Below are 144,179 nucleotides of genomic sequence, written 5' to 3'. Positions count from 1 at the left end.
CAGGAACGTTTGCCTAATAACATGGAGAGCAGAGAACTGATGTTCCTGCAAGCTGAGATACTCTACTGAATTAAGGAATTACTAGCAGAGTTTTTAATGATAGTATGAGTTGGTGGGATGAACTGGAATTTGTAGAAACTGAAAATACACAGCTAGTTCCAACATCCCACTGATTCTCCCCAACAGACTTTTGCTAAGAGTGTGGGAAAAGTTGAATGGAAACAAAGAATTAGATGGTATTAAGAAGTAAATACTATTTTCCTGATTTTATACAGGTGTATTGTTTTTGTAGGGGAATGTCCTTTTATAGAAAACACATACTAAAGTATTGGGGCATGATAGGGCATCATGTGGGCAACATACTCTACAATAAGTCTTTTTTAAGTCCATTATTCTGTTCTTACCATTTTTTGTAAGCTTTAGATTGTATTAAAATAAAATTTAATATGTTTAATTCACTGGATGAGTTAAGAGCTGAATAAGGACCAGTAAACTCTAAGATAGCTCAATAGAAATTATCCAAAATGAAAGACAAAGAGAAAAAAAGAATGAAAACCTAGAACACCAGAGATCAGTAGAATGATATCCAATAGGGTGATATAAATATAATTAGAGATCTAGAAGAAAAAAATTGAGGGAGAATGAAACAGAAGAAATATTGGAAGAAATAAAACAGAGTATTTTCCAAAACTGGTGAAAGATATCAAGCTCCAAAACTTCAAGAAATTCAGCAAACCTGCTATAGGATTAAGAAAACACATATTCAGGCATGCCTGGATGGCTCAGTCAATTAAGCCTCCAACTCTTAATTTTGGTTCAGGTCATCAACTCAGGATCATGAGATTGAGCCCCACAGTGAACGCCATGCTCTGAGCAGAGTCTTCTTGAAATTCCTCCCCCAGCTTGCACACACTTTCTCTAATTAATTTTTTAAAAAATTTTTAAATAAAAAATTTTTAAATTAAAAAACAAATATTGAAAAAACATATGTGGTCATCATCATAAAACTGCTAAAAAGCCAAAGATAAAGTGAAACAAGAAAAGACATTACATTCAGAAAAGCAAAGACTAACAGTAAAAACAGTGGAAGGCAAAAGACAACATTATGAAAGTGGTAGGGGAAAAAATGCCCATGCCAAAATTTAATATCCAATAACAATATGATTTTTAAATGAAGTGAAAAAACATAATGATGGTGTTATGTCAAAAGGACACAGGAACCAAATGAAATAGTACCCAGTGGCCAAAGCTGGAATAATTCCAGCAAAAAAATAAATAAAACAGTTTGGGGTTATAACAGTATAAAATAAGTCCCCATGAATCCATACTGTTATAAATGATTCAATAGGTAAATGGAAGGGAAAAGACAAATCTACCATTCAGAAGTATTCTCCCATACAGAAGATTCCAAATAATTTGGAAAATAGCAGATATTCTACCTTTGGTGAGGTAAGACAAAACTCCCTATTCGTTCATGTTCCTTTGGGACTCTTGCCCAGATAGAAAACTTAGAAGAGGGTGGTTATAAGAATGAACTATGATTATTGTAGTTAATTCTGGAGATGTAACTCACACTCATCCTCTCTCCCACTGCCATTCAAATTTTCCTCCCCTTAGCTATTACACTGGCAGTTTTGGCTGGCTTATCTGGAGGTATGAGGCAAGCTTTAATTCTCTCAGGGTCTGAACCCTTGTAATCACATGCTTCCCTGGCCTAGGTTGTTACATGGGTTTGGTCACACTGACGATTGGGCAAGGTAGTCCCAGAGGCACTCAAGTAAATCATCCAAGTAAATGCACATGAATGTTATTATTACTATAAATTATATCATTGTATGTCATCTTCCACTTGCTTTTTTTTACTCTATATTAGTGATATGGTTCATTCCTCTGCAATGCAGTTTACTATTCAGTTAACCATATTGCAATATATTTGTGTTGTTCATCTGGTAGATATTTATTCTATTTCCATTTGTCGAGATTACAAATGCTGATGCTTTGAACATTCTTAAAAACATCTGTGTTTGAACAGTGCAGGAGTCTTTCTGTGGTATATGTCTAAGACAGTGCTTCCTATGTCAAAGGGCATGTGCATTTTCAATAATATTAGTCTTTGCCAAATTTAGAGTTCAAATTTATACCAGGAGTGTATAAAAATTTTTGTTGCTCCATGTTTTCAACAACACTTGGTATTGACAGACTTTTTACCTGTAGCTAACCTGATGAGTCTGAAATGTAAACTGTTGTGGTTTAAATTTGCATTTCTCTGATTAGTATAGTATAGGGCATTTTTTCACATGTTTGGCAACTTATGTATTTCCTTTAGTGACATATCTGTTCAAAACTTTAGTTATTTTTTATTTTAATATTGTAATATTTTATATATTACATAAAAAATTTTCATGTCTTGAAAGCAATTTGCTTTCCAGTAAAGATTTTTGTTTACTTCTTAACAATGTCTTTTGATGAGTCTGTTTTTTTAATGTAATAAAATTTATCAAATATTTATTTAAGGTTTTGCACCTGTGTGTGATGTCCTTTCTCTATTCCAAGGCCATGAAGATAATTTCTTACATTTTCTTATACAAGTTAAAAAGCTTTGTCACACTTAAATTTTAATTCAGTAAACACTGATTTTTTCTCAAATATTACCCCAATATTTACAGAAATATTCACCCTTTGTGCACCATGTGCAATGCTACCTCTGTCAGATATTAAATTTCCAAATCTGCATAGGTCTGTTACTAGGCTATCCTGTGTTATTGGATTGTCTATAACTGTACGAATAATATTCCTATATGTTTGAAACAAGTCCTTAAATCTTTGCAACAAATCCCATTTTCCCTGTCTCCCTGTTTTGTTCTTTACTCTTCTATTAGAATCATCATTAGAATGATTCATCATTAGAAATTTGACCACATGCACACACAAAAGAACTTGTCTGGATTTTAACTGAAACTGGTTAAAATTTTTAGTTCCTTTTGGGCAAATTTGGTATTTTAAATGGGCTTTAAGTCCATGAACATGATATATTCTTACATTTAATTAAGTTTCCTTGACTATCTTCCAATAAGTTTTTAAACTAACTCATTAAATGTTTTACAAATTTTGTTAGGGTTATTCCTAAATATCTTATATTTTCCATGCTTATTATTAATGGTGTATTTTAAATTTTAAATTTTTAGCTCTTACTTCTTTAATGTAGTAATGCCATGGATCTTTTACACTGCTTTTACAATAATAAAAATAACATTTATATAATGCCTATTACATGCAGATACAATTCTATATTCTTTACCCAAATCTTTTAAGTCTCAATGAGATTTATATCATTATTATCTACCTTTTTTTTTTAGTTTTTATTTAAATTCCAGTTACTCTACAGTGTACTATTAGTTTCAGGTGTACGATTTAGTGATTCAGCACACATACATCGCTGGTGCTCATCACAACAAGGGGTCACACCTTAATCCCCATCACCTATTTAATCCACCCTCCCACCCACCTCCGCTCTGGTAGCCATCAGTTTGTTGTCTGTAGTTAAGAGTCTGTTTCTTGGTTTTCCTCTCTTTTTACCCCCATGTTCCTCTGTTTCTTAAATTCCACATATAAGTGAAAACATATGGTATTTGTCTTTCTCTGACTGACTTATTTCGCTTAGCATAATACTTTCTAGCTCCATCCATGTCATTGCAAATGGCAAGATTTCATTCTTTTTTATGGCTGAGTAATATTCTAGTGTGTGTGTGTGTGTGTGTGTGTGTGTGTGTGTGTGTGTACATCTTCTTTATCCATTCATCAGTCAATGGACAAATCCAAGAATACATTTAAAAAGTCATTCACGATCAAGTGGGATTTATTCCTGGGTTGCAAGGGCGGTTCAATATTCACAAATCAATCAACATGATACACCACATTAATAAAAGAAAGGATAAGAACTATATGGTTATTCAATATACTTCTGAATATGTTATCATGTGCATTAGAAATTCTTCTTTGCAATGCAAGGCTTTTGATATATATTATCTTTAACATATGAACTTTTGATTAACTAAATTATAGTCAGAGCACATCTATACAGTTCCCAGTTATTTGAAAATTTTGAGGCTTCATTTATGTCATGTTAATTGTCCAATTCGGTAAATATTTCATGAATGGTTAAGAAAGATATGAGTTGTTCATGGGGCTCCCAGGTGGCTTAGTCAGTTAAGTGTCCAACTCTTGGTTTCAGCTCAGGTCATGATCTCACAGTCGTGGGATTGAGCCCCACATAGGGCTCCCCATTCAGTGGGGAGTCTGCTTGAGATTCTCTCTCTCCCTCTCCCTACACCCCTCCCCTCCCTCCGCTCAGGTGAGTAGACACGTGTGTACCCTCTAAAAAAAAAACACGTTTTAAGAATGATATGAGTTGTTCAAATTTCAATTATGTTGTATCCACTTCATCAACTTACTAATTTTATTCTATATCCTTATTAATGTGTGCTTGATTCATCAATTATCTGATAGGTATGTTGAAATCTCACAAGATGATGGTTAATTTGCCCACGAATGTTTATAGTTATTTGATTTTTTTCTCCTATAACCCGAGATCATGCTATTAGAAACTTAATGTTCAGAAATAAATTATGTTCATGGAGGCCTGAACTTATTGAAATTATATTTTGACCTTTCTTTAATAGCCTTTGCTATAAAATATACTTTGCATTGACATAATGATACAAATATTATTTTAGCAATTAAAAACATATAACATTAAGTAGTATTGACTTATTCTCACCTATTCACCCCTTTAAGCCTTATATAAAGCCGAATTAGGAGAGACTATGCCTATGTTTTATTTAATAGTAGAAAAGAGATTATTTTCCCACTGTAAATATTATATTCTCAAATGTCAGACTCTTGTATCTTCCATCTTGGTATTGAACCAAAGAATATATATCAGGAAGTGACAAAAGAGATACAAACCCAGTAAGACACGCATATAGACACTATTAAAAATATATCCAAAAAGCAAAAAGGGATCTATTCATATTTTGGTTAAATATCAGAAATGTCATGTTTGTGGTCAAATATTCAGGATATTTGTATGTATTTGGTTACTTTCAATAGCTCCCATGATCTGTTGATTTTTTGTGCCATGTGCCAGGCAACTATGCATTGTACATGTATAATATCAGGGTGTATACTTAAGCAGGTTATTTGGTTTTAAGTTCACCCCAATTTCAGCACCTTTTAAAAAAAACACAATAATATCTATTTTTTGAGTTGCTTTTTGGTGTTACAAATTTATTAGAAATACCCTCTTCTTTTTTATTTTTTTATTTTTATGTTAATCACCATATATTACATCATTAGTTTTTGATGTAGTGTTCCATGATTCATTGTTTGTTCATAACACCCAGTGCTCCATGCAGAATGTGCCCTCTTTAATACCCATCACCAGGCTAACCCATCCCCCTGCCCTCCTCCCCTCTAGAACCCTCAGTTTGTTTTTCAGAGTCCATCATCTCTCATGGTTCTTCTCCCCCTCTGACTTACTCCCCTTCATTCTTCCTCTCCTGTTATCTTCTTCTTTTTCTTTTTTCTTAAAATATGTTGCGTTGTTTCAGAAGTACAGATCTGTGATTCAACAGTCTTGCACAATTCTCAGCGCTCACCGTAGCACATACCCTCCCCAATGTCTATCTCCCAGCCACCCCATCCCTCCCACCCCCCACCACTCCAGTAACACTCAGTTTGTTTCCTGAGATTAAGAATTCCTCATATCAGTGAGGTCATATGATACATGTCTTTCTCTGATTGACTTATTTCACTCAGCATAACACCCTCCAGTTCCATCCATGTTGTTGCAAATGGCAAGATCTCATTCCTTTTGATGGCTGCATAATATTCCATTGTGTATATATACCACATCTTCTTTATCCATTCATCTGTCGATGGACATCTTGGAGGTTCCTCAAACAGTTGAAATTAGAGCTACCATTCGATCCAGCAATTGCACTACTGGGTATTTACCACAAAGATACAAATGTAGGGACCCGAAGGGGTATGTGCACCCCAATGTTTATAGCAGCAATGTCCACAATAGCCAAACTGTGGAAATACCCTCTAAGAGTTTTCCTGAGGGGCAGAAGATAAGCCTCTGTAAGTTAACTTACAGATAAGCCTCTGTAAGTTAAAAAACAAAAAACCTAAGCTTGGAATACCGTACTAAAGGCATGTGAATCGGTAAGGGTGAAAAGTAAGCCTTCAAGAGGTAGCTTTTTTCTTAAAAAAATAATAATGCACACACATACACAAACATACACATACACAAAGAACTAACAATTTTCAGTATGGAGTTTCCTCAAAAAGTTGAAAATAGAACTATCCTATGACCCAGCAATTGCACTCCTGGGTATTTACCACAAAGATACAAATGTAGTGATCCGAAGGGGTATGTGCACCCCAATGTTTATAGCAGCAATGTCCACAATAGCCAAACTATGGAAAGAGCCAAGATGTCCATCAACAGATGAATGGATAAAGAAGATGTGGTATATATATACAATGGAATATTAGGCAGCCATCAAAAAAAAACCAAAATCTTGCCATTTGCAATGACATGGATGGAACTATAGAGTATTATACTAAGCAAAATAAGTCAATCAGAGAAAGACAAGTATCATATGATCTCACTGATATGAAGAATTCTTAATCTCAGGAAATAAACTGAGGGTTGCTGGAGTGGTGGGGGTGTGAGGGATGGGGTTGCTGGGTGATGGACATTGGGGAGGGTATGTGCTTTGGTGAGTGCTGTGAATTGTGTAAGACTGTTGAATCACAGACCTGTACCTCTGAAACAAATAATACATTATATGTTTAAAAAAAAAAAAAAAGAAGATAGTAGGAAGGGAAAAATGAAGGGGGGGATCAGAGGGGGAGACGAACCATGAGAGACTATGGACTCTGAGAAACAAACTGAGGGTTTTAGAGGGGAGGGCGTGGGAGGATGGGTTAGCCTGGTGATGGGTATTAAGGAGGGCACGTATTGAATGGAGCACTGGGTGTTATATGCAAACAATGACTCATGGAACACTACATCAAAAACTAATGATGTAATATATGGTGACTAACAGAACATAATAAAATAGATTTTTTAAAAAATTTAAAAATATTAAAATTAAAATTAAAAAAAGAGAAAAATGTTTCCAAGTAATGAGCACACTGATAAAAGGGCAATTTAATAACAACAGTAACTGACAGGCTTATTGCCAGAATTTTATTGATCTACTTGTCTTACAAGAATAAATCTCTTTTCACACTACTCATCTGTTTATGTTTTATGACTGTGCTTACTAAATTTTTCGCCTTTGCTAAATGTTTTTGTATATCAATAATTAAATGTTCTCCTTTAGTTTTCAGATTTAAAATATCCATGCAGCTCATTTGAGCACTTTATAATATTAGAAAAAGGTAAGAACATAGTCCCTATTAAGTATAAAATTATTTATTCAGCTATACTGTTTTTCATTTTCTGTATTTTATGATTATACAAAGTATAACCTTTAAGTTTCACTTTTAATTAAGCTTTGTATATTTTTCAGACTCATCAATGAGGAAAGAAAGAGCAATCATACAACTGGTAAGAGCCAGCATATACAGCACACCAGGCTTGAAATTAGTGGTGGCAAAGATAATTAACAGATAATGTCAATGCAATGAAGTGTTGTCACAAGATAATGGTCTCCTGCTGCTATATAAATGTTGAAATGGAACCCATTTTTCAAAAAAAAATGTCAAAGCTGAGACAGGAATTTTTACCTCATAAAATAATAACCTTTAAACAATGTTGTATTGCAATAATTTATTTTGGATACATTATACCTTGCTCTAAAAAATGTTAGAAAAGTAAATATTTTATAATAGGGATGCTATAATTGTGTCCTGACAGTTATTTGTTATTATATTCAATGTTATGGTTATTCAGATTGATCAAAATCTGGCTTCCTTATTTTTAACAATTTAGAAATGTTTATTTTAGTGTATTTTCCAGCACAGCTACTTATCATTTTACTTCTTACACAAGTACCCTGGAAAAACTCTACTTAAAAATTATGATTAGCCTCTGAGAGACTAAATGGAAAAATTATGTGCTTATTATCAATAAGCCTGACTTACTGATGTTTTTAAATTCATTGTTATATTTTTATCTAATACCTTGAATTGAATATTATAGTTTAATAAGCCTATTTTTTTAACTTACATTTTTTTCTAAGGAGTATATCTTTCCAATTCACAGATGATTGGAAGTAATATCGCAAACCCAAATGACAAATATGGTAATCACATATAAATTATTACATGACTCATGAATTAATATTGGAGGCTATTGCCAAGATACCTTTGTGTAACTTACTTGATCTAAAACTTACTTTGTTAAAATAATTTTGGGCCAGTTAAAAATTGTTTCTCTGCTGAAAACCCTCTTTTCCTTCCTGCTATGCAGTAATGGAAATAATAATGTAACCTTGTAAACATTTTCCTTTGCCCGTTGGTACATGTTAAGCTTTGTTAGAGCAGAGTGCTGCAGGAACCCAGCAGCAGGAAGGGTCTTTTCTTGGTTTCAGGATGCTCCTCTGGGTAAACTGCAGTGCACAACAGCCAACAGCACTCCTTCCCCCAGCAGGCAGTTTCCCAATTCACATCCCTACAGGAGGATTACCAGCAAGTTCCCCAGCCCAGGACCTCAGGGAACACTTTCACCATTGTATGAGGTACTGCTATACCCTCTCTAACCAGGTTTAGGTCTCAGCCTTGGGAAGAAGGTTCTTCCATATTTGTTCCTTCCTTCAGGGCTCTGTCTCAGCCAAAAAGGTAGGGGCTCTTCCTTGTATCTGCTCTTCTTGTATTCTTTATTTTAGTAGGTAATCCATTATAATTCTTTATATTAAACCTTCCCTGCTAAAATTACTATGTAGTTTCTCTGTCTTGACTGGACTCTGACTAGCACAACTTTTTCCCATCATTTAAAAACAAACAAAAAAAGTTACCAGAATGTAGTGGGTTCCTTATTTTCTTATTGAGGTGTAATGTATTTAATACATAATTAACCATTTAAAAGTACGTAACTCAGTGCATTTCATACATTCACAATGTTACTCAACCATCACATACCTCTATCTAGTTCCAAGATATTTTTATCACCTCAAAAGAAAATCCTATTGTCATTAAATGGTCACTCCCCATTCCCCTTTGCCTCATTCCTAGAAATCACCAATCTGCTTTCTGTCTTTATAGGTTTACCTATGTTGATTATTTCATATAAATGGAATATATGTGACCTTTTCTACCTGGCTTCATTCACATAATGTTTTCAAGCTTCATCTACATGGAGGCATGTATCAGTACTTCATTACTTTTTAAGGTAACATTTCATTCTATGTATATACCACGTTTGCTTATCCATACATCTATTGAAAGACATTTGAGTTATTTGTACCTTTTAGCTATTGTAACTAGTGCTGCTATGAATATTCATATACAAGAATTGGTATGCATCTCTGTTTTTAATTCTTTGGAGTAAATACCTATGAGTGCAAATACTAGCCATACAATAATTCTGTTTAAACCTTTTGATGAACCACCAAACTGTTTTCCATGGTAGCTGCACCATTTTATATTCCCTCCAGCCACATACAATAGTTCCAGTTTCTCCACATTCTTGCCATTTGTTGTTTTTCATTTTTTTTTAAGTTATAGCCATCCTCCTGGGTGTGAAGCAGATCTCATTGCGGCTCTAATTTGGATTTCCCTAATGATGTTGAGCATCTTATGTTTGTTGGCCATTATATATCTGCTCTGGAGAAATGTCTATTCAAGTCCTTTGTCCATTTTTAAGTTAGGTTGGATGTCATTTTATTGAGTTGAAAAAATTCTTTACATATTCTGGATAATAGACTTTTACCAGATATATGATTTACAAATATTTTCTTCTATTGTTTGGGTTGTCTTCTTACTTTCTTGATAATGTCCTTTGGTGAACAAAAGTTTTAAAATTTTACATAGTCCAATATATTTACTTTTTCTTGTGTTGCTTGTTCTTCAGTGTCACATTGAAGAATCCATTGCCAAATCCAACATCATGAAGATGTATCACTATGGTTTCTTGTAAGAGTTTTATAGCTTTAGCTCTTATATTTACATAACTGATCCAGTTTGAGTTAACTTTTTTGCACCAGGTGAAGTAAGCAATAACTTCATTCTTTTGTATGTGGATATCCAGTTGTGCCATCACCATTTGTTGAAAAAACTACTATTTCCTCATTGAATGGACTTGTCACCCTTGTCAAAAATCAGTTGCACACAGGGGTGCCTGATTGGCTCTGTCAGTAGAGTTTGCAACCCTTAATCTCGGGGTCATGAGTTCAAGCCCCATGTTGGTATAGAGCTTACTTTAAAAATCAATTGCACACAAACATATGGATTTAATTCAGGACTTTCAATTGTATTCCATCTATCTGTCTATTCTTATACTAGTACCACACTGTTTTGATAATCGCAGCTTTTATATCACGTATCCGGAACAATGTTCCTTGTGCACTTGGAAGAATGTGTATTCTTTTTTGGATACAGTGTCCTATATATGTCTGTTAAGTCATTATTTTATAATGCTGTTCAAGTCCTCTACTTCCTTATTAGTCTTCCATCTAAATGTTCTATCCATTACTGAAAGTGGGGTATTGAAATCTCCAATAATTATTATACAACTGTTTATTTCTCCTTTCAATTCTGTCAGTGTTTGCTTCAAATATTTTAAGGCTCTGTTGTTTGGTATATGTTTATAATTTTTATATCTTCTTGATTAATTTTGACTTAAACTCTCCTTTTCTCATATAGCTAGCTACCTTAGCTCTCTTGTTGTTTCTATTTGCAACTTTTTTCCATCCCTTCTCTTTGAACCTATTTGTATCTCTGGATCTAAAGTGAGTTTCCTGGGTCCTGCTTTGGGTTTTTAAATCTATCGTGCCAATCTCTGAATTGAATTGGTGAGTTTAATCCATTTACATTTAAAGTGATTAATAATAAGGACTTCTCTATTTTGAAATTTGTTTTCTATATGTTCTTAACTTTTATTGTTCTTCAATTTCTCTAATACTACTTTACTTTCTCCTTGGTTATTTCCAGGGTATCATTTTGACTTCCTTCTCATTTTTTTTCTGTATACTTTCAGTAATTTTCTTAGTAATTTCCCTAGGGATTACAATTAGCAACATAAATTTAGAACAGTCTACTCTTAATTGATACCTACTTAAATTCAACAGCATTCACAAACTCTGTGTCTATATAGCTCCATGACCCCTTTGCTTTTATTGTCAAAAATTACATCTTTGTACATTGTGTGTCTCTGCTGAAGTTTTATAATTGTTTTATACATTTTTCAAATCATTTTTGAAAAGAGGTGTTACAAACCAAGAATACAATAATACCTACTTTATATTTATCTGTGTAGTTACCTTTACTAGAGTACTTTATTTCTGTGTATACCTTCAAGTTACTTTCTCTTCTTTTCATTTCACCATAAAGGGCTACCTTTAACATTTCTTAGAGGGCAAGTCTACAGCTTTTATTTTTACATTAATATCTTAAGTTCTTTTTCATTTTTGAAAGATAGTTGGCCCAGATATAAACTTCTTGGTTAACAGCTTTTTTTTTTCTTTCAGCAACTTAAATATGTCACCAACTGTCTGCTGGTCTGTATGATTTCTAATGGTAATTAGTTATTAATTTTATTCAGGATCAATGGTTGATGATGACTCATTTCTCTCTTCCTATTTTCAAGATCTTCATCCTTAGTTTTTCAGTTTTATTATGTGTCTCAGTGTTAATCTTTGAGATCATGCTACTGAAGTTTGATGAACTTCTTGGATTTGTAGATTCACTTCTCTCATCAAGTTTGTGAGTTATTAGCCATTATTTCTTTATATACTGTGTTTCCTCTTTAACTCTTTGTTCTGGGGCTCCCATAATGCTGTGCTAGCCCACTTGATAGTGCCCAAAAGATTCCTTAGGCCCAGTTCATTTTACATTATTTTTTTTCTTTCTATTCCTCAGAGTGGATAATTTCAATTGTCCTCTATTTAGGTTTATTGATTCTTTCTTCTGCCTACTCAAATATACCACTATGTATTGCATTTTTTTCAGCTCCAAAATTTCTATCTGATTTCTATTTTATAATTTGTATGTTCTTACTGATATTCTCTATTTCATGAGACATCAGTCTCCTGGTTTAATTCTTTCCATGGCTTCTTTTAGCTCTTTGAGAAAATTAAGACAGTTGATTTAAAATGTTGTCTATTAAATCCAATGTCTAGGCTATTTCAGTTATGGTTTCCATCCATTTTTTTTTTCTGGGAGTGGGCCATACTTTCCTGCTTCTTTGTATGCTTTTTTTTTTTTTTTTTTTTGCTGTGAAGTTGATATTTTGAATATTATAGTGTGGGAACTCCAGAAGTCAGACTCTCCCCTTCTCCCCCCCCAGGTTTGCTATTGTTGCTTGTTGAGGGTGCACTTATCCATTCATTTAATGATTTCTCCAAGCTATTTTAGCAAAATTTGTTTTCCATATTGTATGTAGTCACTCATTCTCTGTTCCATTGACTCAAAATTTAGCCAGTGACCCTACTGACATTTCTTTAAATGCTGAAACTTAGCAGCCATTTCCTTCATTAAGTACTTCCCTGGTTGCTATAAAATTTTCCTAAGATTCTAGAGTTCTAAGAAGTATATTCTGTTTTTGCCACCTTAATGATAATTTCAGTGGAGTGAGTTCCCTACAGTGGAGTGAATTATTTTCCATTTGAATTACAAATGGAAAGAACTATTTTACTTGAATTCATAACTTACTTTGAACATATTCTCTATATAGGACCTAGATGATTGACAAGATTTGCTAAGTCTTTGAATCCTATAAATCAAATTATTTTTCTATGCTTACCCTATTAACAATACCCATTATGTTTTCTAGAGATCTTTTCAGTAGAATTCAAAAGTAGTAAAATTTCTTAAGCAGGTATCTTTTAAAGGGATCTTATTCCACATATTGAAGTACATTTTATCAGAATTCAAGGATATAGTATTATATAAAATTTATAAAAATTGCAATTATATAAAATTGCAAGAACATTTAAAAGGCATTTACAATTTTCTATTCTTTTAATATAACGAGGACTGTAAGATTTTAGCTGGTATGACCAAGATGAAATATCTTTAAAAAGGGGGCTATGCTTGTAAAAATCTAAATTCTCCCCTAAAGAATCATGCTGCATCCCAGATATGAGAAACCCACTTACAGAATAATAATGTCACACTGCAAAGACTAGCATACCAGATAATTTTTCCCTCTACATTTCATTTCAATTCAAATGAGAAATAAGCTCAGGAAGAGAACTTATTTTATAATAAAAAAGTTTTTTTAATCTTAATTCCATTTTTGTTCATACTGCTATTCAAATATCAATAAGAAAATTGTCTATAGACAGCAAAGAAAATTTTGTCCATTTATCAACATCAACATTACAAAAAAAAAGAGAGAGACATGTTACCCATTTGAATTTTATTATAGACAACAAAATAAAAAGGCAATTCAAAAATAATTATATATATGTTTAAAATGAGAACATTCAGAACGGGTGTGCTTCTTCAATTTGGTGGCTTTGCACAGCTACACTTCTCAATGCTCTTCCAGAATTCAGCTAATGGAAAATAAGTCATTTGTATTTGTTCTCAAAATGTTGTTTCTTTCCTCCAAGGAAGCAAACAAATTAATTCAAGGAAACAATCTAGATACTAACCCATTTGTATACGTATATATATATAAATGAAAACTCAATTAAAATAATTTTTTCATATATTCACCAAACCAGAACTGATATATGCCAGGGCTTTACAAGTCCTTAAACAAAACAAGAAGCCAGAATTAAAGAAAATATTCCTGTCAGCCCAGGAGGGTGGAATTAAATAGAAAGTCCAAAATTAAAGTGGTAGCAAAGTGAATCTAATAAAAGTGAACAGGAATGTGTGTGTAGGATGGGAAATTGGGCTCATAAAGAGGGAGCAGGGTAGAAAAACAATTGATTCAATTAACTTGAAAATTTTAAAGTTTCTCTTTCCTGACCTTTGTATTTTTCAACACTGGCTATGAATCAAAGCCCCCTGTGGCACTTTGTAAAAATGCAGGTTTCTGGCATCTCCCCTTCTGGGAATCTTATTCATGAGTCTATGGTATAATCCAAGCATGAGTATTTTAGGAAGCCCTGTAGGCAACTCCGATGAATATCCAGAGGAGCAAATTGCTAATTTATTTGCATAGATGTTTAATGAATATATATATATATACACACATTTAATATTTTTTTACTTTTATATATCTGTGCCCATTTTATTGGCAAAGTTATAATCTCTACTCTTTTTTTAAGATTTTATTTACTTGAGAGAGGGCGCATACACGTGCACTGGTGTGCATGAGCAGGGTGAGGGGTAGAGGGAGAGAGATTATGAAGCAGACTCCACACTGAGCACAGAGACCACTGAGCATGGAGATCGAGACCAAACCCAACGTGAGGCTCGATCTCACAACCGCCAAGACCATGACTGGAGTCAAAACAAAGAGTCAAATGTTTAACTGATTGAAGCACCACGTGCCCCCTAATCTCTATTCTTTGAAACTCCACAACGGTAATAGATGCATGAATTTAAATAAATTTATTTTGTGGGTGACTTAAATTTTATTTAATGATCAAATAAAAAGTAGAAACTGGGAGATATTTTATAGTCTTACTATACTATAAAGAGTAAGATGCAAGAATAAATGCAAGGCCTAAAATTCAGTAACTACTCAATGTAAACTACCAAGTTTTCCCTATACTCAGAGTCTTTGCCTAGAAAGTCAAATAAAACTTGAAGTGTATTTAATTCATTTCCTATTATGTCTTACATGGAAGCAAAAAATGTCTGTATGTCCTTTTTTCATGGCCTGCTATGGCCCCTTGGTACAATGTCATTACAAGCACCAGGATTTTTGTTTCTTCTGATAACAAATAAGATTATAAATGTGACAGACAAATTGAGTTTTGACTCTGTTAACAGCTTGAGTGTAGCCACTCTGGGTAAAAGAGTGACCTTAATTCTAGAAAGTCTGAAAGGACATTAGGGTGATAGTAAAGTAACACCCATTCTTTCTTGGTAGATTGTGACTGTGAGTCTTAGGCTTTCTCACTTTATTCCAAAAATAAATTTCCAAGGAAAGGCTACAGGTATCTATCACTTTTAGAAGACTGAACTATTGTTCATGCAGTGGAAACTTCACAGATTTTACAGTCTGAATAAACTACATTTATATTCTAGCCCCAGTATGTCCTAGTTGGGTAAGTATTTGGAGTATCCAATGGCAATATTTTGCATTTCTCTATAGCCACATCATGCCATGGGTTACCAGTGTTCTCTTTACCACTCAAGAAAGAGTCATTAAAGCTTTTAAATCTAATGAGATTAGAGAATCAGTTCCAGAACACCCAGAACCAATTTTAAAAATTTACCCTAAAATTCTCTTTTTCTAGAACCATTCTGGGTACCAAAATCTCTATTAGTCAGGATTCTTTTTTTTTTTTCTTTTTCTATTAGTCAGGATTCTAACAGAGAAATAGTACTAGTAAGATAGATAGATGGATAAATAGATATAGATAGATAAATCTTTTTTAACAAAGATTTGTTTCAGAGAATTAGCTTACACAGTTGTGGGTGCTAGCAAGTCTAAATTTAATTAATTAAATTAAAAACTAAATAAATAAATAATTTAATTTAAAAACTGGGTACTACAGCCTACTCATGTTAACATGTAAAACTAACCATAGCAGACCCCTCTGCTTGGAAATGACAATAGCAACTTCTGAATAAATGATTAATCAATTTGGATGTCTTTATGTGACCCATGTTTTCCTTACAATGTATTATTATGTAATTTGTTGCATATAATTACTCCCTTGAAATTACCTTTTATGTTACATCTAATGTATAATTAATATGTACATCGTTGTTTTCAGTTAAATTTTTATAAAAATCACTATTGGTTGTTCACTTTATTCCAAAATTAAAACCGTGGGACAATATCAGCAGGTACATTGATATTTCAATATGAGGACAGGCACAGAGTGATATTAATTTCTGTCACTTCCTAAAATTTTCTATAGGTCATGCTATCTTCCATGAAATTCTGATGTAAAATTATAGGAAAATATGCTTCTACAAGCTCCCAAGATGTGTTGATTCATCCTAAATGTAAGAAGTATGTTCCATCTCTTTAGTGACACCTTCCATCATGCTACAATTCCTTACATAATATTGTAGGAAGAAGAATCCTATCCCTTCTATATAATAGTACTCCAACCATAACACCCAGTAATAATTTCATTTAGTTAAACTTTGTTCAAATATAGAGCACAGTTTTTCAATTTCAATAGCATATATTAAGAAATTATTAACTCTGTGAATGCAGATTTATACTTTTTGACACCTGCAGGATCCCCAGATCCTGAAACATTACCTGGCATAAAGAGGATTCACAATTAATTTTTTAGTTTTTTAAATATAAAAATGAGCTTTATGAGATGTAATTCACACACCATAATATTCACCCTTTTAAAGGTGTATAATTCAGTGTTTTTTAGTATAATCACATTGTTGTGCAAACATCACCACTATATAATTTTAGAACATTTTTATCACCCCAGAAAGAAACCCCATATCCATTAGAAATCATTTCCCATTCCCTCATTTTTGTCTAAGACTCTGAGAGCCAGTAACCTAATTTCTATCTCTATGGATTTGTGTACTCTGAACCTTTCCTATAAATAGAATCATATAATACGTGTTTTTTGTGACGGGTTTCTTTCACTTAGCACAATATTACAGGTTCATCCATGTTGTGTTATATATCAATACTTCATTTTTATTGCTCAATGTATGTCATATAAGGATATACCACATTTGTTTATCCATTCATTAGTTGATGGATGTTATCACTTTTTGGCTATTAGGAATAACGATTCCATGAATATTAATGTACAATTATTTTGTGTGTAAACATGTTTTCAATTCTTTTGGGTAGATTCCTAGAAGTGGAATTTCTGGTCATATTGGGAACCCTATATTAAACATTTTGAGGAACTTCCAAACTGTTTTCCAAAATGGCTGCACCATTTACATCCCTCACTGCTGTATCTCCAGCACTTAGAAAATTGCCCAGTGGGTCTCATACCTATATATATTGAATGAATGAATTGATTGAATGAATAAATAGAGTTTTCCTACTTATTAACAAGTTCTCACTATAACAAATTATTGCCAAGCACTTATTTAAAAGAAGAAGTTGTAAGGAGGCATTCCTAATCTCATTGTCACTAGTTAAAGCAGAAAGGAATTTCAAAGTTTCTTACAACTCAGGAGCACATTATCTCAAGGAATAATCTCCTGAACATCATTTTTGTCAAGAACATAGGAATTACACATTCAAAGTAACTGATAGATATATATCAGGATTTATTCATAATTAAAACAGCAGATCAGTTCAGTTAGTTAGCGTATATGCCAATAAAACCAAGATGATAAATTTGAACCCCATGAAAGGTGGTTTTCTATCTGTTTATGCACTGGCTACATACTGCATTCCTTTCCGTTAGCAACTTAACATTGCCAAAGAATAAGTTAAATGCAATTACATCAGCAGAAACCATTAGCTTTACTAGATGAGGTGCTTTGAGTTTGTTGACAGTTTCAAGAGATCTGTCTGTAATCATACAATATTCAGGTGTAAATATTCAATATTCAAGGGTAATATTTACCCTGTGTACTCTAGATACTTGAGTTAAAAACAAATCAGAAGCATATTCTTATTTTAAATTCCTAGTAAATTCATTGTGTGTCCTCATTTACTATTAACTCTACTAAGAGCTATGCCTGTAGATCCACAAAGCATAGACCCCTTAATTATCAGACATTGATGGGTTGCTGTATTTTGAACAACAGGCTGGCACTTATTTCAATTTGGAACAATCACTGTGCTGAAAGAATACTAAAATCACTTAAATATAGAGTTTGTTTTCTTAAGTAATGTCAAGTATAAAATAAAAATTCACATGGAGAAATAACTTTCATTTAATATTTTCATGAGATTAGGACATTTATCTAAATTTATTTTGGGGTAGTGTAAAGAATATAATGAAATGCAGTTCAAAGCAAAGCATTTAGGAAAGATATGCATGGATATTCTCATAATCAAGATGGAGAAATGTGAGCTCTATGAAAGTTTAAAGGAGACTGCAAGGCTGTCATTTATTGAATTCCTATAGAATATTCAGTACTGGGATCTCAGCTTTACATGAGTTATCTCATTTAATCTTCACACCATAAATAAAGTGTTCTAATCCTCAATTTATAGAAAATAATTCTGAGGTTTTAGAAGTGTTATTGCTTAAGCATGCTACAGGAGGAAGCTGGGATTTAAGCCTACATGTCTCCAGAGACCAACTCTTAACTACCAAACTATAATACTTTCTTCCAAAAGCTATAATCTTAAAAGAACCCCCTTTGTAAACTTCAGATTTATTCTAAACAATATTATTATATAAATGTTTATATTATAATAGTAATATATAGTTGTTGAAAATGTATGTAATATATATAAGCTAAAGAATGAAAATAAAAATAATCCAATTGTATCCATGTTCAGAGTCCAACTGCAGAGAACCGAATCCTTTCTGCCAGTGTAAACCAAAAGAAATTTTACTGTTAAATGGCTTACAGAATTATTGTAAAGGGTGAAGAAAAAAATTCTAGGTTGTGCTTTCAGAAATGAATTTTACTGCCATACCACAGTTAACTACTGATTCTTCAAGATTAGAAGTCACGATGCAAAATCATAACCTCACTGCCAGGACTAGGCACAAGCTCTATAATCTCTTCTGTGCCTGCTATATGACACAACAGCAAAATGGATGTCCTATGGATGTCCCAAGACATTAGGGTGATAGTGAAGTAACAGCCATTCTTTCTTGGTAGATCGTGACTGTGAGTCTTAGGCTTTCTCACCCAAGAACAGATTTCCAAAAAAAGACTACAAGTATCTATCTCTCCTAGAAAACTTAACTATTGCTTCTTAGCAATCATATTATAAGTGGGACCCCTGATGCTGCTACAACAACAAAAAAATCAAGTGCTTCTCCAACTCTGTTTAGAAAATGGCAAGAGTAGGGTGCCTGGGTGGCTCAGTTGGTTAAGCGACTGCCTTCGGCTCAGGTCATGATCCTGGAGTCCCGGGATCGAGTCCCACATCGGGCTCCCTGCTCGGCAGGGAGTCTGCCTCTCCCTCTGACCCTCTTCCCTCTCGTGCTCTCTACCGCTCTCATTCTCTCTCTCTCAAATAAATAAATAAATCTTTAAAAAAAAAAAAAAGAAAAGAAAATGGCAAGAGTAATAGCTTTTGTTTCACCTGCAACTTGGAAATCTCCTGCAATGACATGGTGTTCGTGGGCATTAATTAGATACAGAACCCAAGCTGTAGTGGAGTGTAAGAAATGGAATTTCTATGTTTCTAATCTCTACAGTACAGGAAAGCCTCTGGGAAGAGGTTGGAAGAGATGCTGAGTTTTAGCCATGACAGCCACCAAGCCAAGCCCAACATCTGACATAACCACTGTGAGCATTTTGTTACCTTTTTTGTTACTTTTTCTTACTATTTATAAATCAATGTTTGTTCCTACTTCTCTATAATCTGATTATTTTTTATTGAATAGCTGAACGGTGTTCAATTTTATGGATATACCCAAGTGATGTAATAAATCCCCCATTTTGGACATGCAGATTGTTACAACAATATAAAATGTTTTAATATTACAATGTTTCAATAAATATTTCTGTGGCTAAATCAATGAACCCATTTGTGATATCTTCCTTAGGATACACTGTTAGAAGGGAATGTCTCAGTAAAGTATGCAAAACTGTAATGCTGTTAAATAATTTAGAGAAATATGGTATCAATTTGTCTTACCAGCAGTTCATACGATTACCCAGTTTCACCCCAAATCTGGCCTACATTGTACCTTACCATTTCTAAAAAGATTGTCATATTGATAAACTTTGTAGTTATTTGACTATTAATAAAGTTATTTTTACATGTTAATTTGTCATGTGTACAGCTTCTTAAATTCATGTTTCCTACTTCATTAAAATTGAGCTTTTGTTTTAATTGATTTGTAAGAGATGTTTTATTAAAAGATACTATTATTATTGTCCTTAGCCTTTTTATTGCATATATGCCACACACATTTTTCTCAATTTTTATGGTGCTTTTTCAGTATATTTTTGTCCTGTATGTTATGGTCTCAATTTTTATAATTCAAAATTCTCTAAAAGGAACTTTCATTTCATAATTAATTTTAAGTATTTAAGGCATTCAAAATTAAATAAACTCCATGGTGACAAATCAGCATTTTACAAAATACAACAGCTTTGGTGAGATCTAATTCCCACACCAGAATAGTCACACTTTAATGTATATAACTCAGTGGGTCTTAGTATATTCATAGAGTTGTACAAACACTACCACTATATAATTTGGGAATATTTTCAAATGAAAATGGAGAAACCCCATCTCTATTAGCAGCCACTCTCCATTCTCTAGTTCTCTCCACCCACCCAGACTCTAGAAGCCACTAATTTACTTTCTGTCTCTATGTATTTTGTATTCTAGACTTTCATATGAATGGTTATCATATAATATGTCCTCTTTGGTGACTGGCTTCTTAAAACAATCTTTTTAAGGTTCATCCCCGCTGTAGAATGTATCAATAATTTTTATTGCCAAGTAATATTCCATTGTATAGATATACCACATATATTTGTAGCTACTAGAAAGAATGCTGCTTGAACAGCAGTGTACATGTTTTTATGTGAACATGTTTCCAATTTTCTTGAGTAGATACTAAGTAGTGAATTAGTAGATACCCAATAGAACATTCCACACTGTTTTCCAAAGTGGCTGCACCAATTATATTCCTACCAGAAATGTATGAGAGTTCTAATTAGTCCATTCTCTCCAATGTATGCTTGTCTTTTTAGTAATAATTATCTTACTTACTTTGAAGTGGTATATTATTGTGGTTTTAATTTGTGTTTCCCTAATGGCTAATGACGTTGAGCATCTTTTCATAAGCTTATTGATGTTTTGTATATTTTCCTTGGAGGAATATCTATCCAAATACATTGCCTATTTTTTAATTGGGTTATCTTTTTATTGTTGACTTGTAAAAGTTCATTATATACCCATCACCTGGTTTCCTAGAGCCCAGAATCTCTCATGGTTTGTCTCCCTCTCTGATTTCTTCCCATTCGGTTTTCCCTCTGTGCTGTTCCTTATGTTCCACATATGAGTGAAACCATATAATTGTCTTTCTCTGCTTGACTTATTTCACTTAGCATAATACCCTCCAGTTCCATCCATGTTGATGTAAATGGTAGGTATTCATCCTTTCTGATGGCTGAGTAATATTCCACTGTATATATGGACCACATCTTCTTTATCCATTCATCTGTTGATGAGTACTGGGTATTATATGCAACTAATGAATCGTTGAACAGTACACCAAAAACTAATGATGTACTATATGTCGGCTAATTGAACATAATAAAAAAAAAGAGTTCATTATATTTTCTAGATAAAAATCCCTTATTATATATGTTTTGCAATATTTTCTCCAAACATGTAGATTGCCTTTTCACTATCTTGATAATTTCCTATGAAGCACAAGTGTTAATTTTCATTAAGTTCAATTTTTTTTGTTGTTGATTGAGCTTTTGGTGTCCTATCTAAAAAATCATTGTCTAACCTAAGGTCACAAAAATATACTCTTACGTTTTCTTCTAAAACATTTATAATGTTAGCTCCTACATTTAGGCCTATGATCCACTATGAGTTAATTATTGTGTATGATGTGTAAAAAGGGTCCAACTGCATCCTTTCACATGTGGATACCAGTTGTCCTAGCCCATTTGTTGACAAGATTATTCTTTCCCCACTGGGGCTCTCAATTATATTCCATTGATCAATACAAGTACCTCATTGTCTGAATTGCTATACAGTTTTTAGTAGGTTTGAAAATGGGAAGTGTGAATCCCTGAACTTTCTTCTTTTGCAAGATTGTTTTGGTAATTCTGAGTGTATTACATTTCCATATAAATTTTAAGATCATTCCATCAACTTCTGCAAAAAAAAGCAGCTGCGGTTTTTATATGGATAGCATTATATCTATCTGCAGGTCAATTTTTTGACTCATAAACACGGATACTTTTCATTTATTAAAGTCTTCTTTAAATTCTTTCAGCAATGTTTTGCAGTTTTCAGGGTTCAAATTTTGTGCTTATGTTAACTTCATTCTTAAATATTTTATTCTTTTAATGCTATTATAAATGAAACTGCTTATTTAATTTCATTTTGGAGCATTCATTGCTACTGTATAGCAATACAGTCTTTTAAGATATTGGTCTTGTACCTTATAACCTTGCAGAACTCACTTATTAGCTGTGATAGTTATGATACAGATGCCTTAGAATTTTCTGTATAGAAGATCATGTCCTCTGTACATAGAGATAGTTTTATTTCCCCCTTTCCAATCTGGAGGCCTTTTATTTCATTTTCTTGCCTAATTTCCCTGGATAGAACCTCCAGTACAATGTTGAATAGATATGGCAAGAGTGGACATCCTTATCATTTCCTGCTCTTAGGAGGAAAGCTTTCAGTCTTTCACTGTTAAGTATGGTGTTAACTGGGGTTTTTCATGTTTTATTTTTTTTTAATCAGCTTAAGTCCTCTTTAATTCCTAGTTTGTTGAATGTTTTTAATATGGAAGAATCTTGGATTCTTTTTTTTTTAAGTTGACATTAAGCAGCCAGTATTCAACACTGATAAATAAAACATTTAATCAAATTACACTACTACAATTTAGGTTTTAAAAAATGGTGGTATCTGGGGCGCCTGGGTGGCTCAGTCGTTAAGCATCTGCCTTCGGCTGAGCTCATGATCCCAGGTCCTGGGATCGAGCCCCACATCAGGCTCCCTGCTCCGCAGGAAGCCTGCTTCTCCCTCTCCCACTCCCACTGCTTGTATTCCCTCTCTTGCTGTGTCTCTCTCTGTCAAATAAATAAATAAAATCTTAAAAAAAAATGGTGTATCCTGAAGTTCTCTGCTTTTCTTGGTAGCATGTGAATTGATTTTGAAGTCAGTCCAAAAAGAAGCAATCCCAAAGTATTGAGTAAATGTAACATTCTGAAAACTAGTGATAATCCTAAAAAAAAAAAATGACTATTCAGAAAAACAGTATGCTCCTTATTTTATAAGCACATTCTATGTTCTAGCACTAACTCTTTAATGTTTGGAGCCAAGAATGCTACAAATGCTTCTGCAGAAAACTTATTCAACAAATTAAAATTGAAATATTATGAGAGTAATCATCATCAGAAAGTTGTTTCTAATATTCAGCCAAAGTTATCTTCTTAGAATTTACACCATTTAACCTAATTCTGCTTCCAAGAGTAGACACAACAACTTTATCATTTTTTTCTGCTGGGAAAAGTGTACCTGATATTAGGAGAATTGGTTCTAGTGTACCAAACTAGAATTGCTTTTTTTTAGGTGAGCTTTCTTCCAAGAATATGTCTTGGAATTAAAAAGTTGCTAAAAACTTACAAACTGTTAATTTAACCATATATGAATTGCATGAGTATTTGTCCAATGAATGCATAAACTGTAATCATGTTGATTTATAAAACATTTGATCACTATATCCTTCCTCTGGAACTTCCCAAAATAACCAATAAAGTTTCAACTTTCTGATGTTTAAGAATTGGCTAAGTGAAATAAGTCAAGTAGAGAAAATCAATTATCATATGGTTTCACTTATTTGTGGAACATAAGGAAGAGCATGGAGATCAGGAGAAGGAAGGGGAAAATGAAGGCAGGGGGAGAATCAGAGGGGGAGGCGAACCATGAGAGACTATGGACTCTGAGAAACAAACGGAGGGTTCTAGAGGGGAGGGGGTGGGGGGATGGGTTAGCCTGGTGATGGGTATTAAAGAGGGCACGTTCTGCATGGAGCACTGGGTGTTATACAAAAACAATGAATCATGGAACACTACATCAGAAACTAATGATGTAATGTATGGTGATTAACATAACATAATAAAAAAAAAGAATTGGCATAGCACATTCTAAGTGACTATTTCAAACCTGTCAGTCCCAGATAAAACCTACTTATAAGCTGTGGTACAGTTTCATTTAGTCCCTAAAAAGCTACATTGTTTCACTGCTACTATGCCCATCATTGTCCTCAGTTCTGGGGAGGTAGTGGGTGGAAAAAAGTCAGAGAGATCTAGCTCTCATGGAGTGTGGATTCTAGTATGGGGAAGATAGACTGTGAACACGTAAACAATCAAGATACTTTCAGAGAGGGGCTATTGCTACAGCGAATATTCTAATATGATGTGGAACAACTGGGACCTCCTCGATGAGTGGAAAGTGGAGGAGAGCACTGCCTAAGGAGGAATTTTAGGGAAGTGAAGGGTGCGCTTGTGAGGTAATATATCACTTATCTCTTGAAAAAGATGTATTGTTACTTTTTAAGGCTTTTGTGGGTCTCCGTTGTTTTATTTATGAATGAGATGTCAGTTTGAAAAAAGCCTTGACAAGGAGTGATAAATTGTAACTTGTACGGTTTACATAACAAGTAATCCTAATCCAAAGAATGATGATGATAACTGGTATATGCATACTATTTGATAACTTTTTTTTTTTTTTTTAGCATTTTCACATTTGTTGCCTCTGTTGAGCCTCAGGACAATCCTTTGATAGAAAGTAAAACAGAGTATTATTCTAAGGTTTAAAAAAGAAAAACTAGGGGTGTCTGGGTGGCTCAGTCATTGGGTGACTGCCTTCGGCTCAGATCATGATCCCAGGGTCCTGGGATCGAGCCCCGCATCAGGCTCCCTGGTCGGTGGGAAGCCTGCTTCTCCCTCTCCCACTCCCCATGCTTGTGTTTCCACTCTCGCTCTGTCTCTCTCTGTCAAATAAATAAATAAAATCTAAAAAAAAAAAAAAAGAAAAACTAAGTTCAAAAGCTATATATCACACAGTCGGCAAATGATGGAATTTAGACCAAAACAAAGGTTTTCTACCTAATTTAACTAACACCTTCAATCTTTTGTTATTTTAGATTGGTTATTTTGAACTGACCAGGTATGATTATTGGGGAACTTACTTCTGGTGTAAATTCTTAGGAATACTTCTTGATTTATTTTGATTGTTTTTAAAGATTTTTTTTTATTTACTTATGAGAGTGAGATAGAGAGAGAGAGATAACAAGCAGGAGAGCAGCAAAGGAGGAGATAGAAGCAGGCTCCCCACTGAGCAGGGAGCCTGATGTGGGGCTCAATCCCAGGATCCCTGGATCATGACCTGAGCCGAAGGCAGACACTTAACCGACTGAGCCACCCAGGTGCCCCTACATCTTTATTTTAAAGAGCCTCTATAGAACAATGATTTTCAATGTGTGGTCCCTGGACAAGTAGCATTATCACCTGGGAACTTGGAAAAGCAAATCCTCAGACCCCCACCTCAGACCTACTGAATCAGAAACTCTGGGAGTGGGGCCCAACAATTTGTGGTTTAGCAAGCCTTCCAGGTGATTTTGATGCATGTTATGGTTTGAAATTACTAATTTAAAAGATAAGTAATGGCTATCCCCATATTCTTGCTTTTTTAATTGAAAATAAATGTTTAAACTTTAATTTTAACCTCAATTTATAAATAGATACAATTATTGTATATATAAAATTTACAAAAATGTATAAATATGACCATTTAATTCATGCTTTTTAGTGAAGTCTGAAAAAAAGTCACACAAAATAGTGGCAAGAATTCATAACATCTATTTTGTTAAGCAAGAGATAAGAAAAAAATAATACTGTATATATTCCTGGTAGAAATGTGATTTTAAATGTGATTTCATATAACAGAATTCTCTTCCTTAAATAAACTTATTTATTTATAGATCCAATAAATAAAATTCATAGTATGTAAGTAAATGTTACAAGGAGGTTTACTGCAACATGCACTATACACTACAACATACACTACTACTCTATAGAGAGATCCACAGTGGTAAATAACTGAAAGTAATGTGAATTCCTATCAGTGGGGCATTGGTTGAATAAATTATGATATATCATCATACTGAATAATTTATAGCCATTTAAAATAATTAGTTAAAGCTACCCAGGTAGACTAGAGATACTGTCATTACAGTCAGGCAAAAACTGCACCTTTTTGGAAAATAAACAATGACAGAACACCTATGTATACACACGTCCACCAGTACATTTATTTAATTATATGAGAGAGAAGAAGAATATGACAAAATGCATTCTAAGTTCTTAAATGGCATAACCACTGGGGCAGGGACTGACTGCTAATGTCAAGTAGATAAAGGTCATAATTTTATCATTATACACTTTTACCAATTATAGCTGTCTGGCTGAATAGCCTTTTAATCTCATCCTGCCCATCCTATAAGCGTGTCATAAGGATTGATAAGAAGCAGCATACTACAATAGTTAAGACCTAATTTCTGCAACCTTAATGCATTAGTCTGAATCCAGGCTCTACTACCAATGACTATGTAACCTAAGAAAGGCTACTTAACCTCTCTGTGGCTCAGTTTTCTTACCTGTAAAATGAGAACATAATAGGCCCTATCTCACAAGCTTGGTGAAAGAATTAAGTAAGTTAATATAGGGGCACCCGGGTGGCTCAGTCGGCTAAGCGTCCGACTCTTGATTTCGGCTCAGGTCATGATCTCGAGGTCATGAGATCGAGCCCCCTGTCCGGCTCCTTGCTGGGCATGGAGCCTACCTAAGATTCTCTCTCTCCCTCTACCCTGCCCCTCCCCCAACTCTAAAAAGAAAAAAGAAAAGAATTAAGTAAGTTAATATATGTACAAAGGCTAGTACTATACCTATCACGGTTCTATGTGAGTCAATAGAAGAGTTACTGTAACAATTAGCTTACAAAGTATTAAGTTTTATATAGCTTACGTATCAAACAACTATCATTATTATTATTAAACCATGTATAGAATATACGTAACAGACCTGGTACAAAGCAGGTATTCAAAAGTTAGTGTCTGTTCCTAAGATACAAATGACCATCTTCTTCCTTCTCAAAGGACATAGTCCACTACTATTACTCACTCTTCCTTCTCATCCCTCTCCTCTCAACTTCCCTGGGAATAGAACAGTTCATCAGTTTCTATTATACCCTGGTACTTCTTAAACAAGTAAATAAAGGCTTTTATTTCTGATAACTAGAGGGAATGAGGATTAACAAAAGACATACATTAATTTATTTATTTGGCGAATATTATTGAGTGACTATCACTGTTGGCACAGTGAAGGCTCGGGGAAATGAGCAGGGACGAGGGAGGAAAGGTTCTCTACCTACCAGTTTATATCAGATTAATTATTTAATGTAAATTATGTTATGTGCTACAAAGGAGAAATAGAAATGAAAAGAAAGCACAAGTCAAAGAATTCAGAAAAGAACAAAGAAACTAGGCAGAGGCCAGGGCACCTAGGGTTCCACAGTCCCCATTCAAGATATTGGATGTAACTAAAGCACAAGAGGAAGGCACTGAAAGTGAAATCAGAACTGCCTTTTTAAACAGTTAAACATGATGGATTGAAAACATACGTGTGTTCCTGACTGTCCTGAAAAGACACTGAGATGACAATAGAGCAATAAAAAGCTATAAACTCAAAAGGACAGAAAGAATAGGAAAGGACACAGGAGATGACGTAAGGACAGAAGCTGTCAACGGTTTACAAGATGGAAGCGGTGAAGGAGTAGTGACCGCCTTACTGAGCAGAGGGAGCCGAAACCTCCAGAGCAGAAGCAATGACAAGCTCGTGCTTCACCTCACAGAGTCTCAGAAAACCTCAGAAATGGAGGCATCTCGTACTGACTCCCCAGAGGATGGCAGTAGAGGGAAAGGCTAAAAACGCAGGGACTGTCACTCTGAAGGTGTCTGGAGGCTCAAGTCTCCATCCATACAGCTCTTCTGGTCAGGTGATGACCCTTCCCCAAACATGCAAGTAAAATAGTTTCCCCCTGGAGATACTGAACTAGAAAGGCTCCAGACCTAAGGCACCAGAACTCTTAAGAGGCCAGAACCATGACAGGCTCTGGATTGGAAAATAAAAGCAGGGAGACTTGAATTAGTGCCCCATATCCCTAACAAAAGATTAGATAGTCCCTCTCTGATCTTTGGGGGTGCTCCAATTCAAAATACCCTGACTCACCTTGCAATGAAGCCCCTGGTTATAAGCCTTACTAGTATACTTAGGCCTTCAACTCCGTATCTTAGTGGTGAGTATTTATACTTCATTATTTAGAGGAGCAAACAGCTGACAAAATTTTACAAGAAGAACAACAACAAAACAAAACAAAGTTATTCAGAGAAAAAAGACGCGTTAGAAGCGGAGCGGGGCGGTGGGTGGTTAAAAATATATAATGTGGTCAAATAAATAAGCACAGACTATATATCCAAGAAATAAGTAACCAAAACAATCAATAAACAAAAAAAGTATGTATATCTTAGAACAATAATAGTTGAAATTGTAGTGATTTGATAGAAGGCTCAGAAAAGAAAGCCAAGGAAATCTCCCAAAACTTAGAGCACAAGGAGTAGGGGGGTGATAGAGATGGAAAATAGAAGAGAAACAAAAATTAAGAGATTCCATCCTAGCAGTCACAAATTCAACGTAAAGGAGTTCCAGAGAGGAACTACACAGAAAAAAAGAAGGCAGAGAATTAGTGAAGGAATAAATCATTAGAATTTCTCAAAATTGAAGGATTCAAAACTGAGTCTGTTTGAAGTGCTTAGTCAGTATCCATCAGGATGAATGAACAAAATGAACACACTGGAAAGAGAGAAGGCACCAAACCTTCCAGAGTGATGAATCAGGCTGATCAAAGGATCTGGAGTCAGAATAGAAATGGATTTTTCAATAGCAATACCCATCCATGCAAACCAGAAGTCTGGTCATTTGACCAGTTGGGAGTGAGTGGTGATGCCACCCTCCAAATTAAGGAATACAGCAGCAGGCTCACTACGTACAGGCAGTTAGAACTGGGCTCATGTGAATCTGAGCTGTAGAACACAGAAAAGCAAGGTAGGAAAGTTTTAAGTAAGTTACAGTTTAATACTTGTCTCTGATCTTCATTCAAGACTGAGCTCAACTATTCTGAGATTTCCTCATTTACCCACCTTCTTAGTGCCTGATATGGGGGTCGAGTAATATTTGAAATTATAATCTCAGGAATGATCCCCAAATTCCCCTTACCTTAGGGAGATCTCTACCTAAGAAGATAACTCCCTCCCCCTCCAGATTTTGAAAGAGCCATGGAAAGGGGAAAGAGAAAGAATTGAGAGAGGATTAAACAAGCAGGGAAATCATAGTGTTGACCATTTAAAAATACCTCTCAAGAGGGTGGCTTAGCTTATAGGGATGGGAATGAGTGCTCCTGGGCTCTTCAACTCCATACCAACTCCTCCTCTACTTAATGCAGAGATCATTCAGAAGAAAGCTGTGTCAGAGACCTACCTGTATATTTTGACTATCAATACCTCATATATCACTTAGTATAGCAATTGTGCTTAGTAAAATCAGTCTAACCTGCTCTCCCCTCCTTTACTCTTTCAGCAACTCCTTCAGAGTATGGGTGGGGAAGTAAATGCAAATCCGTATTGCTTGGATTACTTGATGGGTAGGCTCTTGTTAATTGAAATAGTTCGCCAACATTTTTTAAAAGACTGTAAATTTAAATTCTTGTCAGATTATCCTTCAGCATTGAAAATAGTGACCTTGAATGCAGTTTCTACATTTCCCACACCTCTTACCTGAGCTGTTAATAAGTGACAAGAAAAAACTGATTTGATTCACCTGCTAATGAGCTGTATGAGATGGTCTAAAGAACAAAGGGAAAAAAATCAAAACTTTAGGGTATTAATTTTAGATTAAAGCAAAAATATTTCAGACGAATTCAGAAAAATGAATATACAGGTGATATTAACTCTGCTTGTTGTGGAAACACAGGTAAGAGTAACAACAGGCCAGGAACAGCATAAACAAGTACCAGGAAAGTTATTTTCAGAATTTATTTACCTAATAATATTTAACACCAAAATCAAACTAAGAGGGTCATGAGAGAGACCTGTATTACTCCACTTAAGCAATTAGTGTCTGAAAGTAGTACAAATTACTCATTTGGACTCCCACATAACAGTTTGCTCATAGTAAATATGAAAGAACAGAATTGCATTTCAGGTTATCTTATATGGGTCTGTCTAGACTGTGGAGGACTGGAAAGCAAGGACAACTGGAAAGGGCCCTATTAAAGTTTGTTACTTTATTTCAAAGATACAGTAGATATTTAATATTTTTTGACAGTGAAATCATTTCAAAATAGTCAATCTTATCTAAAAACCATCCAAATTAATGTGCATAAAAACAAAAAGCCAATGAAGCCTGCAGATTTTAGTTTGTCTTGATTCATGATAAAAATAGTCCTAGTTATACCAATTGTCCTATGAATCAGATCAAAATGATTCAACTAATGAATGCTTAGCTACTGGGATGCCATACCTAGTATTTATAGTAAATTTACCATAGTGTCCTTACACAGGAAATAATTTATCATAAACTGCCTAGTAGTTTAAAATAAGATTACTTACTCTCCTAGTATAAATATGCTAACAAGGTCCTGATATTCCACTTCAAAAACAAAGATCCCCACCTAATAAAGGCTAAATCAATCTTCAGGTTATAAGAGGGTATCAAACTCTGTCTCAAAACAATTTAAAAACAATGTAAATCCATTTACCGTAACTTTGTGGCACACACTTATTAACGTATTTTGTAGTTGTAGCTCCATGAGTGATTTTCACCCACTTGCATTAGAGAATTATAAGAACAGGAGAGTCTCAGCCCTTCATTTTACAGATTGAAAGAAGGACCTGAAAGCAATTTCTTCAAGTTAAGCACAGGTGTGTGTGTGACATATTTGAACTTCACTCCCCTCCCCTTTAACACTCATGCCCTGCTGTTTTCAGTATTTAAGTGCAAAAGTGATAAAGAAGACAAGTTGTGCATTCTCAATTGCCAATTACGGATTAATCGACAGTGAATATTAATACAAATAACATTTCGTTTTGCGCAATACCTAAGAGAGTTTAAAAAAGAAAAATCAAAGGCAATAAATTAAAATCTGACTAATCATAGTATTTATGCATAAAGAAGAACTGAATTGGGTAAATAGGAAACGTACCTTACGGTGAATTTCAGTGATAGCAATAAAAAGAACTTTCGGGTTAAATTTTGCCTCTAAACCATCATCATTAGAAATCATTTTAAACATGCTTTCCAGGCACATCTTTCTTTTCTGTATAGACATCTGGTTTGATTATTCATCGATTCATTTTTTAAATTTAACTTTTTCAGTTTGTGTTCAGTTGAAATGACTTTTCAGAAAAGGAAAACCGGAGAAACCAGAGAGCAGCACACGTGTGTAGTAAAGTTGGAGGGGCAGAGGACTGAGGCTGGGAAAAGTACGGAGAAAACGGAGATTTCTCTAACCCCCGCCCCGCTGCGTTGAGCACCCCCATCCGGCCCCAGCAGGGGCGCGGGGCCGCCCCTCCTCCCGAGCCAACTCCATCCCCAGCTCAGCCGGGAGGGGGCGCTGCGGGTATCGCCCCGGGTCGTCCAGGCCCGCGCCGGGCTGCGATTGGACGCGCCGCCGCCAGGCACCCGCCAGAAACACAAACGCGCTGGGAAGAGGAGGGGGGCGTTCTAGCGAGCCGAGGGCTTAGGCTTTTTTTTCCTGCCCCCCCCCCCCCCCCCCGCCCTCCATGCCGGGTCTCTCTCTCCGGCTCGCCTCGACTGGCTGGCACGGCGGGAGAGTTGGCGCAAACCTCGCCGCCGCCGCTGCCGCCGCCGCCGCCTCGCGCGGATTCCCGCCCCGGCCTCTCCGCCTTCCCCTGCGCCCTCCACTCCTGCCATGGGGCTAACTTGCGGCTCTTAAGAGTTGCCGCTTCTGAGCAGCGCACTCTCCCGCCCATTTCCCCGCGGGCGGGCGATGGCTTAGGGCGCCCGAGGGGCCAGCCTAGAGGTAACGGGAAGGGGAAAGGACGGCTGTCTGGGGAGTAAGAGGCCAAACGATGAGTTTCCACAAGGAGGACGGAGTGAGCAGCCTGTGCCAGAAGGCGCTGCACATCGTCACCGAGCTGTGCTTCGCGGGCCAGGTGGAGTGGGAGAAGTGCTCGGGCATCTTCCCCCGGGACAGGGGCAACCAGGGCGGAAGCAGCACAGGTAACCGGGGAGGGCTCCTCTCGCTTCCGCGCGCCCAGCCGGGAGCCCGCGCGGCGCCAGGCGTCTGTGGGACGCCGCGCCTTCCTACCTTGCTTCTTGTTTCCGCTCAGCTCCTGGAGACTTCGAGCGTCGGCTGTTCGGGTTTTGTGTCCTCGTCTCCACCTCCCCGGCTTCTTCCACTTCCCTGGTCTGCTCCTTGCCCGCTGCGCCGTCCCCCGCTCCCCGGCTCCCGCACCCCCACGCCGCTGCTCTCCCACGCCTGCGGGCTCCCTTCCGCGGCGGCAAGGCGAGCGCGGGCGGCTGCGCCCAGCCGGCTTACCCAGCGCTGCCCGCGGGAGCCGCTCGCTCGCGGGACTCGCGCTGCCCTCTCTCGTCTCTCATCTCGCGGGTCGCGAGCCTGGGGAAGGGGCCGGACCTGAGGAAAAACCCTGCTTGGAAGCGAAGAACCGCCTTGCAGATGGGGCTGCCTTGGATTCCGGGAGCAGAAAGGTTCCCAGGAGGGGTAACTACCGGCTGCAACCTGTCGAGCTTTTGACAGTGTCCAAGTCCCTTTATTAAATATGATTTTGTAGGGCTTCTTGACAACGTTGGCAAAACAGCAGGGCTTATTGGTCCTATTCTTTTGAGGTGACAACTAAGGCTCAGGTCACATATAAAATGGAAGGAGAAAAGATCTTATAAATCCTTTCTACACACATGCTGTCATACACACCCCAACACACGGGCATCCTCCCTCTCCGTTCAGGAAACTTGTGAAGAAATGGGGTGGAATGGTGAAGGACATCGACCGTCAGAAATCTGGAGGTGGAAAGAAGCCTCAGGAGACAGATTTTTCTCGGGGAATGGGGGGAATCGTATCAGAACTACTGTTTGGTCACGCTTGGGTAGGGTTTTAACCACCTGCGCAATGTTTGGTTTGTGCAGCCTGTTGTGCTGTTCACACGAACGAGAGGGACTCCAGAGTTGCGGGCCGCGTGGTTTCAAGAGTCCCTTGTGAGGGTCACTTGTTGCTTTGGGAGACAAACACTGGTTTCGGGATTTTCGGCATCGGGCTGGAAGATTGCCATTCCTGCCGTAGGTCTCGTTTCTCTCCCTTTGCTTTCGTGTCATTGTGCTCTCCTGGCGGGGCTTCGTGGGTTGAGGGTAGCCAGGGCAACAAGTGAGAGCTGGACCGCTCAACTCGAGTGCAGCACGACTGCAGAAAGCCTGGGAAGGCTGGGAAGGAGGTCAGGAGGGCACACTTAGTGAATCTCTCCTGCCCACCACCACCACCAAAGAAAAGGGAGAGGAAATGGGGTAGGGGGAGGATTAGATGTGGTTTAGCTTTTACATACCATTTTGTAAATGGAATATCCTCGGGGTTTTCAAATTCTCTGATCATGGCAACAGGAACCAAGAGAGGCTTCTTTCTATCTGCAGTTGGCAGAACCTGCGGAGATGCTGCTACTTGGACCCGGAGCAGAATGATATGTAATTGGTGCTGTCCACATGCTGGAAATTTAGACATTTTGCGAATATACAAACACAAGTCTTTATCTCTTGTTCAGTGGGTGTTAATTCCTAGGAATGTATGAAACAACTATTAGTGGAAAGGACTGGTGAATATTGTGTATATGCACATCATGTGTGTGGTTGCTAAGCATGAGATAAACACTCAAAATAGTGTGACCTTAAAAGTCCTTTGTGGTGCTACTGGATAAAGTCTTCTGAACTGCCTTTAGTGATATACATGCTAAAGATAAGACTCAGAGAAGGGGGGTATAGTGGAAGAAATTAGAGTATTTAAATTTAAAGACCTATAATTTGGTCATTTAACAGTTGATGCTGTAATCCAACTGGTTTGTGATCCACACACCAAGTAGTGGTTTCCTGGGTCTCAGATGGGTTGGAAATGAGGACAATTTGTGAAAGTTGGAAACCAATTACTAGCTTATAAATCTTTCTAAGTACACAACCATATAAACTTAAGGTAAAACACAGTACATGAATTGCAGAAAGGGTTTGGACTTGTTCTAAGCACTACAAGAAGTAGTTGTAGTCCTCATTCCTTTTGGACTTTCCCTTGGAAAGAAAAAAGTGGGGAAAAACTAGTCTAAACCAATTACATGGATATTTTTCTTCTGTTAAGGGAAATATGTATACTATCCAAATGGGGTATTTGATTTAATATATGAATATATTTTGAGTGGCCACCACTAAAGAAGACATTCTATTAGGTTGTATATGAGATATAAAGATGCATAAGATTACATATTCTATTTGTAAATCTGTGCAACAATTAAAAATAAAATACTTTAATCCACAGATAAATTCCCAACACCAGTAGATACCTATGAAATGGATTCAAATATTATTTACTGAACCTTTGTATTAGCCACTCAGCTTCACATTGTTCATTTTCTTATAACTTATGCACATGAGCCCTTTATTACAGGACCCTAAATAAAAACACTTCTAGTAGGTGATCCTTCTACTCACTGTTTGTTTAGTGGGAAACATTATTTGTAGGAGGACAACGACATTGAATGGTACAGTGGTTATTTACTTTGTTAATCAGCACTGCCCATATGGTGTCAGTTATTCAAAGGCTGCAGTGACAGTTGCAAGCTTCCAGATTGTGTATATTTTTAGATTCCTTCACATAGGAGTAGAAGGAGAGAAATTCCGGTAATCCCAATTAAAGTCATTCTACATTAAAGAACTAATGAATCATATATATAAATAAGATATTCTACTGGTTTTTTAAATGCCAATAAAAACCATCCTCTTTACTATAACAGCAATAGCAGAAATAGCAGCAGTGTTATTGGCATTAAGGATCTACTGATCAAGTTGACCAATCCCATGTTTTCATAAAATTTGTGAAGACATAGATCGTGTCTGCCAACACTAGTTTACTTTCTTGGCATAGTTTATTAGAGATATTATTGATGTCAGCATTACTGATACAGTAGAAAGTTCATCATGTGCAATTTTTAGAAAATCAAATTCTGCCTTTTTTTTACCACTGATACTCCCCCCCTCCCCATAGACATGTCACCCACTAAGTTCATCTTCGCGCACAATATGATTAATACTAGAACGCTTAGAGAAAATACAAAACAATATATCCACCTATAATGTTATTTTTCAGATATACTGTAACTAAGATAATAGTTTTTGAACTGCATTTGGGTTCATTGCTCGTCAGTCTTTAATTGCTGCTCCATATCCAAATGCTTACGAGGTTTCAGGAAACTATGTTGCTTAAAAGGCAGACCTCATAAATCATAATTAATCAAACCCACTGAAGCACACAGTCACATCATAATTGTATACACCTAACCTTAATTTAAATAAACATTTAATTCATCGTTGTTTTAATTTTGCATTTTATACTTTTAATTTGGGATTAAAATTCTAAAATAAAAGTTTAAATGAATTTTTCTAAATTCATACATATGTTCCTCAATTTCTTAGATGTGGGGTAAGTAGGTCTATCAAAGAATTTCCTTGAAGTTACTTGACTAATAAAAGAGATGGCTAAGTAAAATTTTAAAATTATATCATGATTTTTCCTCTGAGATTAAAGCATTTTAAGTCTATGATAAGGGCTTACCATGAATAAGGGTAGGTATATTTTATAGGTTTTCTCTACAGACACAAAGCAAATGACTACTCAATCAATTTATAATTCTTGTATCACTACACCACTGAGTTTTACACATTCTAATGGTTGTATAAAGCGTTACAATTTAGAAATGTTTCCTCAAGACTTGTAGGTCTGAGAAAGAGTAATTGAACCATAATGAATTCAGATAGGTCCATATGAAGAAGGATGTATGAGAGGATTTTTTTTCCTTCCTCTACACTGTCATTCCAATAAAGAATGGCCACCTGCTATTTCTAGTCTCATTTTTATAGGATCATCAGTACATATTGTGCTTGGTCTCATTTACTCCAAAGGGAAATGAACAACTACCTTCAAAGGCCAAGCCAGTCTCAGCAAACATCTATTTTTCTTAATTCTGAGTTATCAGTATTTTGGCAATATTGACAGGACCTTTTTTGCTATAATCTTTTTTTTCTTGAAACAAATCAACATCTATATTTTCTCTTTATATGAGCTGTAAATCTCTGAAATCTGATTCTTAACAGGAATGATTTCATATACAAGATCTATAGCTGCCCATTTCATTCAAGTCTCATTTTCTTTAAAAGTTAATCATCATTGTTATTTTGTTTTATGCAAAAAACAAATGGAATGCATTTGCATTTACTTATAAGATTTCTTTTTTACAAAATGCTGGTGGGAGATAAACTATCACAAATGTTTATTGGAATCTCTAATGACAAAATTATCCATATTTTGAAAACATAATTGTGTGCTTCCTGATGTATACATTAAGTCAGTAGAATATAAGCTCTTTGAGAGCAGTGGTTTGTTTACTGTCTTATCCTCAGTGCCTAGAAAAATCTGTGGCTCCTGCTAGAGTCTCAATAAATATTTGTTGAACAAATGAAAGAATGAATAAATGAATTAACAAGATACTAATGAAAAAGCAACTGAACCCCATATGGATGTCCAGTGACTTTCCCCAGAGTGTGTTCAGGAAAGGCTAAGATCCAGTGGCTAAATGTGTAAGTGTTGCATAATAAACCTATTGACTTTATTGAAGTTCTAGAAAAGTGGGAATATCTATTTAAAATATCAATTTATAATAGTAAAAGAAAGCCTGTTTGCTGAAGTAGAAAATAGCATGGAAAAAATAATCATATCATTATTCAAACACCCATTAGTCATACCACTTAGAACTAGAAATTATTTTGCAGTGGTGAAAACGAAGGCAGGAAAAGTTAGCAACTTCCCCTCAAATCACAGCCAGTTAATGATGCAACTAGGATAAGAACCAGGGCTCCTTAGATCCTATCCTAGGTTCTGCAAAAAGTAGGAATAGGAAGATTTCCTGGGGAGAGCATTCTTGGTGCTATAGACACTGGAATGGCTTGTAAATATAGGCTTGTAACTATTATAATACTATTGGCTATAATTAGTGGCATATTGGAAGGTATTTTTTTTAAAGATTTATTTATTTTAGAGAGAGAACATGTGCACATAGTGAGCATAAGGGGGGGAGGGGCGGAGGGAAAAGGAGAGAGAGAGAGAAGCAGACTCCCGCTGAGCGCAGAGCCTGATGCTGGACTCCATCCCACAACCCTGAGATCATGACATGAGCCGAAATCAAGAGTGGAAATCAAAAGTCGGATGAGCCACCCAGGTGCCAGTATTAATAAGATTTCTCAGTGTGTAATTATGACCCAAATCCCCAAATTTCTTTTTATCGGATATATTGTCATGCAAGTATAAGACACAACATTCTTCATTTTTCTTACTTGAGTACATGAATGCATTTGCAATTAAGTGTACATGAGTGTTTATTCATGAATTCTTAGCTAAATATAACTGATTTATTTGAACGGTAAAATCATGTAAAAGATTTTAGTGTGTCAAAATGCATAACTTTGAACTCCTATAATTATAAATATAGCTCCTTTTGTATGTCCATAAATAAGCCTATAATGAAAACAGATATGAAATTGTCAGTTAAATTATTTTTATTACTTTGTCATTAGAAGAATAATACATTAAAACATTTCCTGCCATATTTTGGGTATGTAATGTACGTTATCAACCATCTATATATATCTTTATTAACAGTACTATGATGCCAAAGAAAACAAGACCTCCTATTAGGAAGTGTTATTATTAAAGGTCAGTAATTATTTTGCTTGTTTCTAATTTGTACAATACCAATTTTCTCTGTTGGTGGAATATCCAACACTGGCCAAGTTTAGAAACAGAATCCCTGACTGAAGAGATGGCTTCTTGTTATTATACATTAAACTTGTTTTCTTTTTCCTGTAATGTTAAGTATCCTAAATGACCACTGAAGCTGTAAGAGCTGACATTAACGTGGCTTAGGAAGACTATCAGAAAATAAAACTCTGTATGTATACATATATATATATATATGTATGTATGTATATATATACACACACACATATATGTGTGTATGTATGTGTGTGTGTATATATGTGTGTGTGTATAGATATCACATGACTATATAATCATGAAATTGTGCTGTGATGCCTCAGAGCTGGAAGGGTAGAATGATGGAGGTGGGGGACTGATATTAACTTTTTTTTCATCCATCCAGGTGGATTCTGAGGTGTGTTAGGATCTATTCTTTAACATCTATTTTGAATAGAGACAACATTACAGTCAACTGAAAAAAACCTTGTAAATGTCAATTTGTTCATCCTGAAGAATTATTTCAAACAATGAGGACTACTGTTTACAATCTTTATTATACCTTTAGTTCTGCTTCAGTAGTCATAGATTTATAGGAATAATGGACAAAACAATATCAAGAAGCGTATTATCACTTCTAATATGTTACAGTATGAGTTGTTACTTTATCCAAGAGGTGGTTTTAGCATGATGCTTCTATTCAATAAATATTTATTGAACACTAGGTGAAAGCCACTGTGCCAGGCATTAAAATATACTCATACCATTAATTAAACACTGTGCATAGTTCAAGTTATTATAAATGTAGAATAGATAATCACAGATTATAAATTATTTACTCAATTACAAACATGTAAAGAATTTTTTATGCATTTGGATACTTTTATACTATATGTAGTACCATATTTGATTGAAACTAAGATGCTATTGATAAGATACACCAGTATTTTGTGATACCAAAAAGGAAAAAGAAATATTGTTAAATTGTGGCTTAATGCCTTCTTATCACATAGAATTTTTATTTCATACTTAAGTAAAGACTTCTTTTAAAACTGACATAAATTTTTAAAATCATATCACTCTTGTACAAACATAAAAAGGAAAACATAAAAGACATAAATGGGTTAAATAATTTTAAATTAAAATTGAGTATGGTTCTTCTGAATGGCTTTTTGATTCAGAATTGGTGATACCTTTGTTTTGCACTCGTTATTGGGCTCCAATGCCATCAAGAATGCCTTAAAAGAATTCATAAAAGATATAAAGACCACTGGTATTGTGCTCTAAGCTACCTGTACAATTATGTGCAATGTTAGCAATGTTGGCAAACTCACTTGACTCACTGCCTTCTCCACCTATCCCCAATAAAAGTTTGGCTTGTAAGGTTTAGGGCTGACCTTCACTATTTTCTCCACTGTTTTCTTTCAAGCCACTTAGACTTGACTTTCTATGACTTTCAATGTTGATGCTTTTGCTTTAGCACATACTCAGAATAAATTATGACACACTTACTTCCTGGCTATTAGTGATTGTAACAAGCCATTGATACTAAAATATATTCTGATTTCAGAAAATGAAAATGTTTTAACATACGCATTTTTTTTAAAGATTTTATTTATTTATTTGACAGAGAGAGACAGCGAGAGCAGGAACACAAGCAGGGGGAGTGGGAGAGGGAGAAGCAGGCTTCCCGCTGAGCAGGGAGCCCGACGTGGGACTCGATCCCAGGACCCTGGGATCATGACCTGAGCCAAAGGCAGACGCTTAACGACTGAGCCACCCAGGCGCCCAACATATGCATTTTACAATCAAGTATATTATTAACATAAAGTTGTTTATCATTTACTGAAATGCAAGAAAAAGGCAAAAGTCAATACAGTTAAGTGGAAATTAAAGAAGCATTGTTGCAAGGATGATATGTTGATTGATTATGTATTGGATTGATAGATGAAGAAGAGACTGCTAGTTGTTTCCTAGTATTCATTTCCCCCCTTTCATTTCACAGTATCAGAATCCTTGATTTTTAGTTACATATGTGGCAGCATTAAAATAAATTTAAATAAAAATGACAACTTTTCTGAGCTTTCTTTTTGGTTTGGTGCGGCCACGTGACTAACCATCAAGGGGTGCCTGGGTGGCTCAGTTGGTTAAGCGTCTGTGTTTGATTCAGGTCATGATCCCAGGGTCCTGGGATCGAGCCCTGTGTCGGGCTCCTTGCTCAGCAGGGAGCCTGCTTCTCCCTCTGCTTGCTGCTCCCCATGCTTGCTCTCTCTCTCTCTCTCACAAATAAGTAAAATCTTTAAAAATCAATCAATCAGGGCGCCTGGGTGGCTCAGATGGTTAAGCGTCTGCCTTCGGCTCAGGTCATGATCCCAGGGTCCTGGGATCAAGTCCCGCATCGGGCTCCCTGCTCCTTGGGAGCCTGCTTCTCCCTCTGCTTCTCTCTCTCTCCCTCTCTCTCTCTCCCTCTCTCTCTCTCCCTCTGTCTCTCATGAATAAATAAATAAAATCTTTAAGAAAATAAAAAAAATAAAAATCAATCAATCAATCTGACCAGTAGCATGCTAGCAGCAGTGATGTGTACCACTTCCAGACTGTGCCCTTAAAATGAAAGGACATACTCTCATCTTCCTTTTCCCTTATTATTCTGCCACCCAACTGCCTAGAATGTGGACATGGTAACTTGCCATCTTGGACTTTAAGGAGAAGGCAAAAACCTTTGAATAGCAAAACAAAAGTATAGAAGAAACCAAGTTTCTAGACACCTTGAAGCTGATGTGTATGCTCTGGCCTGCTTATGCTAGGACATTTAATTACACAAGAGAGAAATAAACTTCTCCCTTGCGTAAGTCACTGTTAATTTGGCCCCTTGTTATAGAAATCAGAATTATGGCCTACTGTAATATTAGAGCTGATCCTTGAACAACACAGGATTCAACTGTGCAGATCCACTTATATGTGGATTTTTTATAGTACAGTTAAGTACTCTAACTGTATTTTCCTTTTTATGATTTATTTAATAACATTGTATTTTCTCTAGATTATTGTAAAAATATAGTATATAATACCTATAAAATATAAAATATGTGTTAATCAAGTATTAATGTTATTGGCAAGGCTTCTGGTCAGCAGTAGGCTATTAATAGTTAAGTTTTTGGGACACCTGGGTGGCTCAGTCAGTTAGGCGTCTGACTCTTGATCTCAGCTCAGATCTTGATCTCAGGGTCCTGAGTTTAGGCCCCATGTTGGGCTTCATGCTGGTCATGGAGCCTACTTAAAAAAAGAAAAACAAAAAACAGGGGCAACTGGGTGGCTCAGTTGGTTAAGCATCTGACTTTGGGTCAGATCATGATCTCAGGGTCTGGGGATTGAGCCCCATGTGGGGCTCCACACTCAGCAGGGAGTCTGCTTTTCCCTCTCTGTCTTCCCCTCTCCCCACTTGTGTTCCCTCTCTCTAATATAAATAAATAAAATCTTTTTAAAAAATTAAAATAATAAATAAAGGTAAACTTTTAGGGAGTCAAAAGTTATATGGAGATTTTCAACTGGAGGGGTAGTGCCCCTAATCCCCTCCTTATTTAAGGGTCAACTGTAATACCATATGAATAGGATAAATAGGTTAACTTCAAAGATAATTCCAAATTTTTATCCTAGACACAGTTTTCCTAAGCTTTCTTTGAATAAGAGTTGCTGATTTGAGTTTTATTCCCCCTTTTTCTCTATGGAATGATGACATAAATATGGTCTATGCTCTGGCAATAATGGGAAGCAACCAAAGTCACAGGGGTGGAGTTGACATTTGAACCCAGATCTATAGCTATATTATAAGCTAAATTATAAGCTATATTATACTATCTTTCTAGTACAAGAATTTCTGCATATCAAATTACTCATTTTTTTTTCATCCAGCCACCTTGAAATCCACAGACATTTGAGTTCCTTGTCAGATAACTCCCAAAATATGTATTCAGTAGCTCCATAAACATTTTTGACCATGTAATAAATACCAGACACTAAAATCGGTGAATACATTTGGTTTCTGCTCTGAAGGATCAAGGAATGAGAATATTTGTAGGATGGGAACATTTGGAAGAGCAAAATACGTACAGATCCACAATCTCTTATCCAGAATTATGAAACCTCAAAACGCTGAAAACTGCAAAGTATTTTGTAAATTGTAGCACTTTTGGCATCAACACCTTACCTGAATTGGCATTAAGCTATTTAAAATCTTCAGTGATCCCACTCAGTGTGACTAATTCATACATTTCATCATAGACATATTGATGTGTTTGGTTACTGGATGTTGTCCAGATGTGTATCATGTTGCCTTTCTAATATCCAAAAGAAAATAATAATTTTTGAAACACATCATCATGTCTCAGAGTTTGAGGTAAAGGATTAGAAGCCAATCAGTTATTGTAATAGTAGTTTTACAGCAGTGGAGGTGCTCTCAAAGCCCTTAGGAATAGAAGAGGCAGAGAGTGTCAAGAAAGAGTTACTATTGGATCTGATTGTTGAATACAAATTTGCCCAGCAGCCAAAGAGGAGAAGAAAAATGCACTGGAGCTACATAAAACAGCCTGAACAAAATCGCAAGACAGTAATGTGTGGTCAGGGGAAGGATTTTAGGTGGGAAAGTGGCAGAAGAATAAAACTGATCAATACTGAGCGGTCAAATCACGAAGATGCTGTGGAACGCTTTACAAAGTTTGGATTTGTCTCAGATGGTTAAGAGGTGACCTGGAAGGACGTTAGGCAAAGAGAGGTAAGGCGACCATATGACTCAGTTGCCAGGACAGGACTCGGTTTCTTCCAGCTACCCTCATTACTGATAGCACAACTTTTCACTTTCACAAGTAATTTAGTGTGGATGAAATATTTTATGGTCCCCTAAATGGTAGAACCAGATACTGATTTTAGAAAGAAAATTGTCAGCAGTAGGGAAAATGGAATTAAAGTCAGAGATTTCCACAGGACTTTTTCCTAAGATGAGAACAACCTTGTGACTGCCAAAGCCCATCACTTAGGAACAGTGGCGTAAACGAATGTCATCAAATTTCTGTGGGTAGAGTATAAGTTCTCTAATGTCCATAAGTAAGAAGGGAGGCATTTTCAGTTGTGGGCTGAAAACTACTTCTATCCTTGCCCCTACCCCACATTGTCCTGCAGTTTCCTTATTTCTTGGCTTTTGGCTCCAGCTGGGTAGAAATTAGCAGACTGAAGAAATTAATTGAGTTAAAATATCCATAAAATATAATGTAAATGGAGCCAAATATACATAAAGATTATGAATCCATAATTGTAGTATTTATTCCTCCATTTAAAACCAAAGTTAATAACCAGGAAGCACATTTTATGTATTTTTTCTTTTTTTCCTCAAGTTATGGGGCTAATGAACAATTAAAAAGTAAAAATAAACTACAAAATATAAAGTATGATCACATTCCTCGTCAATGGATTATAAATGGGAAATATATTCAATGGATGCTTTAATAAGCAACTGGAAAATGAGATAAAATATTAATATCTATGTATAACAGCGTGTCAAATTAATTTTTATTCTTATAACTAAGAAGCATTAAAAACTTGGAATTATTTCAGTTTCTGACTAGGTTTCCATTAGCTACAAATTAGGAGTTTAAACAGAACCATTTTATCTTACTAATCAGGAAAATGTAAATTAAAGCAAGGTATCATTTCCCGATCGTATCAGTGAAAAGTAAAGTCCATCAGCATTTCTCTGAGACTGTAGGAAGTGGTAAACTCATATAATGTTTTTGTTATAGTCACTCTGGGGTTCTTCTGGAAATATCTAGTAACATTAAATATGTGCATAACCTATGACTTTGCACTTCTATTTACCTTAGAGAAACACTCCCAAATATGCACAAGAGGGGTGCAAGGACACTCGTAGCTATGTTGTAACAGCAAAACACTGGTCATAGTCTAATATCCGTCCTGAGGAAGTATTATGAAATACTATGTGAGATGAAGTTAGACCTCAAGGATCATTGAATAGAAAAATAAAGCAAATTGAAGAAATATCCAATAAGCTATTTATGTTTTTTAAAAAGTATATTAAACAATTCTATGTTTTTGTGGTTTTTTAAAGAAATATCTTTGTTTATTAGTGCTTGGGCTGGCCAGATACACACCAAACTGTGATCACAGGTTGCTTCTAAGGAGGGGTGGGAAATCCTGGATGTACAATAGTGGTTAAAGGAAATTAGATTTGTTCTTTATTAGATTGCTCGGCCTTTCATAACAAAGTACCACAGACTGGTGGCTTAAACCACAGAAACTTATTTCTTCACAGTTGTGGAAACCAAAAGTCTGAGATCAAGGAGTCAGGAGGTTTGATTTATTTTTCTGAGGCCTCTGCGCTTTGGCTTGTAGGTGACCTTCTCCCTGTGTCTTCACATGGTCTTTCTGAGTATCTTTGTCCTAATCTCCTCTTCGTATAAGGACGCCAGTCCCTGGAATGGTACCTATTCAGACAACCTCATTTTGCCTTAATTACTACTTTAAAGGCCCTGTCTCCAAATACAGTCACATTCTGAGGCTCTAGGGCATTAGGACTTCAACATAAGAAAGTGGAAGGGATGAAGGGACAGACATAATTCAGCCTCTAACATATTCCTAACATTTTTATTTTAAACAAATAAAAGATATTGGATTCATATTTTATACTGAGGCTAAGCAAAGTTGTAAAAGAAAATTACAAGGTTATTTACAACTAGAAAAATCTCCCTTTACAGGAACTCTATTTGGTTTTGAATAGAGTTCAGATCCAGAATCAATCTGGATTACACCAGATTGCTAATATTGGTCGTCTTAGGAGGCTGAAAATGGACGTGGGTAGTGGGATGTCATTAACCTTTTTAAAAACAGACTTTACTGTTTACAGCAGTTTTAGATTTACATAAAAATTGGGGAAAATAGTCCAGAGGTCCCATATACCCCATACCCAGTTTCTCCTATTATTAACATTTTACATTAATATGGGACGTTTGTTATAATTAATGAACCAGTATTGATACGTTGTTAATTTAAGTCCATACTTTATTTACATTTCCTTAGTTTTTATCTAATATCCTTTTTCTATTCCAGGACTCTGTTTAGGATGCCACATTATATTTAGTTGTCATGCCTCTAAAATCTCCTCTTGGCTGTGATAGTTTCTCAGACTCTCTTTTTATTTGAGAACCTTGGCAGTTTTGGAAGAGTACTGGTCATATATTTTATAGAGTGCCCTCCTACTGGAATCTGTCTTATATATTTCTAATGTTTAGACTCAGGTTATGGGTTTGGGGAAGAAGACCACAGAGGTAGAGTGCCATATTCATCACTTATCAGGGGTGCATACTATCAACATGATTCATTATTGTCGATATTCACCTTGATCACCCGGGTGAGGTTTCTCCAATGTAGAGTTACCCTTTATTTATTCGTTTGTTTGTTTATTTTTACCTTTTTCCATACTCTCCTTTTTGAAAGGAAGTCACTATGTACAGCCACACTTAAGGAGTGGGGAGCTGTGCCCCACCTCCTTGAGAGCAGAGTATCTATGTAAATTGTTTGGAATTCTTCTGCACAGGAGGTTTGTTTCTTCTCCCCCATTCATTTATTTACTCAATCTTACTAACTTTTTTTTACTGTATTTCTTTAAGTTATTTTGCATAATGAGCATGTATTAAGTTTATGAAATATTTTGAAGTAAGGATATTTTAGAGATACTTAAGTAACACATCACTAATTTGGGACTTTAGAAAGTAGGAACGTGCAAGGTTATCAGAAAGGACCTGGGGAGTTTAAAAATACAGCTACTAGTATACCCATTCTCTGTTAGTAACATGTTATCCTTATGTAGACTATAGAAAGTGGTTTATGCAAATATTTAACATTACTCCCTGCTTCAAGAGTGAGAAGTTTGCATCTTTAGATAAAAGATGAAGCCAACAGAAGTCTTTCCTGTTGTGTGTATTTCCCGAGTTTCTTAAGATTCATAACTTCAAGGCAGGTTGCAAGTTGCCACCCTTCGGTTTGCAAACTCTTGGACCCTTTGTAGTGTTCTTGGAAGTGATATGCTTTTTCTGTGTACAATTCAAAATTTTCATATATCTCCTTTGAGAATATCCAGGCGCAATTATTAATCTTTCCTCCCTACAAAGATAACTTAAAAGTAAATTTTGAAACTCTTAGTCAGAAAGCTATTAATAATAATCATAATGTAAATTATCTCACCATTGCTGCTCTTTTATCTACACTACCAACGAGTTAATATTTCTTTACATTGTAATTTTTTTCCAGATATTTCGGTCAGCTTGTTGGCGGTGGTTGTCAGCTTTTGTGGCCTGGCCTTGTTGGTTGTTTCACTTTTTGTTTTCTGGAAGTTGTGCTGGCCTTGCTGGAAAAGCAAACCGGTGACTTCCAACATCAGTACCCTTCCACAGAGCATTTCAAGTGCTCCTACTGAAGTTTTTGAGACTGAAGAGAAAAAAGAAGTTAAAGAAAATGAAAAGCAAGCTCTAAAAGTTATTGAACCTGCTATAAAAATCAGCCACACTTCCCCTGATATCCCAGCAGAAGTCCAAACTGCTTTAAAAGAGCATTTAATTAAACATGCACGTGTACAAAGACAAACTACTGAGCCTACGTCTTCATCCCGGTAAGGAAAGACCAAATACATAAAACTGGGTATGCGCGTGCACACATGCGTGTGCGTGAGCATGTGTGTGTGTGTGTGTGTGTGTGTGTATGTGATTTTGTAAGAGAAAAAAACAGGTGGGAAAGGAGAAAAGAAAAGACAAACGGGAGAAATGAGAAGGACATAGGAAACAGATAACTGAATAAAGAGGAAAAGGGTAGAGTAAGTAAGGATGAGAGAAACTGAGGACAAAGGATCCAAACAGGGAGCAGTACCAAGAAAGGAGTTTAGTAGATTTTGAGGTCTCAGTAAAATCATGTAACTACAGACTATTATTTATTAACTCTTTCCCTTGAAATATCATGGCGTGATAGTTGCTACTTGCAGTCTTTCAATTTAGTTTAAGTCAACCAATAAATATTGAGAAAACAGCCATTTGCAGTGTCTGTCATGAAATCATCTAGAACTTCACAATCAAAATTGAGTAACAGAGACCAACGTTTAGTCTTTAGTTGTTTACCAACTACACCGTCAACATGGAACCACTGGAAACTGTTATTTGAACCCACATAGACTAAACTCTTTAACACTGGGCAGAGTGTGATAAGCTCCGCCAGAGTTTTGGTGAATATCATGAGCATACTAAAGATTGTACACAAAAGGAGGGAAAAGGAAGCCCTCTTTGTGGAGATACATTTTAACTCTGCTTGGAAAAATCAGCAAAAGATTGCTTGAATGAAAATAATTTGCTATAGTGTATTTCCGATTGTGTTAACTATAAAAGAAAAATAGATTTTTTGTGAAGATTAAAGCCTTAAAGAGACTCAGAAATTTTAGGGTGAAAATGTTCAATTAATTTATAAAACTTTTTAAATATTAGCAGCAGCTATGTACATCAATGAGCTTAGCATTCAGAATTATTCAGCTCTTTTAACTGATAAGTGCACCCTACATAAGGACATTTTTTCTCTCAATCTTAAAAAAACATGAAGATTGAATTATACATATCTCATATCTTCTAAGAGAAAAATTGGAATACAAATTCAGAGTTTTGCTAGAACTTTGATATCATTTCATCTGCCTCTTTGAATTTCCTTGTTTATATGAGTGGCTAGGAAAGGAAGAAAGAAAGAATTATTTTTGAGCACTTACAATTTAGCCACTATGCGAGGCACCCTTCCTGATAATCTTCTGCCAGTCTGCATGAAGTAAGTATTATTAATTATTCCCATTACTTGTGAGTTAACTCAAGCCCAGAGAGATTTAAAAATTTGCCTAAAGTCATGCAGCTGGCGAAAGTTAGAATTCAAATTTATCCAGATTGATGGTTTCACATTTTAAGCATTAAAGCCAAGGGGGGTATAGTTTTCTGAAATCAAAGATGTTGGTTACAAAGTCTGCTGAGGACAGATAGTTTGGAGATTGAAAAATAAGGGTATCTTCCTGCTCATTCTACTCAGAAATCTAAAATTGTAAGTGGTTATTATGAATGACCAGAGTCATGATTTTTTTTTTCAGAGTTTAGATTTATTTTGGAAATAGAATTGACAGGTCTGGCTGACAAATTAGATACAGGGAGTGAGGGAAAAAGATGAATCCAGCATAGATCGTAGAGCTCGACAGATCCAGATTCAAGTCCCAATTCAGCTATGTGACTCTGGAGATATAATTAACATTCTCAGCAATTTAATGTCATCATGTGTGAAGACAGAACTGGAAAGACATATAGTGTTGTGGGGATCAAATAATGTAACACATATAAAAAATTAGCCCACTAGCTCTTACTTGTACATTTGCTCTCAGTAGATGTTATTAGTATTTCTTTTTTAACAGAGAATAAGCTGCTTCAAAGCTGGGAGTTCTCCATTACTGAAGACGTTCAAGTATATGTTGAGCGGTTACTTGACTAACGTGTGAATAAAATGATGAAAGCACATCATGAAAGCTTGAGCTAAAAGCTTTCCCCCATCCTTAGATTTGATCCAGTTGTATCATGGTGGAAACCTGGCTCAACTCCTAAGGGGAAGGGTGGCAAAGAATGGCAGTACTCATAGCCAGGCTGGTCATAACGATCATGTTGGTGGGGAATCCAACACAAAGAAGAGTGGGAAGGTCCATTAATTGTAGAAATGAAGAACACCAGAACAAGGAAATCCTTCCCTGGCTAAAGCCGGATTAGCCATAAGATACGGAAGGTCTTTCCACCTCAGACTTCTGTGATTCTAGAGACAGCAAAGACTCACCAGGAAAGCAAAGGCCAGATCGCTTTCTGTCAGTGCCAATTTAGCGTCTCTGAGGGAAGAGTGAGCTTCTCTTTCTCTCTCTCTTTCTTTCTCTCCCTCTCTCTTTCTTTCTTTTTTTTCTCCCTCTCTTTTTTTTAATTTTTATTGTTATGTTAATCACCATATATTACATCATTAGTTTTTGATGTAGTGTTCCATGATTCATTGTTTGTGCATAACACCCAGTGCTCCACGCAGAATGTGCCCTCTTTAATACCCATCACCAGGCTAACCCATCCCCCTACCCTCCTCCCCTCTAGAACCCTCCGTTTGTTTTTCAGAGTCCATCGTCTCTCATGGTTCGTCTCCCCCTCTGACATACTCCCCTTCATTCTTCCCCTCCTGCTATCTTCTTCTTTTTCTTTTTTCTTAACATATGTTGCATTATTTGTTTCAGAAGTACAGATCTGTGATTCAACAGTCTTGCAAAATTCACAGCGCTCACCATAGCACATACCCTACCCAATGTCTATCACCCAGCCACCCCATCCCTCCCACCCCCCACCACTCTAGCAACCCTCAGTTTGTTTCCTGAGATTAAGAATTCCTCATATCAGTGAGGTCATATGATATATGTCTTTCTCTGATTGACTTATTTCCAGAGTCATGATTTTAATCTCTTTGGTGTTGGGATGAATTCCTTTTAAAAAATTTGATTATACTTAGTTCTCAAAACTCCTCATCTACATTAATTACTTCATCATACCAGAAATTACCTTATGTAAAAGGAGAAGGAAATTGCTGAGTTCATTATGCAGCCCACTTGGACAGAGATCAAAGGTACATTATCATAAATTAGATTATTCTGCTCAAATCATAACTTTTCACTGAAATTTAGCAAAATCAAACCACAAATATACACGCACACATGCATACACACACATAATTAATTTAACTTTAATGCTTGATTTCATCACCTTATTAGGTTATGTCAGCTCCAGTCTGCTGTTGGGACTCCCTTTGACTTGGCTTAGACAGTAGATGACAAACATCTTACCCTTTCAAGCTTTATTTGTCTCTATAATTAACATTTTGATTGGTCCAGAACTTAACAGCATTGCTGAAAACTGGCACATTTTCCAAGTTCTCATCTTCCTTTACAAGTGCCTGGCCATTTGGCCCCATCAACCTGCCAGAGGCCAAACAGCCAGGAGGCATCCATGTAGTTTTCATTACTAACATTCTTCTAGCCTGTATCTTGATTGGTTGTTCATTCATCCAGTAGTCTTAGTCAAGTAGATATTTACTAATGGGTATCATCAGGTATTATGTACACTCCATCCACTCTGCAAATCCAAGGGAGCTGGAAAAAAATTTATAACATAATGCAAAGATAAGACATATAAGACCAACTTCAGTATAAGGAATTACAAGTGCAAACTGTGGTGGAGAATGTGGAATTCTGAGAACAGAAAAATTATTTCCAGCATGAGGCTGAGAGAAGGGCGATTAAGCGGAGGCTAAAGGAAACCAAGAATTCACATGAATGGCAATTGGGAGAAGGTGTACATCCCACATGGAAACATTTTATGCAAAAAGACATAGAATAGGAAATGTTGCCATGAAAACAGCAGGTAAAATACCTTGATCAGAAAACAGAGTTTAGTGGAGGAGTAAAGGAAGAAGAGAAAGTTGGCTGGAATCAAAGTATAAGAGGCCTTGAAATCATGGCCAGGATGTTCAAGTTCTGTCCTATCAAAAAATATTTGCCACAGAAGAGTCCCTTGTTAAAGCCCTTGATAAAGAGCTATGCTTTAGAAAAATTAATTTGGCAATAGCTTATAGGACAGACTAAAGAAAAAGACATATTTTTGGAAACTAATATAATAGTTAAGGCATGATAAAAATCAGGAAAGAGCAAACAACAACCAAAAGACAAAAGCCTGGGGGAAGTTGTAAGGGAAGAATCTAAGATCCCTTATAAAAAGCACTGTGACACTTCAAATCATTACAAGTGTAGCCTAAACCTTTGCAAAGCCTGCCATTTGAACTATTACAATCTGATCATACCACGCTGCCATTCAAGCATTTTAATTCCATATTCCCCCACACATATAGCTCTGTGTTGCTTTCTTAGGCAGAAAACCTGCCCAAGATTGCTCTTGGTATTGCTCTTGACACCTAGACAAAGCACTGTAGGAACTCGGGCTATATTTGTTGGTTTAAAAAAAAATGAATTTGATGACCCCATCTATCTATCCAAATAGGTATTTTATGGTTGCCACGAGAGGAATGCTTGGTCTTTTTACTATCCTCCTGTAGACCTTACCTCTCTGTCTCTGTGCTATTGCTTATATTGCTTCCCACATCTAGAATGGTGACCTCATTTTTATCTACTATAAGCTGTTTAAGGAAAATGTATCTGAGAGTCTACTTTCTCTGCCCAATTATAAGCTATTATCCTTTATTATTTAAAGCCATAGTTACAATCTAGCAATTATTTATTGTCCTAATATTGAGCTGTAGCTACTTGCCAAACTCAATGCTAAGTTCTCAGAGAACAAGACTGTGTAGCCTACTTTTATGCGTTCCTAATTTCTGTCACTGTGTAGGTACATAATAAGCATCAAGTGACACTTTTGATTGATCGGTCATCTCTCCACTTCACTTTGTTCCTTTAAATAACAGCATCAGATGGTGAGATAAACTGCCCATATTAGAAAGAGGTTAATGATGGTACACTCCCAGGATGAGTATGAGGACCAATTTTCTGTGCATTCATTAATGGTGCCCAGAAGAGGTGAATAATAAGTGGCAAAATAATTTGTTGAGGATGAGGAATTATGTAGGTTAGCCACTGTTAGGATTCTAAGTACCTACTGAAAAATAATTAGGAAACCTAATGGCAGAGCCAATTGAACATGAACAAAAGCAAGAAAATGTTCATGGGAAGAAATCATTGACTTACATGTGCTCAAGGATTTACAATAAGCTATGGTTGCTTAGAAAAGTAATTTTTAAAATCATCACATAAGAGAAATGAAAGCATTATGTAAAAATACATAAAACTGGATTGTATAGTTTAAGAGATTTTTTAAATTAAATTCCTCAAAAGATAGCAAAAATTGCAAATTCTTCATCCAGGGCACTGTAAGGAATGGAAAGCAAGATGTTACACAAAAGGAAAGTTTAAAAAGATATATACCTAGCTAGGATAGCAAGAAGCAACACTTACCCAAAACTGTGAGGACCTGAGATCTATCTCTTTGAATTAAACTTCATGAAACATGCTGTACAGATGCTTGAGATGGTTAAATAAGCCTTTTCATGAAACATATATTCAATAAATACAACTTCTTTTCTGAAATGGGATGGCTGTTTGTACCAAGGTCAGAGACAAAACCTTATAAAATAAAATCAGACTCGGAGAGTTTGTTTTCTGGCACTGATAAATATCATCTCCTCTTTACAAACACTAATTATAAATTGATTGGGCCCTCTTTTATAATACAAATCATTCTTGGGGTATTTGATTTCATTAGTCACAGGAGTATTAGGGTAAATGATTTTTTTAAAAGATTTTATTTATTTGAAAGAGAGAGAGCTCCAGAGAGAGAGCACAACCACAGGGGAAGGGCAGAGGGAGAGGGAAAAGCAGACTCCCTGCTGAGCAAGGAGCCCCACAGGGGACTCAATCCCAGGGCCCTGGGATCATGACCTAAGCCAAAGGCAAACGCTTAACTGACTGAGCCACCCAGGTGCCCGGTAAATGATTTTTTTAAAAGATTTATTTATTTATTTGAGAGAGAGAGAGCACGAGTGGGAGGGGCAGAGGGAGAGGGAGAGAGAATCTCAAGCAGGCTCCACACTCAGTGCTGAGCCCTGATGAGGGGCTTGATTTCAGGACCCTAAGCTCATGCCCTGAACCAAATCCTAAAGTCCGACACTTAACGGACAGCGCCACCCAGGTGCCCCTGGGGTAAATTATTTTAATACAAACTCCAACAAACATTTCCTGAATCCCAGTATATGTTAGTATGAAATTCATGAAAAGATGAATAATACATAGTCTCTGCCATTATAAAGACCACCATCTAGCAAAAGTGTTGAAGAATGGAAGACCAATGTGAAAACAAGTAATTTCAAAATGCTGTTTGCAGATATCAGGAACAGCATAGCAGACAGAGAAAGTAGAGACTAGTAAAGTAGGAGAAAAGCCAGGATGGTATAACTTGGGAGCCAAGTGAAGAGTGTATGTAAACAACCGGGAGAGATTAACTGTTAATTGGCTCCAGTAAGGCTGGCTGGGATAAAGACTGTGAATTGCCCTGTGAGTTTAGCAATGTGGGGAAGACATTGTTCACATTTTCAAGAGTGGTTATGGTGGAGTTGAGCATGTGTAAAGCTAATTAGAGTATGTTTAAATGGAATAGAAAGAAACAAATTGGACAGTGAACAGACTGTCTCAACTCTTTCAAGGAGTTTTGCTACAAATGTGTCAGAGAAACAGAGTAGTACAGAGAGGCAGTGGTATGAGGTTTTCTTTAAGCTAGGAGAAACAACAGTGTGGTTTTATGCTGATAGTAGTGATCCAACAGAGAGGGAGGATTAATAATGCAGGAATCAGAGGGAATATTCTTGAAGGTGACATGAGAGAAAATGGGATTATCTTTAAGGCAAAATATATGGGTTACAGATGCTGCTAAGAGGGTTGATGAGATGGTGCCTGTGGAAGCTTTCTGCTCTTTGCTTCAATTTTTCTGAGTGAAGTGGAAAACTAGGTCATTAATTGAGCCTTAGCATGAGGAAGAAGGGTGATGGAGGTTTGTAGAAAGCTGAGAAGGTGTGAAATGGTCTTCTTGCAAATCTAGGAGATTGAGAGGGAGAAGGAATTGCTGTGCTACATTTGGGTTTACATAAGTGTCATGAATTTAAAGTGGAGCAGTGAAAGTTATTTTATGTTTTTCTCCAATTGCATTCACTTGCACGTGGGCAGGTATAGAGATGATGGAGGCTTGAATTCAACCAGAGCTGCAGTTACTTTTTTTTTTTTTTTTTTGTCCCACAACTAAGAAGGTAGAGAGCAATAGGGAATTGGGGATGTGTCCCTGAGAGTGACTGTAATGATTAGCCATGGAATTAAAACTGGATAATAAGAGGGAAATGATATCAGAGACGTAGGGATTATGAAATGGTGGTATAGTCACAGACTGGAGGTTCTGGTCATTTGGAAAGGTTGTCTGAGGGGTATAAGAGGTCTGAGCTAGAAAGATAAGAGGTGTTGATCAGAGAGAGGTATGCATGACATTGGGGTTGTGGAGAGTTTGTAGCTAATGATGACAAAATCTATGTACATGGTAGTAATTTCAGTAAGTAAAGGGCATCATTGCAGGAGGGGAGTTCAAAGAACATAGAGGCCACAAGGTAGAAAGAAACATGTGCATTGCTAGAAATTAGAACAAAAACACTGTCAAAAAGAGTGTCAGTGAACCATGAAATGAAAATAAGGAAGACTTTAAAGGGAGTGATTTATTAATCAATAGATGGTTCACAATAAGTAGTAATGGGGATGTGACTTGCTGACTTGAGCTTCAGGGCTGGTAGAGGTTGATGAAGGGAGAATGGTGTCAAAGTGACAATGGGGAAGAAGAGGAATGCAGGACTGCCCCACCTCCAGGCTAGTGGAACAAGGACTGTGGGGAACGTTGTCAGCCACCACATGAGAGGGGCACAGAGGAAACCATGTCCTAAAGAAAAGCCATGTTTCTACTGAGCAGTAAGGTGAGAAGAACATTCAAAGAAGAGATTAAGGATATAGAGGATTTTGCTGATGTCAAATTTGTATTTTTAAAAATTCATTGTGACATACAACTTAGTCTGCCTTCATATATGTAGTGCCTTGCCTTTGTTAGGCTTGGCACTACATATATTTGTTTGTGTGGGGGGGGTTGCTGAGATTTTTGTGTATTGAGTGAATCATCCTGTTCTTGTTTCAAAATGAATAGAAGAAAACAGGAAACAAAGATGAAAACTTAGTTTACCACACACTTGATTTAGTCTTAACTATTCAAGCCTTCTTAACTGTGAAATGGGGCTATAGCTTTTAATATATGCTCATAGTTTCTTATAAAAAGTTCAGTACTAACAAAAACAAGGAGAGATGAATTCCTTACAAACATATTGAATAAATCAATACAATGCTGCTAAATATATTTCTGCTTTTCCTCTCTAAATTCTCAAGCAATACCTAAGGTAGACGCTACAGATGATAAAGACACTGACTGCAGTTAAGGGCTCCTGGGTGGCTCAGTCGGTTGAGCATTTGCCTTCGGCTCAGGTCATGATCCCAGGGTCCTGGGATGGAGCCCCGCGTCAGGCTCTCTGCTCAGCCGGACACCTGCTTCTCCTTCTCCCTCTGCTGGCCTCTCTGCCTACTTGTGAGCTCTCTCTCGCTCTCTCTCAATCTCTCTGTCAAATAAATAAATAAATAAATAAAATCTTAAAAAAAAAGACACTGCAGCTAAGAATAGGAGGATAAAATTTTCCCGTTTAAGGAAAAGAGAACTGCTAGGTCCTAAGAAGAGAGTGAATTAGAGAGCCGTGTTATCCAGGACTGTGGTCCAGGATGTGCTCACACAGGAATGACTTTGTTCCACCTCTGCAGCCCCAAACAGTAACCCTAGGCTTGCAATCATCAGAACCAGAGGATTCATTATGGTATTTGCACTTCAGCTCCTATTTCCTCAATTCTAATGATAATAACTGTTATCAAGTACAAGAAGTTATAGTTTTCAAAGTCGTCTTATCTAATATCTCATTCAGTCTTCACACTGTGAAAGGACTGTTTTATAGATCAGGAGAGTAAAGCTCAAACAAGTGACTTGCCCAAAGTTTCTCTCACTTCATAGGGAAGCTGGGAGCACACTGTCTGATTCCAGGCCAGCACTTTTCCCATCTCCTCTCAGTGTTATGATCTTCAAGCACCTTCTTCTGGGTAGTAGGGAAAAGCTGGCTTGGTTTCCAGTGAGATTCCAGGACTCTACCCACACAATAACCAGAGCAGCTGTCTTTACATATTCAACTTCTGGCTTCTGATTTTGTTTGAAGGAAAGGATCTGTTGGTAATAAGTATTTAAAAATCACCATGTTAATGCATGTTATTCCTATGGCATCAAGTAATTTTGACTCCAGCTACTGTCAGATATTCTAGGTAGGGTAGGGAAAGTTTTTCCTTCCCTACCTGGAGAAGTACTTGGGTGGTGCCATTCTAGGTTTGAAGGGTAAGAATGAGATCAGTAACAGTCAAGTGGCCTATACTTTGATTGGTTGTATATTTGTGTGAGACTAGCCACTTATCATGTCATTCCAAAAGAGAAAAAGAAAAGGGGCCGGTGGGATGGGGAGAGAGCAAGAAAAAAAGATCTGTTTTGTCACAGCAATAGTTTAGCATTGTAATAATTAAAGCTTCTCTTAACTGACTAGCTAAACTATGACTTAGAATATGCACTATTTGCCCTAATTATAGGGCATTACTACTCTTTGATTCCTGCTGGAGGGGCTTTACAGCTGTACAATTATATTCAGAGACATAAGAAAGAAATTACTGATTTTTAGGGAGAGGACAGAAGATTAAAATTTTATGATACTGAAAGTATAAGTGAGTGTGAATGGAATCAATCTATAAAAAATAAAGAATTTGGGGCGCCTGGGTGGCTCAGATGGTTAAGCGTCTGCCTTCGGCTCAGGTCATGATCTCAGGATCCTGGGATCAAGCCCCGCATCGGGCTCCCTGCTTGGCGGGGGAGCCTGCTTCTTCTTCTCCCTCTACTGTTCCCCCTGGTTGTGCTCTCTCTCACTCTCTCTGTCAAATAAATAAATAAAATCTTAAAAAAAATTAAAATAAAGAATTTACCTTTGGGGGTATTTTGTTTACAAAATTTTTCTTTAAAAATCATTATTAAGTAAAAGTGATTTGGGCAGAAACATTAAATTATTTAACAAAATATCCTAATCTCTTAGGTACACTGAATATAGAACTAAGTTATACTAGACTCCTTTCATAATACAGAACATATACTACTTGTATTCCTTTATTATTTTTTATTTATATCATTATTTTTATTTTCATTAATAGCTAATATTTGTTGAGTATTTACTATGTGCCAGGCAAAGGGCTGAATGTATGACATGCATCACTTCACATAACTTGCACCACACATTATGGCATGGATAATACCATTACACCCATTTTTCAGACTGAAGCCCTGAGAGGCCCTGCCCAGAGTCATGCAACTGGCAAGTGAAGGGAGTGAGATTTGTACTATTGTTGGTCTGAACTTGTATTCCTTTAAAATTCTTCTTACTTTCCTAAATACTCTCTAATGGTTGCCTGTCCCTAATTTAAGCCCCTAATCCTGTGTATCAAGGATAGATATACAGGCTTAAAGAAATAAATGGTATTTCATGATCAGATTAGTGCTAAAGAATATCAAGAATTAGAATGGGATTAGCTGTACCATTTCTATGGTATTTAAATAGTTGTTTAGTGTCCTAGCCTCAGCAATCAGACAACAAAAAGAAAAGGTATCCAAATCAGCAAGGAAGAAGTTAAATTTTGACTATTCACAGACAACATGATACTTTATGTAGAAAACCCAAAAGCTTCCACCAAAAAATTGCTAGGCCTGATACACGAATTCAGAAAAGTCACATGATACAAAATCAATGTACAAAAATCTGTTGCATTTCTATACACCAATAATGAAGCAGCAGAAAGAGAAATCAAGGAATCGATCCCATTTACAATTGCACCAAAAACCGTAAGACCCTAGAAATAAACCTAACCAAAGAGGTAAAGGATCTCTACTCTGAAAACTAGAACACTTATGAAAGAAATTGAAGAGGACACAAAGAAATGGAAAAATATTCCATGCTCATATTTAACAAATATTGTTAAAATGTCTATACTACCCAAAGGGATCTACACATTTAATGCAATCCCTAACAAAATACCACCAGCATTTTCCACAGCTCTAGAACAAACAATCCTGAAATTCATATGGAACCACAAAAGACCCTGAATAACCAAAACAATCTGGAAAAAGAAAAACAAAGCTGGAGGCATCAAATTCCAGACTTCAAGCTCCATTACAAAGCTGTAGTGATCAAGGCAGCACTGACACAAAAACAGACACAGAGATCAATAGAACAGAAAAGAAAGCCAGAAATGGACCCTCAACTCTCTGGTCAACTAATCTTTGACAAAGCAGAAAAGAATATCTGATTGAAAAAAGACAGTCTCTTCAACGAATGGCTTTGGGAAAACTGGACAATAACATGCAGAAGAATGAAATTGGACCACTTCCTTACACCACACACAAAAATAAATTCAAAACAGATGAAAGACCTAAATGTAAAAGGATATCATCAAAATCCTAGATTAAAACACAGGCAGCAACTTCTTTGACATCAGCCATAGCAAATTCTTGCTAGATACATCTCTGGAGGCAAGGGAAACAAAGGCAAAAATGAACTATTGGGACTTCATCAAGATAAAGATTCTGCACAGCAAAGGAAAAAACAAAACTAAAAGGCAACCTTCAGAGTGGGAGAAGCTATTTGCAAATGACATATCGAATAAAGGGTTAGTATCCAAAATCTATAAAGAACTTCTCAAACTCAACACCAAAAAAAACAAATAATCCAGTTAAGAAATGGGCAAAAGATATGAATAGTCATTTTTCCAAAGAAGACATACAGATGGCTAACAGACACCTGAAAAGATGTTCAACATCACTCATCATCAGGGACATACAAATCAAAACTAGGATGAGATACCACCTCACACCTGTCAGAATGGCTAAAATGAACAACTCAGGAAACAACAGATATTGGTGAGGATGTGGAGAAAGGGGAGCCCTCTTACACTGTTGGTGGGAATGCAAACTGGTGCAGCCACTCTGGGGAACAGTTTGGAGGCTCCTCAGAAAGTTGAAAATAGAACTATCCTATGACCCAGGAATTACACTACTAAATATTTATCCAAAGGATACAAAAATATTGATTCAAAGGGGCACATGCACCCCAAAGTTTATAGCAGCATTATCAACAATAGCCAAATTATGGAAAGAGCCAAATGACCATCAATTGATAAATGGGTAAAGAAGATGTGGTATATACACACACTGGAATGTTACTCAGCCATGAAAAAGAATGAAATCTTGCCATTTGCAATGACGTGGACAGAGCTAGAGTGTATTATGCTAAGAGAAATAAGTCAGAGAAAGACAAATACCATATGATTTCACTCGTGGAATTTAAGAAACAAAACAGATGAACATAGGGGAAGGAAGAAAAAAGAGAGGGAGGCAAACCATAAAATGGGCTCTTAATGATAGAGAACACACTGAGGGTTGCTGGAGGGGAGGTGGGTGGGCAGATGGGCTAAATGTGTGATGGACATTAAGGTGGGCACTTGTGATGAGCACTAGGGGTTATATGTAAGTGATGAATAACTAAATTCTCCTGAAACCAATATTGCCCTTTATGTTAACTAACTAGAATATAAATAAATACTTCAAACAACACAAAAAGGAAATATGGAAAATGCCACACACAAAAAAGATAGTTGTTTAGTATTTCAGTCCCATTAATAGAAAATAAGCTAATTCATTGTAAGAGAATGAATTTGGAACACCTCAGATTATAATTCTGATTTTACATCATTTATAATTTGCATAATAAAATTCTATTTTATTAATACACATAATAATGATATCTTGAATAAAATTATTAAAGAGTCACAGAATGATAGAGAATCATAGAAATTAAGGGTTAGAAAACACTTAGAAGTCTAGCATCTCACCTGAGGCAGAAACCTTTTCCTTCAACATCTGACCTTTGTTTCTATACTTTGTGTTTGTGGAAATTCATTACTTCACCATTTTGGACAGCTCTAGATATTTTTTAAATGTTCCCTTATATCAAGCTGAAGTCTATCTTTACCTGTAACTTCCACTGATTCTTATTAATTCTGCCATGACAGTCCTTCGGATATTAGAAGCCAGATTCCTGTCCTTTCTAGGTTCAATATCCTCAGCTCCTCGAGCTATTTCTCAAATGGTATCTTGGCTAGGTATCTTACTTCTGATTATCACTACTTTTTTATCCCTCTTAAATCAGTCCTTATGTGTGCATCAATGAATCAAGTATTAGTTAAGCAATGACCTCAGTATTACTTAGCGCTTGCTGTAAAAAATAATGTAGACCTGATGTAATAAACAACAGAAGTGAGTACAGGATTTTGAAGTAAGTGCTAGATAGATACTAAGTATAAGAGTGCTGAAAGAAGGAAAATCAGCCAAAGGCTAGTATAGAAAGCCAAGTATAAGGTGATGAGGATCTGGACTGAGTAGCAATGGAAATGAAACAGAATGGACAAGTATATGGGATGTTTCAAAGCAAACATCAACAAGATTTAGAAAATTGAGTAAGTCTCATGAATAAAGGGAAGGTGATCCAAAGCATAATGCAGGCTCCCAAGCATACGTGGCTGATAATGTTAGAGCTATTTTCTAAGATTGTGGAAGGGAGCACCAGTTGGGGAGTAAAAGGCAGAAAATAATGAATTTGCTTGAGTTTGGGGCAAAATTAAGATAACCATTTAGAAATCTCCCTTAGAGATACAGAAATATGGAACTATAAGTTTATATATCTGGGATATATGCAAGGAACCGTCAGATTTAAGATGACAGTTTTAGTCTGAGAAATTATTAGACTGATGGAGAGACCAAGGAGAATAAAGAACAAAATACCTGGGACTAAGCATTGAGTAGTCACATAAGTTGATATGGTTCCTGCCAGAAATTACAGAGGAAGTAGAAGAGAAGCAGATCTTAGTGCAAGTCACATTTACAAGGCACTAGTTAGTTGATACAGCCAGTGCTCTGGAAATGTTGACTAGATGAATAGTAACAGTGATAATAGGAAAGTCAGTTGGAATTCTAAAACATTCTATTATGTTGGCCCCAAATTCTAAAATTCTACATTTTTTAATCCTCAGGATTTCTGAAGCACACTCCATGTTGAAAAAAGAAAAATGTACTAATTTTGGCTGTCACCACTATATATTCTCTTTACAAGTAAATACTCATTTAATTATATTAAGTATTAGAAATAATTAACACAGTGTAAGAATAGGTGGACTTATGTTTTTTATTGTAATGGGGGTAGTCAGTAAAACATGGGATTCATGAGACACAAATATGTAGATATAAAGAAACCAGCCATCTGAATGATTTGTCTGCATAAGACTTACAGCTAGATATAACCAGATGATTGATGATTCATGGTATTTTGTGGAATACTAAACTTTGTTGGTAATCATGTTTTTTTTTACAACTGTATGTAATTATATGCTTGTGATTGATAGTACAAAATTCCAAAAGCTCATAAAAAATGTACATTTGAGTGTTTCAGGTGCTTCTATCATTTTAGAAGCCTTTTCCTTTGAATATTGCATTTCTCCCATTTTTCAAAAGTAGCTCTTTGTGTGGTGTGTGTCTGTCTATCTGTCTATTGATACAAATGCAATGCTTTCATTATCCTGGGGATGGGGGAAAGTTTATATGCCACCATATAATGTTGTCATCAAATGATCTTCCTAAATTATTTTGTGTGTGTGTGTGTGTATGTACAGCCACAATTCCTTCAGGAGACACCTACCAAGGCAAATGCAGGTTTCCAGTGTTGATTTTAGCATGGGCACAGAACCCATTTTACAAAGAGGAGAAACAACAACCAGCATTGGGAGGATAAAACCAGAGCTCTACAAACAGAAATCAGTTGACTCTGAGGGCAACAGGCAAGAAGATATCAAAACCTGTGGGAAACTTAACTTCACACTCCAGTATGACTATGAAAATGAACTTCTAGTTGTTAAAATTATCAAAGCCTTAGATCTCCCTGCTAAAGACTTCACAGGCACTTCTGACCCTTATGTGAAGATGTATCTTCTTCCAGATAGGAAAAAGAAATTTCAGACCCGTGTGCACAGAAAGACTTTAAATCCTCTATTTGATGAAACTTTTCAATTTCCTGTAGCATATGATCAACTAAGCAACCGAAAACTACATTTCAGTGTATATGATTTTGACAGATTTTCTAGACATGACATGATTGGGGAAGTGATTCTTGATAATTTGTTTGAAGTCTCTGATCTCTCCAGGGAAGCCACAGTGTGGAAAGATATTCATTGTGCTACCACAGTAAGTAATAATTCCACCAACATATTGGTTTTTATTTGACCTGCAGTGGTATATAAAACTAATTATCACCAGCTTATTGTAGTAAGTTTACAAAGTTACAGAATTTATATGCTAAGAACCTGCAAAGGTAGGATTTGATTACATACATAATAATAATTCAGCCACCTAACACAATTATGTAAATAAAAAATAGCTCTTTAAGTTACCAAAAATAGTAGTTGTTTTCTCTTATAAAATGTTTATTTAACCTGTCTCTTCATAGTTAATGTTGACTTTCATTATTTAAGAAGATTCTGTTCCTCAGATCAAACCTAAAATGTACTTTGATGCTATTTTGAAAGGCCCTTGGGTGAGTTTAAAATAGCCCATTCCTACAGAGGCTTTCATGAAATAGACATGATTACAGAATTTGAAATGTTGAATGATCATAAGTGATCGTTTATATTAGAATTTTTCTTTTCCATTACAAAATGCTTTCTCTGAATATAAAATAATAACTTTAATAATGAAAATTTGGAAAACAGTAAGAAACAGTACAAAATTAAAATATTCTATAATGCTACCAATTATATGTAATATTACGGCATATTGCTTTCTAAATTTTTTCTATACATGTTTTAAAATTATTGAGATCAAACTACGTTTAAAAATTTCCACACTGATTTTCTTTCATGCTACATTTGTTTTAGTGCATGACGTTTAAATACATGATCTATTTACCTAACCATTCTTTTATTGTTGGATATTTGAGTTAGGCGTAAATTTTGTTATACTAAAAAATGTTGTGTTCTTTGTTACATAAATCTGTTTTATCTGAGATTATATATCTCGGACAGAATTATGGAATTGGAACTAGAGAACTGGTCACTTAGGTTAGACTGCAGAATTGTTTTGATTTTGGGGTCTTTTTTGTTTTGTTTTAAGAGAGAGCCAGAGCTGGCTGGGGGTAGGGGGAGGGAGAGGGAGAAAGAGACTCTTAAACAGGCTCCACACTCAGCACAGAGCCCAACATGAGGCTTGATCTCATGACCGAGATCATGACCTGAGCAGAAATCAAGAGTGGGATGCTTAGCCAACTAAGCCACTCAGGTACTCCTGATTTGGGGGTTTTTCAATGGAGCCATTTAATTTTTTACCACCAGGTTAGGTTGTCTTTATGTATTTACCATCTTTTGTCCAAATTTTGCCAAAATTTATAAGCTTAAAATTTGGAGTTTTTAATAGAAATAAGGGATTATTTTAAAAGTAAGAAAATTATATTTTAATTCAGAGTAATTCCTTTTTTATTTTTCTCCCATCAATGTTTTACTAATTAAAATCAGTATTTGGGGTCATTATTTTTCACTATAATTATTATACGGCTAAGGTAACTTAAAATTTTATACTTCCACTTTGTTGCATTGCATCATCATAACATTTTCAATTGTTAGGTTTTTATTCCATGGGAACAAAGAAGAAATTTTCAAACTGGATCATATTTCAAAGGTACATTGGGGCTCTTTTGATTTCATGGTGTTTTTCACTTTATTACCTATATTCCTACAGGGAAAAAAATGGTGAGCAATGATTTTTACTGTTTTAAAAAGTCTGACACCTTCTAGAATTCTACAAATACAGATAATAATTGTTACGTTCTTTCTTTCTTGATTTCCCATTATTATATTATTCCTTCTTTTATTCATTCAACAAATATTTGCTAAGTGCCTACTAAGGGTTTGGCATGTTCTAAGTAATAGGGATGCAAAAAATTGTTCTGAAACATATTCTTGGGCCCATGTGGGTAATCTAGGATAACTTCCCAATCTTAAAGTTCATAATAATCTTAATCACACATCAGCAAAGTCCCTTTTGCCATGTAGGTAACATATTCACAGATTCTAGAAATTAGGATGTGGCCATCTTTGGGAGTGTGTTTATTCTGAGTACAACATCTATCAACATTTTCATTTCAATATTCTGGATACAAAAAGAAGTAGGTAGATAATAAAATATATTATTAAATTATTCTAGCCAAATGACATTTCTCTGTAACTGGAACACTGAGCCACTCATTGTTCTAGATACTGCTTATGGCTTTTCTGTTGGCAAGGCAGTAATGAAACCTAAATTTCTTGACTATGACACCAAAGCTCCCAATATACACTAGTATCATCTTTATGGTTAGTATAATGTTTAAGTAAAGCTTCTCTTCAGCTTTTGAAAAATCAGTAAACAATTTTATATTTCAGATAATAAAGTGAAAAAATGCGAGTTGAAGTTTGCTTAAGAAATCTTTTCTTACACATTTTAACTTTAAATAATTTCATAAGAAATATAGAGTTTTCTACAGAGAAGGAGAAAGAAAGGAAAGAAAAAGAAATGTAGTCATATACCTTCACTAATCCAAGTTTTGTAGAAACCTGCAAAGGTGATCCAATTATGTGAACACAGGTTTTATGTAACAGATAAATCTCTTTATATCAGGAGACACTAATGACAAATACACATAAATAACTAGTTAAAAATAGATCTTAAGCCATTCTTATAATTTAAGGTTCTTATTTGAAATAACCATGTATGAGTTTTTTAAAAGAGTAACTTTATCCTGCAAACCTCCAACTTAAAAATTCTAAAATTTAGTCAAAAAATTTTGTTACCAACTTGAAATAGTTGATATTTTTTTAAAGATTTTATTTATTTATTTGAGAGGGAGAATGAGAGAGAGAGAGAGCACATGAGAGAGGGGAGGGTCAGAGGGAGAAGCAGACTCCCTGCCAAGCAGGGAACCCGATGCGGGACTCGATCCCGGGGCTCCAGGATCATGACCTGAGCCAAAGGCAGTCGCTTAACCAACTGAGCCACCCAGGCGTCCTACTTGATATATTTTTAATGTTTAATGAATCTCTTTAGTATCATTAAGTCATATTGATATAAATGCCATGGATCTCTTTTTACTTCTTCAGGCCAATGATATGATTATTAAAAGTAGAACTCTATGGAAATCAGAGTCGCTGCTTTTTTGCGATTGTTGTTTTTAATTATTTTGTGTCTCATTCCAACAAATTTTTATCATAGAGTTTCTGTCAGTTTTTTCCTCCATGTAGCCAAAGACCTGTCCAGGGGCACCTGGGTGGCTCAGCCATTTAAGCAGCTGCCTTCGGCTCAGGTCATGATCCCAGGGTCCTGGGATCAAGTCCCACATGGGGCTCCCTGCTCACGTGGGAGGAGCAGGAGCCTGCTTCTCCCTCTCCCTCTGCCTGCCGCTCTGCCTACTTGTGCTCTCTCTCTGTCATTCTGTCAAATAAATAAATAATAAATTAAAAAATCTTAAAAAAAAAAAAAAGACCTGTCCAAGGCCTTATTCAAAAAATCTTCCTAGGCCAGTTCACTAAATGAAATTGATTTTTTTTCTACAGCATTGGAGTCAAATAACTTCAATTTGATTACATAAGTATTTACTGAGAACCTTCTATGTACAAAGCTTATACTTTGTTCTAAAGTGGAAATAAAGACTAGTAAAATACAAGTTTTGGTCAAGAACTTTAGTCCAATAGAAGAAACAAGTAAACAAAGAAGTAAAGTATATGCTAATATATAAGTAATACTATATAATATCTTCCTGATAACCTCTACAAATGTGGTCTTGTTCACACACACACATTCACACGCGCTTTCTCTCTCTCATACAAATTATGTCTAATATGAATATAGTCTAAAAGATCACCATATGAAGATGACAGAATTCTGAAAAAAAAGGAAAGGGATGTTTCTTGAAGCGAAAACAGCATGAGGAAAAAGAAAGCAAGTTCTAGAACATTTTCGGGGGGGAAATAGTAGGCTTGTGAGTTTGGGAATATGATATGAAGAAGGGACTAAAGGGAACCAAAAGTAGAATGTTCTATTTAAACTGCACTCAATAGGCCCTTTATTGCTGTAGAGGTTTATATTTATTTTGTTTTTATCAGGAGAGTGAAACTATTAGAGCTGTTACCTTCTATGGCATCATGTGTACACTGGGTAGGAGTGGGGGCTTATGAAATGTAGGGGGCCAGGTAGGAGTCTAACATGGCAGTCTAGATTAGATGGAATAAAGACTGGCTGAGACTGGTAGTAATGGAAATGGAAAGAAGCTAACATCTGCCATGGAAGTGCCATCTGTGGCATATATTTAAACATTTTCCAAGTAGATGTCTTATGTCTTCCCCTTGCCTCTAAGAGGCTGGAAGACACAAATCATCTTGTACATCTCTTATATTCTTTACAGCATGTATGAGCACTTTGTAATTAATCAGTAAATACTTGTTGAATAAATTAATGTGGCAAATTCTCATAGTAGGTCAAGTTTAAGAATGTATATAAGTATAAATCTGCCACTACCAGAGGGCAAAAACAATGCAGTCTTGTACCCTGTTGTTTACAAATTAATAAATATACACTTAGTTCTATTTGTTAACATCAACTACTTTATGTAACAAACACTTAAAAATTTATTCTGTGTGTGGCATAAATCCATATGCAAAATAAAGCAGGAATATTTTATTGTCAAAAATCCTTTCAGGTTGAAACAAAAGTCACATATTTTGTATTCATAATTTCATTACTAATTATTTCTATACAAGAAAGATTAATATTTTTATCAGGAATTAGCAAGGTTTTTAAAAATTTAAGATTGGGAATAAAAAGGAAGTTTGAGGAATAAGGAAATAAAAAGGTATGTCTTTATTCTTTGCAAAAAATTAATTTTCACTTGAAGGGTCATCCCACTATATACCAGAAATATGGCAAGCCAGTCATCGCTTGCACTAATATAGAAATACTTCCCAACATAGGGAAAAATCACATTGAAGAACAGTGTGTACCCTATGCCACTATTTTGGTAATGAGAAAGAAATATACATTCATATTTGGTTATATGTATTAGTGAAGCCTATTTAAGGACACACAAGAATCTAATAGTAGTTATCTATTGGCAAAAATGGTAGAAACTAGATGAACATAGAAAAGGAATGATTTGCAACATATTGCTTCATATACATTAATTTTTAAGCTATGTAAGTATATTTTTCAAATTTTTAATTAACTTTTTTCAAGAAGTCACTCATTATAAAGACTAATTTAAATGTAGTGATCTCATGCACACTCAAGAAGCCATTGAAAGTATAGGTAGCTAAAGAAAAGCTTTTCTTTTTTTGAATAGAACTAACTATTTTACATATTTATTTACTCATCTAATCAATGAACATTTTTTCAGCACCAATGATGTTCAGACACTGAGGAATTCTCACAGGAAAAGAGAGTGTGTGCACATAACCACACTGACCTGGTTTACAGCTATAAAGTACTTTAATCTATTATCTTTTAACCAAGGATCTATCAAGTTTGAAAGAGTAGACTTTGACATGCCAAATACAAACTTTTGTGTCCGTTGTACCAACCAGAGTACTGAATGTACCAGCTGAGATTGAGTTTGAAGTTATGTATTTTAATATATAGTACCAAAATATCTTTAAATGTTTAAAATTTTTTTTGATTTGTTTTCTTGTTTCTAGTGACATATTTTTAATTTTTCCCGAGCATCCTGGATCTATTCCAGGATCAAAATAATACTGTTTTTTATTTTGCTTTGGTTTTTTGCATTTAGCTATCAATTCTCTTTTAAATTTTGTTAACTCTGGAATAATTTGTTATCCAGTAACATTTTAAAGAGTGGCAAAATTCCAACTTCATTCTGAAGGAAAAAGTGTGGTGGAAGGCAAGGCAGTAGAGAGTAAATTTTTTGGTTAGGGGCCATCTAGCTCAACCTTTGGGGTGCAGCAAGCAATATTACAGTCATAGGCCTGCAGATTGGGACAATGAACTCGCACCTGCTCTTCCTTAGGCATTCCTAATTTTCTCTTTCATCTCTGCTATAAACCCTGTCCTGGAGTGTCATAGATACCACATCTGCTAATGGGCCACCATTAATTGACTATTAACTCAAATGATGCAGATAAATTTTATGAACTTATCTATAACGTCTTTTAGTCATTTTGCAAGAATTTATAACAAGTACCTATGTTGTAATATAAAATCAAATTAAAATTAAGTTCAAAATAATAGAGTCTATCATAGACTATCAAAAGATTATGAAAGTTCCCAAAGGGTGGTTTTTCTTGGCTTTAACACCTGCTTACCTCAGGAAGACTGTTAAGGGACTGTCTCCACAAAACAAACAAACAAAGCAGGAACACACCCATAAAAACACCAGACAAACTAGTGGTTGCTGGAGGGGAAGCGAGTGGAGGGATGGGCAAATGGGGGAAAAGGAAAAAAAATAAGGAACATTGTCTCATGAATATTTGGTATTCAGTAAATCACCATAGTTTTTTATATTATTTTGAAAGTTAAACCTTATCTATGTACATTTAGAGAACAAGGCTTCAGTGTTCTGTCTGTTTTGACTGCTTTTGCATTTCACATGAAAGACTGCAGGCAAATTAGCTTTAAAATAGCCCACAACAATTAAATTAGCCTTTATTATCAGTGTAAGCAGTAGATTCCTGTAATATTGGTTACAGCATTTTGTTTCACAAAACAAAAAAAAGTTAATGCATATCTAAAACTTAAATTGGTGCCACCAGTTTTAGTCTTTTTTTATTTTTAAGATTTTATTTATTTATTTGACAGAGAGACACAGCGAGAGAGGGAACACAAGCAGGGGAAGTGGGAGAGGGAGAAGCAGGCTTCCCGTGGAGCAGGGAGCACAATGCGGGGCGCGATGCGGGGCTCAGTGTGGGGCTGGATGTGTGGGGCTCGATTCCAGGACCCTGGGATCATGACCTGAACCGAAGGCAGACGCTTAACAACTAAGCCACCCAGGCACCGCACCAGTTTTAGTCTTAATTCAACACTGATGCCACACTTTTTAAATAAATAAAGAATTGTTGGGTAAGCACAGTAAGACATTTTGAATCACTGAAAAAACATCAGTCAAAAATTGGTAGCTAACTATATTTTAGTCATAATATTTGGGGTTCAAAAAGCAAGATGATTTTTTTTTTTTGCCTAAATTCATTGCATCCACATAGTTTCTAATTTAAATTCCTACCTTGCTCGACTTGTAAAGATTATAATGCCCTCTAGGTTCTCTATCACCCTTGGGTCTCTCCCTCTCCCCCCTTCCCCATTGCCTACCCTCATCCCTCTACCCTCTTCCTATCTGGCTACTGTCGGAAGCCCTGTAGCCTAATCACTGAAGAACATAGCCTTTGGGACAAACTAACAAGCTTTGCATCCCTGCTGTGTCACTTCTCTCTATGGTTTTGAGCAAGTTACAAAATCTCTCTAAACCTTAATTACCTTATCTGTAAAACAGGGATTATGGGAAGGCAAACTATAGTTTGTTGAATAGAATAAATAAGATAAATGCTTAGCAGAGCCAGGCATTTCTCAATGTTTACTGTATGTTAGCTGCCAAGAAGTTTTACAGATGCTATCATCAGGATATGGTTTTGGTGGTTGTTAATATAGCTTACATATTAAACAGGAATAAAGATCTTGGTGCTAAAAAATAGTTATGTCCTATTATTATAGTAGGAGGTAGTTTTAGGTGGTATGCTTATCTATGTAGGGTGGAAAGTTTTGTCTAAGAGTTTATTTAAATCTTTTTAGTGACTGTGTACTGTGATTCAGTGAGTATATAATTTTTTTATGAAGTATATACTCATAATGTCACATTGCATGCTCCTCATGTGCAACCCAACCTGACTCTTCCTTTTACACCAGGCACTTCTCCTCTTTCTTCCTTTACCAACCTGTACGTGTGCTTATTGAGCGCATCTTATAAAACTTCAGGAGCTAAAGTTGCTAGATGTACTCTGTGTGTTCCTTCAGGTTCACTCTCTATCATCCTCCACGCTGTTTGGTAGCTCAGGGGGCTGGCCTGTTAGGTCCACAGACACTGTTCTCTGAGTTTTGGCAAGAGATGTTAGGGCAGGAGGAGAATGTCATTTGGATATGTATTCTCTCATCTTGCTCTGAGAGATTGCCTCAGTCTGACTGTGTCCTTCACCTGAGGGCAGGTGAAGAAAAGCAGCCTTTTCTTTTCACCACTTTTTCCTTCTGAGTCCAGGTAGCTGTCCCCCTTCCCTTGTCCTTTCAGACCTAGGGGTCATCACGCGCCCCCCACCCGTTACCAGGGCCTGGTGCTGTACCCTCTTTTGTGGTTTTCCGACCCCTGCTCACATCTCTGTAGATAGTCCATTTGTTAAGCCCTCTGGAATTAGCCTAGTTTATGTGTGCCATCTATTTCCTCTTGGATCCCTGACTGATAGCCTAAAGGGGAAAAAAAGAACAACAACAAAGAATTCCTGACTACAGTCTAATTTCCTATAACCTTCTTGGACTTTGCCATGTGTCTGAGATATTCTGTGTGTTCATTTCCTTTAGTCCTTTAAAAGCTTGATTGTAAGACAAGGCCTTCAACCACAGAAAGTGAGAAAGAACCATGGCCATGCTAAAATCCTCTAATCTTTATACAGAGAGAATTTCAAAGGAACTCCTTAAAATGGAATTTCACATTTCATCACAATTGAAAAAGTCAGAATTTCTGCCTCTTAAAAATCAAAATTTCAGACAGGAATAATACATCATTTATTTAGAGTCATCTAGAAAAGTGTATGTTAATATTATAGGTTTCAAAACATGTTTATGTGCCCAATTTCTTACTTTAAAAATTTAAAATGGAAACACTTATAAAACACTATGCATATCCCTGTTTTTTAAGTAAAATGTACTGAATAATTTGACCTTTTCTTAAGAGTGGTGATCTTTATGACATTAGTTATAATAAATTTAAAAAGCAGATTTTTATTTCTGTCCATTGCTCTTCTATTACACTATTTTGTCCCCATTATAAGTATATATGCTTCCTGCATTCCTTACCTCTCCAATTTGTTGCTTTTAAAATACCTAAGTTGGGAGAATTGTATACAAATAAAATCAACACATTTTAAATATTGACCAGTGATCTTTTACTCAGAGTAAAGTTCATGAGACTTGTAATAGGTCAGAAGTCTTTTCATATTAATTTTAAAATTCTAGAGTATTTTGGAGTAGGATTTTGAGAATATTCATGTCTAGATCATGTGGTCATATTATTTTAGAATTGCTAGAGATTTCAAGTATAATCCTTTAATTTTATGGTTTAGAAAATGAAGGCTTGGAATATTTTTAAAAAAATTACTTATGCTCACCCAGCTGATTAATAGAAGATCCAGAACTGGATTTTAAATCTTTTAACTCTTAGTTCAGTGTTCCTTGTCTTGAATTATCTTGGAGTGTTACCATGTTTGGAATATACTAAAAAGAAATTAAAAGAATTGAATTTTTTTAACATGGAAGTTCAACTTTTGGCTTACAGGGTTAAAATCTCAAAATACTTAACATAATTTGAATTAAATAAATTTTTAATATGATACTTATGATAAAAATATGTGTTTAAGGCCTTTAAAATGTCTAATCGTATCAAATCTATCTTGTTAACAACTTGTATCAAAATACATGGAGAACTAAATAATGACTCTCTTGGCCTTTTTAAAAGAACAGTTGGAATCAATGTTATTTCAGGAAATTTCTAGGCAATTTTTCCTCTCAGATGTAATTAGTGAAAAATCTATATGTGGGGTATAATTGAATTTTATCATTTGTGTCCTGCTGTATTTTAATGTTTGGAAGTTGCAGGAGATAAGGAGAAGCTCTTCAGCCCCATGACATGCTAGCAACATGCCTGTATCTGTTGCAAGTTCTAGGAATTCAGTATAGTTCTAAAGGTACCATGAGTTAAAGTTGTTCCTTTCTTGCACTTACCTAGTTTAATTATTATTAACATGCTCTCATATAGTGAAGGGAATATGCAGTTGATTTTTAAATGTGAATGTTCAAAATATTCTCCTCCTTCTCTCTAATAGACTGCATTAAAGTTTCCTATAAATCAGGTAACTGATTTTCTAATTTCTAAAGAATTTTTTCAAAGAAATATAGTACTTCAACTGCTGGCTTTGAAATCTAAGGCCATGAAAACAATTTAAAGTTTGTTGTCCTGGCTAGTAAAATTTGAAGCACTGTTTCTTCTGGGGAAAGTCACAGAGGGAAGCAGAAATCTGCAGGAACTGAAGTGAGTGTAGTTTCATTGGAAAACTGGCTCTGCTCCCTTCTGCCTCCATTACTTTGGGTAAGTCGCTTCACATTTTTTAACTTGTTTCCTCATCCACAAAAAAAAAAAAAAAAAAGTTTTATAATAATATCAACCCCACAGGAATATTTTGAAAATCACACGAGATAATAAATGTGAACTTCCTGTAAAAGTTGCCCAGTGTCATTTATCACCAACGTGCTACACTCTTGCGCACAGCTATTTGTTTTCTACTTGATTGCTAATATCCCAGTGTCTTCCATGTTTTAAATTTCTTACCCTAATAATTAAATTTCCTAAATGAATCACCTTCATGTTTTTTTAAAAAATGAATGAGATACTTTTTCTTGATCCTTTTCTTCAATCTTGAATAAAATATAACAATGTTATAAGAGACTATGCCATGGCTTATATCACGTTCAGTCTTTCTATAAATTTAATTCACTAAACCAGAGATCTTACTGACTGAATATCAATTTTATTCATGTCTTTGGAGTGCTTTTAAATTTTTAAATGCTCTATGCACAATCCCACACCCCATGGTAAGCAAAGGGATGCTTTACAAGTACAGGCACTTATCAAATGCCAGTCTACAAAAGAGCTGATAATCAGAAGCAGAAAATTATGCCCAATCAGGCTTTGGTCAAAGAAAATAGGCTGCAGGGGCGCCTGGGTGGCTCAGTCGTTAAGCATCTGCCTTCGGCTCAGGTCGGGATCCCAGGGTCCTGGAATGGAGCCCCGCATCAGGCTCCCTGCTCAGCGGGAAGCCTGCTTCTTCCTCTCCCACTCCCCCTGCTTGTGTTCTCTCTCTCGCTGTGTCTCTCTCAGTCAAATAAATAAATAAAATCTTAAAAAAAAAAAAAGAAAAAATAGGCTGCAAATATGTAACTTACAGTTTACTTATGTATAGAGTAGCGAATGTGACATATTGGCCATCCAGAGAAAATAATGGATAGAAGAACATTTTGTAGGGGCGCCTGGGTGGCTCAGTCGGTTGAGTGTCCAGCTCTCAGTTTAAGCTCAGGTCAAGATCTCATGGGTTGTGGGATCAAGCCCCCACAGGGCTCCACACTCAGCGGGGAGTCGGCTTGAAGGACTCTCTCTCTCTGACCCTCCCCCAACTTACACGCCTACATGCACTCTCTAAATAAATCTTTCAAAAAAAAAGAACATTTTGGGCGCCTGGGTGGCTCAGTTGGTTAAGCAACTGCCTTCGGCTCAGGTCATGATCCTAGAGTCCCAGGATCGAGTCCCACATCGGGCTCCCTGCTCGGCGGGGAGTCTGCTTCTCCCTCTGCCACTCTCGTGCTCTCTATCTCTCATTCTCTCTCGCTCAAATAAATAAATAAATCTTTAAAAAAAAAAAAAAGAACATTTTGTAATGGAGGCTAGTTACCTGCTCTGCTCACTTACAGAACAGGGATCTTAAATCCATCAATTCAACCAACTCTATTTCTCCTACTTACCAGGCACTCTTCTGGGATGTTTTAGAGCATAATCTGTCCCAGTGTATAAGGCCTACTTTCTAGAAAAGGGAGGCAGGTAATAAGGAAGGAAATAGGTAGTGTGTCCAATGAATGAACTGCTATGTGAAACAGAGGCAGGGTAAAAGGACAGGAAGTGGCAGTGGAGTGGGGCCACTCTAGATAGAGTGGTCAGAAAGGGAGCTCTCTGATGACAGTTAGGAGATGAGATCAGAGACAGCTCAAGGTCAGATCTTTTGGAGCCCTCGAGCCATGGAAAGAGCTTTTGGTTTTACTCCGAGTGACTTGGTGGCTTTTGATCAGAAGTGAGCCATGGTGTCACTTAGCATCGATAAGATCTCTGACGACTATGTGGAGAATAGACACTGGGGAGCAGAGGTTGTTTGGTTCACAGCAAATCATGCTCAGAGACTAGATTCTCTTTGCCAGTAATTTGTTTAACATGGGTTCACCATAGGAATTATAATGTATAATAATATTTCACAAACCAATAGCATACGGGATAACGTGTCTTAGTATGCCAATAAAGAGATACCAAGCCAATAATAGAGTAATTACACTCTTGTTCCAGGCCAAGAGGAAATGAATGAAATAAAGTCCACATTTCATTGAGGTACTCCTTTTAACAAGTTGGTTCTCAGTAGAGTCGGTCTTTCCAACTGAAATGTGGGTATCAGCTGCTGGCCTAGCAGGAGCTAGGAGGGTGTAGCTAGCAGGCAGCTGCACCGCACTGCAGAGAAGATGGGCTGCCCAGAAGGTGACTACTCGAGGGACACAGCTTGCCTCACTCCCTGGCCTGAGTAGCCTGGCCAAGGCAGGAACACGTGTCCCTTCTCTTCCTGACACTGCTGCACAGCTTCCCAGCACTGCCAACCAATAGTAGCCTGGCCATGGCAGGTGCGGCTCTCAAAATCGACAGACAGCTATTCAGATTAGCAAAGAGGAGCCTTGCCCAGACCAAACACTCTCGAGTTACTGGTCAAATTTTGGTTTTTAAAGTTTTAAGGTCCATCACATGATGGACACCCCTGCCATTATTCTGGTATCAATGAGGTAATGATCCTCTCCTTTTCATGTGCAAGAATTTGGTAAGAAAATTTAAATATCTAACTGCAGAACAATTTCATTGAGACAAGGTATTCAAAACAAGTCCAAACCACAAACACTGTTGTCCAAAACAAGCTTTCAAAACATGGGTTTGAAATCATAATGAGTCAGTACACAACAGGGGTGAAACTATATAAACTAATTTAAGGTAGACCCTAAAATAGGGAAGCCACGTTCATCCAGTCCAAGTGTCTTTGTACAACCATACTGAGAGGGATGTCTCAAATGAGGAATTTTATGAAGGTATTTAAAAGCTTCAAATAGGGGTGCCTGGGTGGCTCAGTCGTTAAGCGCCTGCCTTTGGCTCTGGTAATGGTCCCAGGGTCCTGGGATCAAGCCCCACATCAGGCTCCTGCTATGCGGGAAGCCTGCTTCTCCCTCTCCCATGCCCCCTGCTTGTGTTCCCTCTCTTGCTGTGTCTTGCTCTGTCAAATAAATAAAATCTTTTTAAAAAACAATAAATTAAAAAAATAAAACCTTCAAATACTCCAAGGAGAGCTGCACAGTGTACTGTGCAAGTTTCTATGCCACTATCTATAAGCAGTGATTAAGGTTTGAGAATAAGTCTCCAGTTCCTCTCACCAAGAAGTTTAAGGTATCTCTTAATCAGTATTATAAAGGGGAAAATTCTTATTAAAGTTGGATCTTCTTATGCCCCAAGTTGCTCTTGTCCGTGTCTACATTGGGCTATCCCCTCTGCTTCAGGCTGCTCATTACACCAGTAGTTATGAAATTTGATTTGTTAAGTCTGTGAAAGACCTCAGCTCTTCCAAGGCCTCAGCTCTACTCTACAGCCTCAGCATTTTGTCCCTTCTAGTGGCTAAGTCTGAGGCTGTGTTGGATAGGATAAAAGCTAAACCATTTGGCAGGCAGAATTATTTCCCGCTGGGATTGGGAGCAGAAAATGGTTCTCCCACTGAGCAGAAACACAGCACTATTAAATAGCATCGCTGACAATAGTAGCTCTGGGTTGTGACTATTGATCACTTAATGCTCAGTGGAGTTTGTAATCATCCCATTTTCAACACTGCCATGTTCTCTGCCCCCTTTCTGCCCTGACTTCAGCAAAATTTCACCTGGACTTTGTGCCATGGCCAAGCACAATACTTAATATTACACACTACTAAAAAATGTTCTTTCCTTCCTGCAGAAATACAAGCAAGTCCTTTAGCAGGACTTGTATTGCTTGCCTACTGAGCATTTTCTGTCTTCAAGTGGAGATGGTGGGGAAGAATCAATAATGCAAATGTATGTAAAAGTCCAGGAGTCTAAATAGGTGCTGTGACAGAACCTTCCTTTGTCTCCCCCATCCTCGTTGACCATGGTGAAATCTGGTTTAATCGCAATCACTAGGAGAAGGAGGAAGAGCAGGAAGGAAGTGTTGTGCAAAAATTGTGGTTCTTTGAAAGAAAAGGAAGGAAGTGGGCTAGAAACTGGAGAAGATGTTAATTACATTTTCTAATTGTATTCTTTTTTTTAAGATTTTATTTATTTATTTGACAGATATAGCGAGAGAGGGAACACAAGCAGGGGGAGTGGGAGAGGGAGAAACAAGCTTCCTGCTAAGCAGGGAGTCCGATGCAGAGCTCGATCCCAGGACCCTGGGATCATGACCTGAGCTGAAGGCAGACACGCTGAACTGACTGAGCCACCCAGGCGCCCCTTCTAATTGTATTCTATCAAACAGCTTCCTCCTCCTTCTTTGCCTCCCAGAGCCACAAGACTGCTTGTTTGGTGGAAATGCCCAAATGTGCAAGGAAAAAATGCAATTTATACACCTTAAGGATACATTTGATTCTGAAATTCCAATGCACTATAGAAATACAGCAAACAATTCCAGATCACACTAGAGTAGAGGGATCTATGAAAAATAGAGTAAAAACCAATAGATAAGTATCCTCTAACTTAAGCTCCCCAAACCTTTAGCGTATCTTTACATGGCTCAAAACTATTAGGACTATTATACTCCCAGGTCTACCATACACACACATGCCCTTACACAGTTCCAGGGGGCTCCACTCAGAGCCTGCCCACAACATCCATAAACAGTGTCTTTGCTAACTTGTTCTCTGGTTACTGAGTAGCCTTCAGTCCTTCAAACAGTAGATGTCCCTGCTGCCACTGAAGTCATGAACTGGCCTGATGCTTTTATGATTTATTCATTCAATATGTTTTTTTTTATTGAGCATCAACTTTATGCCAGTCACTGATCCTAGAAAAATTGTTGTAAACAAGGAAAGATATATTATTTTTGTTCAACATCTACTGTGTGTCAGACTGGGCCCATAACATATATTAGCTTTGTATATCATTCCTTTATACTTTAAATGCAACCCAGACTTCTGGGTAATTGTCATAACCATGAAAATGGATCTCATCCTGACTACAATAAAAATCGGGGTTGAGCTACATATTCCTGAGGAGGGGTCATTTATTTTTATTTTTTTTTAATTAGAGAGAGAGCACAAGCAGGGTGGAGGGTCAGAGGGAGAGGGAGAAGCAGACTCCCCATCGCAGGGAGCCCAATGTGGGGCTCAATCCCAGGACCCTGGGATCATGACCTGAGCTGAAGGCAGACACGCTGAACTGACTGAGCCACGCAGACACCACAAGGAGGGGTCATTTAGAATAAGGCCAGTGTGTTGCCATTTAAATTATCCTATGTCATTGCCAGAGCCAGTGGTCTCTGTTTACCTTCTAGTCATGGTTGGACCCCCCACTCTGCATCTCAAGCCTCTTTATATGCTGCTCCCTCTGTTTTTAATTCTCTTTACCTTTAATCATTCTTCAAAATTCAGATTAAAAGTCACCTACCTCTGAAGTCCTCCTAGATTTCATGAAAAGAATCAGGTATGTTCATTATCCAGTATGGTCTTTCCCCATGTATCCCCAAGCAGATCAACCCTGACCCTGTTCTTGAACTTGAAATTGAGCTATAAGCACTAGTTGAGCCTTTGTGGTTTTTCTAATGAAGCTCTGCTGGGTCTATAGCAAACAAGGGCTAAAGGGGCCTATTCATACATTCCTGAACATGCTTAAACTATATATACTATTTAGTACTCATTTTACCAGTGCTTAAAGTTACAAAATTTTAGAGCTGGAAAATAAAATCAGTTCATCTCTTTGAACACCCTATGTTATACCAAAGAAACTGAGGTCAAGTGAGGCTAAATGGATTGCCCAAGGTTAAATTCCATGATTTTCTCAGGTGGGTGGATGATGTGAGTCAGAGAGAAATAAATATTTTATAGTAGTGTGAATGCAGTAGACCCACTCTGGGTCTGCATTGCACAGTAGCTTCATTTTGTGAGCAGACGAATGAAAAACTAGTAATTTAATGAAGATGCTCATTTGATCTAACACATTGTTTAACAGTGTGAGGAAAACCATCCATTTTCTTACCATCCAGGAAATGTGGAAGGCAGGCAGCATTTAGGCTGCTAAGTGGATGTGATGACTATTGTCACCATGGCAACCAATTGTTTGTTTAAAGTTTTTTTCAATAAGTCTTAATGATTCTTACTTTCTAATATAGCTCTGAATTCAAACCCAGCCAACCTTCACATACCTGTTTATTTTAATGGCCCCTCTCCCTTTTTTTAAAAAAATATTTGTTTGAGAGAGAGAAAGAGTTGGGGTGGGTAGAAGGAGAGCGAGTCTTAAGCAGACTCCACGCTGAGTGTAGAGCCCAGTTGGGGCTCAATCCAATGACACTGAGATCACGACCTGAGCTGAAACCAAGAGTCTGACACTCAACCAACTGTCACCTAGGCACGCCACCCCTCTCTTTTTTTCATCCTAATCTAGCCTACTCAAAACAAAGAAATTTTTTCCAAATATTATTTTCATTACCAACTAGTACATGGGAGAGGTAGGATTTTAACTCTGGCTTTTCTGATCTGGGAACCTATATGCCCTTTTCATTCTGCCAAGCTCCCACTCTTTCATATTACCAACACCTTTGGATCCCTTTATCCCTATTATCCATAGGAGTCACAGAATGAACTACATAGAGCCTTAAACCTTCTCCCACATGTCACCAAACTCCTTATTTCTCAACATAAACTGCCCGTTCTTATTTGTAAATATTAATCATCGTACTCACATACAATATTATTCCTCTTCTTCTCTGCCAGTCCCATGTCTTTAGGCTCTCAAACCCTAATGTGCTGTTTACTTCCCTCCAGGGGTGATTCCCTTGGTTAGAACATGCTGTAGTTATCAAGCCTTGAATCTGCTTCCCCTCCATCTCTGTACTCAGTTGCTATAGTTTAATCTTACTGTTAGCTCAGTCCTGAAATAAGATGTGCAGTGCAACTATTTGCATATCAACTTATCTTTCCAATGACTTTTATTTCTATCCTGGAGAGATGGTACATGGAAAAGTCTTTGTAACTGTGACTATGTTTATGAGGTTAACTTTGGCCAATTATTAGAAAATGATCTTTATCGACCCAGCTCTATGTCTGTGGAACCAGGATGAAGAAATCAAATGTAAGTCCCTGACCTAGCCTCAGTGTTAGCCTTCTTCACAATACAGTCAGAAGATTGTCACTGTGAACGTTCCAACAAATACATTAGTGTGTATGAGAATGGTCTTCGTACTTGAAAGAAATTTTATGGAACACTATATGCTAGACTTAAAGCAGGGTTTCAAATGATTATTTGCCCAAAGATACAATGGTTTTTCCAAGGTTAATATGGGAAGTTCGTGTTTATGTAGAATTGAAATAAATGAGGTTATCCATAATTAAACTTTTCAGAAACCCAAAGCCTTTCTCATTTTAAGAAACTAAAACCCAAAATTACCAGTTCAAATATTTTAAGGATTTTGGATAAAAAATAACTCCATCCAAAAAATAGTATATGCTTCTCTACTTTCTTAAACAGAACATAAAGAATATTTTTTCTAAGCTTAGTGACTCAAAAACCATCATTTTGAATATTAATCACTCTTGAAATCGATAATAAAATGATGTTTTTAGGTTACTGAGGCATTATTAGTGTCAGTTCTCCTTGATACAAAATGATTCCAGGTTGTTATCCTTTTTCAAATGTTTGCTTCTTTCTTGTATGAGTAGTGTCTTTCCATCTATCATTTATTGCTGCCTTCACCGGACTGACAGCTGTTAATTTCCCCATCTCCACATTCCACATGTGAGTTTTGACCTGCTATAGATTAATATACAAAAGTAAACATTCTTGTTTAGAATTTTGTCAAAAATAATAGTAAATGGGTAAATGTATAAGTAAATAGTAAATGAATAAGAAATGAGGTAGTCTCCTATTTAAAAGAATTTCACCATATAACTTTGTTCTATTTGTGCTATATGTTCAGAGAACTTTCAACTTATTTTCTGGTTCTTTGTGGTGCAGGAGGAGGTTCAGACTGTTGGGACTGAGTATGGCCTTATAAATTGCAGTGATCTTGGGCAGAGAAGAAGTGGCAATTAAAACTCAACCCGCTCTCTGGAGCTGGGCCATCGACACAGGGACAGACTCAGTGGGGTTACCAAGAATTAGTGCACACTAGCTCATAGGACTGTAGCCAAAATCTGGAGTTCTGCTGTTAGATTTGTTACAGGACCTTTTTAAAGGTTATAAGCCATTTACCTTCATTAAGTTCATTTATCATAATTATCTCTTAGATTGCTTCCAGATTTAAAAAGTTGTAGAATATTGGTATTTACCTTAGAGAGTGTTCTGCCCTTTTCAGTGTGTATGCAATTTCAGTTCTTTCACATTCATACTTCCTGAAGGAAATATCTAGTCTAATGAAAAATCTAACTTTTGTGCGGTTATTATGCATGCATACTATACATTAATCTTTACCACCAGTTCATTCCAGTTTCATTAAAACTCCTGACCTCATGAAGTTTAAATATTTAAGGAGACTTCTTACTACTACAGTAGGCAAAAAGCCAGCTAGCCTGCATACAGAGCTGCCTGGGAGTGTTCTTTAATCATGCTCTTTGCTTTCAATTTATTTAGGCTAGTGCTTTGGTCAGCTCCTCAGTTTAACTTCTTTATGCTTACCAATACCTGTTAATAACAGACAGTCAAAATCATGTTGCAGCTGGATAGAAAGGACCTTTGAGAGATGGGACCAAATACAGTAAACTTTCTTTGTTCCAACCAGTAAGTATGTGATATATCTAGAGAAGTAGAAAAATTACTTCCACAGATTGTTTCATGTGTAAAAGTTAAACCGCATCAGTCATATACATAAAAATATGTTTTATTTACTGATCCCTTTAGATGTCTCTGTGTACTTTTGTCTGTTTGTATGTGGTACATTCCCTCTTGGACTGTAATCACTTCATCTCTGAGATCATGTCCCCTATTTCTTCCCTAGCTTCTCCATTGCCATCCCCACTATGTTTCTTGGTAGAACTTAATACTTGCTCTCTACATTCATAAAGGGATCCCTTAAATTTTTTACCAGCTGGTGACAAAATATGCCTACTTTTATAGATAGTTCCTGGAAGGAGAAATACACAGTGAGAGAAAGGGAGGGGTGGTGCCTGCCAGACAGAAAACTTCAGAGAAAACTCTATTGACTTAGCCTAAAGAAACACTGGAAAAGACATAGGAAGATAATCATCAGATAAAATAAGATCCAGACTTATTTTCTTAGCCTTTTAGAGCCTACTCTTTTCCTTCTCAACTGAGATTTTCAAGGACAGACTCCTGCCAAATCTATCTTGGTATGTATGGCACCTACCAGCACACCTATCAAATAATACTCAGTAATTGCCTGGTGGTGAAAAGAATGAATCCTTCCTAGGAGGTTGTACTCTTTCTGTTTTTTTCTCAGGCCTCTCCTGTTGGATCTGGCTCACTATTTTGGGTTTGCAGCATTCCAACAGCCCAAAAGAGACCAAGTTGGATATATCTTTTCTTTAAAATATTTTTTACTAAAGTTCTTAAAAAGTAATAACTGCTTTCCTTAATTAATTTTTTCTCATTATCCAGTACTTACTGAGCACCTGATCTGTGTAAGGTACTGCTCCATGTGATGGCAATACAGCCATGAATAAAACAGCATCCTTTATTGTATGTCAGACACTGTGTTAAATGCCTTAGACTTTACTTACATAACTTATATGTAATGTCAGTACTTTACTTACATTATCTCATTATCTCATTTAATGATTAAAACCACGGTTGAGTGGATATTTTCCTCAATTTGAAAATGAAGTTTCAGAGATTCAAAGCTTAAATTTCCTAGGATCTCACAGAAGTCAAACACAAGTTTAAATGACTCTAAGGTTTATGCTCTTAATTAGCAGGCCCTACTACTTCTAGACCGTGAATAAAGAAATGGGAATTACATAAATCAGAACCTAAGCTGTAAGAGTAAGTCCAACAAAGGTTAATAGTTTGTCATGAAGAATTTTTAAGAACCGGGGCACCTGGGTGGCTCAGTCGTTGAGCGTCTGCCTTTGGCTCAGGTCATGGTCCCGGGGTCCTGGGATCGAGCCCTGCATCAGGCTCCCTGCTCCATGGGAGGCTTGCTTCTCCCTCTCCTTCTGCCCCTGCTTGTGTTCCCTCTCTCTGTCAAATAAATAAATAAAATCTTTAAAAAAAAAAAAAAAGAATTTTTAGGAACCTAGTTCTATGGGGCTGGGTGCATAGCAACTTACTTCCTGCCAAATTAAATCTCCCACATATTGTCTTACCATGAATGATCTGATTAAACCCTGTAAACAGCTCTTTGACAAGCATCCTAAATATGCATTGTTCACACTCATTTTCGTTTGTCCACCATCTGTGCAGCTATGGAGAGGAAATATATATCTGGGTACTGTGGACAGTTCAAATTCATATTTGATACAAAGCAGGTCAGTTTTTGTCCATCTGAACTATAATCTTTTCATTCCTTCAGAAAGATGCACTGACAGCCAACTATGTACCAGGCACTTCAGGGGGATGTAGCAATAAAAAGACAAGAACTCTGCTGTCCTAGACCTTATATATGGGAATTGGGGAAACAAAAGATGCATTTAAAAGATAATTTCTGATGAGTACAAGTGCTATGAAAAAAAAATGTGAAGGATCTTTGAGTAGGTGAGCATAGGATAGGAAGGGGTAAGGTCTTACCGAGGAGATGCCGTTTGAGCTGAGTCCTTTATAGTGAGAAGGAGTCATCCCTGGAAAGATACATGAGAAAAAAACAAAATGCACCAGATAAAAGCAGGAACAAACTGCATTTGTTTGAATAACAGAAAAAAAAAAAAGGTTTTTGAGTCTGTATCAGAATAAGCTGAGAAGAGAGGCAAGAAATAAAGTTAGAAAGACAGGTAGGGGGTACCTGAGTGGCTCAGTCATTAAGCATCTGCCTTCAGCTCAGGTCATGGCCCCAGGGTCCTGGGATCGAGTCCCACATCGGGCTCCCCGCTCGGCAGGAAGCCTGCTTCTCCCTCTGCCACTCCCCCTGCTTGTGTTTCCTCTCTCACTGTGTGTCTGTCTCTCAAATAAATAAATAAAATCTTTTTTAAAAAAAAGAAAAGAAAGACAGGATCCCAATCACACAGAGCCTTAAATGTGTGACCATGTGATGCACTGTCCAAACCAAAGACATATTCAAGAATTGAAGGGGATGTCCCTACTAATTATACCAGGACAATGGGTATAAACCCAGAATTTCTCATATATACCAAGATTTATAGTTACCCTGCTAATATGCCAGGAGTTTGAATTTTATTCCAGAATAATTGCGAGCCCTTAGATGGTTTTAAGCAGGAGAGTGAAATAACTTGATTTGCATTTCATAAGTAATCATTTTGGCTGCTTCTGAGATGGATCGACTTTAGAGACTCATAATGTAATCCTGAGAAGTGATATTAGCTTGAATGGTATTAATAGAGCTGAAAAGGCAGTCACTAATTTGGGATCTATTTTGTAGACAGTGTAGACAAGACATGGGTTGGATGTGTAGGGGTGAGGGAAAGAGAAGAATAAAAGCACCTGCTGGGCTCTGGCTCCTGCCTCTGGTGAATGAAGACATCCTTTCCTGGGTTTTGGAAGGACTGACAGAGGAATTGGTTTCAGAAGATGGGAGTGAGTGGAATGAGAAGTCTGGTTTTGACCATATTAAGTTTGAGATTTCTGTTAAAAATACAAGTGGAGCTGGAATATACTTTCTTTTCTTACTCTGTTTAGAACAGCTTTCTGGCAATATTATCTGTATCCTTAATAAAACAATGTGGAATGACATTCAAATATTCTACTGAAGTGATTTTTCACTTAGCCTCTTCAATTATATCTTGTTTTCACTATCTGGTGTTTGAAATTGCTAACATTACCAATTGCCTTTCTAGGAAAGTATAGATCTGGGTGAAATCATGTTCTCCCTTTGTTATTTGCCAACTGCTGGACGTATGACATTGACGGTCATCAAGTGCAGAAATCTGAAGGCTATGGACATCACTGGCTCATCAGGTATGTACACAGTTGGCTAGTGGGTCAAGGGTACATTCCAAATAAAACATTTCCTGTATCCAAAATTATATATGGCTATTGAATTTGAGTTCATTTGTTTATAGTGGCGTATTAATATCAAAATAGAAAAAGAAATTACCAAAGTACTCCAAATCACCTCTTGTGTTTACATTATCATTACAAAATTTTTAAAAGATGTTATCAAATAGATTGACTATGAACTTGGATTTTTATTTCTTTCTCTACCAATTTTGTTCTCAAAAATTCATAATTTACCAATCACTGCCCTACTTCTAACTAGTCAGTTGCTTATAAAAAAAATCCTTGACTTCAAGCTTGCATTACCCTACAAGTATGGAAACACACGTAGACTGAATTTATCTCCCTCACCTGATCTGCAGAGAAATAACAAGTTTCCAAGGCCATCATTTGCATTTGCATTCTTACCACCTTTCAAAATAAAAATTTGGGCAAGTGTAGGGACTGAAAGAAATAATAAAGTAAAGGAATGCTTCTTGAAGTTTCTTAAAGACGTTCTTGGAGGAAATTTCTCTTTCTGTGCTAATTTTGATGAAAAGGTAAAGCCACATCATGCTCCTTTATCCCTTCGTTTATATCACTACAGTCTGGAGGGGTGTGTATTAACTTAACATGTGAACTCTGGCACAGCCCTACAGCAGAAAAAATGATCAGGACAGAGGAGGGAGGTCAGTAAGCATTTGTCAGATTAAACAAATAAAAATGGTAGTGGAGATACAGGAAAGGATGACATGGGGAAAGGAATCTATACCTTTGTGGTTCTTCAGAACAAAGAAATAAATTAAATTTGTATTACAAAAAGCATGAGAGAACTCTAAGTTCTAGTGTAGAAAGGGCTCCAAGATATACTAAGTGAATAAAAAAAAGTGAGGTGCAAAAATAAATATGGATATCATGCCCCTTTCTGTGTAAGAATGGGGAGTGTTACAATATATATTTATCTTGTTACTCTTTGCAAAAAGAAATAGAATGACACAGGAAAACTAGGGGTGGAGAGAGACATGTGGGAACAGATGGGTGGGAGCCTCCTCATTGTAGGTCGTTCTCTATCATCTTCACTTTTGAAATGTTTTGTGAATAATTTCTTCATTTTTCAAAATTTGCAACACATCATTGATATATATATAGGTAGAAAGAAAGTAAATTCCACATTTATTTTGGTGAAAAAGTCTTGGGTCAGTAAATGTTGAAGATTTTAAGCAGTGTACTTAAATTTAAGCATTTAAGCAAATTATTGTTTATCCTACTCTTTCCACCATATATCAAAAGAGATCAAATTTTGAGACAAGCAGACAGCATCAAAGTTGTAATTAAGTGCAAGATTACTTTCTGTTTATATGAAGTTTTCATGGGAGGAGTGCCTGCTCTGAGAACACCACCTCATTAATTCTCACAAGAGGTTTGTGAATCAACTAAGGAACCAGTAAATTATCCTTGTCACTGGTGGAAAAATGTTGTCAGAGATATGATGGGGGTGGCAGGGAATAAATATGCCTTGTTCCCATCGTTAATGAGAGGTCTAGGCCTGGGGCCTCATACACAAAAGAGTATCACAGAAGTGAGTTTCTTCCTTAGAACATACTGCCTATTATTAAAAAATTGAGAAGTAAATGGGAAACAACCATTGAACATTGCCATTTTACTTTGTTTTCCTTTACTTACCCTATTTCTAGCCAGAAAATATATTTTTGCTCCTTGATGGAAATGCTAATGAAATATACAGATACATTTTTCTATTAAAAGGCATAAATTCAAGTAAATTTATACTGCCATGATTTTGGCTTATTCTAAGGAAATGAGACTTATTACTACATTGGTGGAAAGAGGGAGAAAGATGCGGTGGTGCTACTGTTGGAGGGCCACCAGAATGAATGGGGAAAAATAAATGAACGTAGAGCAGGCACTGACTGTTTTAACCAGCTAGCGTTCTCGCCCCAGTGCCAACACCCCCTCCCAAAGCCATGCCTCCTTCTTGTAAAAAGGGACAAAAGTAAGGCTTTTATAGAAACTTTCGTATAATACTGCATAATTTTCTGTAATACTGTAACAGTTTTCCTACTTAAGGTGGGAGAAGTAAAAATAGAGATCAGTCAACTGGGGCAGAACTTGTTAAACATTTATTTGACCCTTTGGCCCATAAAAATATACGCCCACTAATGATATATGAGCATCATATAGACAATGTCATATCAAGAACCTTCCTTGAGAACATCTTTAAACCAAATATTACCTTTTTTACTGTATATTAGTGTTTATAATTAAACACAATGTATTTAATATATTTGTAGTGATCATTTCTTCAGCCTGAGCCCCTTATCAAGCACCAACACTATGACTGTAAAATGTAACTTCTTATTTTAGTACCTTTCCAACAACTGAGGAAAATTCTAACTTCTACTCATTGTGGTTACACCACACACACATGCACACACACACACATATGCACTAGATACAATGTTACTCTTTCACAAATTTTAGTCTTCTTATCCTAAATCATTTTGAAGGAAATTAACTTTAAGGCAATTATACTTACTTGTTAGGATTACATTCCCTAGAAATCACTTTTAACAAAACGTGTCTTCAAATAGCTGTGACTAGAAGACATTATTATAGTTCTGCACTGGCTCTTGATAGACTAGTAGGTTTTCTCTGTTGTATTAAAAACAGATAAAGTTAGTGCTTTTTTGGTTCATTCAAGATAAATTCTTACATTTAAAAGAAAGTGTCAGTCTATTGCCTCTAAATAAGTCATTTGAATTTAAAACTGATAACACTAAAAGGCTTAATATACTACTTTTTTTATTTAGTAGCAATTAACTACAGTTTTATTTATACTTTGTACTAGTACTTTCATTTTAATGAAATTACCTTACCATTTCTAGATCCTTACGTCAAAGTGTCTCTGATGTGTGAGGGCCGAAGATTAAAAAAGAGGAAAACAACTACAAAGAAAAATACTCTAAACCCTGTGTACAATGAGGCCATTATTTTCGATATCCCTCCAGAGAACGTGGACCAGGTCAGCCTCTCCATTGCGGTCATGGATTACGATAGGTATGTACATGTATTTCTCATTCACTGAAGAACAGCCATGTTTAGTCATATGCAGAGCAAATTCAACTTTCCAGGTTATTTACTGCTCCAACAGTTTTAATTTAAAATAGAAGAGGAAAAAATTATTCATTCACAATTCATTTTTCCCATATTATAATATTTATTTTTTCGTTTCCAAAAGAAGTCATTCTTAAGTGAAGAACAGGACACCGGAGGCTGGTGAAAGAGTAGTGCAGAAGTAATATGGAACCCATTACAGAAAGCACTATAGTGACGTCTTTTTACAGTAACAACAAAGTACAATCAATGGAGTTTGTTTTCCCAGCTGGGCTGGAATATGAATATCATAATTCTTACCCAAGGGCAAGTTATATAATCTCTTTGGGATTCACTTTTCCCATTTGTAAGACATTAGCATAATACAGAACCATTAACAGTGAGTATTAAGGGTGGAAGGTGAATAATGGCCATAGGGACACAGCCTTGATGCCTTCACATCAATCTTAAAATGTGCTTTGTAGGTAATTCTTTCAGCTCACACCTTTTGAGTCCAGTCTTTCATAAAATAAATTGCAAACTCCCAGTTGCAGCTCTGACGTTTCTTCCTGCTTCAGCTCCAGCTTCACTCTCCCACTCTTGCCTTGTTGAAACGTCACCCTGCTCTGTGATCTCATCCCACCCAGGCTTCACAACCCTGCTCAAGTCACCCCTTCTGTGTCTTTCTCAGCTAACCAACCTCTTCTTCCTCTGAACTCTTGTCCCACTAAAGGTTCACATCTCTTATTTGGCCCTTGTTATATACTTTGTATTGTTTTACCTTTTACATTTGTAAACCTTTTGGAAAGGTATACTGTTATGTTTAACCTACAAAATTATCAGCATAGAGACAGTGTTCTACTATGTTTATTTGTTCTAATGTATTCAAAAGGAGTGCTTCATTTTATGGTATCATGAAAATAGTAGTAACCAGGACCCTATAACCTAGAGAAATTAATATGCTATTCTCTGGCTCAGAGCTAGAAAATGAAGCACTAAGAAGTGAAATGATTTATACCATCTATTTGCAATTAGTTTATATCACAGTTTGGAAAAAAAAGTCACTATTTAGAGAGAGAAAAGTCTTGAATTAGTTAAAATTTCAAATTCTAAAAATGTTGCAGGGTTTTCATCAGAAGCCCTTGTTCTGCTTTCCAAAAAAGTATTCCTATTGATTTTTCACAGTGATTGCAGATAAATACAACAGAGCATTTGTCATGCAGACAATTTCAGGGAAATGGATCTTGACAATATACAGAACAGAAAGATTTTAAAAATTATTCCCAAAAATATGCTTGTTTGGGGGCGCCTGGGTGGCTCAGTCAGTTAAGCATCTGCCTTCGGCTCAGGTCATGATCCCAGGGTCCTGGATGGAGCCCCACATCGGGCTCCCTGCTCCACAGGAAGCCTGCTTCTCCTTCTCCTCCCTGCTCCTGCTCTCTCTCACTATCTCTGTCTCTCTCTCAAATAAATAATAAATAAAATCTTTTTAAAAATATGCTTGTTTGGGAAACTTCATATGGAAGAAACAACTTACTAAACATTCATATCTATATCAGTGACAGGAAAAAAGTAATGAAAGGTCCTAAAATCATCTCAAAAGTGTCCTTAGAGAAGTCTGTCAAAAGCACGCTGCAGAAATGCCTTTAAATTATATTCCATTCTTGAGAAGAAACTTAGCACATGCACACTTGAGTCAACTGTCTTGATTCAGATCCTGCCTCTGCCTCTTACTGTGTAGAGGTGGGTCCCTTAACTTCTGGGTGTTTAGTTTCTTTATCCGTAAAATGAGGTGATGATAATGATACTGATGGTCATGGTGTGAGAATTAAGTGATTCAGTACATTTACATTACTTATGACAGTGTCTGGCATATAATAAGCTCTCAAAATTATTAAGTATCATTGTTATTTTGATTTGTTGCTGTGAAAACAGGACAGGAATAAAAAATAGCAATGTTGTGCAGTATGCTCTGGTGCTGTGCAGTAATAAATCAAATCCATAGTACTGAAGATAGCCCTACCCTGTTTAATTGTAGTACAAGTAGTGACATACGCTGATATGTCACATAGAGTCAATTGAATACGGTCATTTATACAAGAAGTGGGTATTGAGCTCTTGGTAAGAAACCTAAGCATCATTATAAAACATTAAGCCTTGTGGAAAAACACAAGATGTGATTTATATCACTTAAAGTTAATAGTAGTGCTGCTAAAAAGGAAACTCAACAATATAGGTAAGGAGCAGCCGGCATTTCTCATTCAGTTTTTTTGTAAAATGTGCTCAAGTTACAGAGAACTAAAATGGTTTGTGTGTGCTCCTTTTACAAATTCATATTTGAATTGAGATCCTGTGTAGGAAATTTTGTTTACTTAAGATTTTTAATTTGACCTACAGTAGTTTAACCTGCAGGATCATTTGGAACCTATCATAAAATCTAGTGTTTAAATCACATGTTTAAAATTCTGCTAAGCTGTGTGAAACTCCATTTATCTTTGAATGTTGGAATGAAAGTGTAATATTCTCCAAATCGTAGGGTAGGACACAATGAGGTCATAGGAGTGTGTAGAACAGGCCTGGACGCTGAAGGTCTTGGGCGAGACCATTGGAATGAGATGCTGGCCTATCACCGAAAACCAATAACACATTGGCACCCCTTGCTGGAGGTATGCTGTGGTTCCCGGGCATCTACTCTCTTTTTTTTTTATCTCTTATGCCTTATATATTATTTATCTGCTAACATTCATCTGTCATTTTATATATTCACCTATTTTTTTTAAACATTGCTCTTACTTCCATCCCACATACTCTTTCATCCCAGTATTCAAAGTTCTGTGTGCCTTGTAGGATTTTAGAAACCACTAAATTTTCTGGGTTTGATATTCCTTTGGACAGTAAGCTCATAAAAATTGCAAGTCTGTAATTTTCTTTGTATAGCCTGAAAACTTGTATCGATGAGTGATAGAGCAGTCAAGTAAATTCATTACTAACTGGAAACTGAATTTTGCTGCTTCTCTTTTGTGAAAACAGCCACCTCACCTAAACTTTCCTAGAATCCCTAAATAGAAGTACTATCTTCTAATACAACTCCTCTATGTAAAGGGACAGGTATATCTCCCAACACTCTGGGCAGTAAGTAAAAGTGCTCACAGATTTTTAAAATATCGAGACATCAGCTTGCCCAAGTTCAAAGCCTGGCTCTGCTGTGTGACTACATTTGGAGAACTTTGGGCAAGTTCCTGTAACCTCTGTACACTTCTGCTGTTAGTTTGTAATAGTAGCAAACTCAAAGAGTAAAACTAAATAAAATGCCAAATTTTAAGTGCTTAGCACGGAGTTTGACATAATGTTAGCTCTGATTATAACTACTATTAATAGTTATATTAACCAGAGGTATCAACACCAGTTTCTGTCAGGATTTTTAACCTTTAAGTTAGTGGTCAGTCTACCTGATACACCGAATGTTGCTAGATGGAATGACTTTCTTTCCCAAAGATGATTGCTGGAGACTCTTGAAGAGTCACAAAGTCTTTTATGTGACCTGATTGAGAAGTAATGCAGGTTGACAAAAGGATGTGGGGTAGATGATGGAATTTCTGCAATTCGATTAAAAGAATAGTTATGATGGGGCGCCTGGGTGGCTCAGTTGGTTAAGCGACTGCCTTCGGCTCAGGTCATGATCCCGGAGTCCCGGGATCGAGTCCCACATCGGGCTCCCTGCTCAGTGGGGGGTCTGCTTCTCCCTCTGACCCTCTTCCCTCTCATGCTCTCTGTCTCTCAAATAAATAAATAAAATCTTTAAAAAAAATTAGCTTTAAAAAAAAAAAGAATAGTTATGATGGCCACATAGTAAGTGAAGAAGGCACTGCCATCTGTTCATGTTCTCCTTCTTGTTCTGGCTTTAAGCACTGGCTTAAATGAAAGAGGCAGCACAGTTTAATTAACTAAATGTCAGTGGACCCAGGTTCTTTTCAGCTTAGTCACAAAAATGTGACCTTGGCTGTGTTACCCAGTACATTATAGGGAAAATTGGATGAACACTGTATGAACACTGCATGGTCAGTCAACAGAGGTGAGATATTCTCATGGATAAGATATCTGTTTATATATATTAATGTTCTGACTCTTTATCTCACTTCGTTTAATGTAAATCATAAAAGACACACATACACAAACATGAATGCCCATTCACACAGCACTTTCCCATAGAGTGCTTCAGAAGTACAAATAGATGTATTCAGCAAGTCTTGGGAAAGTTGGGTTTCATGTCAGCAGTGTGTGTTGTCTAAAGTATAAAGTATACTCTACTTCTTATTATACAATCACTATCCTTTTCCTGCTTCTCATCTTGCTTTCAATTAAAGTTTGAAAAGCGACTATTAATTCTAAGACTCTAGACATGAGAGTAAAGTTTGCCGGGCACAGAATCACACTGAAAAGTGATGTGGGATCTAATCCTTGCTCCTCTGGCTGTCTAATCCTGAGCAGATCACTTGTTCCGTCTACAGCTGGATTTCTCCATATTTAATGAACATAGAAATGCATGTCCCTACAGACTTCACAGGAATTATGTAAGGAGAAAAGAGATAATGTGAACAAGAACTTTTCACTAATGAAAAGACAGGGGTGGTATATTATATTATAATTACTTATGACTGTTACAGAAGCAGCTATACATTTATCTGGTGAAGAGGAGCTCTGGAATAGGCATATGTTTGTGTCTCAAGACATGTCAACACTTTTCAGTCATTGTAGGACATACAGGAAGAACAAGCTACATATGGGCCTCAGAAGAAGATCCCAGATATTTTTCTAGCAGCTGAGTATCAGAGGACAAACGGGACTAAAAGACTATGTAAATGTACTTTGTCTAGCAAGTAGCTCCTTTTTTCCAACTCCTGCACCTACATTCATTGGTCAAACAGAATATATGGACTAGAGACCTAAGAACTGGCTGGATTTTGCATTTTGGGAAAGTGGTGAGTGTATAATCATATGTTTTATTGCCAAAGAAAGGATTAAAATGAGAAGGGAACAATTATTTGAAAACCGGGTAAGTTGGTGGGACAGAGACTAAAGCATCATTTAGAAAATCTGGTGACTTGTACCTTGTCAAAAGTTTATCCCATTGTAACTGAACTTTTTAAATACGCATAATATTTAGGGACCATGAGAAATTTTTCATCAACACTCATAGCTCCCATTAGCCAAAGTCAGTCCCTCTTGTCTCATCATTTGCCCCTGTAAAAATCACCTCCTGCCTTAGAGCAAGTGCAGTGCGGTCTCTTGTGCCTTGAGCCTTCTTGCTCTTACCTAGCAGTCACCCCCTCACTACCACAAACCATTAATTATTTGACAGTAAGAATTAAAAGCCTATCATCAAATGTGAAAGGAGTCTGCAGTCATGAATAGTTGTGTGTGCAGTGCTGTGGTGCTTGCCAGTTGCATCATGCTCTGCCTACATCTCCATGAGACGCCTGTGCCCCATCACGCTGCCTGAGAAGGTGAGTTCTAGAGGGTAGGGGGAATTATGTCCATCTTCTCTTCAGAGACATGCATAGCATGGGTGAATATGCACTATTAAAAGGTAGCGGCAAGTACCCACTTTATTATTTTTTTGCACTAGATCATGCCTTATGAAATTATTGTCTTTCAGTTACCTGGCCGAGCAACCAGTTTTGATAGTCAAGGATCCTGTCCATCACCCAAACCACCTTCCACACCATAATGCCTCCAAAATAAAGACCATTATAATAAGGAACCAGGACTCTGTGCTCATCAGATCAGAAAAAGAGTGGAAGGTTTGATTTCCTCATTTAAAATATATCTTGATAATGAACAAACTTGACATATAATTTTTCATTTACTTTTTTTGTCTGTTCATTAACTTTGGACATCTTGATATATTTTACTTGAATACAAATATACCTTACTTGCATAAGGCATTTTATTCTTCATGTCATATGCCTGTTAGCACAAAGAGTGTTTTCATTAAGTGGCAATTCTTTGCATAAGTAAAGAAATGCGTTCCTTTAAAAGAATCTGTATTTATCTAAAATTAAATATAGTTTATGCTGCTGTTGTATAAAGTAGCACATGTCACGTATGTATGGTTTTGATCTTGTTACAACAATGTTAATCTCTAGTTGTGTAGATGGTTCCATATAAACTTTAATGGAAATTTTGAACTTAACTTACACAGCATTAAATCCTTGGGCAAATTAATGTTACTTATCTGATAATATATTCTTTCATTCTCAGCAAATTACGTCCTCAGTGAGGTTTGGCTCTGCTAAACTCAGAACTTGTTTCTCAAGCTCATTCTTTAAAACATACAGATAATGTTATAATTTAAAGAACAATTTTGAGTTAAATTTAAGAAGTAATACTTAGCATCTGGAAAATGGAGGTTGAACCATTTGGGCTACCATTTTATACTGTCTTAATGTTATTACATTAGTTCAAACATCTGTTGAACTGTTAACTGATACTTTAAAAATTCTAATACTCTTTATCTCAAATGTAGCATTAGTATCCCTAATGAATAGAATCAGAAATTGTTTATTTTTTAAGTGTTTGTAAGGTTCTCAAGTACTCTGACATGTATATTTTGTGACATGAAACTATCATGTAGATCCCTATTTCTGACAGAACATACTAACAGACACCAAAGGGACAATAAATGTCTGTGCTCATTGTCAATTAGATTATACATAGTAATGGTGACTTTTAAACCCAATCAGAAACTAATCACTAGAATTGGTTATTTTCCTAAAGAAGGGATGACTTATTTTTCAGAAAATTACATAAATATACCATAAATAACATAACTTCCACATTTAATAAAAATAAAAATAATTCTAAAGGCCAAGACACATAGTCCTTTCATGAAAGGATCAAGGATCAGGCCAGGAGTTGTAAAAACTATGCAAGTGTTTTTACATGACAGGACTTTCTTTTAAATCAGGTCAACTTTTTATTGTCTCCTTCATTTCTGGGCCCTATCAGAAGGTATCCATATTGAATGACCCCAATCTTATTTTTGAGATATATATACTATGGATAGTGCATATTTCAAGATTATCCTAAGATAGAAGGTTAAAAGAACAACAACAAAAAAAAGAGCAGGAAAATCTGTACTTAGAATATAAAAACATATTCATCAGAATGAGAAAATTTTATCAGCAGTTATAAAATTTTGATTTTAGTAAAATTTCTTATTTCTAAATATTAAAAATTTAAAAACTGTGAAATTTTGTGGCATCTCTCGTATGATGGCATTACTGTTAATTAAGATGTAAATATTTTACACTTTAACACTTTAAAGGCAAACACAGTTCCCTAAAATTTTTCAAGAATGCCTGTATCATCCTAGTAAAAGCAAGTATTTCTAGATAGCATTAGCTGACAGAAAATAATAGAAGGAAACTGTTTGAAAATACCTATCTACCTTATGAAGCCTAAAAGAACCATTTGCTATAGACAGTCTGACTGAAGATGACATTTCCATTTTGGAATTCTTTGTTTTACTAGGAAATAAAAATTGTCAAATGGGAAGACAAGTTATACTCTTAATAAAATGACATTTTTGCAGACAGATGTTTTATTAGTAGATATAGCTGCAGCTTACAATTAGGTAGCAACTATATTTCCTGAGCATAATAATTATTTTCATCTGAAAACATATTTTAAGGACTTTGTATGCATTCTTAGAAACTCTTGCTTTTCTTTGCCTCCTATGGAGAAAAAGCCAATGCTTCTGATGAAAAATACAAACAACCAGCCAAACAGGAGACTTTACTATGGGGATTATGGATTAAAATATGAATATGTTTTTAAGGTAATTTTTAAAAACTGTTTCATAGGGACTAGAATAAGCTCATCATGCCCAATATTTGTTGATCCTGTGAGGGAGATGAAGGAGAAACAACCACAACTTTTTCATGCAATGCATGAGGGAGGTGTACCCTCCTATCCATAAAGTGTGATCATTTCAGAGGATATTTTATGTTATAAAGACATAATCTTACCACATTCAATACAACACACCCTCATTCTCTACACAGACACATCCATGCAAACCTATATTATCCTCCTCCTGTGTGTGATTGAAGAAGGAATGTTTTTAATTTCAGTATTTAAAATAAATTTTGATGTTATAGATATCCACCACTAATTTGTGTGGGACGACACATTTTGATGAGAGCACTGACCCATTCTAAAGTCGAAGTTTAGGTATATAATGAACACCTAATTTCAGGGACTATTCAGGGACTTGTCAAACCTAAGTCTAGGGAAAAGGAGCAAGTCTTGATTCATTATGTAACAATACTAATGTTCTTTTTGGTTTTTTAATTTTATTTATTTATTTATTTGTGTATTTTACCCGATTCACTAAGTAATCAGGGGAATGAGGAAATTTAATATGAAAAGTATGCTAATGTTTGAGGAGTGTACAATCTTCTCAGAAAAATCTGAATGGATGCTTTTTTTTTTTTACAGTGGTTTCTTAATAATATGTTTCTTGACAGTTTTAATTTTGTTAGGCTAGCCGTTCTGGAATTTTGTTTCACATGTAAAAACTCATGATATTAATATAGTCACAATTCAGTAAAAAATATCATTATGACTATGCCAGGGAACTAGAGACGGGAATGCAGAGCCAAGCATCCACTTTCTTATGCAGTTTTGGGGAGTGTGTGCATGTTCTAGTTACTGCAGGGAGATCACAACTGATCAATACTGACTCAGGTTTTAGATAAAAGCAAATATTTGAACCTATTTGATTGTGATAATTAACTGGCATTTCCACCTGTGTTTATTTTTATATAATGTTTATTATTTTAAAATTTTGCAGACTCAATAAGGAACTATCAATCTCATAAGACTTTAACTTAATAATTGCTTTAAAAATGAAAAAGCCAAACTTTCACTCCCTTCTCAGCTTTTGCTATCCATAAAACAGAATATAACTTATTTCAGAATGAGTTCTCAAAAGAGCCAAAGGCTATTAATAATAAAGGGACACAAAATCTTAACTTTGAACACATGGTCATTTCTTTACCTCTTTAAAAAGAGTACTTGATGTTAACTAAGTAGATATATTTTCATGGAATGCAGTTCCATCTGATTATTTCTTGCCACCTTAGTTGTGATTATTACCAGATAATTTAATTACCTGATAATTGAAACAAAACAAAACAAAAAAAGAGTTGATAAGGAGTTAAGAAAGTCATTCAACCTCTACTAAATCTAAAGAAAATGTGGAGATCTCTTTTCTTCACAACTTTTCTTGAAGCAGCTCTGGTTGTTCTGATGTACTTTAATTGATCTAAACTTCTATAGTTTTTAGGCTAAGAATGTATTGCTGCCAGTAAGAGATGATGCAAAAGCACAGAAAGTAAATAATTTAAAGTGAAAGTCTACATAACTAGATGGTAGTTAAACACAGATTTTAAAGCACATGGAAATAAAGATTTTGAATGCAAAATCGAAATCTCCTTTGTACCACCTTTAACTTCTAGTGTAAGGTAAATCCTCTAATACTGCTTAAAAAAACCCATGACACAGAATTTTAATAGTTCCTCAGTGACATGGCTCAGGATATGATTCATCTGAACCTACTAAGACTCATTCTTTAAAAGAAAATAGTGAGTTTATATTTTACATAGGAAACAAGCTGATTAAACGAAATTCTGTTTCCAATGTATTACTTAGCGATGCTCTTTAAGGTAAGAATTTTCTATTTCATTAAAAGACTTTTCCTATATTTCCTCAGTTTTATGTTAATCAGCGTGAATGGTAATTTAATAAAAGTTGCATTGGTGGGGTGCCTGGTTGGCTCACTTGTTAAGCGTCTGCCTTCTGCTCAGGTCATTACCCCAGGGTCCTGGGATCGAGCCCCGCGTTGGGCTCTCTGCTCAGCAGGAAGCCTGCTTCTTCCTCTCCCTCTGCCCCTGCTTGTGTTCCCTCTCCTGCTGTCTCTCTCTCTGTGTCAAATAAATAAATATTTTTTTATAAAAGATGCATTGGTAATACTTGTCATCTTCCATTAACAGTTAACCAAAAAGATGTCTATTTGAACGGTGGCAGTAAATTAATATTCAGTTCAAGTGTTTTCTTATCAAAGTAAAAAGGCGTTTTCATTTCACCCTGTTCATCAGGAAGGTGGGTAACCAGGGTTGGATTTGATGGCATGACAATATCATGCTATAGAAACTTAAGAAGAAAGTGCTAAATTAAGGGCTGAGGTGAGGTTTAAGGATTTATTGAATGCAAACATTTTGAATACTAGAAATGGTGACTGAAAAAATAAGTAGGTGTTTAAGAGACAAGATAGGCTTCTTTATGCTTGAAATGATTTAAATACACTCCTACAAGGAGGAATTGATTAGAATAATTTTATTTTTATCTACACTGAAACACTGGAAATGACTTGCTATTGATAGATCTAGAGGTACAGATAGTATTTATATGGAAATGTTTTCATCTCCAACTGACAATAATAACCCTCTCCATAAGTCATAAGAACCCTCTCCAAAGAGGTCATAAGAACCCTCTCCAAAGAGCAAACTATGTCTGATCTTATGAAAGGGTAAAAATAGGTCATTTTTTTCAGAAATTTTGTTGCGATTTACATCTGCTGTGCATAGAATCCCTATTTACTGTACAGGGTGGTGGATTTCAATTATTCAATTTCATATTTTTGTTCCCTCAAAAACAATTTAATGCATACAAAGCATATTATAGAAATGAATGAAAAATTATTAAGAGAAGTAAGTCTCAATGTTGGATGGTTAATGCATTGGATTTTTGTTTTTGTTATCTATTTCAAAACTTTTTTTTCCCCCAGTCTGACCATCAATACAGAGAATTATGTTTGGCAATAATTTTGCTGTAGAATAAAGTTTGTGAACCAAAACAACAACAACAAAAACAGTATAATCCTTAAGGCTGTGGACAAGCTAGCCACAGAATTGGTCTCTATAAATATTGCATGATTTACTCTCTTTGTACTATCTGTATCTACTCTATATAGATCATTTTGTGGGTTCTATTGTTTTTCCTTAAAAAGACCCTTTAAGCTTTCCATTTAAAAGACAGTAATCCCCAGTATGAATAGCTTCATAAATTCTATCACTGTATAAGAATGAAGTAGGTGAACCAACTTTAATATACAAAACATTTGCATTTATAGTTTTTTATAGAGTCCAACCCAAGTTCATGTCATTTGCATTGACTTTCTATTGACCCTTCCAACTGAGAGAAGTGATGGGGTTCATTGGCAGTATATGGGTAAGTTATGGAACACAGTGAAGTGAGACCTTCTTCCCGAATGAAGAATCAAGAGGTCAAAATAGAAAAGAGCTGCCTCACATTGTAAATGTGATGATTCAACCAACAAATAGTCCATGATATTTGCCAATTATTTAAACTGCCAGAAAACACAAACATTTTTCATTCACAAATGATATTGAATAATTTAGATCCATCATATTTGATCTTTTTTGGTATCCTTCAGTCATTGTTCATAAGGTGACTTTTTAACTGGTTTGTGATGTAATACGTAGCCATTGTTCAAATCAATATCCTTGACTTCCGCATTATAGAGCAGAAATTTTAAAATCTTTTGAAATTCGTGTTTCGGGTTTTTGTACATGGTAACCAGCCATTTGTGAAACTTGACCACATATAATTGTATTACTTAGAACAAATGTTTTGCAACCACCTTTAAAAGATGTTATACATTTCAGTATTTTTACAATGTCTTCTTTAGAATGTGTGGGAACATATTTGTCAGGTTCAGATGAATTATGTAACAATGAAACCTCAAAGCTGTTATGAAGTCTACAGTTTATGATTACTTTTGTAAAAGAAAATTGAAAAGCACTTGAAATATAATTTTACGGTTTCATATGTATTTTGAAAAATAAATAGAGTGATTATAAATTATTTTTGTCTTTGAAGAAAATACCTTTTTAAGATTTAGAGACCTTTGCATTGCTAAGTTTTACTTTAGTAGTCATTGTTTTTGCCACTCATTAGAGAGCCGTATGATGCATCTATCAATAATTCATTAACACGAGCAACTGAATGTATCTTAAAAATCTCATTTAATACACACCATTTTTTTGCAAAACTTAATTTAACATCCTGGATTATTTCCATCAAGGAGTAATGAAACAATCATTAATCAAATGTTAATACTACCTACACATGTTAGCTACGTTTTTTTCATCTGCAAAAAGTCCCTATAAATAGCAAGTGATCCAGTAGCTGGAATATACCAGTTATTTTGTTCATTTGCTTCTGTTTTTCTTCAGATTTTCAAAATGATTTTGTTAAGGAACATTGGTGTCACAACTAGTCTTAGGCGGTCAACACAACACGTGAATCAAAGGAAATCGTGATCATTGATAAACCAGATGTGCTATACTAGAATCATCACTTTAAAAAAAAAAAAAAAAGCTTATAAGAAGAAGCAAGTAAATAAATCTGGATAGAATGCAAGATAGTTAGTGATCTGACCTGTCTGGCCTTACTTAAGTTTCTACACCCAAAAAGTGTGCAGCACCTAAATGAAATCCAAGTTGCTTCTGAAAAAAGCAATTAAATGTCTACTTTTAAAGATTGTTTTTGTTAGTATTTCCAAATATCTCCTCAACAAATGTTTATATTTCTATCCACACTGATTTAAAATTTACACTTCCACTAACAATATAGGATAGTTTCTAAGTACCCTAGTCAGTACTTGGTAGTGTTATTATTCAAATCTTTGCCAATTTGAACATGACAAAGATGATATCTCTTCAATGTTTTAATTTGTATTTCTTTTTTTCTAGTGTTATTGATCACTTTTCATATGTATTGATTGGAAATTTGGATTTCATTGTTTAAGACTTTTCCCATTCTTCTATTAAATTTCTTCCTTACTGATTTTTAGAGGTTGTTATCCCATTTTTTAATGCATACAAATTCTTCATATGATCACATCTTAAACATAGCTCCATTCTGCTAACCAGAAGGCATGATAATTAGGTTATGATCATATAGGCAACTTATACAATATATATGATGAAAAATATACATTAAAATATATATATGAGAAATATAAAGCAAACTGCAATCAAAAGTTAGCATCTCTTGAAAAGCATGAGTTGTTATCTTGACAATTTGGGCTGTCACCACCAATGTATCTGACAAATTGAAAGCATCCAATTCATGGGTAAGTTATTTAAAATTCCTTTGTGTGCAAGATTTGAACAGTTTTGATTCTATCCACTCTTATAAAATAATACAATAGGAATATATATCCATTAATTTCTACAGAGAATAAAACCAAAAATCTGAATAGTAACCACAAATAGGACACTTGACAGTTTCTGGTTTTTTAACCCACTTTTCCTCCAAATGGAAAAAATCATCCAAAGTTCCAAATATGACTATGAATTATGTGAACAGAATCAATTCCCACTTTGAATGCACTTAGTGAGTTTAATTGTTAGCTTGTATGCATTTTCATGAGCAATTTTTTGAGTGTGAATTTTCAGAACGAATAAGACTGAACATTTTATCTTAAATGGGAAGCTACACCTTAGTCAGAGATGGGAAATCAAATCAGAACATAAAGGAACTAACATGTAAGAATCATACTGAGAACACAAAACACAAACTGGCCACCAAATTGCACAATTCCTGAGGGTATTGATCACACTGTAGTGTATGTAAATGGTGCCTCCTGAAGCACACGAATCTAACCAACTTAAATTAGTGAACAACGGAGAAGCAGTACTTAAAAGCCATAGAGTTACCTCAACCAGAAGCTATAACTGAAAGCGAGGGTGAAGAATTAAAGGAGAGATTTTTGTTGTGTTTTGTTTCAAATTGGGCATATTGCCTAAAACACACAGCTCATGTACTATGCACCAGGCACTGTGCTCACTGCATACCTTATCCCTAATTTATACAAAATCCCTATGAAGTATTATTATGACCTTTTTCAAATGGAGAAATTGAGGTTCAGATCAATTAAGTGGATATACATAATATTTAATGGTAGAGCACAGCTTTGAACAAATGGTTAAGCCCCAAGTCTGGGCTTTTATTCTCTACATGTCATGAAATATAAAAGCTCATATTTATGCAATTTAAAAATTTTTTCATGGATGCTGTTTCTTTTTTTTCTTTTTTCACACATGCTGTTTCTTGGTCCTTACCACAAAGCATGTGAGTTTTATCACTCCCATTTCCCAAAGATGGTGTTTGTGATTGAGAGAGGTTAAATGAAAGCTCGAAGTCATGAAGTAGATGGTGGGGCCAGGCCTCAAATCTAGGTCTCTGGCCCTCAAACTGCATGCACAATTTATTAGCTGATGCTTTCTCAGTAGAACACAACACTAAACATGCTATGAAACAAAGGAGAATTTACTGGCTTTTTTTTGCCTCTGTAGGTAAATCACAAAGATGAAAGATATAGAAACTTCATTGACTTTTACTTTACTCATCTATAAATTGAGATCAGTTTTGTCTGCTTGATCTACTGATTAGTTAATGTATATGTCATTTTTATAATGTGTAAACCATTATGCAAATAGTAGGTACTGGTTTTTGTCACCAATACCATTCCTATCATTAATGCCTAATGTCTATGGATGGAATAGATATTTGTAAGAGCCATAAGCTGGGTGTACATGCAGATCAAGTTGCTAAATAGAAGGGAGGAGATACCAAATTGACCTTGACCTTACAGAAAAGGGCAAAGAAGGGAAGAGAAAGAGCATGGTAAAAAGCTTAGGTCCTATAAGATCCTGCTAATCATATCTCATTTTTAAATTATTTTTCCATTGCCACTATTCTAGTTCAAGCCATGAAACCTCTTTTCTGAGTTTTATAAATCTTGCTAATTGTTTTAAAAACCTCCAGACTCTCATAGAAGTCACTCTCTACTGCCTAGTGCCACCTCTAGGAAATATATCTTTGTACATCCCATATCCTTACACAAAAACCCTAAATGAATCTTAAAGGAGAAAAGAATGGTATTGGAACATCTGGAAATTCAGTTTAAAAATAATTTGAAAACCTACTTCATATCATACATAAAAGTTAATTTCAGACATATTGGACCTAATTGTAAGTCTTAAGCCTATAAATCTTCTGAAAGACCAAGCAGTATATCTTCATGACCTTGGGGTAGGCACACTTGGCTAAAACTTTCTAGTTTCTTAGAAATAGCCCAAGACAATTATGAAATGTCTTAAAAATGGAAAGATATAAATTCCCTCCAAATTGATAAGCAACTCAAAGTTTCAAAGCCACTCTAATCAGAACCCAAATGAGGTTTTTTTTATTTTAATAGAACTTGATGTAAATGTGTTTAGAAAAGTAAAGGTCTATGAACAGTCATATTGCTGAAATAGAAGGAGGAAGAGCTGAGACTTACTCTAAAAATATCATGGCTTATTCTGAAGGTAATAGTGATTGAAACAGTGTGACAATAGTGCAAGGTTAGACAAATTGGCAAAACAAATTGAGCAAAAACATGTCAAGTAGATGTGGAAATTAGATATGTGACAGAGGACATACTAGATTGTGGGAAGAATGGAGCTATTTTTTAATAATTACACTTGTAAGAATGGTTATTCATAGGGAAAAATGAGTCCACATACTAAATTCAACTTCAAATGACATTAAATGTCAAAAACTTTCAAAATTTTATTGTAGAGTATAAATATTTTAGAGACAGAAATGGTTTCTTAAGCTAAAAAATATGCTTGACATTTTTTAAAAAGACCAATAAATCATATTACATTTAATTTGATACCAAAAGCAAAGGCAACAAAAGCAAAAATAAATGGGACTACACTAACTAAAAATTTCTGCACAGCCAAGAAAAGCATCAACAAAATGAAAAGGCAACCTACTGAATGAGAGAAAATATTTGCAAGTCATAAATCTGATAAGGGGTCAATATCCAAAATATATAAAGAACTCTTCTGACTCAATAACTGTAGAACAATCTAATTAAAAATTGGGCAGAGGAACTGAACAGACATTTTTCCAAAAAGGACATTAAAATAACGAACACATGAAAAGATACTCAACATCACTACTCATCAGGGAAATGCAAATCAAAACCACAATGAGCTGTCACCTTACACTATTAGAATGGCTATTATCAAAAAGATAAGAAATAACAAGTGTTGGCAAGGATGTGGAGAAAAGGGAACTCTCCAGCACCACTGGTGGGAATGTAAATTGGGACAGCTACTATGGAAAACAGTCTGGAGGTTCCTCAAATATTAAAAATAGAACTACCAGCGGCTCCTGGGTGGCTCGGTCAATTGAGCATCTGACCTGGTTTTGGCTCAGGTTGTGGTCATATGGGTCACGGGATCGAGCCCCGCATCAGGCTCTCTGCTCAGGGGGGAGTCTGCTTGAGATTCTCTGCCCTGCTTCACTGCCGCATTCGTGTGAGCTATCTCTCAAATAAATGAATCTTAAAAAAAAAAAAATAGAACTACCATATGATGCGGCATTTCCACTTCTGGGAACATATGCAAAGAAAATGAAAACACTAACTTGCAAAGGTATCTGCACTCACCCCCCTCCATGTTCATTTCAGCATTATTTACAATAGCCAAGATATGGAAACAACCTAAGTGCCCATCAATAGATGAATGGGTAAAGAAAATGTGAACTATATATGCAATGGAATATTAGTCATTAAAAAGAATGAAATCTTGCCACTTACTGTAACAACATGGATGGACCTCGAGGGCATTATGTGAAGTGAAATAAGTCAGACCAAGAAAGACAAACACTATATGATCTCATTATGTGTGGAATCTTAAAAAAAAAAAAAAAAAAAAAAAAAACTACTCAGCTCATAGATACGAAGAACAGATTGGCGGCTGCCAGAGGTGGCGGGGCGGCGGGGGGGAGAAGGAGTTGGGGGAGGGGGTTGTGGTGTGAAATTGGTGAAGAGAGGCAAAAGATACAAACTTCCACTTATAAAATAAATAAGTTATGGGTTTGTAATGTACATCATGGCAACTATAGTTAACAATACTGTATTGAATATTTGAAAGTTCTCAAGAGTACAGATTTTAAAAGTTCTCATAACAAGAACAAAAAATGCTGTAACAATGTATGGTGAAAGATGTTAATTAGACTTACTGTTGTGATCATTTCACAAATATCAAGTCATTATGTTGTACACTTGAAACTAATAAAATGTCAATTATACCTCAATTTTAAAAAAACTTAATTTGTCATTATCAAAAAACACCTTTAAAAAGTGAGAAGGAAGCTCAAATTGGGAATAAGATATTTACAACACTTATGATTAACAAAGGGTTAGTAGCAAGTTATATGAAAAAATCTTACAAATCAATAAGAGCTTAAATAACCTAATTTAAAATTTAAAACATGAAAACCATGAAAGGTATTTTAAGGAGGAGGAGAAAATGCATATGGGCAATAAACATACAAAGAGATGTTCCATCTTATTAGTCAAGGAAATACAAATCAATATTTTTAACTGACAAACTCACAAAATCTAACAATACCAACTCTAAAAAGGTGGTGACTAATAGGATTCCTAATACATTTTGTATAGGGGAGTAATATTTGGAAATATCTATTAAACACCCACATACCCAGGATGGAGCAATTCCACCCCTGAGTATAACCCAGAGAAACCTTTACTCATGTGGATTTAGTAGAGAGGTACAAGAATTTTCACAGAAACACTGTACAAATAGGAGGCATAAAAGCAAGAAATGACCCATATGCCTATAGAAAGGGTGCTGGATAAAGGAAGTATGGTATATTCAACAACAAAATATTACAGAGCAGTGAAATCACTAAATTATTTCTACCTATGACATGGATAAATTTTAGTAACAAAATGTTGACTGAAAACACAACTCTGAAGAAGTTATGTATACACCTTTATATAATTTTTTAATCTCTAAAGAATATTGTAACATTGCAAACAAAAACTACTCACAAACTAACTTAAGAGAGCAATAGAATAAAAACTGTGATAACTGAATAAGAATATACTATAAATCAGTGGCATGAAATTTAGGTTCCAGAAATAAACCCTCATATTTATGATCAATTTTTGACAAGTATGCAAAAATAAGTCAATGAGGAAACAATTTTCAACAAATAGTGCGAGGAAAAGTCGATATCCCCATCAAATGAATGAAGTGGGACCACACAATATACAAAAACTAACTCAAAATGGATCAAATACCTACATGTAAGAGCAAAAATGATAAAATTCTTAGAAGAAAACATAAGCGTAATTTTCCATGACCTTGGATTTAGCAATGATTTTTTAAGTGTGAAAACAAGAGCACTAGCAATCAGAGAAATAAATAAAATGAATTTTATCAAAATTAAAAACTCATGCTTCAAAGGATACCATCAAGAAAGTAAAAAGACAAACTAATGAATAGGAGAAAATATATGCAACTTATATATCTTATAATAGACTTGTGTCTAGATATATAAGGAACTCTTATAACTCAGTAATAAAAAGACAAAGAACCCAATTTAAAAATGCATGAGGGATCTGAAAAGACATTTCCCCAAAAAGACAAACATATAGCCAATGAGCACTAAAGATGTTCAGCATCATCAGTTATCAGGGAAATGGAAATCAAAACCACAATGAGATACCATTTAACACCCACTAAAGTGTCTATAATTTAAAAGATAACAAGAATTGACAAAATTGTAAAAAATTAAATGGAAGCCTCATTGATGGTAAATGGAAATGTAAAATGGTATAGCCAGTTTAGAAAATTATCTGGCAGTTCCTCAAAATTGTACACATAAAGTTATCATATGACCCAGCAATTCTACTTCCTAAATATTTCCCCAAGAGAAATATAAACCACATGTCTGCAAAAACACTTGTACATGGATATTCATAGCACCATTATTCATAATAGCAAAAAAAGAGGGAACAATCCAAATGCGCATCAACTGGTGAATAGAAAAATAAAATGTGGTATAACCACACAGTGGAATATTATTTGGCAATAAATAAGAATGAAACACTAGTACATGCTACAACACTGTGAGCCTTGGAACGTCATGCTAAGTTAAAGAAGCCAGTCACAAAAGTCATTATCAACATGATGATTCCATTTAAGTGAAACGGCTAGCACAGAAATATATATAGGAACAGAGAGTAGATGTGTGGATGCCTGGAGCTGCAGGGGATGAGGAGCATGGGGAGGACTGCAAAGGGCACAGGATTAGTTTTGGGATGATGAAAATATTCTAAAATTGATTGTAGTGATGACTGTACCCGTATGTGAATACACTAAAAAAAAATTATACGCTTTAAGTGGATGCATTTTTTGGCATATGAATTGTATCCCAATAAAGCTATTGCTACAAAGAAAGAGAAAAAGAAAGAATGACAGGGCGCCTGGGTGGCTCAGTCGGTTAAGCGGCTGCCTTCGGCTCAGGTCATGATCCTGGAGTCCCGGGATCGGGTCCCGCATCGGGCTCCCTGCTCGGCGAGGAGCCTGCTTCTCCCTCTCCCACTCCCCCCTCTCATTCTCTCTCTCTCAAATAAATAAATAAAATCTTTAAAAAAAAAAAGAATGAATGACAAAAAATCCAGGGTAGTGTTTATTTGGAGGTGGGAGCTGGAGGAACAGAATAAGGATGAATAAATGCATAGGTATAAATAACTAGAAATAGTCTAGTTCTTGCTTAAGTTCTGAGTTTATGGATGTTCTTTATATTAATAATACACACATGTACCATGCCTACAAACATAAAATAAAAGAGGACCTTGCATGGACCAATGAAGATAATTCATCTACAAACCAAGCATTATGATTAACACAGTTCTGTGCAACTAAGGTCCATTTAAAAATTAATTAATTAACATCTATCCTGTTAAATCCTATAAATCACATCCCCAGTTCAGAAAACTGGGTTAGTGGATCAATATGCTTAGTTGAATCTGTTAAACAGAGATAAAAATTTAATTTTATGACCTAAAATAATAAATGCAAGAATGAACAGGCACTGATCTCTTTCAACCTCTCTTCCACCAGGATCAATAATTACATCTGTGTTCATTGCCCCCATTGTCCCCATTTCCTTCATACCCATATTCCCTTTTGAATAAATTTGTTTCATTGTATTTACCACCACAGTCTCAGTGGTTGTATAGACTATGGAGAAATGAAAGAAAGAGTAAGGATAGTAGCAGTGCTGGCCGAAGGGCTGCCATATAAAACTGGCAATGGAATAGAGATTGGGGAGAGTGCTCTTATATTATAAAAAATGGTTTATAGGGGCACACGGGTGGCTCAGTTGGTTAAGCGACTGCCTTCGGCTCAGGTCATGATCCCGGGGTCCTGGGATCGAGCCCCACATCGGGCTCCCTGCTTATTGGGAGGCCTGCTTCTCCCTCTCCCACTCCCCCTGCTTGTGTTCCTCTCTCTCGCTGTGTCTCTCTCTGTCAAATAATAAAACCTTAAAAAAAAAAAAAGGTTCATAACTGGTCTCACAAAATGTTCAATCTAAAAATGTTTTATTATTTATAACTTTGAAATATTAGTTTTGATGTTTGCTTTTTTGTTTGGTTTGGAGATTTTTGCTTTTACATAATTCCTCTTTACCCTCCTCCATGGTTTAGTTTCTAGTCAATGCTCCTACTTTTGAACAGGAAGTGGGGAATGGCTATACCCTTACTTTGGCACCCTTAGAGCAAAAGCCCCAGCTCTTAACATACGATGCAGAAGTTTAAAGGAAAAGATAACATGTGTATCTGAAAGCAAGTTTCAGCAAATCACTCCAATTATTAGCCAAGTTACATTTTTGAAACATTATTTCATATAACCCATGATGACATACAATTCAATGTGTTTTCAACAAACAATATCATTTCTTACATGCTACATCTTTGCCTTCTTCACACAAATTTTGGGAAACAAAATGCCCGAATTTCAAATGCATAGTGTCAGATACTTTTTTTTAATTCAGAGCATTTTGGAATTCTCCTGTTTCTTACAAAGCCTTATCATTGTTCAATCCAAAAGGTGGGTTTTCTAAATCACCATTAAAATTCAAATTTATGTAGATACCATAAATATTAGCACAGATCTTATTTAAATTAACTTTGATTTATTTGACATTCATTATAACTTCTTTCAATTTTTCCATTTGTCTCTTCAACAATAAAATTTAAGAAGCTTGATTTAAACAAATTTTGGCATTTAATCCACCTACCTTGCATGAACTGACAGCTGTCATTTATTTGTACATCAATATTTCCGCCAGAAACAACTAAATAAGCCCAAAAGAATCTAGCTACCAATGTCATACAGCATTCCAGTCTTTGTAATTCTATTTTAAATTTGCACAATTTTATAGGAATATTATCTTAAGAACTAAAACACTGAAATAATGCTCATTTTATGGTCAAGAAATAAATGTCACTGGACCACAGCTGAGATTTAGGAGATTTTAATGTATCTGACATGATAACATTGTACAGTGTCATCATAAACAAGCAAGTATGCTTAAACAGGCATGTGGGCAGGACATACGCAGGACAGAGAAGGTGAGATAGAAGTACCAGAATCAGTTGTGTTATTTTCATTTTCTTTCTGGCTAAAAATATTCCAGTGTTCACTTTGCCACATAGCAGACAGAAACATGATTTATCTTTTTACATCCCTTTCTACCTGTATTTTTGAAAATTTTACCACATTTTAACAGTGGCACATTCTTCCCCCTCCAAATTGTGGGTATGATACAGGACATATGTATCCCCAAACTTCATTGAACTTATTCTTAAGATCAGAGGGTAGAACAATATTCTCTGAGTTTTGCAGAGAGAATAATGTGATAAAATAATCTGTAACAAGACTAAATTTGCATTCAACTATGAAGACAAAAAAAGATATTTTTAGATGTTCAAGCAACCAGAAAGTATAGTATAACACATACACTTAATACAAAATATTTGAAGAAGTATTCAACAAAATGAGAAAAGAACAAAAAACAAAGAACTTAAGAACAGAGAAGTCATAGTACAAACAAAAACTAGAAATGAAATTAGGAATATATGGAAGAAGAAAGGCCAGTTGAATTTATCATGATATATGGAGGTTGTTAATACATGCTTAGACACAAATATTCAAGGAAAATAATAGTTATATTATAGTTACCTAAAAACTAGTATTACTATAATAAAAAAGTATATGCCTTCTAAATTGAGAGAAGAAAGCAAAGTAGTCAACATAGCAAAAGACAAAAAAAAAAGGAAAACAATAAGAAACCACCAAAAACAATAAATTACATAACAAGATCACATAAGATCAGATATTAGTTGAGATAAAGCAAATAGAAAACCTCCCCTGTTTATATCAAACACTGTCAGATTAAGTAAATAGATACATGTCCAACAGTAGGACTTTGGCAAATTAAATTATGCCACATACTGCATTAAAAAATATCACTCTTAGAAAAATACCTGGTATCAGAAAATTATTTTTATAAATTTTAAAGAGAAATTGCAAGCAAAAGATTTTATAAAACCAGCTGATAGGGCGCCTGGGTGGCTCAGTCTGTTAAGCATCTGCCTTCAGTTCAGGTCATGATCTCAGGGTCCTGGGATCGAGCCCCATGTCCGGGCTCTCTGCTCAGCAGGGAGTCTGCTTCTCCTTCTCACTCTGTCCCTCCCCCCTGCTTATGCTCTCTCTCGCTCTCTCTCTCTCTCTTTCTCAAATAAATAAATAAAATCTTTAAAAAAACAAAAGCAAAAAACAACCATTTGCCTTCTGAAGAGCATGAACACATAGCAGTGCAGGAGAGGAGAGGTGAGGAGGTCTTGGCCACCATCTCAGTTACATGCAGATGCACAGATTTAAAAGTAAATAAACTGTGACTGCTTCAGGACAATGCTTTTTGCTGTGATTGTTTTTTTTCTTTTCTTTTTCTTTTAAAGATTTTATTTATTTATTTGACAGAGAGAGACACAGTGAGAGAGGGAACACAAGCAGGGGGAGTGGGAGAGGGAGAAGCAGGCTTCCCACAGAGCAGGGAGCCCGATGCGGGACTTGATCCCAGGACCCAGGGATCATGACCAGAGCTGAAGGCAGGTGCTTAAAGACTGAGCCACCCAGGTGCCCCTGATTGGTTTTTTCTTTAATGAAATTGTCTTTTGCTATCTTTTCCTTGGATTTTGATATATCAGTTTCAACAGAAAGAGGCAGAGCTAAATTGTTTTGCAAAATTAAGGAAAGAAGAACTTGAACTTAACCAGAGGCAAGCAAGAGATTGGAGCCAACAAGACTGGGAACTATAGGGGAAAGTGTCAGAAAGAAATTTCTGGTGACAACAAAACCTAGAAGGAGCATCAGAGAATAGACATGTCTAATGAGATTTTAAGATTCTGCTATGACCCCCTTAACATTCTTCCTTCTGTAAAGTCCTCATTGTTCGCATCGACATCTGTGTGAGCAGATGTGTAAGGGGACTTGTACAGGTGCTAAGTTCCATGCCAGGGTGATGCTGGCAGGAGGAAAGAAAGCACACAGCAGCCCAGGAGAGGAGGGGCGGGGTGCTCTCAGCTGCCATCTCAGTTACATATTGATGCATAGAAAGAAAATTAAAAGTAGATAAAACTGTCACTGTTTTAGGACAATGCATTTTGCTGTGATTGGTTTTTTTCTTTATACATATATTGTAATATTTCAAATATAGGGAACATAATTTACTATAAATGCCAAAGATTTTCTAACAAGGAGAAAAATCCTTTAGTCATTAGTTCAATCAATATCTACCAAGCTGCTACTCTGTCGGCCATTTTCTTAAGATTTAAAATTCATCAGTGATCAAAAATACAAAAAGAATCAAAATTCATTATCTTATGGTGATCAAATTCTACTGAGAGTCAGACCATGAACTATACATAGTAAACAGATGAAATATGTATGGCAGAATCGAATAATGGCATTAAATAAAGAGAATAAATTAAGAGGAACCACTGGTGCTAGGAAGGGTAGGTTGTCATTTTAAATAGGGTAGTAGAATAAAAAATTAAATAGGGTAAGCCTTTGAGAGGTCACATTTAAGCAAAGACTTGAAGCAAGGAAAGAGTTAAACATAAAGCTATCTAGAAAGAAGAATGTCCCAGGCAAAGAGAAAAACCAGTGAAAGACCCTAAAATAGAAAATACTTAAATGTTCAAAGAAAAGCAAGCTGGCTACTGGGCTGCAATGGAGTGAGTCAGGAAGAGAGGAATCAGAGATGAGTAAGTCAGAGCACAAGTGCATGCAGATCATGTAGGATTTTTTGGGTTATTGTAAGGAATTTGACTTCCTTCCAACTTAGGGAGCCATTATGAGGGTTTCAGAACATGAGTGACAAAATCCAACTATTTGACCAAAACTCAGCCCAGCTAGTATGTCAGATATAGACTATATTATAGGGAAGCAGAGAGAGACCAGTGAAAACTAGGTGAAGGATGAATGGCCACTCACCAGTGTAACAGTAGTTAGAGATGGAAAGAATTGATTGTTTTTTATTGTTATGTTAATCACCATATATTACATCATTGGTTTTTGATGTAGTGTTCCATGATTCATTGTTTGTGCATAACACCCAGTGCTCCACGCAGAATGTGCCCTCTTTAATACCTATCACCAGGCTAAGAGAATTGATTGTTTTTTAACATAATTTAAAGTTTGAACCAAGATTTACTGGCAGATTCAAAAATGGCTAAAAGTCTGTTGACCTAAACAGCTGGAAGGACTAAGCTGCCCTCAACTGAAATGGGAACACATAGAAAGAGTGGATTTGGAAGCAGAAGAACAGAAGTTGAGTTTGGGATAAGTTTAAGCTTGAAATACTTGTAGGCCTGGAGTGGGCAGTTGTATATATGAGAGAAGTCCAGACTGATAACATGAATTTGAAAGGAAACTGCATATAATTAGGGGTGCCTGGGTGGTGTAGTCGGTTAACCAGCCGACTCTTGGTTTTGGCTCAGGTCATGATCTCAGGATGGTGAGATCAACCCCCTGTTGGGCTCCTCGCTCAGTGCAGAGTCTGCTTAAGGACTCTTTCTCTCCCACTCCCTCTGTCCTCCTACCTGCTCTCTCTCTCTCTCTCTCTTTCTCTCTCTCAAAATAATAAATAAATCTTTAAAAAAATTAAACTGTATATAATTGGAATTTAAAGCCATGGTATTATCAAGGGAGTGAATATAGGCACATAAGGACTGAGCCCCAGGGCATTGACTCCCACATGAAGGCATGGATCCTGTCCAGGGAGCAGTAAAGCAGACTAAGAAGGCACAGCTGAGGTGGTAGAGGAAAATCAGGAGGGGGCAGATTTCTACAAATCAGGTGAGGAAAGTATATTAAGGAGAAGGATATAATCAACTGAGTCAAATGTTTCAAAAAGATGAAGGAAGATGAGGACTGAGAATTGGCCAACAGATTTAGTAAGTGACTTGTGACCTTAATACACACAGTTCCAATGGAAGGATGAAGCCAAAGTCTGGCTGGGAGGGGGAGAACAAATAATAATACAAGAGAAAACATAATAATACCAGAGAGAGAGGCAGAATCTGTGGAGCAAGGTCTTTATATGAGAGGAGCCGAGGTCTAATGCACCCGTGGAAGCACTGAATGAGGGGCACAGACAGTTCATTTATCAATGGCTACCAGAGCTTTTAGCTACAGGCGTTGTTGGTATGTTGGTCAATATGATGTTGGAATCTGAGGAAGTTCTCCTTCGAACACTTCAGGATTCTCAGCGGAGAAGGAAGCAAAGGTGTCAGCTGAAAGGGAAGGCCACAGGGGAAGTATTCAAAGTCTGAGAGAGGAAGAAGTGAGAAAATCTTACAGAGGAGTGGTGGGTAAGCAGCCCAGGGAAATGTACTATGATTGCAGAGTAGAATTCAGGGTCTACTTTCAGGTTCATGGCCCTGAATTTGAAGTAGGAGCAGTCAATGTGGTTGCACATTTTCTCCAGTCATGCTCAGCTTCAGGAGTATAGGCATAAAATTTTGATAGAATAGGAATAATTGAGGGGATGAGCTGGAAAGATAGGAGATAGCAATCCAAGAAAAAAGTGCATGTTAGTGAGATAATAGAAGGGTTCCAGTTATTTGCCTTCTTTGAGGAAAGAAAATCATACCACTATAAGTCACAATAAATTCACTTTGTAAAATATAGTAAAGATTGATTTAAAGTCATTCATTCACTTTGTTCCATGGATGTTATTGAGAATCTCTATGAGTGAAGAAAATGGACCTAGCCCCTATCATTATGGAGCTTAATTTGAGGGCAGAAAAGACCTATTTAATCAATAATTCTAAATGAAACATGCAACTTTTTTATACTATATAGCAGGAAGACCTAACCTACTCTGTTGGAGAGTTTGGTTGATGGAAACTTCACTGGAAGAAGGTATACTTTAGTTGTGACATGAAAAATGGGCAGTTGTGAGTGTGGTAGAAAACAGAGAAAACTGCCTATACCAAGACCCTGAGCATATTAGAAGAAAAGAAAGATGCTGATTATGGGTAGAACAAAAAGTTTGGCCAAGTGAGGAGCAGTACAAGGTGAAGCTAGGTAGGAACCAGCCCATGAAGTAGTATGACTACTAATCATTTGGACTTTCTTTTTTTTTTTTAAGATTTATTTACTTGACAGAGAGAGAGAGAGCACAAACGGGGGGAGCAGCAGGCAGATGAAAGGGGAGAAACAGGCTCACCACGGAGCAGGGAGCCCAATGCGGGGTTTGATGTGGCGCTCAATCCCAGGACTCTGGGATCACGACCTGAGTGAGCCAAAGGCAGATGCTTAACCGACTGAGCCACCCAGGCACCCCTAGACTTTCTAATAGTGGAATGGTTGCTCATAGACAATAAAATTTCAGGTTTACATTTTTTTAATATTGAGGGAATAAGTTGGAGGTGTGCGAGAGTGAAACAAAGATAAAGAACACTGAAAGCAGGACATTTCTGATGGAGGAGGAGGATTCAAAAATATTTTTCCACATACTGAATTTGAGGTGACTGCAATGTCTAAACGTCTCTGTCAAGTAATCCAAAACATTTGCTGATGGTAAGAAGGAAGCAAGGTCTTTAAGGACAGAGAGAAAAATTCTGAAATAGTTATTGAAGAGCAAGAGAAAGCTACATAAGTTAATGTTGATGCTGAAGGGCTGAAGCATAAAAATAAAAAAACTATGCCACAACATACCTTGAGGGCATTATGCTAAGTGAAATAAGTCAGACAGAGAAAGACAAATACCATGTGATCTCACTTATATGTGGAATCTAAAAACAGTGAACTCACAGAACAATTAGTAGATTGGTGGCTGCCAGGGGAAGATGGGGAGATGCTGGTCAAAATGTACAAACTGAGATGAATGAGTTTCTGGGATCTAATGTGCAGCATGGTGACTATAGTTAACAATACCATATTGTATACTGGAAATTTGCCCTAAGAGTAGAGCTTTAATGGTCTCACCATAACAACAACAACAAAATGATAATTAAATGAGGTAAAAGATGTGTTAACTAATCTTATTGGGATAAACATTTTGCAATATATATATATATATAGATATATAAATCATCACATTGTACACCTTAAATTTACACAATGTTACACATCAATTATATCTCAATTAAGCAGGAAAAAGATAATTAAGCCAAAAGGTTATAAAAACTGACAAGAAGTATAAGAGGTTGTGGCCTTACAGTGGGATGTCTGAATTGGTGACTTTAAGTTGGAGCAGTTTGGGGTAGCCAAAAGTATAGGATGTACACATGGAAGTGAGAATCTCAGATGGTTGGGAGAACATCATTTCAGGCAGGTGACTAAGGTATTAGTAGCCTAAGTGTTTCATTATGCTCTAACCCAGAGATGAGTGTGGTATGAGCAGGTGAAAAACTGCTGCTTGAGAACTGCTACAGGAGAAAGTTAGGTTAAAGCAACCATGTGGATGACACTGAAGCTTTGTAAGAGTTTCCTGATCACAGATAAAGAATAGCAAATGGCACAGTCAGAGGGTTTAGGTGAGTCTAAAGGGATGAGAGACCAGATCAGTGGAGAGGAGCCCCAGAAGCATTAGGAGAATGTGAACTTGGGAGTGGTAGGGTGATAGAGTGTCTGAGGACAGCAGGAACACGAAACAGCAGATTTCACTTCAGCAGTCCCTGGAAGGTTGTGGGTTCTCAGCTTCCCGGGGTCACTGAAGTCTAGAAAAGATGCCCCTTGTCTTGTGATGGGGTAGAGGGTAAGCTCTCTTGATCTCTTTGGTGATAGCTCCTAGGGAAGGTTTCTTCTATTAAATTGCATTATTCAACACCCAACTTTTACTTCAATTCTCTGAAAAAGTTAACAGTTTTCCCAAAAAGAAGAAAGATTAAGAGCTTTTAGTGAGGGTTGGGAGCATGAGTCACTTCATCCCCAAGGGCCACCTCCGTGCCCTGTAGGATGATCTAGAAAGCAAGCTCTCAAATGTAAAGTATGTATTCTCATTTTCTGCTTCTTGATGGCACCTCACTTTAGACGAAGTGGTTTGTACTTCTACCATAAATGGAGACTCTTCAGCTGAGGTATCACATAGTCTGCAATTAATGGATTCTCTTATTCTAAGTCGTTTTTGACAAAAGTCAACTTATGTAACCCATTTTGGCTAAATGAATCATTCACATACTTTTATAAATTGTATCTATATCATGAAAGCAATGACTAAAGCATTTCAAAATCTCTTTACGTAATGTGATTTGTTCACTCTGGGTAAGAAAAGTTTTATGAGTTCAGGCTGTTCACTGCCATGTGTGTGGAGGGTGCCACACACAGGCTCTATTCGGACTCCCGCAGTGGAAATAGCACCAAAAGAAAGTTTCAACCAAATGTTTATCACTTAAACTCCTCCCCTGAATCTCTGTCTCATTAGTACCTTAGTGAATAGTTTGGAACAATTTGGGAATAAAAAAGGTTTGCTTAAGCTCTCTTCCTCCAAAATTGATGAGCAGGCCCTTGGAAGACAAATGACACTTCTCTATCATTGTTTCTCATTCCCTTGAATTCAAAACTTATCTCAAATAGCAGGTATTCCCTTCATTAATTGGGAGAAAAACTGAGAGCAAGAGCCCATCAAAACCCCAACCCGAAAAGGCACATCTAAAATTTCAAATGACCATGAACTTTCCTTTGCTTTGGAAGGAATTTGGTAATCCCATTTCTGCTCTTAAGAAAGCTATTACTATTAGTAATTCTAACAGACACTGAGTGCTTATTCAGAACCATTTATCAGTAACTGGCTATGTTCTTGGCAGGTGCAGTTACAACACTAGTTTACTGACAGATGAGAAATTGAGTCATGGAACCTTTCAATAGCCTCTTCTGAATCACACAATTTGAAAATGGTAGGGCCAGTTTTTTATTCAGGAAGCCTAACTCAAAGACTTATATCTTGAAAATTGCACTCTACCACCTTAAGGAAGCTGAAAAGGGAGGTGGATGGAAATGGCAGTCAGCTACCTTTCCACCTAGAGTGTAAGATTTTATTCTATTGTTTCTCAATTTCTATGTTCAGTACAGTGATTCTAAACCCTAGCAGATCTGATGCTTTTTTAAACAAAAGTTTTGTAATACTTCCTTTCATGTTCTGAAATAAAATTCATAGCATGCTATGGAGGATTAATTCAACAGGCCGGTTGTCCAAACTCTACTCATTCCAAACAAAGTTTGGCCCTTGACCAGCTCCTAAAAGGTAATCTCTAAGTTCTAGAAATATCCTGCATGAAAAGAGTGCCTTTGTTTACCCAGGGTATGGGGCCATAACAAGTAGATTTGGCCCCAAGATCAATCTGATCTTGGAGGAACTGGAGACTGAGTAAGGTCAGCCATGTGGGCACTCCATAATTACATGACTGCCCCCCTAATTAAAACCCTGGACAACATGGCTTAAGTGAACTTCCCTGGCTGGCAATACTTTATACATGTTGTCACATATTGTTGCTGGGAGAATGAAGCACTGTCCGTGTGACTCCCCTGGGAAAAGACAACTGACAGCTTGTGCCTGATCTCTCCCAATGCTGCCCTATTCATACAAGACATTTACTATAATGCAAAAGAATACATGGAAGGAAAATTATTTGTAATAAAACAATAGATATTTAAATATGAAATTGTTTGAGCATGACTATAATATGTAATGTACTTAGATGCTTGGACTTAGGTCTAAAGCCAACTGGCAGCATGTATCATTGGAGGCACAATTTTTCCAAATAGTTAACAACTCTTGGTAAATTTCCAGAGTAAAGTATAACCTTCCCTCAATAGCACTATTCCTGAAAAATTAAATATATTTCAACACTATGCAAAAAATACTTTGCATTTACATGTAAAACAGAGGTAAGTTTAGGTTCAGATAATTATGAGTAATTTTCATCTAGCTGGATGTTCTGTGTGGATCAATTAAAAGTCATGCAGGATGCTAGACAATTCTTTCTTTTGGAAGGTTGCCCTGAATATTGCAGGACATCTAACATCTCTGATCCTTTCTCATTAAATGAAACAGAACTGTGACACCCAGAAACACCTCCCTGGGAGCAGTGTCATTCCTATTGATAAGTACTGATCTAATGATTTTACTTCTTTCTCCATGGCTTAAGTCTGTGTGACATTTCTCAACTCACTCCTGTTGGTCACTGGTTCCCTGAATTCCTTCTTAAGGCAGGAGAAAGTGGGGGGCTTATAGCAGTTTATATGCATACATGCATACAGCTAGTGGTGTAACAAGCACAGCAGGATAATATTTTTAGATATTTACCAATGTTGTTGCTTTTTTCTTTTTTCCTCCTTGGAACATTTTTCCATGTCTTTCTTCTGCTGCTTTCCAGCAGCTAGATTTTCCATGATCAGTTTCTCAGGGGAGAAATGTGACAGGGGGGAAAAAAAGAGTTTCTTCCTGGCTCTTTTTGTTTCAAAACCCTCTGCTCATTGGAACATAGGGAAGGCTTAGTCAAACTGAAGCAGAACTTTCTTCCACTTCAACCTGTCTGAGAACAAGAACAGGTTTCTGTGGACTGGGTAGTGGGGAGCTGAGCCAAGATGAGAAGGCCCAACATGAGTGAATCATAGGAACAGGAACGAAGAATTTTAAAGCAAAGGATCAGTCTGAGGGAACATTTTATTCAAGAACCTGGCAGCTGGGGGAAAGCTGACCTTACCCAGTTCCACCAGAGGGAGCAGTGTCCAGCACCCATTCCCCATGGTTAAGCTTACTACTAGTGAGACAGCTTCCCTTGAAGGACAGTCACCTCTAAACTGAGTACCACCTAGCAGGGAGTGCTGTCTGTCTATGCTATAATGCTTCTTGGACATTTTCTGATGTATTCCAACTACCACTGACTCACTTGGATCTCTTGGCAATGTCTCAGGATAGAAGAAGGAGTGGAGATTAGATTTGTTATAAAATTGAATTTAGGGAAAGTCACTGTAATTGTTTTTGGGTGGGGTTGCTGCTCAAGATCTTCCTGAGCTGATGTATGGCCTAATACATATCCATTATGCTAACAAAATTGGAGCCAACTCAAGTGTGGTGTCACTTCAAACTCAGATAAAAACAAATATGCTCACCTCATTTCTCCTTATAGCAGAGAAAATGGTTTGGCTATCCAAGGACAAGAGTTTGTTTGTTTGCTGGGCATGAGAAGGTAAGGAGTACAGGAAGAAGATTGGATTTTTGTTTTAACTTTGTATTTGTTGTTTAGGTTGGCTTAGGGTGCACACCAATATTGGGCAACTGGATTACATGGGTGTAACAGAACAAGATTGGGGCATAGAGAGGACTTAGTCAAACTGAGGCAGAGCTTTCCTCTACTTCAACTTATATTAATAACTTAATATATCTTGGGGTAACTTTTTACTAATTATGTTTGTAATTTTAAAATTCTTCTAAGGCTTAGTCATATTGACCTGTCTAATGCAATGATGGTATCACATTAAGGAAAACAAACAAGATTTTTGTAGGTATATCAACACTTGGAAATTAGCAAATCTGGCTGCTGACCCCAATGTCGCTGGTTGGTAGTTGCCCCACCCCAGCTAGATGCTGGTGCTGTCTAGATCTCAGATTAGTACTTTGTCCTTTGTGTCTTCTAGCCCCATGACTCAGACAAGGTAGACTCAGGTAATCTAGGATTCCAAAATTACACATGTGTAATGCAGAGCTTTTGGTTTGGGGTTTTGTTTTGGGAAGAGAGGCAAATGGTAATGTTTTGTATTCAAATTTTATGCTCATCCAGCAGGCATAAGCAAAAGTATACAAATGTAATCCAGGAGGCACCTCCAGCTGATTCTGTGCTTTGCCTGCCAGACTGAAACTCTGAGGTGTACCTGCCGAGTATATACAGAGAACAAAAAAGGGGTGCAACTGTCGATCTCCAGGCTATGCCCCCATCCTCTCTTACTATTGTTTGCCCCCTTTGTGCCTCTCATGGGTATTGTTTCCCATTATGCACATTGCTCCCAGATCTGCCAAGCATACTGTTTCTCTACTGGTATACTGAGTGTATTAGTCTGTTCTGGTTGCCATAATAAAATATAATGGACTGGATGGCTTAAACAACAAACATTTATTTTCTCATAGTTCTGGAGGCTGGGAGTCTAAGATTAAGGTGCCAGCAAGGTTGGTTTCTGGTTAGGTGCCTCTTCCTGGCTTGAAAATGGATGGCCACTTTCTCAGGGTGTTTCTATATGGCCTTTATGCATGCACTGAGAGAGAGAGAGATTTCTGGTGTCTCTTCCTTATAAGGACAACAGTCCTCTTGGATTAGGGCCCCATGCTTTGACTTCACTTTAACCTTAATTACCTCCTTAAAGGCCCAATCTCCAGGCATATTGGGAATCAGGGCTTCAACATAAGAATTCTGGAGGGACACAATTCAGTTTATAACACTGAGTATTATGTTAAAGGAGGGAGCTGATAACCCATATTCTATTCATTATCTAGTCTCTGTGCCTTGGCCTTATTCTCTCTTGGTTTCTCTCTGTTTCTACTTCTCTTTCTCTCTATAGCAGTATTCTCTTTGTACTTCTCCATTTCTGTTTTTCCATTTATTTTGTATCAGCATGCTAACAGTGGAAAGGATCTATAGCTCCTGAATTTTGGTAAAAAGAGAACAAATTCCAGGTTGAATAAAGTCTGAAACCATTTTTCCTAACTGCCCTGAAGTTATGGAATCTTTAATACTTCCACTCAATATTAAAATCCCCTCCTCCTCTTTGCAAGCTACTTAAAATCTGATGCCTATTATATACAGATACCACTAGTATCATATGTTAATTCCTGTCTGTCACATATTCCACCAAATTATTTTGTTGTTTTTCTCTAACATAAAAATACATTTCAGATTCCAGTAACTGAGAACAATCTCGGTCACATGTTTAACTGTATTTTATTATCTGGCTCAGAACATTTTGTTTTTCTATTCTGATTCACAAAGTGACCTTATCAGTTAACCTCTTGTTATTAAAATAAAATCTAAATAACTCCCAAAGTGATAGCTGTCTCTAAACACATGTGGCAAAAATGAATAACACTGAATTTGTTCTAATTCACTTGGTGTAAACCACCTCAACAAGCCCATCCGTCTCTGAACAGCTAGAAACCTGGAAATCCCACAGTTCTAAAGAAAATACTATACATATTGTGGAGAGTTGGTCCAATGAAATTAGAAATTAGACAAAAATTTACTGCCCTACAGGGAAATTACACATCCTTTTGTAGAAACTGACCTTTCCTCCTCACCCATCCATAAATTTAATTCCTACATTGTTTAAGGACAATCAAAATTCTACACTCCTCAATCTTAAGATGCCAACATGGAGATTTTTTTTTTTTACTCTCTCGTCTTTTATGCTACAAAACCAGAACTTAATAACAAGAAATATTGCATTTCTCTTTCTGCTTATTTCCTCATCAAAAGGATAAGGAAATCTACTTGTTTCCTCATTATAAAATCTGCAGCAACAAAGCCCATGTATTCTTTTACAGTACATTACATAGAACTAGGCACATAACAGGATTTTAAGAAATGTTTTTTGCTTTGATTTGATGTAGTCAATTCATGATTCAATTAAAAATACCACCCTCCCCCAAATTCTTAATTACACAAAAAATCCTTGGCTTATTAAAAAAATTTTTTTAAAAACATATTTGAGGAACATGACTGTATTAGCACAATCAATATACCATATAGTATATTGTTGTTTTAATCATCTGAATTGTTGCATTTTCTCTTTGGTCTTGAAAATAAAATTCCAGATGAAAAAAATCATCTTGTATATATCAAAGATATTATTTTATTATTATAAATATAAATTGTCAAATTGGATTTTTGCTCTGTAGCTTATTACCATTACTCTATTTCTCCTGGAGAGAGCTAATGAAAGAGCATTCCCTTGAATTTGTAATGGTAAATTTATGCAACAACAGAAAATGTTATGCTGTATTTTTGTTTCCTCCAGAGAATATTCAATGTTCTCTCTAGCAAAGAATTTAGATGTAAGAAACCATGAAATTTTAATCACAGAAATAACCCTCTCAGCTTGATAGTCAGCACTATCATAGGGAATAGAGATTTACTAAAACTAGAAATCAAAAGTAACTCGTAATGAACTGAATGTAGATAGTTTGAGATAAGATACTACTAGTGTTTGGTCTGATTTTAGATGAGATCCCCTATGGAACTTGTATTGGACAATGCTGTGAGTATAATAAGGATAGTACTGACATTTCTGCAGACCTAAGAAAATTAGAACCAAGAGGGCTAAGTCAGTAAGAGGTGAGATGACTATGATATAAATCACCAAGAGAACCGTAATCAAAATAAAGACACTTGAAAACTTCAATGCTCTATTTCTAAATGAGACTCAAAGTTCAAAGTGAATTATACAAATGTAATGACGTCTAGTACTTTCCATTTTGGGTTATTTGTAAGAGAAACTCAATGCATGATATATGCCTTTGTAAGAGAAATTCAATGCATGACTAAACACATGTGAAGCACAATAAAAGTGGACCGATGCAGAAAACCAATCTTTCTTATAACCTGGCCACATGTCCAGATGGGGATAGAATAAGTTGAACATTAATACAAACTGGAGTGAAAACAAAGATCTAGAACAGGGAGGGGGAAGGCAACCGATGAAGGGTCTAAAAAAACAGAAGACAGCCAAGAAGGGGCCTGCCTGACTGTGTATGTTGGGTTCCCTGACCTTAGGGCAGCAAATCTCACCACTACAGTTGGGAATCTCAGGTTATATTAGAAGCAGCAGCAGCTGATTCAGTACTGAGTGGATATGCGCTGGCATAGATTTCTAAGATTCTCTTTCCTTTGGCTCTGACTACACTTAAGTACAGAATATGCCTACAATCACAGAGAATATTGAATAATCTCAGATTTAGTGCTTAGAGAAATGTAAAGGTGAGAGTTCCAAGAGCTATTACATTCTCTAAAAGTCAAATTGGCTAGGTTTTTTAAGAAAATAAAGTTGATGTTTGAGAATTATAGAATAAAAAATGCCAGTGAAAACATTTCACTGGCTATTATAATCTCAAAGTGTCCTCTGAGAAATAATTTGTTATATATTAAAACCTATTTGATAATCATATTGTTCAGTAAATCAGTAATCACACTTCTCAAATAAATATGCTTCAGTTAAATTGCCTTGACACAATCTTCTCCACAAAGTTTGCCCTCATGTTATCAAACTTATCACCTTCAAAAGAAATTATGGAAGAAGACCATTAGAAATAAGAGTACATATCACTGATGATTCATATTTAAAGAAAATTAAATAATTATTTTAATTAGAGTAAATTGTACTCTTCTTCAACACTTTGGTACTCTCAGTTTAATTTACATATATAATGAAAATAATTAATATATTGTGCTTCAGTAATATAATTTGGTCCTAAACACTGGAGGCAGAAATAACAAAGTAACAAAAGACAGTCAACATATGGTACACATTTTTTTATTCTATTATCTTTGAGCCAGACACTGCTTGGTGCTAGGAATATATCAATAAAAAGACACACATGGTTTCTGTGGTCATAGAGTTCATACGCGTGTCTGAGGTAGAGAGATGGGCAATACAAAAATAAAAAGATACTGCTAGATTGTAATAAATGCTAACATTAAACTAAATAAGGTAACATAATGAAGAGGACATGAGTGAGCCTACTTTGAACAAGATAATCAAAGAAGACCTCTCAGAAGATGGCACATTTAAGCTGAAACCTAGAAGATGAGAAAAGAACAAGTCAAGAGATGAGCTAAGACAATGCAGACAGTCAGTAAATGCCAATCTCCCGGGCAACAAAGAGACTGATATGCAGGGAGAACCTAAAGGACATGATCTGGGTTCTACGCCCTTTCAGGGCAAATTATTACCTTGAAATGATCTGAAATGGGCTGCCTTTAATATTCCAAGTCTTTCAGATAGATGTCCAAGACCTGAAGGAGACCCATAGGTGTGTGTGAAGTGAAGCAAATGTGGTAGAGTAATATAAGATTATACCGGAGCTACAGTGAGGGAGGGCAGAGAGCAGTGAGAACACCTAGTAAGGAGTTTAGGTATTACTCAAGTGCAATAGAAATCCAGAGAATGATATTAATTAAGATCATGACATGAAGCCATTTATATTTTTGATCAGTCATAATGGCCCCCATGTTTCTTCCTTACCCCTAGTGGCCCCACTCTCAATCCAATAGCAGTGAGAAGATGGAAGCACTGCCACTTGAGTACATGCTGTAGGTCCAGAGGGTGCCTTTGGCCCTGGCCTCTTGGGTGAACCATGCCTGAGTGAGAGAACTTCCTCCTCTGCCATAGCCATTAGTCCCTAGTGCTGAAAGGATTGCAAACTTCACATTAGCATTGCTGAGTTTTCAGAAGTTTATAAAATTAAGGTATCACAATGATTGAGAAATTCAGTCAGCCAGTCAGTCATTTTTCAGCAAAAGTTCACCACACAGCAGGAAACAAAGTGAAAGAGCTGGGTTCTATGTGTCCTTTGAGGGTAATTATCACCTTGACAGGGCTCTGTTCTCCATCTCCTGAAAGAGGCTGCTTCTAAACCTTTCATATGGATGCCAGAAACTCACATGTCTACAGAAGTCAGGCAGGAAATATAAATGATTGAAATGGGTGTGGTGGGGACTTGGTAAACTCCAAATCATATACCCCATCTGAGGAGATCAGCAGCTACTTAGCTACAGCAGATTGTTGCCTTAGAAATCCATATTTTAAAGAGAATCATCCTTAAAGAGAAGCCAGAATTTCTATGTAAAATGCTGGTAACTAATTAAAAATTGCTTCAATCACTATATGGGTCAAATTTTTTTAAAAAATAAAAAAGAAATTGCAGTCATGCCACTTACAGGTGACATGTTAGTAACGAGTTTGCAATTTCTCCCTTTAGTTACCTTTGGAAGCTCACACCAATTTAAATCCATCCAGATGTCCAACTGTTTCCTGCACCACCAACAGAGTCTACTAAAATTTAGGAAACTTCTTGGAAGATCAGGCAATCCACATACTGCGGGACCCAGGAATATTAACATTAAGCATTTTTCCTGAGGACTGCAGGAAGCATAAAAAAGGAAAATTAAAGAGAATGAGAGAGAGTCAAAATTAGAACTGAAATGAAAAATAAAGTGAGGGGAGTAAGCAACAAGATCTGGAAAACAGAAATATATAAAAATATAATGTAACATAATATAATCATAACATAAATAATATGATTGAAATTAATTCATGAGAAATGTAGGGGGGACAGAACTGACATAAGGTCCTAATGACCCATGTAGGAGAAGGAGAAGGAAGTGAAAGGAGAATTCCCATTGACTCAATGATCTTACCTGTGAAACTGAAAAGCAGAATACAATAGGGGTGCCAAACGGAGGAAGTGGCACGTGTGAGGAAGTGAATACAATGGTAATCACTTGATGTGAATAGCTAAATGAGGCTGTATGTCTGCTAGAAGGACTTGAGACTGGAAGGGAACCACTGTTACTGTTGATGCTGTTCTAGAAAAATGTTTTGCAAACTATCTTCATAGTCTTCTCACAAGTCGTACATCTGAAAGAATATGATGAACATAAGAGTGTGATTCTGGAGCAGTAAGGAGGGAGCTCACAGGCGTGTGCTCACTGTACAGTTTTGTAGTAATCACCAGGGGTCAGATCAGTATGAGAAAAGACATGATTAATAAACAGTTCTCAGGAAAACAATAGCAACAGCCCAATTCTGAATCTCCCCACACCCTCTCTAAAAACCCACACAATCAAGAGAGTAAATAAAATATTGTGATTTTCTATTTTAACAGAATAGACATTAAAATATTTTGGAGTAAAGGGCCCTGATGTATGCAACTAGCCCTTAAATTGCACAGAGGAGAAAAACTTTCTGGTCTTCCAAATGTGGTCATTTATTCATGCATTCATTGTTCATTCACTCAACAAGCATCATCTGTTACAGATGCCTTATTCAAAATTACCTCTCCAAATACAGTGCCCGCTATTTGATATGTGCTTAATAGGTACAACACACATAAAACGAGGGTATCTTGTTACATTCACAAGATATAGAAGCCCAGCTCCATGAAACATTGAGAATATTGAAAGCCTTTATTTCAGTTCACTTGAAAATGTATCAGAATTACTTTCCACATTACAGAGTAAAACTTCCCAAACTCCCCCTAAATTTCACTTTAAATAGCAGTTACTCACATCTCTTAAGTCATTCCTATTTGCAAAATTTGACAAAGCCCCTTTCTTCTTGCTTGTTCTTTCCCTGTTTGGCCAAGCTCTTCTCTGACTTTCTTTCTGCCATTTCTGGTATCAGTGATCATCAGACCCTCTCAATTTCTTCCAGTACCTACTCTTAACCTCCAGCAATTTTAGGTTCTATAGGAATGCCAGAGACTTGCAGCTGACCAAACTACAAGGCATTCTTCCTCCTCAAAAACCTAGGGCACAGGGGAGAAGGAGTCTGAAGAGGAGACAGAAGTGAAAAGGAGGGGCACTTGGGTGGCTCAGTTGGTTAAACCTCTGCCTTCAGCTCAGGTCATGATGCTGGGGTCCTGAGATTGAGCCCCGAGATGGGCACCCTGCTCAGCAGAGAGTCTGTTTCTCCCTCTCCCTTGCCCACCCCCCATCCCCTGCTCATGAGCGCTCTCTCTCTCTCTCTCTCTCAGATAAATAAAATCTTTTAAAAAAGAAAAAGTGAAAAGGAAGTGGAAACTCTTACAATTATATTTCTCCATTATTCCTAATATGTATATGGAATAAATAAAACAGACTACTCTATTTCTTCAAAATGAAATAAAGATAGTTTCTTTCCCTAAGAAACTCCCAATCTGATATCTAGTCTAGACTCTAGACAAGAAAACAAGCAAAATAAATCATCATTATCATCATCATGAGTCATAAAGTAACAGAACCAAGTATAATATAAGAATTTCTCTTGATGTGGGACCGTAGATTCCCTGAGACAGTACTGGTTTATGACTGTAATCCCTGTGTGTTTATTAACAGTGTGCCCTCTACTCTTCAATTGTCTCAGTTTGCATGTAAAACTGCATTTGCCATATCCATTCACAGAGAGGGGTGAGCTCTAACTTTAATATGAGAAAAGTTCCTTTTCAAAGACAGAGTTGGCCTCTACCCATAGGAACGCATACTTAATGCTATTAAAAGGAGCTTCCTTTAAATTGTAATTGTTAGGGCTCCCAAGAAAACTGCAGATACCCTAACCTGCTCAAACACCAAAATCCTCCATTACTCTGAGTTTTAGGCCAATCAGTTGCAGAGAGTGTTCCATGCTGGGCCTTTCCTGACCCTTAGGAAACTGGATGACATCCTCTCCAACTTTAAGGGCTAATTTTGATAATTACAATGATGTCAAATCGTTATCTTAATAGAATGGTCAAAACAAATCAATGGTCAATGCTGAAGGGAAATTAAGAAAAACTTCACAGATATCTAGAAATTGGTACGCATCAAAACTTTGAAAACAAAGATTCCAAATCAGAAAAAAAAAACATATTCTAACCCATTTAATCTAACAAGCGGGCATTTAAAAAAATTTTTTTATAGAACTGAATATTGGTAGCTTTTAGAAAGGGGAATAAATAGAATAAAAATAAAGTGATTTTTTAGAACTTCCTTCACTATCCTTCCATCTTTGGCTGACAGGTTTCCTGCCTCAGACATCGGCTTTAGGCAACCAACTGAATGAGTAAACATTTCTCTTTGAGAATCCAAAAAACCTCAATTATCTGACTGTTTGGAATGCATAGTTTAGCTTCTTAGCTATCCTTTCCTTTGAATGTATAAACCTAAGGTGATCACTGCCAAAATCTTCATACAAAGAACACAGGCCTTTTAAAGACATATGGTCTTTAGGGCCTCTTTCCTCAATTTTTTTTAAAAAGCCCCCAAGAGGTGTTACTTTACCCTTTCAAAGCAAATACAATCTGAAAACAATTAGGTATCACACAGCATCTGTACATGTTGCCATACTGTGCTGATCCTGTTAAATCCCCTAATGAAGTTTGAAGTACTACTTTAAAGAGTTCCATATCTTCTTAATTCACCATCACCTTAATCTTCAAAATAAGTCATTTTGATAAAATAAGTCCCATCCAAATGTGAATATTTTATAAATAAATTTATCCAGGGGAGAGATCATTCAAATTCAATAAACAATTTTTGAGCACTTATTATGTACCAAGTAGTGTTAGGTACAAAGATGAAAGTGACCCAACTTAGTCCTCCAGAAACTCATAATCTAGTGAAGGAGAAAAACATAAACAAACCATGCAAGACAGACTACATAAGGCACATAACAAAATGAAGTTTCACCCAAAAAGAGTTTACAATTTCCTGACAGAGATGAACATTCTACCAGTGCTGAAACTAAGTAGAATGTCCTAGGAGGTTTGTTAGAAGTACAAAGTGCAATCATTTCAGGTACAAACATTTTAAAAGCTTCCATTATTTGCCAGTCTCTATCTTTGACGCTGTTGTATTCACTAGTTCATTTAAAGAAAGGGGACATTAATTCTGAGGGGGGAATTAAGGGACATTTGACGGTTACCTAGAGCCTTACTGGTTCAGATCAAGCAAAAGCAAAAGTTTATCATTCTGGCTACCAAACTGGTTTGGCAGAGACTTTCTGGGCTGCAGTGCCTCTGCATCTCTTGGTAATGCAGTTGCATAGGTTGCTTGGGCAACAGCCATCACCTGGTACATTGTTGACTATCTTAACCTATCGACCCAAGAAAGATGGGAATCAGATTACTAAGAAGGGACAGCTAAGCAAAAAATTTGTGACTTCAAAAATATTTTCCAGCTCTGAGGCACCTGGGTGGCTCAAACGGTTAAGCATCCAGACGCTTGATTTTGGATCAGGTCATGATCTCAGGATTGTAAAATCAAGTCCCGCATCAGGCTCTGCACTGGGCATAGACCCTGTTTAAGATTCTCTCTCTCTCACTCTCTCTCTTTCTCTGCCCCTCAACCTCTCTCCCACCCTTTCCCTCTTTCTCTCTCTCTAAAAAGCAGATATTTTCTGGTTCTAAAACATTAATTATTCTGTTTTTTGTCTTGCATAAGGGAAGGTTCATGGCAAATGTCTTAACATTTGGCTTTAATTGGTCATACTTGTTTTTTCTTTAGCTTGTTACCTAATATAAAACAATGAAAAATATATAGCTTAGTAACTAAGGATGAGAAGTTCAAAGAGCAAAGAGAAGGTATATTTTAAAAACTCTTGACTCACATTTGTTGTAATATTAGTGTCCTGTTAATAAAATTTACTTATGAAGAAAATATAGTAATTGAATTCTAATGATTTGTAATTTGTGACTTATCACTTAAGATACTGACAAAGCCTTATACCCATATTACATAGCCAAAATTTACTTTGACAAGCATGTTCTATGTATTCATCTGTGGAATAAATTTCCCAGGAGAGAATGAATTGATTCTCTGTGATTTTTTTAATGGAAACTTAGAGAAAAATGTTCATGTTATACTGATCGTTAAATATTTTGTCTATAATTGTGTCAGTCATCTCTTCATAAATTTTTAACTCAAAAAACTATAAATGTCATTCTAGTGGGAAGATATATAACTGAGCAACCTTTATTTATGGTAAAGTACACATTATTCTAAAACAATTGCTAAAAATCAAGGCTGGCTATGTGTAAACAGTGGTAGCAGAATCAAAATGTAACCAAAAAATTGACCTGGTTCATTAAAAATTGATGTTGTGGGTGTATATACACATATCGTATACAATCCCTGCAAATTGACAGGGGTGAATTTGTCAGGGTAGAGGAGAAAAAGATAATTTTTTCCATCTATTCTCCTAAGTTCTTGCCTGAGGCCCCTGTAACCAAGAAACAGACTAACAAAAAAAATTTGTATTAGCTTGTGCGTTGCACTTACAGATGGGAGCACCCAGAGATGATTAACTCTAAGAGTGGTTAGAACTTGGATTTATATGCCATTTTAGGTAAAACAAAAGAAAAGGGACTGGGGCTCCTGTGTGGAAGAGGCAAATTATGAGAAGGTGATCAGGAAAAGTATGGTAAATAAGGATTGTTTTAGTAAAGTTTATTATGCAGAATTAAGTCAGTGCGTTTTCCATTGATAAGAGTCCTCCTCTTCCGGTACAGGAGAGGGAGACAGCTCTTCAAATGGAAATTTTCTCTATAAATGTAAATTTCCTTTACAAAAGGAAAATTTACACCCTGTTTTTAGAGCTTTTCCTGCATCTGCTGGTTCTCAATGGCCTTTAACTAAAAATAATCAATATGCCAAAGAAACCTACTTTGGGGGTGACACGTTCTGGTACCTCTTTCACTGGTCTTTGAAACTGCACACTCTAGTACGTATAACTGCTCCTTTTTCTGTATAATGTCAGAGTGATCCTATACTGAAGTTGACAGCTACCTTATGGCTCGTACTTCAATCTTTTTCAGTCTGCAGGCTTTGCATATAACTTTTATGAAAATTACAAAATGTTATCGATTTACTTACCAAGAATTTCACTGAAGATCTATTCATTTAGTTTTATTAGGTTTATGGGTACTCCTCAGATTCCTTCCTTGGTCTCTTGGCACTTTGAGTTTAATTACCTGGTATTAACAGTATTATTTTTTCCATCTTCTAGTTAAGGAGATTTTTTTTAAGAAGATAAACTGCTCCAACTGCCAAAGATTTTCTCAAATTTGTTAACCCATAAATTGTTACCATATAATTAAATATAATTACAGCTAATGTTGCCTTATTCAATGTTCTTAAATATATTTAGACTTCTCCAGTCTGCAGTTTGGTATCCCAAAAGCAATTAATTTTTTTCCTGACATTAATTCATTATCAGTCATCTGGTAAAATATCAATTTTTTATAAGAATACTGTAGGAAATGTTGATTTATGTTGTGAAATGCCTCTATCCATTTTTAAATTCTTAATAAATCCTTTCTGTATCAAATTTTATACAGGCTTAATACACAATGTTTGATGAGAGTTGAATTAGTCATGAAAAGCTAGGCTATACTTTGAAAAAGAAAAAAAAAGAGGGGCACCTGGGTGGCTCAGTCGTTAAGCGTCTGCCTTTGGCTCAGGTCATGATCCCAGGGTCCTGGGATCGAGCCCCGCATCAGGCTCCCTGCTCCTTGGTCCTGGGATCAAGCCCAGCATCAGGCTCCCTGCTCTGCGGGAAGCCTGCTTCTCCCTCTCTCACTCCCCCTGCTTGTGTTCCCTCTCTTGCTGTGTCTCTCTCTGTTGAATAAATAAATAAAATCTTAAAAAAAAAAGAAACCTGAATACTTAAATGTTTAATCTAATAAAGATTATTTCTTGCTCACACCAAGGCCAACGTGAGTTGGTCACCCTTACAGCTATCTCTGTAATGTATGGTTTCCAAAATGCCCACCTCAGAAAAAGAGAGAGAAGAATTATTACAAGAGCCATTTTTAAGACACAGGCTTGAGTGCTACCTACTTTGGCAATTAGTTTAAGTCCCAGTCATTTGACCCCAATTTAATTGCAAGGGAGCTTGGGAAATGTTGTATTCCTGTGTGCTCAGGAAGAAAACGAAATGGGATTTGATAAATGTATAGCATTATCCTTGCCATGCAAAATCTTCAAGAAGAGTGCCAGGAAGGCTGGAGAAAACAAGAAAGCATTTTTTTTAACAAAGTGTAATTTTGATGTTTATTGCTAGAGTGAACTGTCATTTTAAGTCATAGAGACAATGAACTTCACTGTGAAAGTATAAACTAAAAATTAACTTCTTGGTTTTAAAATAAATCAAAAGCACCATATGTGTTTTTGTGGAAGATACAGTTTATTATTTAAAATGTGACACTAAATTGCTGTAATTCAAAAGCAAAAAGAAAACAAATTAAAACAAAAGCAAAAAACAACAACCAAAAAGCTGATTTAAAAATGGGAAAGGACTTGGACAGACATTTTTTCTAATAAAATATACAAATGGCCAATGGGTATATGAAAAGATGTTCAACATTGTAATCATTAGGGAAATGCAAGTCAAAATCACAATGAGATGTTACTTCACAGTAGCGAATGGCTATTATCAAAAAAAAAAAAAAAGATACCAAGAGTTATTAGCAGGGTTGTAGAGAAATTGGAACCTTTGTACACTGTTGGTGGGAATGCAAAATGGTGTGGCTGCTATGGAAAACAGTATGGAGGTACCTCAAAAAATTAAAAATAGATTGTAGGGGAGGAAAAATAATTTCCCTCTAACTTTCTGACTTCTTGGCTGAGACCCCTATAATAAAAGATAGATTAACAAGAGAAAAACAAACCGAAGTTACTAATATGTATACCTCATGTATACATGGGAGATACCCAGGGAAAATGAGTAATTCAGAGAGGTGATTTAGAACTCCAGCTTAAATACCATTTTCAACTAAAAACAAAAGAAGAAAGGTTGTGTGTGGGTGAGGGTGGTCAGTGACCCGGAGGTGACCAGAGAAAGCCTGGTAATCAAGGGTAAGATTTGTTGTGTAGATTTTAATTGTAGCCTTTTCCATTGATAAGACTCTCTTGTGATTTAGTCATCCTTCTCTTCCTGGAACAGACAAGGAAACACTATTACAAATGGAGCTTTCCTTTATAGATGTAAATTTTCCTTATAAAAGGGTAACTTCTACTCTGTTCATAGAACTGCTTCAGTACCTGCTATTTCTCAAAATAATGAGCTCAAAATAATCCTTATCCCCAAAAGGCATATTTGGGGGAGGCATATTCTGCTACCCTCCACCTACATAATATGAGAAAGAGTAAAGAAAATTTCATTGTTTACTGGTAGATTGATTTTTTCAACCAATCATCTATACACTATAAATCTATTATTAATATCAAAGAGCAATTTTCTTGTGACTGTAAGTTCTCCTTTCCTTGATATTTCTGATATAAACATTCTAATTTATTAAGAAAATTTAAAAATGAGAGAATAGTTAACAGAATTTATAAACATATGCTTTATTTTCTGCGGAGGTTAAAACCATGGAGGTTAAAATTTGACGTATGCATTTTGTAGGGGAGAGAAAAATATATTTTCCTTCTACCTTTCTAAATTCTTGGCTGGGTCTCTGTAACAAAAGACAGATTAACAAGAGAAAAGCATACAACCTTATTTAATATAAGTTTTATGTGTCAAGGGAGCATTCATAAGGAAATGAAGACCTGAGGAAAGGTCAAACATTTTTTTAAAAGATTTTATTTATTCATTTGACAGAGAGAGACACAGCGAGAGAGGGAACACAAGTAGGGGGAATGGAGAGGGAGAAACAGGCTTCCCGCCAAGCAGGGACCCCAAAGCGGGGCTCCATCCCAGGGTCCTGGGATCATGACCTGAGCCGAAGGCAGACGCCTAACGACTAAGCCACCTAGGTGCCCCCAAACCTGAACATTTTTATACTAGGCTTGATTAAGAAATGTATGGACAATTACATGGAAATGTACTAGGACAAAGGGTATGAACCAAGTGCAATAAACTGGGGGAAATTTAGCAAGGCCTTTTTGTTCAGATTCCTCTTGATGTGACTCCATCTTCAGAGATAAGGATGCTCCTTTCTTTTGGGAGTAGGAAGGGCATTCCTCACATAACCTGCTTCAAGGGAAAGTCAGAAAGTCTCCTGCACATACCATTCTCAAATTCCTTCATTTTAAAATATTTAGTATGCCAATGTACCATATTTTGGGGTAGTGTGTCCTAAATTTTTCACCTTATTACCATGCAGATAATCAAGGGATAATCCAAGGTAGTAATAAATCTACTGGTTTAAGACAATGACTCTTTCCAATGGATTTTAACTGATATTTCTGTTATTGTCACATGAGTACAAGACAATGTCTGAAATTCCATTGTCTTCACTGAATAAAACTGTTGAAAGAAATTATGAATGGCTGTAGGTATAGGCTCTATGTCTTCCATATGACATGGAAAATATGTTTGTTTCATTTTAGGCAAATATGTGTCACTTTAATAATGTCTTTGCTCTTTGTTGTAGGATCACAGTAGACACTGAAATAGAATTCTAAGAGCTCAAACATCAGCAAAAATAACAGATAAGGGAAAGAGGGGCCATAATTTTTTAAATGTGTATGACACAGAAATTAGGGTTCTTGCTTCTTGAGATCTAAATAAAATTAACTCAGACTCTCAATTCATTACATATGGGAGTCCAGAAATCTTCCCCAAATTCCTGCAGTTTCTTAGAGGGCTTATATCTTCAAGATTATATCTTTTCCTAAGCTCTTCTTCTATTTAATCTGTTCAGGTTATGAACTATTTCACTGCACATATGAATAGTGCTTATCCCACATTTCTCTGCCAAGTGATGAAACTCAAGTCTATGCCTCAATTTCCACATTTATATAAAGTTGTGAATGTGCATATTTTTGAAGACTTTTTTTGATTGAGGGAATCGAAGAAGGGGTATATATTATAGCATTCATGGAAACTCAAATTAAATAGTTGATATCTCTATTCAAAATATCTTTAGTTCACCACTCGGCTACCGCAGATATTTTTCACTGATGATTTACCCAATGAACTGCTTCAGTCTTATATCACTCTATTTTTCCTTTCCCTTTATCTCAAACCTCCACCTCATCCCTTCTCTCTGGGATCACCTTGGGAATTTGTACCACTTCTCACTCTTTTTTTTACAGAGTAATTTAGTTCTCTACAGCACACTGTTAAAACTAGCACCAGGCCCTCCTTGCCATATCCAAACCCATCAGGGCAGTCAGCATACCAGAGTTCTTTATTTTATATAACTCATCTTTCTTAGCAGGCAGTGGTCATTTTATTCTCCATTATAAGTGAACACAGAAAACCTCTTCTAGATATTTTGCAATATATGGTCATAATCCAAGCAGAGATTAACTCCATTTAAACTCTTTCTAAATTTCTCTGATAATTTTTGTTCATAAAATGTCTATGAAGATAAGACAAGTTTTTAAAAACTCTACTTGAATCTAGCAATACTGTATTTATTAAATATGTCATATTTTGTCATCTCTGCTATATCTGGATCTAAAGAAGCATTAGATTTGAAATAAATGCCTTTACCATTTCTAGTCACTGGTCTGATAGAAAAAAAATTAAAAGGTCCCTCTAAGGGTTAACCAAATCCAAATTACAAGAGCTAAAAAAACAATGGGAAAAGAAAGAAACATGGCTGAATCATAGATAATGAGAGGAAAGATATAAGAAGGCGGGACAAAAAATGTAGTGAGGGTGCAGGAAAGATTTCCTATCCCTTGCCAGCCTCCAAACATGCTTCTGGGTTAATCATAAGAATATTACATTGGTTCACAGAATAAGTGGAATTGGACAAAAAGGAAGTCTGACCCACATGGTGCCATAGAATATTCAGGTTTCTGGTCTCCTTGGCAGTAGGACAGAAGACACCCACCTTGCTTAGGTTTCTGAGTATGTGAAGGACAAGATGCAGAAAGTTGGAGATGATATGAGCAAATTTTCAAGGCTAAACCCAGAATAGAAACTGATAATACTGGGGGGGGGGGGAGTTTGTGCCTAAAGTAGTTTGTAAATATTTACTTTTGTGCAAACTGATTAAATGTAGTCAGGATACATCATGACTGCTTCAGTTCACATACATGCAGACCACCTGTGACCAAGAACAATCCTGAAACCTAACTTGAAAAAGGATGAAGTGCCCGGTATTAGTCAGCATTCTCCAGAAAAACAGAACCAAAGGAACAATATATAAAGAGAATTATTATAAGGAATTGACTCATGTGATTATGGAGGCTGGCAGGCCCCAAGGTCTACAGTGTAAGTTGGCAAGCTGGAGACCCAGAACAGCTGAGGGTATAGTTCCAATCCAAAAGCCACTAGAGCCCCAGGAAGAGCCAATGTTTCAGTCCAAGTCTGAAGGCAAGAAAAAGTTGATAACCCAGTTCAAAGGCTGTCAGGGGAAAAAAATCTCTTTGACTCAAGGGAGGCTCAACCTTTTTTTTTCTGAACAGGACTTCAGCTATCTAGATGAGGCCAATCCACATTAGGAAGGGCAATCTGCTTTACTCAGTCTACCAATGGAAATGTTAATTTTATCCAAAAACACCTTCACAAAAAGACTTAAAATGTTTGACGAAGTGCCTGCTTGCCCTGTGGTCTAATCAAGTTGACACAGAAAATTAACCATCACATTCCTCTTTCTAAACTCTTCTCACAGCGAAGTTGCCATAAGAAAGTTTTTAAGTATTTCAAACTCAAGATCTTTACATTTTAAAATCATCTTTTATGAAGCAAAAGAACCTATGTCTTTTAATACTTTGCTGACACATTTCTAAAATAAGGTATTGCACGTATTTATTCAAATTGAGTCAATCAAAAACTGACAAAACAAGATGAGCAATGACATGTCATCCAGAAAAATACAAAAATTTTTAAAAGACTAAGTTTTACTAAGATAGACTTTTTTGATAGACTGATTTTATTCCCATTTTTCTGTAAGATCTCCAAATATTTCATAGAAATTCACCATAAACTTTCTCATATATTATTATTAACCACATTTTACTGAGCCTTACTATATGCCAAGCACTTTGCAAAGTGTTTGGGGTGGGGGAGCTTTGAGGAAGATACTATTATTATACCCATTTGTCAGATGAGAAAGCAGAGGTTCAGGGAAGTTAGTTACAAAGGTCACAAGCTAATAAACTACAGGGTCAGGACTCAAGCCCAGGTTTATTTGTTTAGAAATCCAGCATTCTAAGCCACTGTACTGTACAACAACACAGTTAGGAGTTTGCCAAGTTAATTGGGAAAGTCAGATCTTTCCAGACAAATAGAAAAGCAAGTCTCAGAGTAGAGAAAAGTCCTGGCTTGTCCAGGGAATGCCAAGAAATCCAGCATCACTCCCTACTTCCAGTCTGTTATATATTTTTAGTTGGTCACTCTACATTGTCTTGGTTTCCAATTATTTAAACCAAGGTGCCCTAACTAATACACTCAAAATATCTCACTCAGAAAGCTGTGACCTAAAACCACATATTCCTGGCCATTCTTAGATTTTTTTTCTTATACTTATTCCTTGTAACCCTTAGCTTAAATTGAGGGGTGGTGTTAGGGCTTGCTTTGTGAGACAGATAATCCTACCTACTGTTTAATTGTATTTAACTTTGCAATGAATTACATCACTTTGTGCCTCTCACGTAAGTATTCCCAAAGAGAATTTATTTTCAGAGAGGAAAATATTTTGCTTTTCCTGAAATACCAGCATTCTCCTTTTGAAGACAATGCAAATCATACAATGATTCTGGGTTTGTTTTTTGGTTTTAGGGTTTGGGGTTTTTTTGCTTTGGCAACTGGAAAGGTCAGAGACATACTCATAGTTCTATCATAATAATTATTCTTTCTTCCCCCCAACCCTGCTATATCTCATCTTTACTCTCCAATTCTAGTTTTTAAATTTTCTTATTTTTATAGTAATTCTATTTTTGATTGATATTCTTAAGAATCACTTCAAATCCGGGCGCCTGGGTAGCTCAGTTGGTTAAGCGACTGCCTTCGGCTCAGGTCATGATCCTGGAGTCCCGGGATCAAGTCCCATATCGGGCTCCCTGCTCGGCGGGGAGTCTGCTTCTCCCTCTGACCCTCTTCCCTCTTGTGCTCTGTCTCTCATTCTCTCTCTCTCAAATAAATAAATAAAATATTTAAAAAAAAAAGAATCACTTCAAATCCTTTGTGTAGCAAAGCAGGGAGTAAATGAATGAATATATGAGAGAATAAATCAATTAATGAATGAACAAGCAAATAAGCAAGCCACTGCCCCCAGCTCTGCATTTGCCAGAAAATTTGTGGAAATTGGTTGAAGACATTGAGCATCTTTACCTGTTCTTATTTATTATCTAGTCAAAAATTTTAAAAGTAAAGAGAGCTAAGGCAAGTTACTCCCAAATGTGTAGGTAACATTTCTATATTATCAGAGCTATGACAGAGCTAAGAAACCAGTAAAAAAAAAACTGGTAAAACTATTCTAAGGTATTCTGCTGACTAAGGTGTTCTGAAGGACACTGGCATAAATTTTATTTGATAGGCTATTTAAACCTGTTTGGGGGTTTAAATTACTCCTGAGTACATGGGGAGTATACTATCTCAATTAAATTCAGCTGAGTGGTTTGAATTAAGTAATTCAAAGCCTACAATTACTCTGCTTCTCTAAGACAAGCTCTAAGCATCTCTTGATGCTACAACATGCTGAGATTATCCATGTCTTTTCAAAAGTGATAGAAACATCAAAATGTGCCTTTTTGTCTACATTAATTGTCATTTTTTGGAACACTGAATTTTCCTTTATGAGTTTAATATTAAAAATGAAACTTGATACCCATTTTTTAAAATGTGGCTTAAGTAAAGGAACATTTGCAGGACATGAGCTATATAGACCAAGCGTCCTTCTCACACAGTAAAAATTGTTAATATCTCCATTGAAATTTCCTTTTTTTATAACCTTTGTTGGGCTCTGTGCCTACAAAGATACTAATATGGAAGCATGAGAAGCAGTTAACCTGCCAATAAAGGTGACTGCTTCAAAAACTCAGAGGTGTCAACTAAGGTTCAGTCTTCTCACATAGATAGGTGTGTGTCTCTACACACACCACAAGATGCATGAAACTTAAGACTGGGGGCACTGAAATACTTAAATCTTCACTCTCTCTAAATCAGTATTTATTATAGTATTAATTTTGAGATGTGTTTATATATTCATTCTTTCTGACACAAAGGTCTAAGACTGAAGTGAATGTTAAAATGAGAAAGCTCTATATTATAGCTACTTCCAGTGATGACCATCTCACTGCCCATCACCTAGTTATTATGTGTCAGGTATGCCATACACTTCCTTGAACTTGTTGTACAAAATGTATTTCGGTTGAGCAGTCATTCTTTAGTCAAATACAGTGTGCACATGTGGTCTTTCTCTAGCTTTTGGCAGCTTAATTGCAACACTGTCAGAAAGATCACAGCAAAAAGTCTATTCATTTCTCATCATTCTCATTCAAATCTGTCTTGCAGTAGTGTGTTTGAATTTGTTAAGTAGGAGAAAGATTATGTAAAATGTATATTTGCATAGTATGAATGAGTAGTATGCATATTTGTTTTTATTAAAGTCAAAAATAAGAGCACTGTGTGGACATAATAAACATTTAAACTCTCATAAATACTGTGAGTATTCAAATGATTAACAAAATACTCATTAAGTCAGTTGGCAACATATATCCCTCCCCAAAATGAGTTCTGAATAGTATACATTTCTTCTCCATTTACCTCTCAAAAATATTTTGCTGTTGAGTGTAACTTCTGACAGAAATTCAAACCATTATTTAAAGTCAAATTGAACTTATATTATGAAATACATTAAATACTAGATAACTTCCAGTCATATAGAAATTCCTTAGAAGACCTCCTTTTACTTACTATTGTTTTATTATCTCTTCTCTTCAAGTAGGTCACCAGGAAGAAGTGGTAATGCCTTAGTTAAGTTGGGTCAGTTTAACAGCTGAGAAGATATTATAACTAATGGCAAAAATAAGGGATGATGTATCAATGTTATCTGCCCCATAAATCTACCCAAGGTCATTGTTAAATAGAATAGCCTTTCATTTCCTCTATAAAGATCTTATTTAATAGACCATGTCATCTATCGGCCATATCACCTTAGACCATTTTAGTCAGATCTTGGAGACAGATTCAAAATGACAGCAGTATTATCTATCACTGAGAATGAGATTTAGCTGCATGTAACAACAGAAATAATAGAATTCAGCATTAATACTGGATAAATGTATATGAAATTATTTTTCTCTCAGGTAAAAGAAGTCCTAAAACAGAGTCCAGGGCTAATATTGCTGTTTTTTATTCATTAGCGGTTGTTCCTATTCAGTCATCCTAAGTGCATAACTTCTATCCTCAAGGTTACCTCATGTCCCAACATGGATGTTGGAATAATGGTCATCACTAAAAATATTCCAGGAAGGAAGTAGCAGGAAAAGTGGCCACAAAGGAAAAAGAAAATCAATCAATATAGTCTCAATAACTCTTGAATTTGGGGAATTTATATTTTGTGTGTGTGTTCTACAATTTAAATCATTATTTAAACTATATAAAATATTTATAATTATTCCATTACCACCTGAAAAGGGTCATATTCTTTATCTATTGTTGGGGAGGAAGAAATTTTCTGTCATTCAAGTTCTTCTAGCTGGACTAAGAATTAAATTGACACGTGAGATTAATAGGAAAACATCAAATTTAATTTTGTATGTATGAAGAATCCACACAGACATTAAATTCCAAAGACAGTCAGGCAAAATGAGGTATATATGCCATCCTGAAATAAGAAGAAGTGGGTAGGGGTCTGGACTTCAAAGGGAAGGAATGCAATTTACAGGAAGATGAAAAAGAGCAAATGTTTGATAAACAAATGTTTGCTGGGCCATTTAGTAACAATAGGACATAGAGGGGACTTTGATCAAACAGGCCTTGCTAGTATAGTAGGCACTCATTAAATACTGAATAAACACTGTATACTTCTTGACCTGGCTGTAAACCATATCTGGTGTCATAATAAAATAAATTCTATCAGTTTTCAACATCTAATGTTAACCTGTGGACAATGTGCCTACCCTTGGTTAGGGTTGCAGAGCAGAATATGAATATTGGGAGCCTTTGCAATATACAAGTGAAAGTATAACTACCAGAAGCTAAAAACTGAAGGAAGATGTCCTAAAGCACAGATGTGATAATTCTCATTTTATATCAAATTAGGCATGATACTGGGAAATGTTGATTAAACACAAGGTAGGGTACATTTGTTATATAAAATTACAGAAGTAGCGGCACCTGGTGGCTCAGTCAGTTAAGCATCTGCCTCCGGCTCAGGTCATGATCCCAGGGTCTTGGGATGGAGACCCACATTGGGCTCCCTGCTCCGCGGGAAGTCTGCGTCTCCCTCTTGTCCCCACTTGTGCTCTCTCTATCTCTGTCTCTCTCTCTCAAATAAGTAAATAAAATCTTTAAAAAAAATTACAGAAGTAGCCAAAAGAAAAACCCAAACAGTAATATAATAAACATTTGAGAGGGGGAAAGGGAGATCATATAGGTGAGATACATTCTCCTTTTCATAGCTCATAGCAGGAAGTTAGTAAGGATTGTCTAGACTTGACAAATAGATAGATATATGAGCATATTATTTCAATTTAGCATTTGGGGCTGTTATATGACTAAGTATGCAGGAGTCCATTGTCATATGTTATGATCTATATGGGTTTTGTAGGGGTCAGACCAATGAATTGAAAAGAGATGTAATGGAGACCGCCATTCATCATCACTCAAGTTTTTGATGATGTCACTTAAACTCTCTGCCATTTCTTCTAGGATGTTTTTATGTTGACCCGGGAAAGGGGCCTGAGTTTCAAAGGCTTCAACTTGGCCTCTCCTATTATAAATCAGCTCTTACTCTGCAGGTTAAGAAACCAATGTGAGCATTTTGCCAACTTCTAAGTATGTCCATTGCAATTATAAGTTCAGGAATTATGGAAATGACAACTGGGTATATCTGAGGACCTATTAGGCCCACTGTGAGATGTGTCTCATTTATAATCTGACCCCCATAAGCCTCTACTCTAACAGAGGGATCATATGGTAATTCATTTCCCATGCCTCTGCATTAATTTGTCCACATGGTCTCTAATTCACCATCAGGCACTGGCAGGGATAACTGATCTTGATCATTGTGACCAAAGGCTGCTACTACATACAGGGGTAGGTAGGAAAATATTTAGCCCTTAAGTAATCTACTAGGTTGTCCTTCCATTACTTATATTACAGTGTTAATTATACCTCAGCAATTTCAGTAACCATAGACTAACAAATTTGTAGTAACCACAACACAAAACCATCAGAAATGACGGTTTTCAGTACCAAAGAAGGTCAGCCACCTAGGCCTACAGAAATATTAGAATGAAGAAGAAAAACCCTCTTGCCCTGGAGGTTACATTTCACCTCACCTTAAGTACACCTGAAGCGCAGAAATCTGGCCCCTTGTCTTAATGTGGGACCAAATAAGTAGTATACTCTGTCCTCCAGAGCTCCCCACTAACTCAGGTTGAAGTTAGTTTCCAGCTGAGCCAATCCTTTGATTGGGTCTTTTTCTCATGTTATATCCTTAATATTAACCTCACTTCCTTTCTCCTAAGAGCACTTCTCAACAACCACATACCCCTCGGATTCACTGTTTCTGGATCCGCTTCTAGGGATTCTGATCTAAAAGTTTTTCGTGCCTCTTGCTTGGAGGTTTTTTTTTTTCTGTTCATGAAGGAAAGTCGGGATATTATAAATTAAATCTTAGATGTAAGTCTTTATTTGTTTCATCACTGAGGTTTTTCTCTTTTTTTCTCCATTTTTACTCTGAGAAGTTGGGAGAGACTATATACACAGTATAGGTATAAATTGTGATACCAGTTTATAGTTAAATACATTTTAGTGCAGCTACACAATGGACTATAGATCAAACGCTACTTTCTTCATAAACAGTGTTAATAACACAGTACAACCTCTCCCCTTTACATTCTTATGTAAAAAATAGAGAGAGAGAATAAAATCTATAAAAGTTTTGAGATCAACATTTTTAAGATGTGGACAGAAATAATAATAGCTCTTTGGAGAATAGACAAGATCTGTTTCCCATGTTTTCTAAATCACAGTATATATCTTTATAATAACTGATTTTAAAAATAATTCTGGCTAATTTTTTCTGCATATTTTATATATTCTATGTTTAGACCATTTGATCAGTTCTTCCTACATTTTAATACATAATAGCATTTCAAAATTTTTGAAATACATATAATGTTAATTCTTAAGGTTAAAATTTTTTATAAAATGTGTAGAACTTTATACACAGGAGTGATTATTTTCACTTCTTTTGCCTATCTTTCCTTTTTATATTTTAATATATTTTCATCCCTATTAATATTTTAATAATATATTTAAAACGTAAGAGACCAAGTCTTACAACAATTCCTCCTTCTCCTTGAATTTATACTCTTTCTCTTTCCTTCTGAGTACTGAATTCCTACTCACTCACAATTAGTCATCTCAAAAGTTACCTTCTCTGAGAACTTCCTGACTTTCACTTATGTCACAGTAGTTAAGAACCCTATCTTGCATAGCACTAGTAGGTCTTTGAACAAACCTCTTCTGTAGCATTTATAAATTACATTATCACTGAATATTATTGTGTTTATCTTTTCCACAGCAGCCACTCTCCAAAATGCCCATGTGAATTCTTGCCTCCTATTATCAAGTCTCTGTGTAGTCCTTTCCCACAATGAATACAAGTGACCCATGTGACCAATAGAATATTGGAAAAATAATAGAGTGGGGCTTTGAGACTAGGTTATAAAAGACATTGTAGCTTCCACCTTACTCTTTTCCATCACTTGCTTTGTAGGAAGCCAGCTTCCCTTTTATGAAGACAATCAGCTGTACAGAGATGACCATATGGCAATAAACTAAGGTCCTCTGCTGGCAGTGTGATTTGCCAGCCATATGAGTGGGCCTAATTGGATGGAAGTGTATTCTGTACCCTTAGTCAAACCTTCAGATGACTGTTGCACTGACCAATGTCTTGACTGCAGCTTCAGGAGAAACCCCAAGCTAGAACAGCCACTCCCAAATTCCTAACCCATAGGAAGTACCCATTGTTGTTCCATTGTTTTCAGGTAATTTGCTACCCAACACTGGAAAATTAATACAGATTTT

The 144,179-nt window shown here is 36.2% G+C and overlaps 1 protein-coding gene and 1 non-coding gene across 2 annotated transcripts; both read left to right on the top strand.

The window, feature by feature from the left end:
• The first annotated feature begins 32,354 nt into the window (after positions 1-32,354).
• On the top strand, positions 32,355-93,475 carry SYT10 (synaptotagmin 10). Its single transcript, XM_028113301.1, has 7 exons — positions 32,355-32,505; positions 46,610-46,967; positions 61,866-62,433; positions 84,498-84,618; positions 87,540-87,711; positions 90,284-90,413; positions 93,404-93,475. The coding sequence occupies exons 1-7, from the start codon at positions 32,355-32,357 to the stop codon at positions 93,473-93,475; spliced, it is 1,572 nt and encodes a 523-aa protein (XP_027969102.1).
• Positions 93,476-107,574: 14,099 nt separating this feature from the next.
• On the top strand, positions 107,575-107,647 carry LOC114216683 (small nucleolar RNA SNORD112). Its single transcript, XR_003610824.1, has one exon. It is a non-coding gene; the product is annotated as a small nucleolar RNA SNORD112 (small nucleolar RNA).
• Positions 107,648-144,179: the final 36,532 nt, after the last annotated feature.

Source organism: Eumetopias jubatus, unplaced genomic scaffold (genome assembly GCF_037043125.1).
Source record: "Eumetopias jubatus isolate StellerSeaLion01/CBP00866 unplaced genomic scaffold, mEumJub1_p1.0 scaffold_8, whole genome shotgun sequence".
In the NCBI taxonomy this organism is placed as follows: Eukaryota; Metazoa; Chordata; class Mammalia; order Carnivora; family Otariidae; genus Eumetopias; species Eumetopias jubatus.
Note: the sequence above shows the minus strand (reverse complement) of the source record. Positions and strands in the feature narration are given on the sequence as shown.

Coding starts and splice junctions, on each gene's coding strand:
- SYT10 (XM_028113301.1), top strand. CDS start 32,355: ATGAGTTTCCACAAGGAGGACGGAGTGAGCAGCCTGTGCCAGAAGGCG. Junction 46,968..61,865: donor GAGCCTACGTCTTCATCCCG/GTAAGGAAAGAC, acceptor GTGTATGTACAG/CCACAATTCCTTCAGGAGAC. Junction 90,414..93,403: donor ATTGGCACCCCTTGCTGGAG/GTATGCTGTGGT, acceptor ATTGTCTTTCAG/TTACCTGGCCGAGCAACCAG.